Source organism: Coregonus clupeaformis, unplaced genomic scaffold (genome assembly GCF_020615455.1).
Source record: "Coregonus clupeaformis isolate EN_2021a unplaced genomic scaffold, ASM2061545v1 scaf0067, whole genome shotgun sequence".
Classification (NCBI taxonomy): domain Eukaryota; kingdom Metazoa; phylum Chordata; class Actinopteri; order Salmoniformes; family Salmonidae; genus Coregonus; species Coregonus clupeaformis.
In genome coordinates this window covers 136,179-242,621 of record NW_025533522.1, presented here as the reverse complement: position 1 = coordinate 242,621, position 106,443 = coordinate 136,179, and the positions used below count along the sequence as shown (strand labels likewise).

Below are 106,443 nucleotides of genomic sequence, written 5' to 3'. Positions count from 1 at the left end.
TTTTGCCCAGATTACTAACCGCGATTTGGATGAGGACTTCTATTTCAACAAATCGGAGGCAAATGACATAGTACTCATCCCAAACCAGGCCCAAATCCCCGTCACTCGGAGGAAGCGGAGGCGGCGCTATAGAAGTCAGCGTGCGGGATATCTAACAAGACTGCGACGGCGAGTGGATAAGTCTCCATTACCCTCCGTTCTATTGGCGAATGTGCAATCATTGGAAAATAAACTGGATGAGCTCAGTTTGAGACAATCCTATCAACATGATCTGAAGAACTATAATATCCTATGTTTCACCAAGCTGAACAAGGACATGGAACATATAAATCGAGCTGATTTTTCTATACATCGGCAGGACAGAACAGCTGCATCAGGTAAGTTGAGGGGAGGGGGATGTGTCTCTTTGTCAACAACAGTTGGTGCGCAATCTCTAATATTAAGGAAGTCTCGAGCTCCTGCTCACCTGAGCTAGAATACCTAATGATAAGCTGCAGACTACACTATTACCAAGAGAGTTTTCATCTATATTTTTTGTAGCAATCTTTTTACCACCACACACCGATGTTGGCACTAAGACCGTGCTCAACGAGCTGTATATGGCCATAAGCAAACAAGAAAATGCTCACCCAGATGCGGCGATCCTAGTGGCCGGCGGTTTTACCTCATGTCTCCTGTGCAACTAGAGGCTAAATAAAACTCTAGGTCACCTCTACTCTACACACAGAGATGCATACAAAGTTCTCCCTCGCCCTCTATTTGGTCAATCTGACCATAACTCCATCCTCTTAATTCCTGTTTAAAAGCAAAAACTCAATCAGGAAGTGCCTGTCATGCGCTCAATACGGAAGTGGTCCGATGAAGTGGACGCTTATGTACAGGACTGCTTCGCTAGAACAGATTGGAATATGTTCCCGGATTCATCCGATGGCATTGAGGAGTTACCACATCAGTCACCGGCTTCATTAATAAGTGCATCAACGACATAGTCCCCCACACAGTGACTGTACGTACATAACCTAACCAGAAGCCATGGATTACAGGCAACATCCGCACTGAGCTAAAGGCTAGAGCTACCGATTTCAAGGAGCGGGACACAAATCCGTACGCTTGTAAAAAATCCCGCTACACCCTCTTGACGAACCGTCAAACAGGCAAAGCGTCAACACTGGACTAAGATCGAATCCTACTACACCGGCTCTGATGCTCATCGGATGTGGCAGGGCTTGCAAACTATCACGGATTACAAATGGAAACCCAGCCGCGAGCTGCCCAGTGACGAGGGCCTACCAGACGAGCTGAACCATGCATGAGAGCACCAGCTGTTCCGGACGAATCTGTGATCACGCTCTCCGTAGCCTATGTGAGTAAGACCTTTAAACAGGTTAACATTCACAAGACCGCTGGGCCAGACGGATTACCAGGACACGTACTCAAGGCATGCGCTGACCAGCTAGCAAGTGTCTTCACTGACATTCTCAACCTCTCCCTGACCCAGTCTGTAATACCCACGTTTCAAGCAGACCACCAGTCCCTGTGCCCAAGAACACTAAGGTAACCTGCCTAAATGACTACCGACCCGTAGCACTCATGTCTGTAGCCATGAAGTGCTTTGAAAGGCTAGTCATGGCTCACATCAACACCATTATCCCAGAAACCCTAGACCCACTCCAATTTGCATACCGCCCCAACAGATCCACAGAATCTCTTTTGCACTCCACACTGCCCTTTCCCACCTGGACAAAAGGAACACCTACAGTTGAAGTCGGAGGTTTACATACACCTTAGCCAAATACATTTAAACTCAGTTTTTCACAATTCCTGACATTTAATCTTAGTAAAAAGTCCCTGTCTTAGCTCAGTTAGGAACACCACTTTATTTTAAGAATGTGAAATGTCAGAATAATAGAGAAAATGATTTATTTCAGCTTTTATTTCTTTCATCACATTCCCAGTGGGTCAGAAGTTTACATACACTCAATTAGTATTTGAAAGCATTGCCTTTAAATTGTTTAACTTGGGTCAAACATTTCAGGTAGCCTTCCATAAGCTTCCCACAATAAGTTGGGTGAATTTTGGCCCATTCCTCCTGACAGAGCTGGTCTCCTTGCTCGCACACGCTTTTTCAGTACTGCCCACAGATTTTCTATAGGATTGAGGTCAGGGCTTTGTGATGGACACTCCAATACCTTGACTTTGTTGTCCTTAAGCCATTTTGCCAGAACTTTGGAAGTATGCTCAGGGTAATTGTTCATTTGTGACCAAGCTTTAACTTCCTGACTGTCTTGAGATGTTGCTTCAATATGTCCACATAATTTTCTTTCCTCATGATGCCATCTATTTTGTGAAGTGCACCAGTCCCTCCAGCAGCAAAGCACCCCCACAGCATGATGCTGCCACCCCCTTGCTTCACGGTTGGGATGGTGTTCTTCGTCTTGCAAGCATCCCCCTTTTTCCTCCAAACATAACGATGGTCATTATGGCCAAACAGTTCTATTTTTGTTTCTTCAGACCAGAGGACATTTCTCCAAAAAGTACGATCTTTGTCCCCATGTGCAGTTGCAAACTGTAGTCTGGTTTTTTTATGGCGGTTTTGGAGCAGTGGCTTCTTCCTTGCTGAGCGGCCTTTCAGGTTATGTCGATATAGGACTCGTTTTACTGTGGATATAGATACTTTTGTACCCGTTTCCTCCAGCATCTTCACAAGGTCCTTTGCTGTTGTTCTGGGATTGATTTGCACTTTTCGCACCAAAGTACGTTCATCTCTAGGAGAGAGAACGCGTCTCCTTCCTGAGCAGTATAACGGCTGCCTGGTCCCATGGTGTTTATACTTGCATACTATTGTTTGTACAGATGAACGTGGTACCTTCAGGAAATTGCTCCCAAGGATGAACTAGACTTGTGGAGGTCTACACATCTATTTCTGAGGTCTTGGCTGATTTCTTTTGATTTTCCCATGATGTCAAGCAAAGAGGCACTGAGTTTGAAGGTAGGCCTTGAAATACATCCACAGGTACACCTCCAATTGACTCAAATGATGTCAATTAGCCTATCAGAAGCTTCTAAAGCCATGACATCATTTCCTGGAATTTTCCAAGCTGTTTAAAGGCACAGTCAACTTAGTGTATGTAAACTTCTGACCCACTGGAATTGTGATACAGTGAATTATAAGTGAAATAATCTGTCTGTAAACAATTGTTGGAAAAATTACTTGTGTCATGCACAAAGTAGATGTCCTAACCGACTTGCCAAAACTATAGTTTGTTAACAATACATTTGTGGAGTGGTTGAAAAACAAGTTTTAATGACTCCAACCTAAGTGTATGTAAACTTCCGACTTCAACTGTACGTGACTACAGCTCAGCGTTCAATACCATAGTGCTCTCCAAGCTCATTCCTAAAGCTAAGGACTCTGGGATTAAACACTTCCCTTTGTAATTAAATACTGGACTTTCTGACAGGTGAGGGTAGGCAACAACACATCCGACACACTGACCCTCAACATGGGGGCCCCTCAGGGGTGCGTGCTTTGCCCCCTCGGGTACTCCCTGTTCACCCACGACTGCATGGCTGCACACGACTCCAACACCATCATTAAGTTTGCTGATGACATGACGATGGTAGGCCTGATCACCGACGACGATGAGACAGCCTACAGGTATTATAGTATTCTACAGTATACTACATCATTCTATAGTAAACTGTAGTATTTTTTTGTGGGAACTTAACTTACATTTCTTTCTATAATACGTATAAATGCGACCTTTTCACGTGGGTAGACGCTGGTATTGTGCTGGAGGTTGAGAATGAGGTTGAAAAGTGGTGGTGTTGCCCTTTTAATAATAGCTGATAAAATCTGTTTTCCAGTTGTTAACTGTGTGAGCACCTGTACATTTACCATGACTACTACTACTGCCAATGTGTCTATTGGCAGGTACAATAATGATTTTACATGTTATTCATGGTTTAAATGAAGAAATCTCAGAATAGCTGTAAATAATTAAGTGTGAGAAAGTCAATGTTGGAAACCAAGGGAACAGGGACTGGACAACGATAGATTTCCTGTCAATGGACTGACGTCATTTGGGACAACTTGATTGGCAGGTCCTCGAACCACCTACCTCCCATGTCAGCACTGACAAAAAGAGCTCCTTGCAGCTTTTGTCACGCATCAATGAAAGCAGTAAGTCCAGACTGACGTAACCTTATGAAAATCCAGTGTCACCAAGCACATTTACTCCTGAGTTCTAGGCAAGAGAGCCTGTCCTGAGGTAAACTAGCTAACCGCCCAGATAAGCTCCATAACACTGACTATGCTTTTGTAAAAACCACCGCAGTCAAAACCTGGCTAATTTTGAAGTTGGTTCACTGAGTATGTGCACTTTAAGTCAATTAACAGTTGGCATATTATTAAATGTTATATTTATTTTTTTGTCACATGCACCGGATACTGTAGGTGCAGTGAAATGTGTAGTTTTACAGGGTCAGCCATTGTAGTACGGCGCCCCTGGAGCAAATTAGGGTTAAGTGCCTTGCTCAAGGGCACAGACAGATTTTCACATAGTCGGATTGGGTATTTCAACCAGTAACCTTTCGGTTACTGGCCCAAAGCGCTAACCGCTAGGCTACCTGCCGCCGTGCACCATATGTGGACAAAAAAGGAATAACTTGTGGGGGACTTTTATTTTAACATGAGGTAAGCAGAGAGGAAGTGGGTCTACAACAGACCTACATTTTGAAAGTCTGTTTAATAATATGTTCCTTTAGATATTTTTTCTCAAATTCCTCCGTCATAATGACCAACCTTCCAGCCCACCTGCACAGTAAGTTGAAATGGAATTGCATTTAACTTCTGTCATCCCGCAAACTGTTTTGTGCATTAAAAATGAAAGCAACGCTAGTATATGTAAATACACCCGCGTTGCTAAGAGAATCTATAGTTGGGCATGCCTTTGTAGTTTGTACATACTTATTTAGTCACCATCTGAACAAATAATAAAACAGCTTGGACTGGCCAACCAAGAGGTCAAGCAGGAGCTGGCTCTGGACTTAAGGTAAGGTAGCTGTCTCTTGGATACTTACATTCAACACCTAGGCACATACGCAGATTTCTCACATAGATGCACATCTTAAATCAAGTTACAGACCAGTTAACAAGGCCTAAGACCCCCAGACAACAATATTAGAAGGCTAGTTAATCGGTTTCGTAACACAATGGATAACTCTACTTGTTACCATACAATTACCATGTTATAACCACTATTTTAAGCTGTAATGTAAAGTGCAACCATTATGATTGTAGTTAATAAAATGAAATCCAGTATCAGTGTACAGAAATATATAGAGACAACTTGCTAACAAGTGGACTGACTACCACATAAACCACCATCTCTAAACGTCACCTTTTGTCACTTTTACAGTTTGTTTAGAGATTACAACTTATACAAAACATGTTTTCACCTGTGAATGAAGCATACATATCCAACTTAGTTCTAATAGACAGTAACCATACAAGTATGCACAAAATGGAAACTAAGGCTGTTTCAAACATTAATGTTGTGGAGGAGGCAAAGAGCAATTTTCTTGTGATGATAGGTCTTGCAAGTCTGATCCTGACCTCTAGTTTCTAAAAGTGTCCGTGTGTGTTTCAATTAAAATGAGCGAGAAAGAGCGAGAGTGAAAGGTTTGAAAAGTGTGGTTGTGAGCTGACAGGTACACATTGTTCCTGGAAAGCTGTATCGGAGATGAATCATGCCTGAACACCACTCTAACTATATGCCTCAGTGCTCTTCAGTCATATTTTCACTTTGCCGTGACTGTCTGACTGTGAGAAAAATAACACGTTTACAGTTGTTCCGTTAGCTAACTAACTACCCTCTTCTGAGAACACTTGACTCTTCAATACGTTGGCCGCATGAGCGGAACTCATGTGTAAACGTTTGACCTTTCAAAACATTGAAAACACTTGCACAAGTAGTTTTTTTTTTTTATTACCCCAAGTGAGGCACTCTGGAATAGCAAAACTACCAAGGAAATATTCTGAGATGACTAGTCATGCGCCAAGACAGATTGAATACCTTTTGTACTAATGAGTAAAATGCAGATGTTATATATATTTTTTAATGAAATCTGACCCTAATTTCTAAGACACATGATCAACTATGGTGTTTCATTATATTAAAATGGTATTTCGGCACTTTTATTGGCCTTCATAGAACCAAAGCACAACATGGGGAAATGTAACAACACAAGTAAGACACGTAGGGGGACAAAAAAATCACCAAAGCATTATAGATGGCTTTGAAAGAGATCATTGACAGTCCAAGGTCTCTCACTATCCTGCCCATTCGAGCTTTGCAAGTTTGGTTAGCGAGGGCACTTTCCTGGTTGTAATTAGGATAATTTACATTTCTCTCCATTGGGACTTCTGTACTCAACGGCCCTGCTTCATGGGGCTGCACCAAATCTCCCAGGATTTTTATTGTGAAAATGGGAGGGAAGCCTACCTGCTGAGTTTGTCTGGGTACCATTCCACTCCTTGCCACTCCTGTCAAAGTGACTGGACTTTCGGCAATTCATTTTTTTGCCGATTTACGGAGCAGTTGCTGATTGGTAGTTGGAAACAACATTATGTTTTCCATGACAACATTATGGAACAGGGGGTGCACACAAATTTGCTGCAATATAGACCTTTTCAACTGTCAAAACAATAACGTTCTACAGTGAGGGAAGTATTTGATCCCCTGCTGATTTTGTACATTTGCCCACTGACAAAGAAATGATCAGTCTATACTTTTAATGGTAGGTTTATTTGAACAGTGAGAGACAGAATAACAACAAAAAAATCTAGAAAAACGCATGTAAAAAATGTTATAAATTGATTTGCATTTTAATGGAGGGAAATAAGTATTTGACCCCTCTGCAAAACATGACTTAGTACTTGGTGGCAAAACCCTTGTTGGCAATCACAGAGGTCAGACGTTTCTTGTAGTTGGCCACCAGGTTTGCACACATCTCAGGAGGGATTTTGTCCCACTCCTCTTTGCAGATCTTCTCCAAGTCATTAAGGTTTTGAGCCTGACGTTTGGCAACTCGAACCTTCAGCTCCCTCCACAGATTTTCTATGGGATTAAGGTCTGGAGACTGGCTAGGCCACTCCAGGACCTTAATGTGCTTCTTCTTGAGCCACTCCTTTGTTGCCTTGGCCGTGTGTTTTGGGTCATTGTCATGCTGGAATAACCATCCACTACCCATTTTCAATGCCCTGGCTGAGGGAAGGAGGTTCTCACCCAAGATTTGACGGTACATGGCCCCGTCCATCGTCCCTTTGATGCGGTGAAGTTGTCCTGTCCCCTTAGCAGAAAAACACCCACAAAGCATAATGTTTCCACCTCCATGTTTGACGGTGGGGATGGTGTTCTTGGGGTCATAGGCAGCATTCCTTCTCCTCCAAACACGGCGAGTTGAGTTGATGGCAAAGAGCTCGATTTTGGTCTCATCTGACCACAACACTTTCACCCAGTTCTCCTCTGAATCATTCAGATGTTCATTGGCAAACTTCAGACGGGCCAGTATATGTGCTTTCTTGAGCAGGGGGACCTTGCGGGCGCTGCAGGATTTCAGTCCTTCACGGCGTAGTGTGTTACCAATTGTTTTCTTGGTGACTATGGTCCCAGCTGCCTTGAGATCATTGACAAGATCCTCCCGTGTAGTTCTGGGCTGATTCCTCACCGTTCTCATGATCATTGCAACTCCACGAGGTGAGATCTTGCATGGAGCCCCAGGCAGAGGGAGATTGACAGTTCTTTTGTGTTTCTTCCATTTGCGAATAATCGCACCAACTGTTGTCACCTTCTCACCAAGCTGCTTGGCGATGGTCTTGTAGCCCATTCCAGCCTTGTGTGGGTCTACAATCTTGTCCCTGACATCCTTGGAGCTCTTTGGTCTTGGCCGTGGTGGAGAGTTTGGAATCTGATTGATTGATTACTTCTGTGGACAGGTGTCTTTTATACAGGTAACAAACTGAGATTAGGAGCACTCCCTTTAAGAGTGTGCTCCTAATCTCAGCTCGTTACCTTTATAAAAGACACCTGGGAGCCCGAAATATTTCTGATTGAGAGGGGGTCAAATACTTATTTCCCTCATTAAAATGCAAATCAATTTATAACATTTTTGACATGCGTTTTTCTGATTTTTTTTGTTGTTATTCTGTCTCTCAATGTTCAAATAAACCTACCATTAAAATTATTGACTGATCATTTCTTTGTCATTGGGCAAACGTACAAAATCAGCAGGGGATCAAATACTTTTTTCCCTCACTGTATATGCATGTGCAACCTAGCGGTTCCGCAGTAAACATCTGGCGCTGCATGCAGAGCGCCATAAATGCTAGCTTGCACAACTGAAGAAAAGTATAAATGCAACAATTTCAAAGATTTTACTGATTTACAGTTCATAAAGAAATCAGAAAATTGAAATAAATGTATTAGGCCCTAACCTATGGATTTCACATGACTGGGAATACAGATACTAATCTGTTGGTCACAGATACCTTTTAAAAAATGGGCCTCACAATGGTCCTCAGGATCTCGTCACGTTATCTCTGTGCATTCAAATTGCCATCAATAAAATGCAATTGTGTTCATTGTCTGTAGCTTATGCCTGCCCATACCATAACCCCACGACGCCGTACATGTGGTCTGCGGTTGTGAGGCTGGTTGGACGTACTGTCAAATTCTCTAAAATTACTTTGGAGGCAGCTTATGGTAGAGAAATGAACAAATTCTCTGGCAACAGCTCTGTTGGACATTCCTGCAGTCAGCATGCCAACTGCACTCGCCCTCAAAATGTGAGACATATGTGGCATTGTGTTGTGTGACAAAACTGCACATATTAGAGTGACCTTTTATTGTCCCCAGTACAAGGTGTACCTGTGTAATGATCATGCTGTTTAAACAGCTTCTTGATATGCCACACCTGTCAGGTGGATGGATTATTGTGGCAAAGAAGAAATGCTCACTAACAGGAATGTAAACAAATTTGTGTGTATGGACAATTTATGGGATCTTTTATTTCAGCTCATGAAACAATATTTTTGTTCAGTGTAGTTAGTTGGCTAGCTAGCACAAAATGACAAGTTCGTATTTCTTGATCCAAACAAAAAACAGAACAAACGAGTTATATACATACATTGACAAGTTGCTACCAGATCCACTAAACAAAATCATCAGACAACAATTATCTGTTTGCTCTGGTGGTGTTAGCTACATTTGGCTAGCACAGCAAATAACCACAGAGCTAGCGTGATGTGAAGGTAGAGAAAGATCAATTTACCTTGTTAACCAGCTAGATAGATTCATCTCTCACGACAGCCAACAATAGAACTAAACTAAACATAGCTAGCATACGAGTCCAATGTTTGACGGCCACATTGTTCACATCAAAGGTTAGTGGGGTAATTACTGCCGCTAGCTATCAATCTCTCTCTCCCCCTTCACCAATCTGTCTCTAATAGCTCTTCATCTGCTTTCTCCAAAATGCAACTATATTTTACCCAGGTGTATTGCCCACTTAGTTTCAATTAAGAAACATACTGTAGTATTAATTAACCACTAGCTTGTGGCATGTATTACCAACCTCACGTTACGAGAGCTAGCTAGAGGTTTGTTTCCATGTAGTAAAGCTAGACTACAATACAAAAATGCTAGCGCTGACACCTTGTGGTGATAATGTTGAACTGCATATCATTACACCAGGATGATACATAACGTGAAGCAACAAATTGCAACTTAAATTTCAAGCAATATGTATTTTGAAATTAAAATATTCCTTTCTGTGATATTTGATAATCTCTCTCTCCTGTGCATGTCATCCTTAAGGCCTACCTTAATTAGTAGGGCTTGCACTAATCCATTTCATTATGGCATGTGTGGTAACTGTATAAGTCTAATCTTGTATCTTTCAAAATGGTAAGCCTCATTAATTGTCTACTTAAAAAGGAAACCCACACACTGCTCTTGCCAGTATCAGCCTTTTCTTTTCTTTCAAGTTATTAGAAAAGTATTCCCACACACATAAATCCTCTCAGATCTGGGAGTGCTTTTCCTATTTCAAATAGTATCATTTCAAATGGAGATAACATCTGAACAGAATGCAAACAATGTGTGAGGATTTGCTAATCCTGTTTCAGTATAGAAATGACAAGCCACATGTACAAGTGCATTGGACATGCCCACGAGGCCAATACTAATCCCATCATATGTCTGTATTGGGAATGCATGCCATAAATAATCTCACATCCATTGTAAACAATGGAACCAAAAGGGTACAGCACGGATAGTGGAGGCAAGAGAAAAATATCCTGGAGAGTGACCACAGTGAAGGGTCCCTTTTACATGGGCTGCAAAGTAACCATGTAATGTTTGCGTTCCATCCCTGTATGGTTGAACGGGCCAGGACGCAAACCCAAATCAAACCACTTGAGGACAGTGAGCAGAATTCAGCAAATTTGCAGGAGGAGATCCTCCCGCAGCTGAGATGCTTATGGTATTAAAATATAGATACATTCATGATAGACAGAAGACACTACTTCACGTCACAATGGCTACTAGAATTCACCTGCAGCTCACCTCTGCTACAGTCACACCCCTTTCACCTCCTCCTACGCCACCGACAGTATAAATCAGCCGCCGACTGTGTGATCTGAGTCAATGTAGCAGAATGAAATACCCACAAAATGTATTCTGTGGGTGCTAGATTGACTCAGTTCACACAGTCTGCTCTGCTGGCTGCTGAGGTTGATGCGGAGAAAGACAGTGAGTGTAGCAGAGGGGTGAGTGTGTAGCACATGTGAGCTAGTTGACAGGTGAGTGCTAGACTCTTTCTCAATTCATCCTTGATTCCTCTCATCGCCTCCTCAAAACCCATTGGAGAAGGTCAGTGGGGAGGAACCTTGTACCTTCTCCTCCAACACAGTTGTGATACAATACAGGTGAGGAGATAGGATGCAAGTAATCAAGGAAAGACAAAGTGAGACAAAGCCCTAGTAGCCATCGTGTGACGTCACCCGCCCTGAGACCTAAAGTATTGTTATCCTAGCCCAACCAAGATCATGGTTTTGGTAGGATAATGGACGCTCCTTTGTGGGTATGAAGTGCTGTTGTGGACAGGGGTTGAATCCTAGGTCAGCCATACAGAGATTGTTACACCCACACCAATGACCAAGGACACCAGCTTCAGCTGAAAATCTGTGCAATATCAGACAAAACGAGAGCATGACAACAAAATAAAATGGACAAAAAGGGAATGTTCAATAACCAAAAATACACTATACTTAAATCAAAGAATCAACACTTTATTTCATATCATACAAAGAACGCCTACAGTTGAAGTTGGAAGTTTACATACACCTTAGCCAAATACATTTAAACTCAGTTTTTCACAATTCCTGACATTTAATCCTAGTAAAAATACCCTGTCATAGGTCAGTTAGGATCACCACTTTATTTTAAGAATGTGAAATGTCAGAATAATTGTAGAGAGAATTACTTATTTCAGCTTGTATTTCTTTCGTCACATTCCCAGTGGGTCAGAAGTTTACATACACTAAGTTGACTGTGCCTTTAAACAGCTTGGAAAATTCCAGAAAATGATGTCATGGCTTTAGAAGCTTCTGATAGGCTAATTGACATCATTTGGGTCAATTGGAGGTGTACCTGTGGATGTATTTCAAGGCCTACCTTCAAACTCAGTGCCTCTTTGCTTGACATCATAGGAAAATGAAAATAAATCAGCCAAGACCTCAGAAAAAAATTGTAGACCTCCACAAGTCTGGTTCATCCTTGGGAGCAATTTCCAAACGCCTGAAGGTACCACGTTCATCTGTACAAACAATAGTATGCAAGTATAAACACCATGGGACCACGCAGCCGTCATACCGCTCAGGAAGGAGACGCGTTCTGTCTCCTAGAGATGAACGTACTTTGGTGCGAAAAGTGCAAATCAATCCCAGAACAACAGCAAAGGACCTTGTGAAGATGCTGGAGGAAACAGGTACAAAAGTATCTATATCCACAGTAAAACGAGTCCTATATCGACATAACCTGAAAGGCCGCTTTGCAAGGAAGAAGCCACTGCTCCAAAACCGCCATAAAAAAGCCAGACTACGGTTTGCAACTGCACATGGGGACAAATATAGTACTTTTTGGAGAAATGTCCTCTGGTCTGATGAAACAAAAATAGAACTGTTTGGCCATAATGACCATCGTTATGTTTGGAGGAAAAAGGGGGTGCTTGCAAGCCAAAGGACACCATCCCAACCGTGAAGCACGGGGTTGGCAGCATCATGCTGTGGGGGTGCTTTGCTGCTGGAGGGACTGGTGCACTTCACAAAATAGATGGCATCATGAGGAAGGAAAATGATGTGGATATATTGAAGCAACATCTCAAGACATCAGTCAGGAAGTTAAAGCTTGCTCGCAAATGGGTTTTCCAAATGGACAATGACCCCAAGCATACTTCCAAAGTTGTGGCAAAATGGCTTAAGGACAACAAAGTCAAGGTACCGCCCCCCATTCATCCTGTGAATGGCACACATACAGAATCCATGTCTCAATTGTCTCAAGGCTTAAAAATCCTTCTTTAACCTGTCTCCTCCCCTTCATCTACACTGATTGAAGTGGATTTAACAAGTGAAACCAATAAGGGTCATAGCTTTAACCTGGATTCACCTGGTCAGTCTATGTAATGGAAAGAGCAGGTGTTCTTAATGTTTTATATACTGTATTGACTATGGGGGGGGGGGGGATAATGTTTCCAACCTGATACTTACAGTACATTACCCAAATTGCAATGCAATTTTGATTGACTACAGGAGGAAGAAGAGGTGTGTGTTTCAATTCTACTGCACAAATTCACATTTGATTGTCTAGCTAGTCTATGGGGAGCTGTTCAAAACGGCCTCTTTGGCAGGAGATGCATCTTTCGTCCTGTCAACAGTGAGCGTCTGAGGAAGGCTGCAGAGGTTGTGTTCCCGGTCTCACCACACATAGATAGGCACACACCTCCTTCCTGTTGACAGGCTCTTTCCACACAACTCAACTCTGTCCCCCACAGTTACTCAAATGTCACCATGCATACTCGGCGTCAGAGAGGGAAGATGCTAATTAAGCCGATGACGCCATTTTGTCTTGACGAAATGAGTCATGTTCCAGAGCTGTCTGTATAACGGTTTTCCACAACACAAAATGGTGTGCATTTAGCTCTATCAGGAGTGTCTAACTAATTTTGCCCCGGGGGCCGCATTCAGTCTTCAACGAGTTCCAGAGGGCCGCACTGAACATTTCCTTGACGTCAATTTGCAAAATAGAGTGCTCTCTGACTGTCTTGTGATTACTAGCGAGCTGGACAGTCAAGAAACTGTATGAATATACAGTTCCTTCAGAAAGTATTTATACTCCTTGACTTATTCCACATTTTGTTGCTACAGCCTGAATTAAAAATGGATTACATCGATTTTTTACACAATATTTTCAAGCAGATTTAAGTCAAAACTGTAACTCGGCCAGTCAGGAACATTCAATGTATTCTTGATAAGGAACTCCAGTCTAGATTTGGCCTTGTGTTTTAGGTTATTGTCCTGCTGAAAGGTGAATTCATCTCCCAGTGTCTGGTGGAAAGCAGACCAGGTTTTCCTCTAGGATTTTGCCTGTGCTTAGCCCCATTCTGTTTATTTTTTATCCAGAAAATCTCCCCAATCCTTAACGATTGCACGCATACCCATAACATGATGCAGCCACCACTATGCTTGAAAATATTGAGAGTGGTACTTAGTAATGTGTTGTACTGTATTTGCCCCAATAATAACACATTTTATATTCAGGACAAAAAAGTTAATTGCTTTGCCAATTTTTTTGCAGTATTACTTTAGTGCCCTGTTGCAAACAGGATGCATGTTTTGGAATATTCTTATTCTGTACAGGCTTCCTTCTTTTCACTCTGTCAATTAGGTTAGTGTTGTGGAGTAACTACAATGTTGATCGATTTCAGGTGTCCCTCAGTCTTCTCCTCTTGGCCTTTCGGCACAGGGTAATATGGCGCCTCCTCGCCAACAAAGCCAAAGCTTCACTTCTCCTCTTGGCCTTTCGGCCCAAATTTCCCCACAGGATAAAGCCAACCCTCTCTGCGCACTTGGCACCGAACACCTTGACAAAATCGTCAAAAATGCCCACACTTTTGATCCCGTTCCAGGGAGGCCAAACGGCACTGAGACGTTCTTAGCGGACATAGAGAATGCCTTGGATGGCTACCCGAACACTACGGGTGCTGACAGGCTTTACCTGTTGAAGCGAATGTCGAATAGACACGTGACAAGGTTAATCTGTCTACAACAGCAACACATGCAGAACGACTACAAGAAACTTGCCACGGCTTTGAAAATAGAATTCAGTGGTTTGGCGACACGCAAACACGACAGCTTGCTGGCTAACACTGTCAAACAAGCTCGGAATGAACACCCACAAGCATATTATCATATGCTTAGTTCAGATTACTTTGGCCTACTCGCTGAAACCGGAATGGAAGAGCTATTGCCATTCAAACAAATGTTTCTGTTGAACATGTATCCCCGCTTCATTAACTACTTGTGCCCTACAGCCCACGTTGGTTTGCCAATCTCAGAACTCCAAAAACTTGCGAGCACAGCTTTTGAGGCATCAAAAGTGAGCCGCGCTTAGAGCCTTGACATCGCAGTTTTGAAAATTGAACAGGAGCACTCACTTCAGTTAGAGGGTGCGTTAACAGAGATAGGAGCGTTGAATGATGACGAACAACAAAGGTATCTACCACGAAACCAACCACCGCAGTCAAAATAGCTATAAAGTACGTCGCCAGTGAAACGACTACCGCTACAATCAACCTGATAGCTACGTTCCTGCACCCAACCCACAGAAAGTGTCAAGGAACAAGGGTAACAAAGGCTTCTATGATGATCAAAACGTAGACTGATGCTCTATAGAAGTTCTGCTACGAGAAGTACTAAAGCGAGAAAAATTTGAGAAAGGGGAAAAAGATAAGTCACTATGACTAGACGTGGAATTGCCAGACAACAGGTCCGTCTGAATTACCACCCTTAGCGAGGACGTAAACAATCAAATTACTCCCGCTCTCAATCGAGACCCTATCCAGCGGGCCGCTTTTTCAGGAAACAAGCCCACAGGCTTTGACTATAGACTCAGATACAAATGTTGCGAAGCAAAAGGTCAAAAACATTGCAATTGCCAATTCCACTCAAACCCCGATAAGTCGATCTGTCTTCACCATGAACACAAATGACACATCACATTGTTGCGAACCTCCACTCCACTTTGTGGGGAATATGACCACAAAACGCAACTCAATGTTGCCATACCTGGAAACAGGCCTGGAGGGCTGCTTAACCTGTGATGCTCTAATTGATTCAGGCTCGACAATATTTCTCATCTCTCAAACATTGTTCAATGATCTCAAAAGGGCTTTGAACCCAGCTAAACGTTGGTTAAAAACGCAACGATGCGACACTAAACTTTGAGGTTTCACTCAGACTACCTCGCCTCTCACATTGAGACTCATGCTGAAACTACACTTCCAAGATGTATCGCTCGTTCACCCCATGCATGTTACCAGCTTCGAAACTGAACACCTGCTACTTGGAGCAGACTTAATGGATCGGAAAACCAACCAAGTATTGACCCTATCCCCTCCTCTCTTCTCCAGACCATTTCCGGAGACCTTCTCCCTTACCTCACCTCGCTCATCAACTCATCCTTGACCGCTGGCTATGTCCCTTCCGTCTTCAAGAGAGCGAGAGTTGCACCCCTACTCAAAAAACCTACACTCGATCCCTACAATGTCAACAACTACAGACCAGTATCCCTTCTTTCTTTTCTCTCCAAAACTCTTGAGCGTGCCATCTCTAGCCAACTCTCCTGCTATCTCTCTCAGAATTACCTTCTTGATCCAAACCAGTCAGGTTTCAAGACTGGTCATTCAACTAAGACTGCTCTTCTCTGTGTCATGGAGGCTCTCCGCACTGCTAAACCTAACTCTCTCTCCTCACCACGTGCTCTCACCACTGGTGTACCCCAGGGCTCAGTTCTAGGCCCTCTCCTATTCTCTCTATACACCAAGTCACTTGGCTCTGTCATATCCTCACATGGTCTCTCCTATCATTGCTACGCAGACGACACACAATTAATTTTCTCCTTTCCCCCTTCTGATAACCAGGTGGCGAATCGCATCTCTGCATATCTGGCAGACATATGTCGGATCACCACCTCGAGCTGAACCTCTGCAAGACGGAGCTGCTCTTCCTCCCGGGGAAGGACTGCCCGCTCCATGATCTCGCAATCACGGTTGACAACTCCATTGTGTCCTCCTCCCAGTGCAAAGAACCTTGGCATGACCCTGGACAACACCCTGTCGTTCTCCGCTAACATCAAAGCGGTGACCCGATCCTGCAGGTTCATGCTCTACAACATTCACAGAGTACGACTCTACCTTACACAGAAAGCGGCACAGGTCCTAATCCAGGCACTTGTCATCTCCCGTCTGGATTACTGCAACTCGCTGTTGGCTGGGCTCCCTGCCTGTGCCATTAAACCCCTACAACTTATCCAGAACGCTGCAGCCCGTCTGGTGTTCAACCTTCCCAAGTTCTCTCATGTCACCCCGCTCCTCCACACACTCCACTGTCTTCCAGTTGAAGCTCGCATCTACTACAAAACTATGGTGCTTTCCTACGGAGCTGTGAGGGGAACGGCACCTCCTTACCTTCAGGCTCTGATCAGACCCTACACCCAAACGAGGGCACTACGTTCATCCACCTCTGGCCTGCTAGCCCCCCTACCTCTACGGAAGCACAGTTCCTGCTCAGCCAAGTCAAAGCTATTCGCTGCTCTGGCACCCCAATGGTGGAACAAGCTCCCCCACGACGCCAGGACAGCGGAGTCACTGACCACCTTCCGGAGACACTTGAAACCCTACCTCTTTAAGGAATACCTGGAATAGTATAACAGTAATCCTTCTACCCCCCTCCCCCCATAAAAAAAGGGTGGTTGTCCCACTGGCTATCCTAAGTTGAATGCACCAATTTGTAAGTTGCTCTGGATAAGAGCGTCTGCTAAATGACTTAAATGTAATGTAAATGTCACAGGTAACCATGCCGTCTCCACTGACCCCACAGTCTTTTCCTAACGCTGGCTGCAACACAGTCATCCACAAGGAGTATCTGTCGAAAGTACCCCTTGGGAAAAAGACGTTTCGACACCTCTTGGTGCAGAATCTGACCCAAGGAGATATTACGATATCTCGTCACATTCAATCAGCAAACCTGATTGACTATTCCTTTCATGATTTCGAGCCTGCAGTCTCTGTGAGTGAGCAACTTCCCTCCTCCTTGGAGTCATGCGATACTGTAGCTGAGATTAACTTCTCGTCCTTCGGACACTTCCGCAAGCACTGCGGCCGTCTCAGAAATAAAAGCATCGACGTGCAGAGTGTACTCTGCTTCCGAAGATATATTTTCCACTTTGAGGGGGACTGAAACCCCTTACAATTAAACTAACGGCGTCAGTCCCGCTACTGACCCGATGACTCCCACTGGTGAAACGCTGTGTGATATCGCAGAAAGACTACGTGCAACACTGTACGAGGCTGCCCGATCAGGAAACAAATCTAGTTGTAAACTTCCCCAGGAGAACAGAGAGGAGCGGACAAGCCCCTCGACGGGGGATAACCTTAGAGCACATCTGAGATATCACTGAGGTGTACCAAAAGAAGTCCAGTGGACTTTCCACCTCCAAAAACAAAATGGTAACAATAATCATTCCTTGCCATGTGTAGTCTCAACTACAATGCAACTAGTAAAATACTCTAATCATGTGTTCCGGTAGGATAACATTTTTGAATAAATCGGTAGGTTAGCTGGTCCCCTTGAGTACCAGTACCAATGCCAGCAACAGTCAGTTGCCACACTCCGTAAGAAGGTTAGAGACATAACAAGTCGAATTGCCCTTGATAACAGCGACAGAGGAGGTAGTCACTCAGATTGCAACACGTGGACATGAATCTCCCAAAACACTCTTCTGATGGTTAACACACATGCCACTAATAAATAGAACCCTCCATTCAGGAGTAAAGTTGTTAGAAGTCATGAACCATGATCACACCGCGTACGACTGGTTCAGTGCTTATAAAGTACTTCCGTCGTGAGGTTAGCTCCTCCGTGGATAACATAGCTAGGAAATAGACTCCTTCATACCCATCACCACTACGATGGTGTAATACACATCGACTTGTAGTAAAACCACTACAGGCCCCCTTGGCATATGGCTTGAGGTCGGCACCAATTCTTACTGACTCACTGTCATTGACTTGGAAATTATCTGATGACGTCAGACTCATTCTGAACAGGTTGCAGCCTACCAGGATACTTGGTTTTCTTTCCCTTGGCATGTGCGCTGGTGTCAGCATAAACGCACATGTACAACGGAACATTTAAATGAGGATTTATGCTAGGATCACTTAAGGGTCCGAGCAAAATACCAGCCTTGGTAAAGTTGAACATTTACCCTGAAGCCATTTGACTCTACAGCTACCTTAAATCACCAGTTTCTCCCCAGAGGTCCATAGGTCATCCCTGTAGACTGTCCGAAGCTAGTGCCTTACAGCTGTAGACTTATCATGTAGTTATCAACTTAGGATAGTGCCTAAGCAACACACCGCTAAGTAGGAACACCCTAGATATGACAGACACAATGCCATGATAGAGTAATTTAGCCAAGACCGTGGACGTATATAGAATATAGTCCAATTAGATGATTAAGGTGTGGTAACTATATTTTGTATATCTTTTGTTTGTGTTTTTGTTCATTTTTCCTTTCATTTTCTTTGACTTAGGAAGTGATAGTGCCACAAACAAGTTCCCCAGACGACCACCAGTTAGTGTCACAACGCCGCTCGTTTGAGGAAGAAATGTAATTATGTATTTTGTGAGTGTTGTGCTTGTTAACATCTGCCTAAGTTACTGCCTAGATCTACCAGCCTGGACAACCGGACGACGGGTCCGGAACGGTGATCCCCAATCAGGACATCCCCTGGCCATTCCTACCAGGGTAAACCACCAAAGGGGGACCGCAACGACGATCCACAACCAGGACATCCTGTGGTCATTTTTATGGTGGGTTGCATCTTGCAGAATCCTTCCAAGGTTGAACCCACCAGAAGGGGACTGTCATGACTCTCCTGGGTGAGGATCAAAGTCCTCAGATCAGCTTGGCAAATGGCTGACAACAACCAGACCCTCTTACCCACAGAAGAGAGGAGGGGGGGAGGAGGCTGTGCTCATCTTGATACCTTAACACTCTGCCATAAATTAGAGAGGAGGATAATCTGTGGCCCTCTAGTATGGTGAAAGGAATGTGCTTTGTCTCCAGAAGATTTTGCCGCCAAAACGTTTACGTCCAAAAAGTAAACACTGGAACAATATTCCTAACATCCGAATGTTTGGAATGGTCAGTGGGGATCTAAAGACTAATCATGTCATATTGTTTATTATTTTGTGATGCCATTAAAAATATAATATCGCAAATACTGTAATTTTGAAGTTTACATCCAATATGTTGTGTATATAATATGGAGAATTACGAGAGTATTTTTGTTAAGATAGGAATGTGATTTTAGTTTTCGAACGAGATCATAGGTTTTCATATAAGCTATGCACGGTGACTAGACACGCCCGAGTGAGCTCAGAGACCGTGTCAGCAAGTAGGAGTGCCCCTTTTACCAGAGTGCATAAAAAGCCTTGGTAACAAAATGTACATTAGACGAGAAAGCGTGGAGCTGCGGCTACACAGCTGAAAATGATTAGAACTTTGAATCTCAACGCGAGGTGAAGAAGATAAACTCACTAGACCAGAACATTGCCAGTCTGCAGCTATGCGTGTAAAGTGATCTAGAACTTTGACTAAAGACACGAGGTGAGAAGGAGAAAATCCCATCTCAGACAATCATTAGAATGCATCGGAGTATCTGTTCTATTTGAACACTCCACTCCAAGCCAGGACAACTAAGAAGGACATTGTGACCTCTGGTGGACAAGCAGAGCCTTACACCAAAACGGTACACTAAAACCTACCCCTTCCCATAGAAGGATTGATTAGTTTCAACGGCGAGACGACGAACAAAGACATAACAAAGACATCTACACGTACAGTTGAGGTTGGAAGTTTACATACACTTAGGTTGGAGTCATTAAAACTTGTTTTTCAATCACTCCACAAATTTCAAACTATAGTTTTGGCAAGTCGGTTAGGACATCTACTTTGTGCATGACAAGTAATTCTTCCAACAATTGTTTAGACAGATTATTTCACTTATAATTCACTGTATCACAATTCCAGTGGGTCAGAAGTTTACATACACTAAGTTAACTGTGCCTTTAAACAGCTTGGAAAATTCCAGGAAATGATGTCATGGCTTTAGAAGCTTCTGACAAGCTGATTGACATAATTTGAGTCAATTGGAGGTGTCCCTGTGGATGTATTTTAAGGCCTACCTTCAAACTCAGTGCATCTTTGCTTGACATCATGGGAAAATCAAAAGAAATCAGCCAAGACCTCAGAAAGAAAATGGTAGACCTCCACAAGTCTGGTTCATCCTTGGGAGCAATTTCCAAACGCCTGAAGGTACCACGTTCATCTGTACAAACAATAGTACGCAAGTATAAACACCATAGGACCACGCAGCCGTCATACCGCTCAGGAAGGAGACGCGTTCTGTCTCCTAGTGATGAACGTACTTTGGTCCGAAAAGTGCAAAGCAATCCCAGAACAACAGCAAAGGACCTTGTGAAGACGCTGGAGGAAACCGGTACAAAAGTATCTATATCCACAGTAAAACGAGCCCTATATCGACATAACCTGAAAGGCCGCTCAGCAAGGAAGAAGCCACTGCTCCAAAACCGAAATAAAAAAGCCAGACTACAGTTTGCAACTGCACATGGAGACAAAGATCGTACTTTTTGGAGAAATGTCCTCTGGTCTGATGAAACAAAAATTGAACTGTTTGGCCATAATGACCATCGGTATGTTTGGAGGAAAAAGGGGGGCGCTTGCAAGCCAAAGAACACCATCCCAACCGTGAAGCACGGGGGTGGCAGCATCATGCTGTGGGGGTGCTTTGCTGCAGGAGGGACTGGTGCACTTCACAAAATAGATGGCATCATGAGGAATGAAAATGATGTGGATATATTGAAGCAAAATCTCAAGACATCAGTCAGGAAGTTAAAGCTTGCTCGCAAATGGGTCTTCCAAATGGACAATGACCCCAAGCATACTTCCAAAGTTCTGGCAAAACGGCTTAAGGACAACAAAGTCAAGGTTTTGGAGTGCCCATCACAAAGCCCTGACCTCAATCCTATAGAAAATGTGTGGGCAGAACTGAAAAAGCGTGTTCGAGCAATGAGGCCTAAAAACCTGATTCAGTTACACCAGCTCTGTCAGGAGGAATGGGCCAAAATTCACCCAACTTATTGTGGGAAGCTTGTGGAAGGCTACCCGAAACGTTTGACCCAAGTTAAACAATTTAAAGGCAATGCTACCAAATACTAATTGAGTGTATGTAAACTTCTGACCCACTCGGAATGTGATGAAAGAAATAAAAGCTTAAATAAATAATTTTCTCTACTATTATTCTGACATTTCACATTCTTAAAATAAAGTGGTGATCCTAACTGACCTAAGACAGGACATTTGTACTAGGATTAAATGTCAGGAATTGTGAAAAACTGAGTTTAAATGTATTTGGCTAAGGTGTATGTAAACTTCCGACTTCAACTGTAAATGCATTCATGACTTCTTACCCAAACGGGCGGTAGTTCGTTATGATTACTTTGAGGGTAGCTTCCAAATGTATCAACGATAAGTTTGACTCTCTCTTTGTCTCTCCCTCCCTCTTTTGATAACCAAGCAGTCATGCTGTTCTTAGTCCGCTAGTGACTTTTTCTCATGTATTAAGTATGTATGTATTCTGTGTTTTTATTTAGTTAGCTAGTAAATAAATAAGACGATTTCTGTAGTGCTGAATGATAAGTAAAGCTGGGGTTCTTGCGGATCCAAGAATTCTGCAACCATTCAGAATGACGACTGATAAGAGGTAATGATTGATATGTTGACTGTTTTATACATATTGATAGGTAAAGACCTTTTAGAGTTTAATTCGGGAGATGGTAACTCTATAAACAACTTCTTCCGTGGTGCCCCAAATCCTAATGAGTTAATTGTTACATTATTAATTTAAATCGAGTAACAATTAAACATAGTTGATTCGATAAATAACAGTCATCATATTAATGAAAGTCACGTCACGACAGCACTGTAGGGCCATTATAATTTCTACACAGTTTCGATTTGGTTTTAGTCATTTTAAAGTATATTGCGTTAGTCCCCCCCCCCTAACAACTCACAGGCCGTATGTTTGACACCCCTGCTCTATAGCTTTTTAAGTAGTTTATGTTAAACTTGAATCAAAATAACTGAATTCATCTTGATTTAGCTCAATGATTCCCATCTTATCTATCCATGGTGAATGCCTAGTCAGCCTTACCTCTTGAATACAAGTCTGAGGACACATAAATCGAAAAGTCATTAAAAATGTTTTAATAAAGATCAGAAAACATACACTTAAAAGAATCAGATGAATCAACTTTCACTTTTGCATTTGTTACACATCTGGCCACGACAGACGCTGTCAATTTAAAACATTAGGTCTAAAAGCCTGTGTAACCAACTGTGTTATTTATTGAACCTCTGAAAGTGCAATGACATAGTTGGCCATTCACAAGGCCTGGCAAAATTAGCAGAAGAACAGTGTTTAGTTTGGCAACACTAAAGGCCAGTTTCCCAGCCCCAGTGGTCTCTCAATGGAGAAACGTCATTGAGAGTGTTTTTTAATCCAGGAATATGTTTAATCTAGGTCTGGCCTCTTTAACAGGGTCCTTACATGTTACATAGTCTATTCCACTGCATTACACTAACTAGCACAGTGTAATGAAAATGTGGATACAGCTCTAGTGAACCAAGCGACGCCAGGGTGCTCCAAATGAAGCACGGTGACTAACTTGCTAATTCCTTGAACTCCCTCACATTAAATACCTTGCAATGTAACTGTTCGAAAAGCTCACCACAACGTAGTCTAAAGTCTTTCGTAATTTTTCTTTCTGGCATTGCGAGCAGCAAAGCATTACAATATTATTGGTTAGCAGAATCGAGTTAGCCTTTAGCAGCTAGCTAACTGAGTTAGCCTTTAGTGGCTAGCTAACTGAGTTAGCCTTTAGCGGCTAGCTAACTTGCGCTCTTCTCCGAGGTCTCCATGCGCGATTCCTTCAGCGGTCTGCTGCGGGGCGAGGTGGCGGCGTCTCCATCTCCCTTCTCCTGGTCGGGGGTGGATAGGTGCTCCAGCTCGTAGCGACCGTTCAGGTCCCCCGGCCGGACATGGTTGGAGGTCTTCTTGTGCTCCCGGATCTGGGCCAGCTGGTGGCCGGCATAGTCGGGCTTTGCGGTGAGGGGCCCCACCGGGACATCCACACCCAGGATGTCGACCACCATGTAGGGCCGCAGCCAGCCCACCAGAGGGGTGCTGCCGGGGGTGTAGTGGGTCTGCCGGTGGTAAAACAGAAGTCCGTCCACCTGAGGACACACAGACTCCACTCAGTTTGGGCTTGTGACAGTTACAGCTGCCTCATCATGCCCCTGGAGAGCTCCCTCTGTCTCACCTCTAACCTCAATGGTGGGCAGCAAGCAGCAAAACAGACTCTAGAGGTTGAGAAAGGAACTAGAGGTTCTATTGGGAGCTATAAGTTGAGAGATGGAGCATTGGACCGGGAAACCCAGACTAGCAATGTGTGTTCATTCTATGAAGTACACTTCATGCTTTCCCAAGAGTGTCAAGAGGCAAACAGAAGAGATTCACTCTACTGAAGAATCACAGACTGTTCTGCCCCTTTTACAGAGGACAAGTAAAATCACAGATGTACTATAGGAAGTAAATAGCTGCATTTGCAGTAGTATGCAGTTGCAGTTGCTCTTACATTGAAGTTGTACTCAGTTGCAAGTGCTTGCTGTATGGCTTCTGTTGAGCAGGCAGTGCTTTGAAGACTCACAAACTTGAACTATGGAGAAAAAAACAAACAGACAGGCAACCATATTACATTTTACATTTTAGTCATTTAGCAGACGCTCTTATCCAGAGCGACTTACAGTTATTGTCAGACAGCACACAGCACACAGGCCACAGTTAATTGATAATCTAATGACAATATCACCATCTTTCCACAATCTCATGACTACACTTTTTTCATTTTAATACACCAAAATAAACTGCATGTGTTCGCGGTCATGGTCAAATCAAAATAAACATGGAAAAGGAGGTGACATCTTTTGTCTTTTTTGTGCCTCTATTCATCCTCATTTGGACTAAACTGAAAAGGGCTATATACAATATACAGTGGGGAGAACAAGTATTTGATACACTGCCGATTTTGCAGGTTTCCCTACATACAAAGCATGTAGAGGTCTGTAATTTTTATCATAGGTACACTTCAACTGTGAGAGACGGAATCTAAAACAAAAATCCAGAAAATCACATTGTATGATTTTTAAGTAATTAATTAGCATTTTATTGCATGACATAAGTATTTGATCACCTACCAACCAGTAAGAATTCCGGCTCTCACAGACCTGTTAGTTTTTCTTTAAGAAGCCCTCCTGTTCTCCACTCATTACCTGTATTAACTGCACGTGTTTGAACTCGTTACCTGTATAAAAGACACCTGTCCACACACTCAATCAAACAGACTCCAACCTCTCCACAATGGCCAAGACCAGAGAGCTGTGTAAGGAGCTGTGTAAGGACATCAGGGATAAAATTGTAGACCTGCACGAGGCTGGGATGGTCTACAGGACAATAGGCAAGCAGCTTGGTGAGAAGGCAACAACTGTTGGCGCAATTATTAGAAAATGGAAGAAGTTCAAGATGACGGTCAGTCACCCTCGGTCTGGGGCTCTATGCAAGATCTCACCTCGTAGGGCATCAATGATCATGAGGAAGGTGAGGGATCAGCCCAGAACTACACGGCAGGACCTGGTCAATGACCTGAAGAGAGCTGGGACCACAGTCTCAAAGAAAACCATTAGTAACACACTACGCCGTCATGGATAAAAATCCTGCAGCGCACACAAGCTCCCCCTGCTCAAGCCAGTGCATGTCCAGGCCCGTCTGAAGTTTGCCAATGACCATCTGGATGATCCAGAGGAGGAATGGGAGAAGGTAATGTGGTCTGATGAGACAAAAATAGAGCTTTTTGGTCTAAACTCCACTCGCCGTGTTTGGAGGAAGAAGGATGAGTACAACCCCAAGAACACCATCCCAACCGTGAAGCATGGAGGTGGAAACATCATTCTTTGGGGATGCTTTTCTGCAAAGGGGACAGGATGACTGCACCGTATTGAGGGGAGGATGGATGGGGCCATGTATCGCGAGATCTTGGCCAACAACCTCCTTCTCTCAGTAAGATCATTGAAGATGGGTCGTGGCTGGGTCTTCCAGCATGACAACGACCCGAAACACACAGCCAGGGCAACTAAGGAGTGGCTCCGTAAGAAGCATCTCAAGGTCCTGGAGTGGCCTAGCCAGTCTCCGAAACCTAAAGGATCTGGAGAAGGTCTGTATGGAGGAGTGGGCCAAAATCCCTGCTGCAGTGTGTGCAAACCTGGTCAAGACCTACAGGAAACGTATGATCTCTGTAATTGCAAACAAAGGTTTCTGTACCAAATATTAAGTTCTGCTTTTCTGATGTATCAAATACTTAGGTCATGCAATAAAATGCACATGAATTACTTAAAAATCATACAATGTGATTTTCTGGATTTTTGTTTTAGATTCCGTCTCACAGTTGAAGTGTACCTATGATAAAAATTACTCTACATGCTTTGTAAGTAGGAAAACCTGCAAAATCGGCAGTGTATCAAATACTTGTTCTCCCCACTGTATGTATTATTGTGTATCGCTCTTACAGGGTTCCTTTTGGTAATGTCAGCCATGCCATCAGTCTCCTGGACTTTCGACTGGAGCCAGTAGAACCGGAACTCCGTCTGTTGATGGGAAAACAAACACTATCATCAACAAAGCTGCCTTTAAAATCCCCAAATGACAGATGAATTGGTCAACATGGCAAAAACGAGGACATCTGTAGCCCAGACACTAGTACTCCAGTACTGTAATTCCACTGGAACTTCAATGCTCTACTATGGCAATGGAGTTAATGGTAGAGAAAATACAACTTTTAAAAGCAAACATGAACATGTTTTTAATCAATCTGTGTGTGCTTACCGGACAGTCATACACTGGATGGCCCCTCCAACACATGACATCCAGGATGAAGTAGGTCCGCTCCACCTCACTGTAGATACAGTCCAGGATGGTGTAATCTGCACACAGACCGAACATTAGCACTACCATTTATAGTCATATATTTTTGCATGGATGCACAGTTTGCAATGACAGTGGTAGAATAGATGGGCTGTGTCTTTTTTGGGTTCCACTTTGATTCCTAGCCCCTCCTCGCTCCAAACCCTCAGGGTGTTCACAGATCTGAAAGTATTGGATAGGTTAAGTAATAATGGTGGATGCTCTGCTTTGCCTATTGGAAGGCTAATTGGAGCCATTACCATATTGATAAGATTGTACTTTATTAATCCTCAAAGGGGAAATGTGATTGCACCAGCCAATACATACAAAACCTACCCCCACCCAGTCCTGTTAAATCTGTGAACCCTAACGGGGTGGAGGAACTGGAAGCTCCAGATTGAAAATGGGATCAGGCCCACGTACCTTTTCCCATTGCAGAGTTGTGTCTGTTCCCTCCAGGCAACAGAGAAGGGAAGCGGTTCACACAGTAACCACTTTTGGTGTATGCTGCAGTGGACCCCTTCAAAATGGTGGGGAAACAGAGACGCGACAATGAAAAAGTTCTCTCACTTCAGTCAAATCATATATTCAATCAAACATTCGACAACTCCATATAACAAACAGTGTACTCTACATTATGCTGTATTATGATACCCCAGGAAACAGATATGACTGTTCAGATAATGATAAAATAGGTTATGCCAAATCTAGAATCGGGTGAAAGAATAGGCCTAGAAGAGTTCACAGTTTATTTCCGCTGATGGAATGACAGCTAATTTTAACCCAACGGCGGTTATCATCATTGTCATGACCACACAATGACCACATTCATGATCTCCAAAAGTTTGTCTTTTTCACACAGAGACAGCTCTTAAAATTAACATGAAAAGAAATGGCTGTGCTCGAGAGCATCAAAACCGCGATGTATTATGGGTAAATTGTGACTACTGATCTACAAATAATATTGAGTAGTTTTTCTGTAGTTATACATACTGTTTTACCCACTTTATATGTATATACTATATTCTAGTCATGGCTCATCCTTTAGACATTTTTCACACCCCTTCACTTTTTCCACATTTTGTTGTGTTACAAAGTGAGATTAAAATTGATTTAATTGTACTTTTTCAACAACGATCTACAAAATACTCTGTGATATCAAAGTGGAAGAAAAATTCTAACATTTATAAAAAATGTATATTAATAATCTTGATTAGATACATTTTCACCCCCCTGAGAAAATACATGTTAGAAACACCTTTGAAAGTGATTACAACTTTAAGACTCTAAGAGCTTTGCACGCCTAGATTGTACAATATTTGCCCATTATCCATTTAAAAATGATTCAAGCTCTGTCAAGTTGGTTGTTGATCATTGCTAGAAAGCCATTTTTAAGTATTGCCATAGATTCTCTAGCCGATTTAAGTCTAAACTGTAACTAGGCCACTCATGAACATTCAATGTCGTCTTGGTAAACAACTCCAGCGTATATTTGGCCTTGTGTTTTAGGTTATTGTCCTGCTGAAAGGTACATTTGTCTCCTCTAGGATTTTGCCTGTGCTTAGCTCTATTAAGTTTTTTTTTTTACTCCCTAGTCCTTGCTGATGACAAGCATACCCATAACATGATGCAGCCACCACCATGCTTGAAAATATGAAGAGTGATATTCAGTGATTTGTTGTGTCGGATTTGCCCCAAACATAACACGTTGTAATCAGGACAAAAAATACAAATCTTTTCCACATTTCTTTGCAGTATTACTTAAGTGTAGTGCTGAGCAACTAGTGCTTTTTGAGGTAGGTTCGCTTTCTTAATTTTTTTTACATTAAATGCATTATGAATAATGCTGTTACAATGATTTTATACATTTTTATGGAAATTTAAAAGCCAAAAATAGTGAACATTCGATTGACAAAACACTGAAAATATTCCATTGTCTCTGTCAGGTCCACATTGGGTAGACATCGATAGAAAAATAGGAAATTACTATGAAATTGTGTATATTACTTAGCTTATATTTGATGTCTATTATTTTTCATTCTTTAAAGTAATAATCTAATCTCTGCTCAGGCAGTAGCAGTCAGCCAGCCCGGCCATCTAATGTTATGTGCTCCCCATACTGTACTGTCTTTAATCATTCTATTAAGATTGCTCTGCAGCATCTTAGGCAGGCTGTCTGACAAATACATTTGACTAGTTCTTCAAGGTAGATAATGTATACATTCTCTGTCCTTCTCGTCGCTGTGTTGCGTACATTCCTCTCTCATGCGGTCTATGCAGTCTCTGTACATCTAACCCAACGTAGCGAGCGTAAAAGTGTATCCATCCAAAAATCTGTATATAATGACGAGATGCTCATGTCTATGTTCTAACAATGGGAGTCATCCCGAAGCCGGGAAGGCTTAGGTCAAAAGCCTTGTTCCAAAATAAACCCAGAGAAATGCATTCTGCTTATTTTGGACTGATTTTGGCGTGAGAGAAACTTCTCGCCTCTTCCTCTCTGATATGAGCCGGGAAAAACTAGTGCAATGGATTATGGTCATTGTAGTTCATTACCACGTTTCTGCACTGAACTAGGTTGAATATTTGCTTACTGAAAACTACAACTCCCTTCAGCCAAGCGACCCACATAGTTCTTGACATGATTTCTCACATTTCTCTCATGAATGATTTGATTTATTTAAAGAAATGACGCTTTGGGCTTACAAAAAAATGAAATGGTATTCAAGTAATTTAATTCAAGTAATTGAACTGTTCCGGATGACTGTGTGATCACGCTCTCCGTAGCCGATATGAGTAAGACCTTTAAACAGCTCAACATTCACAAGGCCGCAGGGCCAGACGGATTAGCAAAACGTGTACTCCGAGCATGCGCTGACCAACTGGCAAGTGTCTTCACTGACATTTTCAACCTGTCCTGATTGAGTCTGTAATACCAACATGTTTCAAGCAGACCACCAGTCCCTGTGCCCAAGAACACTAAGGTAACCTGCCTAAATGACTACCGACCCGTAGCACTCACGTCTGTAGCCATGAAGTGCTTTGAAAGGCTAGTCATGGCTCACATCAACACCATTATCCCAGAAACCCTAGACCCACTCCAATTTGCATACCGTCCCAACAGATTCACAGATGATGCAATCTCTATTGCACTCCACACTGCTCTTTCCTACCTGGACAAAAGGAACACCTACGTGAGAATGTTATTCATTGACTACAGCTCAGCGTTCAACACCATCGTGCCCTCAAAGCTCATCACTAAGCTAAGGACCCTGGGACTAAACACCTCCCTCTGCAACTGGATCCTGGACTTCCTGACGGGCCGCCCCCAGGTGGTAAGGGTAGGCAACAACAAATCTGCCACGCTGATCCTCAACACGGGGGCCCCTCAGGGGTGCGTGCTCAGTCCCCTCCTGCACTCCCTGTTCACCCAAGTTCCTTGGTGTCCACATCACCAACAAACCATCATGGTCCAAACACACCAAGACTGTCGTGAAGAGGGCACGACAAAGCCTATTCCCCCTTAGGAGACTGAAAAGATTTGGCATGGGTCCCCAGATCCTCAAGAAGTTCTACAGCTGCACCATCGAGAGCATCCTGACTGGTTGCATCACTGCCTGGTATGGCAACTGCTCAGCCTCCGACTGCAAAGCACTACAGAGGGTAGTGCGTACGGCCCAGTACAACACTGGGGCCAAGCTTCCTGCCATCCAGGACCTCTATACCAGGCGGTGTCAGAGAAAGGCCCTAAAAACTGTCAAAGACTCCAGCCACCCTAGTCATAAACTGTTCTCTCTGCTACCGCACAGCAAGCGGTACCGGAGCGCCAAGTCTAGGTCCAAAAGGCTACTTAACAGCTTCTACCCCCAAGCTACAAGACTCCTGAACAGCTAATTGTAAGTAAGCATTTCACTGCAATGTCTGCACCTGTTGTATTCGGCGCATGCGACCAATAAAATGATTTGATTTGATTTAATCAAATGGCTACCCAATTTGCATTGTCACCCCCTCCCTCTTTTATGTTGCTGCTACTCTGTTTATTATCTATGCATAGTCTATGCATGTACATATTACCTCAATTACCTCGACTAACCTGTGCCCCCGCACATTGACTCTGTACCGGTACCCCCTGTATATAGCCTCGCTACTGTTACTTTACTGCTGTTATTTAATTATTTTGTACTTATCTATTTTTTACTTAACACTTATTTTTCTTAAAACTGCATTGTTGGTTTAGGGCTTGTAAGTAAGCATTTCCCTATAAGGTCTACACCTGTTGTATTCGGCGCATGCGACAAATAAAATAGGATTTGATTTGAATTAGTTGTTTAATAACAACAACTAAATGTTGGTTCATCGCTCAGCACTAAAGTGCATTGTTGCAAACAGCATGCATGTTTTGTAATATTTTTAGTCTGTACAGGCTTCCTTCTTTTCACTCTGTCAATTAGGTTAGTATTGTGGAGAAACTACAAGGTTGTTGATCCATCCTTGTTATTCTCTTATCACAACCATTAAACTCTGTTTCAAAATCACCATTTGCCACGTGGTGAAATCCCTGAGCAGTTTCCTTCCTCTCCGGCAAATGAGTTAGGAAGGACGCCTGTATCTTTGTAGTGACTGGGAGTATTGATACGCCATCCAAAGCCTAATTAATAACTTCACCGTGCTCAAAGGGATATTCAGCGTCTCCTTTTTTCTTTATTGAGATATTGAAAAACCTCCCTGGGCTTTGTGGTTGAATCGGTGCTTGAAATTCACTACTCAATTGAGGGACCTGACAGATAATTGTATGTGTGAGGTACAGAGATGGGGTACTCATAAAAAAAGAAAATCATGTTAACACTGTTATTGAACACAGAATGAGTCTATGCAACTTATGTGATTTGTTAAGCACATTTTTACTCCTGAACTTATTTAGGCTTGCATAACAAAGGGGTTGAATACCTATTGACTTTCATTTAAAAAAAAAAAGTTCTACAAACAAAATTCCACTTTGACATTACAGGGTATGTGTGTAGGCCAGTGACACACAATCTCAATTTAAAAAATGTTCAATTCAGGCTGTAACACAACAAAATGTGGAAAGGTCAAGGGGTAAGAAATACTTTCTGAAGGCACTGTAACTACTGCTGTACACACACACACACCTTTCTATTCATATACTGTCCATACTGTCTTTACACACTATTAAATGTATGTATGTATTGTGATGTCACGAGAGGCTGTGTCCTGGAGGGACGTTACATCCCCCTGAGGTGGCTGCAAACCCAGACAGCTATGGCTCCATCTGCTGGTATGGTCGGGAACCCCACCCCTCTATGGCCAATCTTCCCACGCAGCTGAAACAAATGAGGAGCTGATGAGCTGAAGGTTTGGGAAGGGAAGAGAGACAGTCTCCAACCTGGGCTCTCTGGAGGACAAGAGTGCTGCACGTCCACTTCCATAAGGAATATAAGGATTTGGAGATACTTACCTTTGGGAAATACTCACCTTTGGATATATGCACCTGTGGAAATACGTGAGAGACATTTGGAAGGACTTTTTTGCTGGGTTGGCCACTAGCTGCAACGTGGACTACACAATCCCGCTGAAAGCTGTGTAGCCTCTCGTGACGTCACAGATGGTGGAGAATACGGGCACGCTCAAGCGTTAATAGTGCATGTCAGAGGAGGATACCGAAGGTTTGATCACCCAGTTTTCCAAGTTGGCCGTAGGCTCCCCGCCGACTGAAATGGAGGACATATTGAAAGCCCTTGTTGCTGGCCAGCAAGCCCAGATGCAAGCAAACGTGGCTCTCTTGGAGGAGCAAAAGAAAGCCAACCTTCTGAAGGCAGAGGAATTGCAGTTGCAGAGACAGAGGGTGGTCCAAAATACCCGCCCAATAAAGGCAAGTGACTTTATATCTAAGATGGGAGCTACCGATGACATTGAGGCATACCTGCATGCATTTGAGGCCACGGCCACTAGGGAAGCCTGGCCCAAGCAACAGTGGGTTGGTCTGTTAGCCCCCTTTCTAACCGGGGAATCGCTGAATGCTGTCCGGGACCTGGGCCCTGACCAGGTTACTGACTATGATGCCCTGAAGTCTGAGATCCTCAGCAGATATGGACTCACAAAGTTTGGTATGGCCCAGCGCTTTCACAGCTGGACCTTCCAACCAGACCAACCTCCTCGGGCGCAGATGCATGAACTTGTCCGAATCGCAAGGGAAATGGCTGGATCCGCAGAGGAATACAGCAGCGGCGGTGGTGGAGGCCGTTGTGGTGGATCGTTACCTACGCGCCCCTGCCTTATGAGGCAAAACGGTTCATCAGTCAACAGGCCTTGACCACGGCTGATCTGACCGTGGAAGCTGTGGAAAAGTACCAGGCCACAGCGGAGATGCTGAATGCTTCCCGAAAAGACCCCAGGAGGGCGGCCCCCACCACAAATGGGAAGAACCCGTCCAAAGGACCCAAAGGTCTCGAACCCAGCCACGTCAGGACTTATCCCGGCTCCAGGGGGAGCCAGAAACCAGGCGGGTCCAAGAAGAGTACACCAGGAGGGGGAAACTTCGACAGTGTTACCGGTGTGGGGAGATGGGACATATCTCCTGGCAGTGTGGGAAACCAGCCGATGAACCTATGCCCACTGCGGAGTCCTCCAGCTCAGCACCCACACACCGTTTTGCCTCGCTCTTGGGAGTCGTAGATGGCGGCCCAGATCGACCCCCCCACCTGCCCGGTAACTGTGAATCACCATGATGTGGAGGCCTTACTGGATTCTGGTAGCCGGGCCACCCTGGTGCGTAAGGATTTGGTGGGCCCAACGTGTCTGACCCCGGGGAAAGTCCTCCCAGCTTCCTGTGTCCATGGGGACACCAGAGAATACCCCATTACTGAACTTACAATGACCAGCACACGGGGAACCATACACACGACGGCGGGGGTGGTTGATTCCCTCCCCGTCCCTGTCCTAATTGGACGAGACTGCCCAGCCTTTTACCCACTCTGGAGAGAGTCTCAGGAGAGGATAACCCGAGTACCTCGGAAACGGAGAGGCAAGACTCATCCTGGGAAGGCTCCGGTGCAATCCTCCGAGTTACTCACTCCCGCCCGGGCTCTGATAGGGATGGCAGGTGCCCAGACCGACACAGAGACGGAGCTACAGAATCTGGACAAAGAACTGTCTGGTCTGAAGGGGACCGCTGAGAGGTATCGTTTGTTAAAGCAACAGTTAGACATGAAGACAGAAGAGTTAGATATCCTCCAGGCTAAACTCCAACAGAGCTCCTTCCCTAAGCAACAGGAGGAGCTGGAGAGGCTGCGCAGGACCATCGAGGAGTGTGAGGAGACCCTGCGCAGTAGTAAGGAGGTCCAGAAGAAGGCAGAGGAGAAGTACAAGGTGTTGGAGAACAAGCTGAAGAATGCGGAGGCAGAGAGAGAGAAGGAACTGAAAGCTGCTCAACAGAAGCTAAACTCTGCTAAAACCAAGGCTGATGCGTTCAGTAAGAAACTCAAGGAGAGACAACAGGAGGCTGAGTCCCTGGTCCTAGAGTTGGAGGAGTTGAAGAGAGAGCAGTCTGGCAAGCACCACGGCAATGCGGACGCCCTCTCCCGGCGTGATGCCTTCTTCGCTGCCTTTACCCCGACGAGGACGTCGGTCCCGAGGAGGGGGATGTGTGATGTCACGAGAGGCTGTGTCCTGGAGGGACGTTACATCCCCCTGAGGTGGCTGCAAACCCAGACAGCTATGGCTCCATCTGCTGGTATGGTCAGGAACCCCACCCCTCTATGGCCAATCTTCCCACGCAGCTGAAACAAATGAGGAGCTGATGAGCTGAAGGTTTGGGAAGGGAAGAGAGACAGTCTCCAACCTGGGCTCTCTGGAGGACAAGAGTGCTGCACGTCCACTTCCATAAGGAATATAAGGATTTGGAGATACTTACCTTTGGGAAATACTCACCTTTGGATATATGCACCTGTGGAAATACGTGAGAGACATTTGGAAGGACTTTTTGCTGGGTTGGCCACTAGCTGCAACGTGGACTACACAATCCCGCTGAAAGCTGTGTAGCCTCTCGTGACGTCACAGTATGTATGTATGTATGTACACTACCGGTCAAAAGTTTTAGAACACCTACTCATTCAAGGTTTTATTTTTATTTTTTACTATTTTCTACATTGTAGAATAATAGTGAAGACTTCAAAACTATGAAATAACATATATGGAATCATGTAGTAACCAAAAAAGTGTTAAACAATTTGAGGGAACATTGGCTGTAACCCAACAAAATGTGGAATAAGCCAAGTAGTATGAATACTTTCCATCATTGCTAGTAGCTTACAGCAAGCACCATGCCCGATCTGTCTCCCTGCATCTCCTCCCGCGAACTCCTTGCTGACTGGCTGTCCTAGCCAGCAAAGATCATCTATCTATCGGAGTTATTCAGGATATAGTATAGCTTCGCTTTTTCCTCTCTGATCCAGAAATACTTTAAGAAATTAACAGTACTGGTATTTCGGTCTGAGCATAGCTAGCAATTCCAGGCAACCTCTTCCGTCTCACGTTAACAAAACCCTGCCCACAGTGTTTGATTGACAGGTCTAACACACATCGAAAACGCAATAGAGCAATGCAGAAACGAAACAGCAAAATTAAGCATTGCGATTGATTTATCAAATTTGATTGATCATTTTAATCTTGACAGTCTTAAACCACACAGAGTATGGAAAAGCATTATCAATTGCAATTGAGAATACATTTTATTTTTGTCACAATTCATGCTATCACAACAAGGAAATGAAATGACAAACATGAGAAATGATTTGTCATTTAAGCATTTACATTTAGTTTTTCAGTGTTGTACTGGATAGTACCATGGAAATGAAATATTAAACACTATGTTTTTCAAATTGGCAGGCATTATGCATACTCAATCATGAAAATTATAATGCTATATATTACTTTGATGTGGGAAATCCTTCAAGAATGTTGGAAAAGCATTCCAGGTGAAGCTGGTTGAGAGAATGCCAAGAGTGTGCAAAGCTGTCATCAAGGCAAAGGGTGGCTACTTTGAAGAATCTCAAGTATAAAATATATTTTGATTTGTTAAACACTTTTTTGATTACTACATGATTCCATATGTGTTTTTTTCTACAATGTAGAAAATAGTAAAAATAAAGAAAAACCCTGGAATAAGTAGGTCTGTCCAAAGCTTTGACTGGTACTGAATATAGTTCGGACACACCTACTCATTCAAGGGTTTTTCTATTTTTTTCTAGGTTCTACTGCACTGTTGGGAGCTAGAAACACAAGCATTTCGCTGCATCTGCAAATCTGTGTTCGCGACCAACAAACTTTGATTTTATTTATTTACGATGCAAGGTGATTTGTAGATCAGGCAGTCTCGACTTGTCTTTAAAGTTGGCTGAAATGTCGAACGCGCCCATTGACGCATGCTTTTCTTTGACTTTTTAAAGTAAAACAAAGTAACCCTTGACCTTCGAGGTGTACAATGGTGGAAAGATGCTATAGACCACCAAGTGCTAACAGTCAGTATTTGGATAACATGTGTGAAATGCTTGATAATGTATGTGATATCAATAGATATATTTTCTGGGTGATTTAAATATTGACTGGCTTTCATCAGGCTGCCCACTCAAGAGAACGCTTCAAACTGTAACTAGTGCCTGCAACCTGGTTCAGGTTATCAATCAACCTACCAGGGTAGTTATAAACAGCACAGGAATTAAATCATCAACATGTATTGATCACATCTTTACTAATGCTGCAGAAATTTATTTGAAAGCAGTATCCAAATCCATCAGATGTAGTGATCACAATATAGTAGCCATATCTAGGAAAACCAAAGTTCCAAAGGCTGGGCCTAATATAGTGTATAAGAGGTCATACAATACGTTTTGTAGCGATTCCTATGTTGTTGATGTAAAGAATATTTGTTGGTCCGTGGTGTGTAATGAGGAGCAAACAGACGTTGCACTTGACACATTTATGAAATTGCTTATCCCAGTTACTAATAAGCATGCACCCATTAAGAAAAGTACTGTAAAAACTGTTAAATCGCTGTGGATGGATGAGGAATTTTACAATTTTATGGTTGAGAGTGATGAGGCAAAATAAATGGCAAATGGGTCTGGCTGTACAACCGATTGGCAAACATACTACAAATTGAGAAATCATGTGACTAAACTGAATAAAAATAAGAAACTACACTATGAAACAAAGATAAATGACAAAGAATGATAGTAAAAAGCTTTGGAGCACCTTAAATGAAATTTTGGGCAAAAACGCAAAATCCGCTCCATCATTCACAAAACCCACTAATATTTCCAACTACTTGAATGATTTTTTCATTGGCAAGATCAGCAAACTTAGGCATGACATGCCAGCAACTAACGCTGACACTACACATCCAAGTATATCTGACCAAATTATGAAAGACAAGCATTGTAATTTTGTATTCCGTAAAGTAAGTGTGGAAGAGGTGAAAACATTATTGTTGTCTATAAACAATGACAAGCCACCGAGGTCTGACAACTTGGATGGAAAATTACTGAGGATTATAGCGGACGATATTGCCACTCCTGTTGGCCATATCTTCAATTTAAGCCTACTAGAAAGTGTGTGCCCTCAGGCCTGGAGGGAAGCAGAAGTTATTACTCTACCTAAGGATAGCTCAGTTGGTAGAGCATGGCGCTTGCAACGCCAGGGTTGTGGGTTCGATTCCCACGGGGGGCCAGAATGAAAAATGTATGCACTCGCTCTGGATAAGAGCGTCTGCTAAATGACTAAAATGTAAATGTGAAATGATAGTAAAGCCCCCTTTACTGGCTCAAATAGCCGACCAATCAGCCTGTTACCAACCCATTGTAAACTTTTGGGAAAAATTGTGTTTGACCAGATAATAATAATAATAATAATAATATGCCATTTAGCAGACGCTTTTATCCAAAGCGACTTACAGTTATGCGTGCATACATTTTTTTTTTTTTTTTGTGTGTATGCAATGCTGTTTTACAGTAAACAAATGTACAGACTTTCAGCATGCTTACAGGGAAGGACATTCAATAAGCACAGCACTTACACAAATGACTGATGATTGGCTGAGAAAAATTGATGATAAAAAGATTGTGGGGGCTGTTTTGTTAGACTTGCGGCTTTTGACATTATCGATCATAGTCTGCTGCTGGAAAAACGTACATGTTATGGCTTTACACCCCCTGCTATATTGTGGATAAAGAGTTATAGGTCTAACAGAACACAGAGGGTGTTCTTTAATGGAACAAAATCCAGATAGAATCAGGAATTCCCCAGGGCAGCTGTCTAGGCCCCTTACTTTTTTCAATCTTTACTAACGACATGCCACTGGCTTTGAGTAAAGCCAGTGTTTCTATGTATGCGGATGACTCAACACTATACACGTCAGCTACCACAGTGACTGAAGTGACTACAACACTTAACAAAGAGCTGCAGTTAGTTTCAGAATGGTTGGCAAGGAATAAGTTCATCCTAAATATTTAAAAAAATAAAAGCATTGTATTTGGGACAAATCATTCACTAAACCCTAAACCTCAACTAAATATTGTAATGAATAATGTGGTAATTGAGCAAGTTGAGGAGACTAAATGAAATCAAATTGTATTTCTCACATGCGCCGAATACAACAGGTGTAGACTTTACTGTGAAATGCTTACATACAAGTCCTTAACCAACAATGCAGTTCAAGAAAAATAGTTAAGAAAATATTTACTAAATGAATTAAAGTAAAAAATAAAATAAAAAGCAACACAAAATAACAATAACGAGGATATATACAGGGGGTACAGGCTGGGGACCCATGCCAAATCTTTTCAGTCTACTGAGGGGGAAAACGTTTTGTTGTGCCGTCTTCACCACTTGTTTTGGTGTGTTTGGACCATGATAGTTTGTTGGTGATGTGGACACCAAGGAACTTGAAACTCTCAACCCGCTCCACTACAACGCCGTCGATGTGAATGGGGGCGTGTTTGGCCCTCCTTTTCCTGTATTTCACGATCAGCTCCTTTGTCTTGCTCACGTTGAGGGAGAGGTTGTTGTCCTGGCACCATACTGCCAGGTCTCTGACCTCCCTATAGGCTGTCTCATCGTTGTCGGTGATCAGGCCTACCGCTGTTGTGTCGTCAGCAAACTTAATGATGGTGTTGGAGTCGTGGGTGAACAGGGAGTACAGGAGGGGACTAAGCACGCACCCCTGAGGGGCTCCCGTGTTGAGGATCAGTGTGGCAGATGTGTTGTTGCCTAGACTTACCACCTGGGGGCGGCCAGTCAGGAAGTCCAGGATTCAGTTGCAGAGGGAGGTGTTCAGTCCCAGGGTCCTTAGCTTAGTGATGAGCTTTGTGGGCACTATGGTGTTGAACGCTGAGCTGTAGTCAATGAACAGCATTCTCACATAGGTGTTCCTTTTGTCCAGGTGGGAAAGGGCAGTGTGGTGCGTGATTGAGATTGTGTCATCTGTAGATCTATTGGGGCGGTATGCGAATTGGAGTGGGTCTAGGGTTTCCGGGATGATGGTGTTGATGTGAGCTATGACCAGCCTTTCAAAGCACTTCATGGCTACCGACGTGAGTGCTACGGGGCGGTAGTCATTTAAGCAGGTTACCTTCGCTTTCTTGGGCACTGGGATAATGGGGGTCTACTTGAAACATGTAGGTATTACAAACTTGGTCAGGGAGAGGTTGAAAATGTCAGTGAAGACACTTGCCAGTTGGTCCGCGCATGCTCTGAGTACACGTCCTGGTAATCCGTCTTGCCCGCGGCCTTGTGAATGTAGACATGTTTAAAGGTCTTGCTCACATCGGCTACGGAGATCGTGATCACACAATCGTCCAGAACAGCTGGTGCTCTCATGCATGCATCACTGTTGTGTGCCTCGAAGCGAGCATAAAAGGCATTTAGCTCGTCTGGTAGGCTCGCGTCACTGGGCAGCTGGAGGCTGGGTTTCCCTTTGTAGTCCGTAATAGTTTGCAAGCCCTGCCACATCCGACGAGTATCAGAGCCGGTGTAGTAGGATTCAATCTTAGTCCTGTATTGACGCTTTGCCTGTTTGATGGTTCGGCATAGTGGGATTTCTCATAAGAGTCCGGATTAGTGTCCCGCTCCTTGAAAGCTGCAGCTCTAGCCTTTAGCTCGGTGCGGATGTTGCCTGTAATGGCTTCTGGTTGAGATACAGTTGAGGTTGGAATTTTACATACACCTTAGCCAAATACATTTAAACTCAGTTTTTCACAATTCCTGACATTTAATCCTAGTAAAAATTCCCTGTTTTAGGTCAGTTAGGATCACCACTTTATTTTAAGAATGTGAAATGTCAGAATAATAAGAGAGAGAATGATTTATTTCAGCTTTTATTTCTTTCATCACATTCCCAGTGGGTCAGAAGTTTATATACACCAAATTAGTATTTGGTAGCATTGCCTTTAAATTGTTTAACTTGGATCAAACGTTTCGGGTAGCCTTCCACAAGCTTCCCACAATAAGTTGGGTGAAATTTGCTCCATTCTTCCTGACAGAGCTGGTGTAACTGAGTCCGGATTGTAGGCCTCCTTGCTCGCACACGCTTTTTTAGTTCTGCCCACAAATGTTCTATAGGATTGAGGTCAGGGCTTTGTGATGGCCACTCCAATACCTTGACTTTGTTGTCCTTAAGCCATTTTGCCACAACTTTGGAAGTATGCTCAGGGTCATTGTCCATTTGTGACCAAGCTTTAACTTCCTGACTGATGTCTTGAAATGTTTCTTCAATTTAACCACCATTTTCCTTCCTCATGATGCCATCTATTTTGTGAAGTGCACCAGTCCCTCCTGCAGCAAAGCACCCCCACAGCATGATGCTGCCACCCCCGTGCTTCACGGTTGGGATGGTGTTCTTCGTCTTGCAATTTTTCCTCCAAACATAACGATGGTCATTATGGCCAAACAGTTTATTTTTGTTTCATCAGACCAGAGGACATTTCTCCAAAAAGTACGATCTTTGTCCCCATGTGCAGTTGCAAACCGCAGTCTGGCTTTTTTATGGCGGTTTTGGAGCAGTGGCTTCTTCTTTAATGAGCGGCCTTTCAGGTTATGATATAGGACTCATTTTACTGTGGATATAGATACTTTTGTACCCGTTTCCTCCTGCATCTTCACAAGGTCCTTTGCTGTTGTTCTGGGATTGATTTGCACTTTTCGCACCAAAGTACGTTCATCTCTAGGAGACAGAACGCGTCTCCTTCCTGAGCGGTGTGACGGCTGCGTGGTCCCATGGTGTTTATATACTTGCATACTATTGTTTGTACAGATGAACGTGGTACCTTCAGGCATTTGGAAATTGCTCCCAAGGATGAACCAGACTTGTGGAGGTCTATAATGTTTTTTCTGAGGTCTTGGCTGATTTCTTTTGATTTTCCCATGATGTCAAGCAAAGAGGCACTGAGTTTGAAGGTAGGCCTTGAAATACATCCACAGGTACACCTCCAATTCACTCGAATGATGTCAATTAGCCTATCAGAAGCTTCTAAAGCCATGACATCATTTTCTGGAATTTTCCAAGCTGTTTAAAGGCACAGTCAACTTAGTGTATGTAAACCGCTGACCCACTGGAACTGTAATTCAGTGAATTATAAGTGAAATAATCTGTCTGTAAACAATTGTTGGAAAAATTACTTGTGTCATGCACAAAGTAGATGTCCTAACCGACTTGCCAAAACTATAGTTTGTTAACAAGACATTTGTGGAGTGGTTGAAAAACAAGTTTTAATGACTCCAACGTAAGTGTATGTAAACTTCCGACTTCAACTGTATGTACGTACGGTCACTGTTGGGACAACGTCATTGATGCACTTATTGATGAAGCCGGTGACTGAGGTGGTATACTCCTCAATGCCATTGGATGAATCCCGGATCATATTCCAGTCCTGCTTCGAGTAACCCTGGATTGTAAACTGTCATGGTCAAAACATATTGATACAACAGTAGCTAGGATGGGGAGAAGTCCATAATAAAGCGCTGCTCTGCATTCTTAACAGCACTATCAACAAGGCAGGTCCTACAGGCTCTAGTTTTGTCGCACCTGGACTACTGTTCAGTTGTGTGGTCAGGTACCACAAAGAGGGACTTGCAATTGGCTCAGAACAGGGCAGCACGGCTGGCCCTTGGATGTACACAGAGAGCTAACATTAATAATATGCATGTCAATCTCTCCTGGCTCAAAGTGGAGGAGAGATTGACTTCATCACTACTTGTATTTGAGAGAGGTACTTACATGTTGAATGCACCGAGCTGTCTGTTTGAACTACTGGCACACAGCTCAGACACCCATGCATACCCCACAAGACATGCCACCAGAGGTCTCTTCACAGTCCCCAAGTCCAGAACAGAATATGGGAAGCGCACAGTACTACATAGAGCCTTGACTACATGGAACTCTATTCCACATCAAGTAACTCATGCAAACAGTAAAATTAGATTAAAAAAAAAAAAGATTAAAATACACCTTATGGAACAGCTGGGACTGTGAAGCAACACAAACATAGGCACAGACACATGCATACAAACACACAATAACATACTCACTATATGGTATTAGAGTAGTGGCCTAAGGGCACACACTTAATATGTTGTGAAATCTGTTCTGAATGTACTGTAATGTAAAAAAAAAAGCATAACTGTGGGCCTCCCGAGTCGCGCAGCGGTCTAAGGTGCTGCTAGAGGCTTTATCACAACCGGCCGTGATCGGGAGCCCCATAGGGCGGCGCACAATTGGCAAAGCGTCGTCCGGGTTAGGGGAGGGTTTGGCCGAGTGGGCTTTACTTGGCTCATCGCACTCTAGCCACTCCTTGTGGCAGGCTGGGCGCCTGCAGGCTGACCTCGGTCATCAGTTGAACGATGTTTCCTCCGACACATTAGTGCGGCTGGCTTCCGGGTTAAGTGAGTAGGTGTTAAGAAGCGTGGTTTTGCGGGTCATGTTTCGGAGGACGCATGACTCGACCCTCACCTCCCGAGCCCGTTGGGGAGTTGCAGCGATGAGACAAGATCGAAATTGGGGAGAATAAGGGGGAACATTTCAAAAAATATAACAATATTTTGCTGGATCCCAGGAAGAGTAGCTGCTGCCTTGGCAGCCAGCCGCACCAATGTGTGGGGATCCATAATACCATGGCTTGCGAAGGTATTCACCCCACTTGGCATTTTTCTTATTTTGTTGTCTTACAACATGGAATTTTTGGGGGGTTTTGTATCATTTGATTTACACATCATGCCTACCACTTTGAAGATGCACATTTTTTTTGTGTGAAACAAACACAAAATAAGACAAAAAAACTGAACCCCCCCCCCTTTTGCAGCAATTAAAGCTGCAAGTCTCTTGGGGTATGTCTCTATAAGCTTGGCACATCTAGCCACTGGGATGTATGCCCATTCTTCAAGGCAAAACTGCTCCAGCTCCTTCAAGTTGGATGGGTTCCGCAGGTGTACAGCAATCTTTAAGTCATACCACAGATTCTCAATTGGATTGAGGTCTGGGCTTTGACTAGGTCATTCCAAGACATTTAAATGTTTCCCCTTAAAATCACTTGAGTGTTGCTTTAGCAGTATGTTTAGGGTCATTGTCCTGCTGGAAGGTGAACCTCCATCCCAGTCTCAAATCTCTGGAAAACTGAAAACAGGTTTCCCCTCAAGAATTTCCCTGTATTTAGCCCCATATATCATACCTTCAATTCTGACCAGTTTCCCAGTCCCTGCCGATGAAAACCATCCCCACAGCATGATGCTGCCACCACCATGCTTCACTGTGGGGATGGTGTTCTCGGGGTGATGAGAGGTGTTGGATTTGCGCCAGACATAGCGCTTTCCTTGATGGCCAAAAATATAAATTTTAGTCTCATCTGACCAGAGTACCTTCTTCCATATGTTTGGGGAGTCTCCCACATGCCTTTTGGCGAACACCAAACGTGCTTGCTTATTTTTTTCTTTAAGCAATGGCTTTTTTCTGACCACTCTTCCGTAAAGCCCAGCTCTGTGGAGTTTACGGCTTAAAGTGGTCCTATGGACAGATACTACAATCTCCGCTGTGGAGCTTTGCAGCTTCTTCAGGGTTATCTTTGGTCTCTTTGTTGCCTCTCTGATTAATGCCCTCCTTGCCTGGTCCATGAGTTTTGGTGGGCGGCCTTCTGTTGGCAGGTTTGTTGTGGTGCCATATTCTTTCAAATTTTTAATAATGGATTTTAAATGGTGCTCCGTGGGATGTTCAACGTTTCAGATATTTTTTTATAACCAAACCCTGATCTGTACTTTTCCACAACTTTGTCCCTGACCTGTTTGGAGAGCTCCTTGGTCTTCATGGTGCCACTTGTTTGGTGGTGCCCCTTGCTTAGTGGTGTTGCAGACTCTGGGGCCTTTCAGAACAGGTGTATATTTACTGAGATCATATGAAACTTAGATTGCACACAGGTGGACTTTATTTAACTAATTATGTGACTTCTGAAGGTAATTGGTTGCACCGGATCTTATTTAGGGTTTCATAGCAAAGGGGGTGAATACATACAGTGAGGGAATAAAGTATTTGATCCCCTGCTGATTTTGTAAGTTTGCCCACTGACATAGACATGATCAGTCTGTAATTGTAATGGTAGGTTTATTGGTGAGAGACAGAATAACAACAAAAAAATCCAGAAAAACGCATGTCAAAAATGTTATAAATTGATTTGCATTTTAATAAGGGAAATAAGTATTTGACCCCTCTGCAAAACATGACTTAGTACTTGGTGGCAAAACCCTTGCTGGCAATCACAGAGGTCAGACGTTTCTTGTAGTTGGCCACCAGGTTTGCACACAACTCAGGAGGGATTTTGTCCCACTCCTCTTTGCAGATCTTCTCCAAGTCATTAAGGTTTCAAGGCTGACGTTTGGCAACTCGAACCTTCAGCTCCCTCCACAGATTTTCTATGGGATTAAGGTCTGGAGACTGACTCCAGGACCTTAATGTGCTTCTTCTTGAGCCACTCCTTTGTTGCCTTGGCCGTGTCTTTTGGGTCATTGTCATGCTGGAATACCCATCCACGACCCATTTTCCATGCCCTGGCTGAAGGAAGGAGGTTCTCACCCAAGATTTGATGGTACATAGCCCTGTCCATCGTCCCTTTGATGCGGTGAAGTTGTCCTGTCCTCTTAGCAGAAAAACACCCCCAAAGCATAATGTTTCCACCTCCATGTTTGACGGTGGGGATGGTGTTCTTGGGGTCATAGGCAGCATTCCTCCTCCTCCAAACACAGCGAGTTGAGTTGATGCCAAAGAGCTCCATTTTGGTCTCACCTGACCACAACACTTTCACACAGTTCTCCTCTGAATCATTCAATGTTCATTGGCAAACGACAGACGGGCATGTTTATGTGCTTTCTTGAGCAGGGGGACCTTGCGGGCGCTTCAGGATTTCAGTCCTTCACGGCATAGTGTGTTACCAATTGTTTTCTTGGTGACTATGGTCCCAGCTGCCTTGAGATCATTGACAAGATCCTCCTGTGTAGTTCTGGGCTGATTCCTCACCGTTCTAATGATCATTGCAACTCCACGAGGTGAGATCTTGCATGGAGCCCCAGGCCGAGGGAGGTTGACAGTTATTTTGTGTTTCTTCCATTTGCGAATAATCGCACCAACTGTGGTCACCTTCTCACCAAGCTGCTTGGCGATGGTCTTGTAGCCCATTCCATCCTTGTGTAGGTCTACAATCTTGTCCCTGACATCCTTGGAGAGCTCTATGGTCTTGGCCATGGTGGATAGTTTGGAATCTGATTGATTGATTGCTTCTGTGGACAGGTGTCTTTTATACAGGTAACAAACTGAGATTAGGAGCACTCCCTTTAAGAGTGTGCTCCTAATCTCAGCTCGTTACCTGTATTAAAGACACCTGGGAGCCAGAAATCTTTCTTATTGAGAGGGGGTCAAATACTTATTTCCCTCATTAAAATGCAAATCAATTTCTAACATTTTTGACATGCGTTTTTCTGGATTGTTTTGTTGTTATTCTGTCTCTCACTGTTCAAATAAACCTACCATAAAAATTAGACTGATCATTTCTTTGTCAGTGGGCAAACGTACAAAATCAGCAGTGGATGAAATACTTTTTTCCCCCCCTCACTGTATGCACGCACCACTTTTCCATTATTTATTTTTTTGAATTCTTTGAAACAAGTTATTTTTGTCATTTCACTTCACCAATTCGGATTATTTTGTGTATGTCCATTACATGCAATCCAAATAAAAATCCATTTAAATTACAGGTTGTAATGCAACAAAATAGGAAAAACGCCAAGGGGGATGAATACTTTTGCAAGGCACTGTAAATACAAATGCGACATGTAAGGAAAACACTGATTGGTCCTTACCTTGGAGGCGACGATGAGAGAGCGCTTCCCCACGGGACAGACCACCATGAGCCAATCAGTGTCCAGTTCCTGAGGGACGTCCACTAGCCACTCTGACAGCATGAGCTGGACAGGAAGAGAAGACTCAGTTCAGTTACATTATTAGGATTCCTGTGATTTGTTTTGACTGAATTAAAGAGTTTAGCACACCATTATTTTCTGTAAAATACGTTTTTTCAAATCATAAAATCAGTACTATGTCAAAACTGTTTCTGTCCTGCCACCTCTTATTTTAAGCTCTGCCTAACTGCTTTAACCAGTTCATTTGGAGGGAGGAGTATCTTTTCAGAAACAAATTTGAGGTGTTTAAATACTGGCTGAAGGAAAATGCTACCTTGGCAATTCATGCGCCCTCTTCTGGTAAAATAATGCATTGTCAGAAATATTGCGCTGACCTGGTTGGCATAGTACTTTGGCAACTTCTTCCTCTCAATCTCCATCCCCTCATCCTCTGCATCCTTCTCCTTCTCCTGCTGTTCCTCCTCCTTTCTGTCCACCACCACTTCTTCCTCATCACTATCTGCCCCTGTCCAGTCCCCATCAGCCAGACGGCGTGCATGGTTGACATAATTCAGCCTTTTCCTAAAGACAAGAAAGCACACATATGAAGTCAAGGGGAAATGGAAATGTAATTAGTAATGATGTCCGTCTCTCTCTGGTGGTGTTGGCAAATGATATAGTGCCTTACAAAAGTATTCAGACCCCTTGGATTTCTTCACATTTTATTGTGTTACAAAGTGGGATTAAAATTAATTGAATTGTCATTTTTTGGTCAACAATCTACACTAATGTCAAGGTGGAAGCAATTCCAGTTGTGAGTCTTCTTGGGTAAGTCTCTAAGAGCTTTGCACACCTGGATTGTGCAATATTAGCCTATTATGCTTTTCAAAATTCTTCAAGCTCTGTCAAGATGTTGGGGATCATGGCTAGACAGCAATTTTCAAGTCTTGCCATAGGATTTCAAGCAGATTTAAGTCAAAACTGTAATTTGGCCATTTAAGAACATTCACTGTCTTCTTGGTAAGCAACTCCAGTGTAGATTTGGCCTTGTGTTGTAGGTTATTGTCCTGCCTAAAGGTGAGTTCCTCTCCCAGTGTCTGGTGGAAAACAAACTGAAGCAGGTCTTGCTCTAGGATTTTCCAGTGCTTATCCCATTCCTTCTTATCCTGAAAAACTGCCGATGTCAAGCATACCCATACCATGATCAAATCAAATGAAATGTTATTTGTCACGTGCCGAATACAACAGGTGTAGACCTTACCGTGAAATGCTTACTTACAAGCCCTTAACCAAGAAAAACAGGAGTTAAGAAAAAGGTAAAGTAAAAAAATTAAAGAGCAACAATAAAATAACAATAACGGGGCTATATACAGGAGGTTTCCGTACCGAGTCAATGTGCGGGGGTACAGGTTAGTCGAGGTAATATGTACATGTAGGTAGGGGTAAAGTGACTATGCATAGATAATAAACAGCGAGTAGCAGCAGTGTAAAAAAGGGGGGGCAATGCAAATAGTCCGGGTACCCATTTCATTAGCTGTGCAGCAGTCTTATGGCTTGGGGGTAGAAGCTGTTAAGAAGCCTTTGGACCTAGACTTGGCGCTCCGGTACCGCTTGCCGTGCGGTAGCAGAGAACTGTTTATGACTAGGGTGGCTGGAGTCCTTAACAATTTTTAGGGCCTTCCTCTGACACCACCTGGTATAGAGGTCCTGGATAGCAGGAAGCTTGGCCCCAGTGATGTACTGGGCCGTACGCACTACCCTCTGTAGCGCCTTGCGGTTGGAGGCCGAGCAGTTGCCATACCAGGCAGTGATGCAACAAGTCAGAATGCTCTCGATGGTGCAGCTGTATAACTTTTTGAGGATCTGAGGACCCATGCCAAATCTCCTGAGGGGGCATAGGCATTGTCGCGTCCTCTTCACGACACTCTTGGTGTGTTAGGACCATGATAGTTTGTTGGTGATGTGGACACCAAGGAACTTGAAGCTCTCAACCTGCTCCACTACAGCCCCGTTGAGGAGAATGGGGGCGTGCTCAGCCCTCCTTTTCCTGTAGTCCAACGATCATCTCCTTTGTCTTGATCACGTTGAGGGAGAGGTTGTTGTCTTGGCACCACACTGCCAGGTCTTTGACCTCTTACCTATAGGCTGTCTCATCGTTGTCGGTGATCAGGCCTACCACCGGTGTCTTAATGATGGTGTTGATGTCGTGCTTGGCCACGCAGTCACGGGTGAACAGGGAGTACAGGAGGGGACTAAGCACACACCCCTGAGGGGCCCCTGTGTTGAGGATCAGCGTGGCAGATGTGTTGTTGCCTACCCTTACCACCTGGGGGCGGCCCGTCAGGAAGTCCAGGATCCAGTTGCAGAGGGAGGTGTTTAGTCCCAGGGTCCTTAGCTTAGTGCAGCCACCATCAAGCTTGAAAATAAGGTGGCAGTTACAGTGGGGAGAACAAGTATTTGATACACTGCCGATTTTGCAGGTTTTCCTACTTACAAAGCATGTAGAGGTCTGTAATTTTTATCATAGGTACACTTCAACTGTGAGAGATGGAATCTAAAACAAAAATCCAGAGAATCACATTGTATGATTTTTATGTAATTAATTTGCATTTTATTGCATGACATAAGTATTTGATCACCTACCAACCAGTAAGAATTCCAGCTCTCACAGACCTGTTAGTTTTTCTTTAAGAAGCCCTCCTGTTCTCCACCCATTACCTGTATTAACTGCACCTGTTTGAACTCGTTACCTGTATAAAAGACATCTGTCCACACACTCAATCAAACAGACTCCAACCTCTCCACAATGGCCAAGACCAGAGAGCTGTGTAAGGACATTAGGGATAAAATTGTAGACCTGCACAAGGCTGGGATGGGCTACAGGACAATAGGCAAGCAGCTTGGTGAGAAGGCAACAACTGTTGGCACAATTATTAGAAAATGGAAGAAGTTCAAGATGACGGTCAATCACTCTCGGTCTGGGGCTCCATGCAAGATCTCACCTCGTGGGTCATCAATGATCATGAGGAAGGTGAGGGATCAGCCCAGAACTACACGGCAGGACCTGGTCAATGACCTGAAGAGAGCTGGGACCACTGTCTCAAAGAAAACCATTAGTAACACACTACGCCGTCATGGATTAAAATCCTGCAGCGCACGCAAGGTCCCCCTGCTCAAGCCAGCGCATGTCCAGACCCGTCTGAAGTTTGCCAATGACCATCTGGATGATCCAGAGGAGGAATGGGAGAAGGTCATGTGGTCTGATGAGACAAAAATAAAGCTTTTTGGTCTAAACTCCACTCGCCGTGTTTGGAGGAAGAAGAAGGATGAGTACAACCCCAAGAACACCATCCCAACCGTGAAGCATGGAGGTGGAAACATCATTCTTTGGGGATGCTTTTCTGCAAAGGGGACAGGACGGTAGCACCGTATTGAGGGGAGGATGGATGGGGCCATGTATCGCGAGATCTTCTCTCAGTAAGTGCATTGAAGATGGGTCGTGGCTGGGTCTTCCAGCATGACAACGACCCGAAACACACAGCCAGGGCAACTAAGGAGTGGCTCCGTAAGAAGCATCTCAAGGTCCTGGATGGCCTAGCCAGTCTCCAGACCTGAACCCAATAGAAAATCTTTGGAGGGAGCTGAAAGTCTATTGCCCAGCGACAGCCCCGAAACCTGAAGGATCTGGAGAAGGTCTGTATGGAGGAGTGGGCCAAAATCTGGGTAATCCAAGATGGCGTAGTAGTGCAGTTGTGTTTTTATCGTCTGTCTGTAAATAGCCTGTAAATACCCTATTTTTCGTACATATTTCCCTATCAGACTTTTCATCCTTCTACAAGATATACTTTCCTGCAACCCGCCTCACTCAATGTGGAACGGATTCTATTATTGACTTACCTTGACTTACCTTTATCTAGAATCTAAAATCTCCAGTTGAAACTAGCTAGCCAGCTAACTAGCTACTTGCTATTTGCTATTAGCCACAGCTAGCGGTGTTTCACCCAGGACATTGGATTTTTTTTCTGCGGGATTAATTTTAATCACTGGACATTGATCACCGGATATTCGGCCAGTCTGCACAGCGCGTTATCGACCCAGAACATATCAGTTTTTCCGCCGGAATCACTGAATCACTGGACCTTTAACTCCGGATTTCATCGCTACCAGCTAGCTACCACCAGCCAGCTACAACAAACGGACGCTGTGGTCTGGCTAATCAAATCATCCTGAGCTAGGCCCATCGCCCATCTCCCGGCTATCTACCTCTCTGTCAACCGGACGGGACCACCTAGTGTTGACACGGAGCCCGCCGATCCTACACGACTGGTCTGCGGGACGAAATCGTCTGATGTGGTTACGACGTTAACCACGAAGATTCCATCCATCTGCTAGCCCTGGCCCGCTAGCCGTGGCCTCTTACTAGTGCTTCACCACCGGACCTTATGATAACTCAGCTATACAGCTGATATCTGCTGGACTGTTCCTTTTTACGGTACTACATCCTGTTTATGTTTAGCCTCAGCCCAAACATGGTTAGTTTATTGTTGTTTCGGTTATTTCTAATTGTACTATATCACTGTAGACCCCCAGCCTAGCTAAACCTGCATTAGATAGCTCCTTTGCACCTCCCCCTATACACGCGGAGACCGACTCAATTGATGACTCTAGCGATGCTATCTCTTTCATTGTTACCCAACGCTTAGGGTTACCTCCACTTTACTAATATCCTTCCATATCCTTGTCTGTACATAATGCCCTGAATCTTTTCTATAACACCCGGAAATCTGCCCCCTTTATTCTATGTACCCAACGCACTAGAAGACCAGTTCTTAAAGCCTTTAGCCGTATCCTTATTCTAGTCCTCCTCTGTTCCTCTGGTGATGTAGAGGCTAACCCAGGCCCTGCAGTCCTCAGTATCACTCCTACTCCCCAGGCGCTATCATTTGATGACTTCTGTAATCGCAAAAGTCTTGGTTTCTTGCACATAAATATCAGAAGTCTACTTCCTAAGTTTGAGTTATTCACTGCGTTAGCACACTCTGCCAACCCTGATGTTCTAGCAGTGTCTGAATCCTGGCTCAGGAAGGCCACCAAAAATTCTGAAATTTCCATCCCCAACTATAACATTTTCCGTCTAGATAGAACTGCCAAAGGGGGGTGGAGTTGCAATCTACTGTAGAGATAGCCTGCAGAGCTCTATCATACTATCCAGGTCTGTGCCCAAACAGTTTGAGCTTCTACTTCTAAAAATCCACCTTTCCAGAAATAAGTCTCTCACTGTTGCCGCTTGCTACAGACCCCCCTCAGCCCCCAGCTGTGCCCTGGACACCATATGTGAATTGATTGCCCCCCATTTATCCTCAGAGTTTGTACTGCTTGGTGACCTAAATTGGGATATGCTTAATACCCCAGCCATCCTACAATCCAAGCTAGATGCCCTCAACCTCACGCAAATTATCAACGAACCTACCAGGTACAACCCTAAATCCGTAAACATGGGTACCCTCATAGATATCATCCTGACTAACATACCCTCTAAATACACCTCAGCTGTCTTCAATCAGGATCTCAGCGATCACTGCCTTATTGCCTGCGTCCGTAACGGGTCCGCGGTCAAACGACCACCCCTCATCACTGTCAAACGCTCCCTAAAACACTTTAGCGAGGAGGCCTTCCCTAATTGACCTGGCCCAGGTATCCTGGATGGATATAGATCTCATTCCGTCAGTAGAGGATGCCTGGTTGTTCCTTAAAAGTAATTTCCTCTCAATCTTAAATAAACATGCCCCATTCAAAAATACAGAACTAAGAACCGATATAGCCCCTGGTTCTCCTCAGACTTGACTGCCCTTGACCAGCACAAAAACATCCTGTGGCGTACAGCATTAGCATCAAATAGCCCCCGCGATATGCAACTTTTCAGGGAAGTTAGGAACCAATATACACAAGCAGTCAGGAAAGCAAAGGCTAACTTTTTCAAACAGAAATTTGCATCCTGTAGCACTAACTCCAAAAAGTTTTGGGACACTGTAAAGTCCATGGAGAATAAGAGCACTTCCTCCCAGCTGCCCACTGCACTGAGGCTAGGAAACACTATCACCACCCGATAAATCTACAATAATCGAGAATTTCAACAAGCATTTTGCTACAGCTGGCCATGCTTTCCATCTGGCTACCACTAACCCGGCCACCAACTCCGCACCCTCTGCTGCAACTTGCCCATGCCCCCCGCTTCTCCTTCACACAAATTCAGACAGCTGATGTTTTGAAAGCGCTGCAAAATCTGGACCCCTACAAATCAGCTGGGCTAGACAATTTGGACCCTTTCTTTCTAAAACTAGCCGCCGAAATTGTCGCTACCCCTATTACTAGTCTGTTCAACCTCTCTTTCATAACGTCTGAGATCCCCAGAGATTGGAAAGCTGCCGCGGTCATCCCCCTCTTCAAAGGGGGTGACACTCTAGATCCAAATTGCTACAGACCTATATCCATCCTGCCCTGCCTTTCGAAAGTATTCGAAAGCCAAGTTAACAAACAGATAATTGACCATTTCGAATACCACCGTACCTTCTCCGCTATGCAATCCGGTTTCCGAGCTGGTCACGGGTGCACTTCAGCCACGCTCAAGGTCCTAAACGATAGTATAACCGCGATTGATAATAGACAGTACTGTGCAGCCGTCTTCATCGACCTGGCCAAGGCTTTCGACTCTGTCAACCACCGCATTCTTATTGGCAGACTAAATAGCCTTGGTTTCTCAAATGACTGCCTCGCCTGGTTCACCAACTACTTCTCAGACAGAGTTCAGTGTGTCAAATCGGAGGGCCTGTTGTCTGGACCTATGGCAGTCTCTATGGGGGTGCCACAGGGTTCAATTCTTGGGCCGACACTTTTCTCTGTGTATATCAATGATGTCGCTCTTGCTGCTGGTGACTCTCAGATCCACCTCTACGCAGACGACACCATTTTGTATACATCTGGCCCTTCATTGGACACTGTGTTAACAAACCTCCAAACGAGCTTCAATGCCATACAACAATCCTTCAGTAGCCTCCAACTGCTCTTAAACACTAGTAAAACTAAATGCATGCTTTTCAATCGAACGCTGCTGGCACCCGCCCACCCGACTAGAATCACCACTCTCGACGGGTCTGACCTAGAGTATGTGGACAACTACAAATACCTAGGTGTCTGGTTAGACTGTAAACTCAACTTCCAGACTCACATAAAGAATCTCCAATCCAAAGTTAAATCTAGAATCGGCTTCCTATTTCGCAACAAAGCCTCCTTCACTCATGCTGCCAAACATGCCCTCGTAAAACTGACTATCCTACCGATCCTTGACTTCGGCGATGTCATTTACAAAATAGCCTCCAACACTCTACTCAGCAAATTGGATGTAGTCTATCACAGTGCCATCCGTTTTGTCTCCAAAGCCCCATACACTACCCACCACTGTGACCTGTACGCTCTTGTTGGCTGGTCCTCACTGCATGTTCGTCGTCAAACCCACTGGCTCCAGGCCATCTATAAATCACTGCTAGGCAAATCCCCGCCTTATCTTAGCTCATTGGTCACCATAGCAGCACCCACCCGTAGTCTGCGCTCCAGCAGGTATATCTCACTGGTCATTCCCAAAGCCAACACCTCCTTTGGCCGCCATTCCTTCCAGTTCTCTGCTGCCAATGACTGGAACGAATTGCAAAAATCTCTGAAGCTGGAGACTCTTATCTCCCTCAATAACTTTAAGCATCAGTTGTCAGAGCACCTTACCGATCACTGCACCTGTACACAGCCCATCTGAAATTAGCCCACCCAACTACCTCATCCCTATATTGTTATTTATTTTGCTCATTTGCACCCCAGTATCTCTATTTGCACATAATCTCTTGCACATCTAGCATTCCAGTGTTAATACTATTGTAATTATTCTGCACTATAGCCTATTTATTGCCTTACCTCCATAACTTGCTACATTTGCACACACTGTATATATATTTTCTGTTGTATTTCTGACTTTATGTTTTTTACCCCATATGTAACTCTGTGTTGTTGTTTTATTGCACTACTATGCTTTATCTTGGCCAGGTCGCAGTTGTAAATGAGAACCTGTTCTCAACTGGCTTACCTGGTTAAATAAAGGTGAAATAAAAATAAATAAAAAATCCCTGATGCAGTGTGTGCAAACCTGGTCAAGACCTACAGGAAACGTATGATCTCTGTAATTGCAAACAAAGGTTTCTGTACCAAATATTAAGTTCTGCTTTTCTGATGTATCAAATACTTATGTCATGCAATAAAATGCAAATTAATTACTTAAAAATCATACAAATGTGATTTTCTGGATTTTTGTTTTAGATTCCGTCTCTCACAGTTGAAGTGTACCTATGATAAAAAATTACAGACCTCTACATGCTTTGTAAGTAGGAAAACCTGCAAAATCGGCAGTGTATCAAATACTTGTTCTCCCCACTGTATAAGCGACAGCACTTAACCCCTTACACTCGTGGGAATTGGCCTATTTGGATAGGGCTAAATTGAAATGTTTCTTACAGAAGAAATATGGAAAGCATACAGTGCCTTCAGAAAGTATTAACACCCCTTGACTTTTTCCACATTTTGTTCTCTTACAGCCTGAATTTAAAATGGATTACATTTAGATTGTACGTCACTGATCTACACACAATACCCCATAATGTCAAAGTGGAATGATGTTTTTAGACATTTTTACAAATTAATAAAAAATGAAAAGCTGAAATGTCTAGAGTCAATAAGTATTCAACCACTTTATTATGGCAAGTCTAAATAACATTTTCTTAACAAGTCATATAATAAGTTGCATGGACTCACTCTGTGTGCAATAATAGTGTTTAACATGATTTTTGAATGAATACCCCATCTCTGTTCCCTGTTAGTTAACACTATCAACGTTTCGCTTTACTGTGGCAATTGTGATCGAATCAACGCAATATTAGCCACCTTCAATGCAACATACCGAAACAAAAACGACCTATGCAAGAGATTTTGTTATAAGCAGAACGCATCGTAGTATGATTCTATTGCATTGACACGCACAACTCAGCCCGTACTCTACACAGACCGGTGCGGCATTACCAATCAGAGCTGCAATAGGCCTATATGCAAATAGACCACTGCCATATATGGATCTGTGCCATTTACTTTGAACTGGACTGTGTTTACAGTGGTCGTGAGTAGATGCGCCATATCTCAGAATGGCCAGTAAAAAGAAAAGATTATGATGTGCAGTCTGAGATATGGCTTTTTCTTTGCAACTCTGCCTAGAATGTCAGCATCTCGGAGTCGCCTCTTCACTGTTGACGTTGAGACTGGTGTTTTGCAAGCACTATTCAATGAAGCAGCCAGTTGAGGACCTGTTTCTCAAACTAGACACTATTGTATTTGTCATCTTGCTCAGTTGTGCACTGGGGCCTTCCACTCCTCTTTCTGGTTAGAGCCAGTTTGCGCTGTTCTGTGAAGGGAGTAGTACACAGCGTTGTACGAGATCTTCAGTTTCTTGGCAATTTCTCGCATGGAATAGCCTTCATTTCTCAGAACAAGAATAGACTGACGAGTTTCAGAAGAAAGTTATTTGTTTCTGGCCATTTTGAGCCTTTAAATCGAACCCACAATTGCTGATGCTCCAGGTTCTAAACTAGTCTCAAGAAGGCCAGTTGTATTGCTTCTTTAAATCAGCACAACAGTTTTCATAACAGCTAACATAATTGCAAAAAGGGTTTTCTAATGATCAATTAGCTTTTTTTAAATGATAAACTTGGATTAGCAAACAACATGCCATTGGAACACAGGACTGATGGTTGCTGATAATGGGCCTCTCTATGCCTATATAGATATTATATTAAAAAATCAGCCGTTTCCAGCTACAATAGCCATTTACAACATTAACAATGTCTACACTGTATTTCTGATCAATTTGATGTTATTTTAAATGGACAAAAAAAATTGCTTTTCTTTCGAAAACAAGGAAATCTCTAAGTGACCCCAAACTTTTGAATGGTAGTGTAGGTCTACATTGAACAACACACATTGGCTGCTATTGTAGGCTTAACAAGTTGAGACCCTGAATGAATTCCAAAAAATTATAATAGGGTCGGGAGCCCTAAGCGACTCTTACATAACCAGTCAAAAGATTGGACACACCTACTCAAGTCTAAATTTATATGTTTTCATTTCAGGCTGTACGGCAACTAAAAGCATTTTGAAAGGGGGTGGTGACTTTCTATACCCACTGTGTGTGTGTGTGTGTATGTATGTATGTACGTACGTACGTACAGTGGGGGAAAAAAGTATTTAGTCAGCCACCAATTGTGCAAGTTCTCCCACTTAAAAAGATGAGAGAGGCCTGTAATTTTCATCATAGGTACACGTCAACTATGACAAACAAATTGAGAAAAAAAAAACCCAGAAAATCACATTGTAGGATTTTTTATGAATTTATTTGCAAATTATGGTGGAAAATAAGCATTTGGTCAATAACAAAAGTTTCTCAATACTTTGTTATATACCCTTTGTTGGCAATGACACAGGTCAAACGTTTTCTGTAAGTCTTCACAAGGTTCTCACACACTGTTGCTGGTATTTTGGCCCATTCCTCCATGCAGATCTCCTCTAGAGCAGTGATGTTTTGGGGCTGTCGCTGGGCAACACAGACTTTCAACTCCCTCCAAAGATTTTCTATGGGGTTGAGATCTGGAGACTGGCTAGGCCACTCCAGGACCTTGAAATGCTTTTTACGAAGCCACTCTTTCGTTGCCCGGGCGGTGTGTTTGGGATCATTGTCATGCTGAAAGACCCAGCCACGTTTCATCTTCAATGCCCTTGCTGATGGAAGGAGGTTTTCACTCAAAATCTCACGATACATGGCCCCATTCATTCTTTCCTTTACACGGATCAGTCGTCCTGGTCCCTTTGCAGAAAAACTGCCCCAAAGCATGATGTTTCCACCCCCATGCTTCACAATATATGGTGTTCTTTGGATGCAACTCCGCATTCTTTGTCCTCCAAACACGACGAGTTGAGTTTTTACCAAAAAGTTCTATTTTGGTTTCATCTGACCATATGACATTCTCCCAATCCTCTTCTGGATCATCCAAATGCACTCTAGCAAACTTCAGACGGGCCTGGACATGTACTGGCTTAAGCAGGGGGATACGTCTTGCACTGCAGGATTTGAGTCCCTGGCGGCGTAGTGTGTTACTGATGGTAGGCTTTGTTACTTTGGTCCCAGCTCTCTGCAGGTCATTCACTAGGTCCCCCCGTGTGGTTCTGGGATTTTTGCTCACCGTTCTTGTGATCATTTTGTTTGGAGTGTGACTGTTTGAGGTTGTGGACAGGTGTCTTTTATACTGATAACAAGTTCAAACAGGTGCCATTAATACAGGTAACGAGTGGAGGACAGAGGAGCCTCTTAAAGAAGAAGTTACAGGTCTGTGAGAGCCAGAAATCTTGCTTGTTTGTAGGTGACCAAATACTTATTTTCCACCATAATTTGCAAATCAATTCATAAAAAATCCTACAATGTGATTTTCTGGATTTTTTTCTCTCTCAATTTGTCTGTCATAGTTGACGTGTACCTATGATGAAAATTACAGGCCTCTCTCATCTTTTTAAGTGGGAGACCTTGCACAATTGGTGGCTGACTAAATACTTTTTCCCCCACTGTATACAGTACCAGTCAAAAGTTTGGACACACCTACTCATTCAAGGGTTTTTCTTTATTTTTACTATTTTCTACATTGTAGAATAATAGTGAAGACATCAAAACTATGAAATAACACATATGGAATCATGTAGTAACCAAAAAAGTGTTAAACAAATCAAAATATATTTTATATTTGAGATTCTTCAAATAGCCACCCTTTGCCTTGATGACAGCTTTGCACACTCTTGGCATTCTCTCTAAAAAAAAAAGGTTCACCTGAAATGCTTTTCCAACAGTCTTGAAGGAGTTCCCACATATGCAGAGCACTTGTTGGCTGCTTTTCCTGCACTCTGCGGTCCAACTCATCCCAAACCATCTCAATTTGGTTGAGGTCGGGGGATTGTGGAGGCCAGGTCATCTGATGCAGCACTCCATCAATCTCCTTCTTGGACAAATAGCCCTTACACAGCCTGGAGGTGTGTTGGGTCACTGTCCTGTTGAAAAACAAATTATAGTCCCACTAAGCGCAAGTGGGACTAAGTGCAAACAAGATGGGATGGCATATCGCTGCATAATGCTGTGGTAGCCATGCTGGTTAAGTGTGCCTTAAATTCTAAATAAATCACTGACAGTGTCACCAGCAAAGCACCCCCACACCTCCTCCTCCATGCTTCACAGTGGGAACCACACATGCGGAGATCATCCATTCACCTACTCTGTGTCTCACAAAGAAACAGTGGTTGGAACCAAAAATCTCAAATTTGGACTCCAGACCAAAGGACAGATTTCCACCGGTCTAATTTCTTGGCCCAAGCAAGTCTTCTTCTTATTGGTGTCCTTTAGTAGTGGTTTCTTTGCAGCAATTCGACCATAAAGGCCTGATTCACGCAGTCTCCTCTGAACAGTTGATGTTGAGATGTGTCTGTTACTTGAACTCTGTGAAGCATTTATTTGGGCTGCAATTTCTGAGGCTGGTAACTCTAATTAACTTATCCTCTGCAGCAGAGGTAACTCTGGGTCTTCCTTTCCTGTGGCGGTCCTCATGAGAGCCAGTTTCATCACAGCGCTTGATGGGTTTTGCAACTGCACTTGAAGAAACATTCAAAGTTCTTGACATTTTCCAAATTAACTTACCTTCATGTCTTAAAGTAATGATGGGACTGTCGTTTCTCTTTGCTTATTTGAGCTGCTCTTGCCATAATATGGACTTGGTCTTTTACCAAATAGGGCTATCTTCTGTATACCCCCCCTACATTGTCACAACACAACTGATTGGCTGAAACGCATTAAGAAAATAAATTCCACAAATTAACATTTAAGAAGACACACCTGTTAATTGAAGGAAAAAAATAATCCCATCAATTTTAGTATAAGGCTGTAACATAACAAAATGTGGAAAAAGGGAAGGTATCTGAATAATTTTTGAATACACACACATATACACAGACACATACCGCGCTTTTCCATGTTTTGTTACGTTACAGCCTTATTCTAAATTGATTAAATTAGTTTTTTCCTCATCAATCTACACACAATACCCCATAATGACAAAGTGAAAACAGGTTTAGACATTTTTGCATGTTTATTACAAATAAAAAAAACAAAAATACCTTTACAAAAGTATTCAGACCCTTTGCTATGAGACTCGAAATTGGGCTCAGGTGCATCCTGTTTCCATTGATCATCCTTGAGATGTTTCTACAACTTGATTGGAGTCCACCTGTGGTAAATTCAATTGATTGGACATGATTTGGAAAGACACACAACTGTCTATTTAAGGACCCACAGTTGACAGTGCATGTCAGAGCAAAAACCAAGCCATGAGGTTGAAGTAATTGTCCGTAGAGCTCCGAGACAGGATTGTGTAGAGGCACAGATCTGGGGAAGGGTACCAAAAAATGTCTACAGCATTGAAGGACCCCAAGAACACAGTGGCCTCAATCATTCTTAAATGGCAGAAGTTTGGAACCACCAAGACTCTTCCTAGAGCTGGCCGCCCAGCCAAACTGAACAATTGGGGGAGAAAGGCCTTGGTTTGGGAGGTGACCAAGAACCCGATGGTCACTCAGATAGAGCTCCAGAGTTCCACTGTGGAGATGGGAGAACCTTCCAGAAGGACAACCATCTCTGCAGCACTGCACCAATCAGGCCTTTATGGTGAGTGGCTAGACAGAAGCCACTTCTCAGTAATGGGCACGACAGCCCGCCTTGAGTCTGCCAAAAGACACCTAAAGGACTATCAGACCATGAGAAACAAGATTCTATGGTCTGATAAAACCAAGATTGAACTCTTTGGCCTGAATGCAAAGCGTCACGTCTGGAGGAAACCAGGCACCATACCTACGGTAAAGCATGGTGGTGGCAGCATCATGCTGTGAGGATGTTTTTCAGCAGCAGGGACTGGGAGACTAGTCAGGATCGAGGGAAAGATGAACGGCGCAAAGTATAGAGAGATCCTTGATGAAAAGTTGCTCCAGAGCGCTCAGGACCTCAGACTGGGGCGAAGGTTCACCTTCCAACAGGACAACGACCCTAAGCACACAGCCAAGTCAACTCAGGAGTGGCTTTGGGACAAGTCTCTGAATGTCCTTGAGTGGCCAAGCCAGAGTTTGGACTTGAACCCGATCAAACAACTCTGGAGACCTGAAAATTGCAGTGCAGCGACGCTCCCCATCCAACCTGACAGAGCTTGAGAGGATCTGCAGAGAAGAATGGGAGAAACTCCCCAAAAACAGGTGTGCCAAGCTTGTAGCGTCATACCCAAGAAGACTCGAGGCTCTAATCGCTGCCAAAGGTGCTTCAACAAAGTACTGAGCAAAGGGTCTGAATACTTATGTAAATGTGATATCACTTATTTTTTTTATAAACCTGTTTTTGCTTTGTCATTATGGGGTATTATGTGTAGATTGATGAGGAAAATGTTTTACTTCATACATTTTTGAATAAGGCTGTAACGTAACAAAATGTGGAAAAGGGGAGGGGTCTGAATACTTTCCGAATGCACTGTATCAGGACCCGGTCTTTCAAAGATCATTTGTAAAAATCAAAATAACTTCACATATCGTCATTGTAAAGGGTTTAAACACTGTTTCCCATGCTTGTTCAATGAACCATAAACAACTAACGAACATGCACCTGTAGAACGGTCGTTAAGACACTAACAGCTTACAGACGGTAGGCAATTAAGGTCACAGTTGGACACTAAAGAGGCCTTTCCACTGACTCTAAAAAACACCAAAAGAAAGATGCCCAGGGTCCCTGCTCATCTGTGTGAACGTGCCTTAGGCATGCTGCAAGGAGGCATGAGGACTGCAGATGTGGCCAGGGCCATAAATTGCAATGTCCGTACTGTGAGACGCCTAAGACAGCGCTACAGGGAGACAGGACGGACAGCAGATCGTCCTCGCAGTGGCAGACCACGTGTAACACCTGCACAGGATCGGGACATCTGAACATCACACCTGCAGGACAGGTACAGGTTGGCAACAACAACTGCCCAAGTTACACCAGGAACGCACAATCCCTCCATCAGTGCTCAGACTGTCCGCAATAGGCTGAGAGAGGCTGGACTCAGGGCTTGTAGGCCTGTTGTAAGGCAGGTCCTCACCAGACATCACTGGCAACAACGTCGCCTATGGGCACAAACCCACTGATGCTGGACCAGACAGGACTGGCAAAAAGTGCTCTTCACTGACGAGTCATGGTTTTGTCTCACCAGGGGTGATGGTCGGATTCGTGTTTATCGTCGAAGGAATGAGCGTTACACCGAGGCCTGTCCTCTGGAGCGGGATCGAGTTGGAGGTGGAGGGTCCGTCATGGTCTGGGGCGGTGTGTCACAGCATCATCGGACTGAGCTTGTTGTCATTGCAGGTAATCTCAACGCTGTGCGTTACAAGGAAGACATCCTCCTCCCTCATGTGGTACCCTTCCTGCAGGCTCATCCTGACATGACCCTCCAGCATGACAATGCCACCAGCCATACTGCTCGTACTGTGCGTGATTTCCTGCAAGACAGGAATGTCAGTGTTCTGCCATGGCCAGTGAAAAGCCTGGATCTCAATTCCATTGAGCACGTCTGGGACCTGTTGGATCGGAGGGTGAGGGCTAGACCCATTCCTCCCAGAAATCTCTGGGAACTTGCAGGTGGCTTGGTGGAAGAGTGGGGTAACTATCTCACAGCAAGAACTGGCAAATCTGGTGCAGTCCATGAGGAGGAGATGCACTGCAGTACTTAATGCAGCTGGTGGCCACACCAGATACTGACTGTTACTTTTGATTTTGACCCACCCCTCCCCTCCCCTCCCCTCCCCCCCCTGGTACTGTATATATACACATACACACACACAGTGGGTATAGAAAGTCACCACCCCCTTTAAAACATTTCACCTTTTGTTGCCTTACAGCCTGAAATGAAAACACATAAAATTAGACTTTTTCCTGCTTTATTTACACACATTAACCCACAATATCCAAGTGGGAAAAAAATCTAAACAACTCTGAAAATGATTTGAAATTAAAACAGTAAAACACCCTATTTGGATAAGTGAACACCCCCCTGAGTTAATACTTGGTGGAACCACCTTTTGCTTGAATTACAGCCATGAGTCTCTTTGAATACGTCTCTACTAACTTTGCACACCTAGGACTGTGCAATATTTGCCCATTCTTCCTTGCAGAATTGTTCAAGCTCAGTCAAATTGCATGGTGACCACTCATGGACTGCACTCTTCAAGTCATTCCACAGATTCTCGATGGGATTTAGGTCGGGGCTCTGACTAGGCCACTCAAGGACATTCACCTTCTTGTCCTTCAGCCACTGTACGGTTGCTTTGGCGGTGTGCTTTGGGTCATTGTCATGTTGAAACATGAACCATCTGCCCATTTTCAACTTCCTGGCAGAGGGCTGCAGGTATTTTGCACTGTGCATTTTCCCTTCTATTCTGACAAGTGCTCCAGTCCCTGCTGAAGAGAAACACCCCCACAACAGGATGCTGCCACCGCTGTGCTTTACTGTAGGCATGGTGTTCTTTGGGTGGAAAGATGTATTGGGTTTACGCCAGACATATCGTTTTGCGTTCAGGCCAAAAAGTTCAATTTTGGTCTCATCTGACCACAGCACCTTTTGCCACTTGACCTTGGAATCTACAATGTGTTTTTTTTCTTACCACCCTCCCATAGAGGCCAGATTTGTGGAGCGCTTGTGATATTGTGGTCACATGCACACATTGACCAGTCTTTGCCATAAAAGGCCTGAAGCTCCTTCAAAGTCGCCATTTGCTTCTTGGTAGCCTCTCTGATCAGTCTCCTCCTTGCCCGGTCATCCAGTTTGGAGGAACGGCCTGATCTATGCAGGGTCTGGGTGGTGCCATACGCCTTCCACTTCTTAATAATGTTCTTAACTGTGCTCCTAGGGATAGACAAAGCCTTTTAAATATGTTTATATCCATCCCCTGACTTGTGCCTTTCCTCAACTTTATCTCGATATTTTGAAAGTACCTTTCCACCCATAGTGGATTATTTGCTTTGAATCCTCTAGTCCTCTATGAACAACTGCTTTTATTCTGAACTAATCAAAGTCACCACAATTGATCACAGATGGAAGCCAATTAGCTTGATTTTTGATCTGGAAGGTGGTTGGTTATACCTCAGCAAGTTTGCAATTGCAATTCTGGGGGGGTGTTCACTTATCCAAATAGGGTATTTTACTGTTTTAATTGTAATTCATATTTTTTTCTCACTTGGATATTGTGGGTTACTGTGTGTAAATAAAGCCGGAAACAGTCTGATTGTATGTGTTTTCATTTCAGGCTCTAAGGCAACAAAATGTGAACATTTAGAAAGGGGGTGGTGACTTTCTATACCCACTGTATATATAGCAATTTGGGTCAGGTGGGCATAATTTGAAAGCTTGTTCTATTGCCAACATGACTAGCTAAATGATGAAATACGATCTTATAGTGTTAGGCTTTCACTAAACAATTCAGAGAAGTAGATCGTAATTTTGGTACGCATAGAATGGAGTCATGATGCATTTAGATGCGTCGTCAGCGGCAAATTTTCTACACAATACAACAAACATACGATCATTCTGTTCAGGACAACCCAGGGTATAATGCCATGTCATCTTGTAACTGTACATCAAACATAATTTACAGCATTTCCCTCACCCAGACAACAAAACATTTGCAAAGGTTGCCCAATTAGCGGGAGGGATGGGGGGCAACTTCTTGTCGCGCGCGGTGTTCAAATTCAGAACGGCTGTCAGTCAAAACCAAAACAGATCTGTGAAGCGGAGACTCTGAGCTCTGATGTCATGTATAGCATGCTACTGTACAGCCACTGCATTTTAATTTAGGATCTTATCAGTGTCCAGGAAAGGGCTACCTCTTCCGACTCATCCAGATATAAATTACCTTTAAGCTGTCTGACCTTATGTAATGAGTCTGATATGGATACAGGCTTACAGCTACAGCGCTTCACTCAGATATATTCATTAGCACCTTGCAATAAGCCATCTGGTGAAAACTCCACATAGCCTATCAGAGACAACCTCTCCCTCAACGTGACCAAGACAAAGGAGATGATTGTGGACTACAGGAAAAAAAAAAGAGGACTGAGCACGCCCCCATTCTCATCGACAGGGCTGTAGTGGAACAGGTTGAGAGCTTCAAGTTCCTTGGTGTCCACATCACCAACGAACTATCATGGTCCAAACACATTGCACTGCCCCCCCCACCCCATCCTTTTACGCTGCTGCTACTCTGTTAATTATTTATGCATAGTCACTTTAACTCTACCCACATGTACATATTACTTCAACTACCTCAACTAGCCGGTGCCCCCGTACATTGACTCTGCACCAGTACCCCCCTGTATATATAGCCTCCCTACTGTTCTTTTATTTTACTTCTGCTCTTTTTTTCTCAACACTTTTTTTTGTTGTTTTATTTTTACATTAAAAAAAAATAATAAAAATGCACTGTTGGTTAAGGGCTGTAAGTAAGCATTTCACTGTAATGTCTGCACCTGTTGTATTCGGCGCATGTGGCCAATAAAATTTGATTTGATTTGATTTGAGAGGGCAGGATGGAGCTGCCCACAACCATATGAAGTTCCTATGGGTTAGGGGTTAGTAGGCCAAGTTGTGTCTGGACTGGGCCTGTAATTGGTTAGGGAACTAACGTTTTCTGCAGATCTAGAAAGCGCCGCCGTCGCTCGCTTTGCTCCAAAACGCTGAACTTGGTCTTGTACTGGGCCATCCGTGGATGGGGGGCGGCTGTGCTGTTGGCCTCCTTGGAGACGGCGAAGCTGGCCGAGAGAGCTTGGGTAAGGTCATCCATGGTGGTGGGGAGCCTGGAAATCCACACAAAGGCATGAGTTACGACGTGTATGGTGAGCTCAGCTGACCCCTGATATATCAAGGGGCCACTTCTACTAGAGCAACATATGGAGTTGACAACAGGGCTACCAAACTCAAACTGGATGACAATGCAAGTTGACTGATCAATAAGCCAAAATCGTTAGCTAATTTGCTGTTGTGCATATAGTGTCACCACCCCAGGCAACTTGGCATGTGTCGTGTCATGTACAGTGGGGAGAACAAGTATTTGATACACTGCCGATTTTGCAGGTTTTCCTACTTACAAAGCATGTAGAGGTCTGTAATTTTTATCATAGGTACACTTCAACTGTGAGAGACGGAATCTAAAACAATCCAGAAAATCACATTGTATGATTTTTAAGTAATTAATTTGCATTTTATTGCATGACATAAGTATTTGATACATCAGAAAAACAGAACTTAATATTTGGTACAGAAACCTTTGTTTGCAATTACAGAGATCATACGTTTCATGTAGGTCTTGACCAGGTTTGCACACACTGCAGCAGGGATTTTGGCCCCCTCCTCCGTACAGACCTTCTCCAGATCCTTCAGGTTTTGGGGCTGTCCATTGGCAATACGGACTTTCAGCTCCCTCCAAAGATTTTCTATTAGGTTCAGGTCTGGAGACTGGCTAGGCCACTCCAGGACCCTGGCTGTGTGTTTCGGGTCGTTGTCATGCTGGAAGACCCAGCCACGACCCATCTTCAATGATCTTACTGAGGGAAGGAGGTTGTTGGCCAAGATCTCGCGATACATGGCCCCATCCATCCTCCCCTCAATACGGTGCAGTCGTCCTGTCCCCTTTGCAGAAAAGCATTCCCAAAGAATGATGTTTCTACCTCCATGCTTCACGGTTGGGATGGTGTTCTTGGGGTTGTACTCATCCTTCTTCTTCCTCCAAACACGGCGAGTGGAGTTTAGACCAAAAAGCTCTATTTTTGTCTCATCAGACCACATGACCTTCTCCCATTCCTCCTCTGGATCATCCAGATGGTCATTGGCAAACTTCAGACGGGCCTGGACATGCACTGGCTTGAGCAGGGGGACCTTGCGTGCACTGCAGGATTTTAATCCATGACGGCTTAGTGTGTTACTAATGGTTTTCTTTGAGACTGTGGTCCCAGCTCTCTTCAGGTCATTGACCAGGTCCTGCCGTGTAGTTCTGGGCTGATCCCTCACCTTCCTCATGATCATTGATGACCCACGAGGTGAGATCTTGCATGGAGCCCCAGACCGAGGGTGATTATTTTCTAATAATTGCGCCAACAGTTGTTGCCTTCTCACCAAGCTGCTTGCCTATTGTCCTGTAGCCCATCCCAGCCTTGTGCAGGTCTACAATTGTATCCCTGATGTCCTTACACAGCTCTCTGGTCTTGGCCATTGTGGAGAGGTTGGAGTCTGTTTGATTGAGTGTGTGGACAGGTGTCTTTTATACAGGTAACGAGTTCAAACAGGTGCAGTTAATACAGGTAATGGGTGGAGAACAGGAGGGCTTCTTAAAGAAAAACTAACAGGTCTGTGAGAGCCGGAATTCTTACTGGTTGGTAGGTGATCAAATACTTATGTCATGCAATAAAATGCAAATTAATTACATAAAAATCATACAATGTGATTTTCTAGATTTTTGTTTTAGATTCCGTCTCTCACAGTTGAAGTGTACCTATGATAAAAAATTACAGACCTCTACACACTTTGTAAGTAGGAAAACCTGCAAAATCGGCAGTGTATCAAATACTTGTTCTCCCCACTGTATGTATGTGTGTATATATATATATATATATATATATATCATATACACACACATACACATAAATACATATATATACATACATACACACAGTTGAAGTCGGAAGTTTACATACACTTAGGTTGGAGTCATTAAAACTCGTTTTTCAACCACTCCACAAATGTCTTGTTAACAAACTGTAGTTTTAGCAAGTCGGTTAGGACATCTACTTTGTGCATGACACAAGTCATTTTTCCAACGATTGTTTACAGACATATTATTTCACTTATAATTCACTGTATCACAATTCCAGTGGGTCAGAAGTTTACATACACTAAGTTGACTGCGCCTTTAAACAGCTTGGAAAATGCCATGGCTTTAGAATCTTCTGATAGGCTAATTGACATAATTTGAGTCAATTGGAGGTGTACCTGTGGATGTATTTCAAGGCCTACCTTCAAACTCAGTGCATCTTTCCTTGACATCATGGGAAAATCAAAAGAAATCAGCCAAGACCTCAGGAAAAAAATGGTAGACCTCCACAAGTCTGGTTCATCCTTGGGAGCAATTTCCAAACGCCTGAAGGTACCACGTTCATCTGTACAAACAATAGTACGCAAGTATAAACACCATGGGACCACACAGCCGCCATACCGCTCAGGAAGGAGACGCGTTCTGTCTCCTAGAGATGAACGTACTTTGGTGCGAAAAGTGCAAATCAATCCCAGAACAACAGCAAAGGACCTTGTGAAGATGCTGGTGGAAAAAGGTACAAAAGTATCTATATCCACAGTAAAACGAGTCCTATATCGACATAACCTGAAAGGCCGCTCAGCAAGGAAGAAGCCACTGCTCCAAAACCGCCATAACAAAGCCAGACTACGGTTTGCAACTGCACATGGGTACAAAGATCGTACTTTTTGGAGAAATGTCCTCTGGTCTGATGAAACAAAAATAGAACTGTTTGGCCATAATGACAATTGTTATGTTTGGAGGAAAAAGGGTTAGTCTTGCAAGCCGAAGAACACCATCCTAACCGTGAAGCATGGGGGTGGCAGCATCATGTTGTGGAGGTGCTTTGCTGCAGGAGGGACTGGTGCACTTCACAAAATAGATGGCATCATGAGGAAGGAAAATTATGTGGATATATTGAAGCAACATCTCAAGACACCAGTCAGGAAGTTAAAGCTTGGTCGCAAATGGGTCTTCCAAATGGACAATGACCTCAAGCATCCTTCCAAAGTTGTGGCAAAATGGCTTAAGGACAACAAAGTCAAGGTATTGGAGTCGCCATCACAAAGCCCTGACCTCAATCCCATAGAAAATGTGTGGGCAGAACTGAAAAAGTGTGTGCGAGCAAGGAGGCCTACAAACCTGACTCCGTTACACCAGCTCTGTCAGGAGGAATGGGCCAAAATTCATCCAACTTATTGTGGGAAGCTTGTGGAAGGCTACCCGAAACATTTGACCCAAGTTAAGCAATGCTACCAAATACTAATTGAGTGTATGTAAGCTTCTGACCCAATGGGAATGTGATGAAAGAAATAAAAGCTGAAATAAATCATTCAATCTACTATTATTCTGACATGTCACATTCTTAAAATAAAGTGGTGATCCTAACTGACCTAGGACAGGGAATATTTACTAGGATTAAATGTCAGGAATTGTGAAAAACTGAGTTTAAATGCATTTGGCTAAGGTGTATGTAAACTTCCGACTTCAAATGTATCCACACACACACGTGGATGTAGGCAACACAATACTATCTGGGTGCTCTATATAGAGCACCCAGATTATTTGCGTTGCCTACATAGCAGTTGCACTATCAGAGAGAGACAAGCTGCGGAATAATTTGTGCAAGCCGCCCCCTCGTTGGCTACTATGTTGCAATGTCAATATTCTCTGATTTGCCTTGTTGATATTATGTACCCAAGTGAGTGGACACATAAGGCAATTGATTCATGCCTGATATTACCCCCAATTGCCCTGTGTGCCCGCTCCCATATACTATAATTCTAAATGTCCTTCCCCTTGTGATTGTAACACGTATACAGGTAGACCAGAGAGGCCATCCCTGATTGGCACCTGGACTGTGCTCACCTGTGTTTCCTACAAATGTTGTTTCGGATTGGAATATTTGAACCGGTTAGCATATGTGTAGGCGCGCAGAAGGAGACGGAGGAAGCATGGAGAAGTCAGAGGTAGCCACACTTGTAAAGTGGGCTAAGGAACAGAAGTTGGATTTTGGAGAAATGCCATCAGTGAGTGCTTTGCAAGCAATGCACATTTTTTACATTTTCGTCATTTAGCAGACGCTCTTATCCAGAGCGACTTACAGTTAGTGAGTGCATACATTATTTTTTTATTTTTCACACTGGCCCCCCGTGGGAATTGAACCCACAACCCTGGCGTTGCAAACGCCATGCTCTACCAACTGAGCTACATCCCTGCCGGCCATTCCCTCCCCATACCCTGGACGACACTGGGCCAATTGTGCGCCGCCCCATGGGTCTCCCGGTCGCGGCCGGCTACGACAGAGCCTGGATTCGAACCAGGATCTCTAGTGGCACAGCTAGCACTACGTTGCAGTGCCTTAGACCTCTGTGCCACTCGGGAGGGAATAAAGGCGCGGCAAGAGCGTGGTGAAAGGACAGACGTGGTTATGGACAGTGAGGAAGAAGAGCCGAGTGTAGTGTGAAGATGTGTGTTGAGGAAGAATGGCATCAGACACCATAAAGAAGAATCTGGACGAGTAGGAGTGACATTTTTGGTTTCAGGGGGGGTGAGAAAGGAGTTCAGTGTAGTTGAATCAGTGAAGGTAACCTGTAGTGGACTTGTGATATTTGTTTGTGTTACTTCTGACCAGAGGTAGAAGGCGCTTCGTGTCACACAACTTGGGTCAAGATCGGTTTCTTGCTTTACTCTTAGGAATAGGGCACCATTGAAAGGAGTGATTTCTGGGGTAGCGTTAAGTGCAGAGGTAGAGCAATTGAAGTTGAAAAATCCTGGTGTTTGTGATGCCCGCCGTTTGGTGCAACGCAGACTGCACTGCTTTCAGAGAATTTGACTATCCGAAATACATAGGTTTGACAAGGTGACATGTAAAGGGGCCTTTGCTGCCTTTAAAAAGGAATGTGTAGATTTTCCTTTTGTATTTCGTAATTTTCGTCATTCATTGGTCGAGTTTGTTTGTCTTCATGTGTCCTTGTCAATTGTAGGTCTAAGTAAGACATTTGATGTAGGCCTATGCCTTTTATTTCAATGCATGTGTATGGTTTATCTGGGAAGGTTTGCTGTTTTATGTACTGGTTACTCTCACATTGATGTCGGCGTTATGACTTGATAGCTTGTATTTTGCATCTATTTCATGTTACACTGTTCCACAAGTAAAATGTGTCAATTTATGATGAGGTCGAGTAGTGGTTGACAATGTAATTAATTGCGGAGGCATTTTTTTGTTTTGCTCTTCTCCAAATAGCATTAGTGTTTTTAAATTGTGTAGAAATGCAGTAAATGAGCTTCAACCACAAAAATTCCCTGGGAGGGCATCCCCACCCCACTTTGCCATTCCCTAGGTTTAGTGGATCTGACGCCACTGCGCTCAACCACAGTAATAAACCCCGCTTATTTCTACAATGTATCTTCCGAAAATCTGATGTTAAACCTAACCTTAACCCCACAATGCTAACCTTATAACTAATCCTAAACTTACATTAAAGACCAAATGTTTCTGTTTCTGACTGACGATATAGCTGTGGCTGTGTTATCTATACGTGGGAACCGGGTTGCAGGCCTGGGGCTGCCATGGGACAAATTTCTGTCCTAGATACGTTTGTTTCTAACGTTACTTCCATGTTCTGTAACGTTCACTGCCATGTCACTATTTGGTACGCGACGACTGGGTGATGTAAAATGTAACAACTGAGTCAGTGTCACATTGTATCAACTTGAATTGAAACAGCAAGCTGGACCAAATGGATACGCGTTAGCTAGCTAGCTGTTGTAGCTAGCTACATCCACCGCAGCATTCATTCAAATACTTTTAGCTGGCTTGTTGCCTTGCATTGAAACTCTTCACAGTTGTGCGAGCAGTTGCTAAAATAAATAAACCGACTAGATAGGTGGTTAGCTAGCTAGCTAGCCAGATTATAAACTACCTTGATGAAGAACGAGGCAGGCGGGCTGAGATGTCACGTTTCTCCTACCAGCAGGTTTCTTGTTGGCCAAGCAAAATACTTCCCGGAATGAGGTAGCGTTCCAGGGCCCGGTTTCCCCAAAGCATCTTAAAGATGCACTATGCAGAAATCGCGCCGCCATTTCCTGGTTGCTAAAATTCTAATAGTTCGCCTAATTTCAGGTTATGTTACAAAACAAGTAACTATAGTGTAGATAATCATTGTACCATCTAATCCGCAGTGAAATATATTTTCCATAACCAAAAATATTGTATTTTCAGCTGTTGGAAGCTGGTGTACAAAACCGAAAGTGAAAGCAGGAAAAAATGAAGTAAGATCGGGAAGCATAGAAATACGCACATAGAACATATCAACCGTTTCTTAGACTTGCTTTCAATGAGAATGACATATCTATAACTCACATTTCTATGTGAATTTGGTTGCGTTGCCCAAAAAATGACATACTGCAGCTTTAAGGCTAAATTCATGTTAGAACCTTTGTAGGAGCATAATTAAATCTCAGAGCTGTTTCCCAAAACCATCATCACTAAAGTTGCACTTGAAATCACTATTTTATACCGACTGCCTCAGACCACTTGTAGAACATCTAAGTGCGTCATTAGATGTGTTTTTCCCTACCGCGTCAGGTATACACCAAAGATATCGCACTAAACATTGAATCAAGGGGTGCGTTCGCAAATTGGCTCCAGTGTGTCAAAGTACGCTCTGGGTCATTCGTAAATTCAGAGTGTTGTCAGATTGTTTGTTGGTAAATTCAAAGCATTTCGTTCTCTGAGCTTTTAGAGCGCACACTGGACGCTCTGGCAGAGGAGTAGGGTTGATCGGAGCGTTCTGACCTCACAACAGCAGTCAAGCACTTTAGCTGGCTAAAGTTGGCTAGCTTGCTAGCTACTTCCAGACACAAATGATAGAACACCTCACACTGAACATTTTACTTGCCCTAGCAGAGCTGGTTAGAGTGTTTTCATCTTATCTAGAGGGTAAGTGACTATAACTATGTTATGGCAACAATTTAATTCAGTTTTTTATCCAATGTTTACTTACACCTGTCAAAACAACCGAGTTCCTCTGAAATCGGAGTAGATAGCCAAAGTGAATTTACGAATGCACCCTCAGACAAGAGTGCTCTGAAATCGGAGTAGATAGCCAGAGTGAGTTTACAAACGCACCCAATATATTTATCTGTCTCTGTGACCTCCATATCATTATAACTTCACAAATAAGTTGACTACAAATACAAAGTTGCCAATGTCTCTGCAATTGTTACAAACAAGCGAAGGATAAAAATGGTTTTATTCAAATGAAAACAGAGATGACTGCATTAAAAGATAAATAGCCTGCCTACAGTATAGGCTACATAGTACATAGGCCTATTGTATATATTTCAATGATATTGAAATACATTTCATGTTCATTCAATTGAGTTTTATTTTGCTATTTGGCTACTGTCTGTCATTTTTGCCTCCATATATTTCATGATGTGTAGCCTAACATGTGGAAATCTTGATTTAGTGCATTATTATAGGATACACATTAGAATAAGCCGCCTCAATATTTGCAGCCATAGGTGATACCCACAGGGCACACAATGTTTGAATCAAAGTTGTTTCCACATAATTTCGTCAAATTACGTTGAACCAACGCGGAATAGATGTTGAATTGACATCTGTCCCCAGTGGGTAATATCTCTCTAAGAGCTGATCCGTCGCCAGTATTGTGGAATAATTATAATGTTAAGGTAAGATTTGAATGGAGAAAGCTGACCCAAGAGATATTATCACCTAATGGCTAGAAATATTGAGTCGGCTTATTCTAATGCTTACCCTATAACAATGCACTCAATCACAGATTCATTTGGCACATCATTGCACACGTTGTTACACATCATGAAATATATTGAGGCAAAAATGACAGACAGTGTAGCATACAAATAGAACTCAATTGACCTGAACATGAAATGTATTTCAATATGATTGAAATATATAGCACTATGTGGCCTATAGGCCTACTTAATTTTTCATTTAAAGCATATTTTTATAATTCGCATGTTCAATTGCAAAGACATTGGCAACTTTGTATTTATAGTCAACTTTGTTCCCAAGTTATCTGGGTCACAGAGCGACAGATAAACAGCTTGATTGTATGTTTAGCAGAGATCTTCTGTGTATACAGTGATGCGGAAGAGCAAAAAAGCATCTAAGACGCACTTAGCTGTACTATGAGTGGTCTGAGGGTAAATAACAAGCGTTTTTGGTCTGTGCAACGCTTATCAGTCTAATGATCTAATACTCATTCAATTTGAATAATATAATATTACTTTCAATTTCTCAAGACCTCAATTTTCTGATCCACTCGTTTAAATTGAATAGAAAACAGTTTCACATTTTTTCATTAATCATTTTTCTACACTGTAAAATAGTTTTTCCAATTTATCTTTATTCGTTTGAAAAATATAATTATTTTATATTGGTGTGGCTGGGATGAAAGGGTTGATTTCTAAGTATGTGGTTCAAGTGGATGCTACCACTTAAGTTCGGGGGGAGATTAGCCTTGCCTAAATGAATGTGGTCCTTGTGTAACTTAGATGCAAGGAGTCAGGAAGCAGGTGCAGTTAGAGAGTTTAATAATAACGACCATGGCGCGATACAAACCAAGCGACGTGTCTGACATAGAAACACAAACAATACTACCTGATGACTGATAACAAAAGATATGTAAAGGGTAAGTAATCAAGGGAGTAATGAAGTCCAGGTGTGACTGATGATGAGACGCAGGTGTGCGTAACGATGGTTGCCAGGTGTACATAAAGATGGGTTGCCAGGACCGCAAGTTAGTAGACAGGTGACATCGAGCGGGGGAGCGGGATTGGACGTGACACCTTCGAAGCGAAGTCACACACACACACACACACACTAACACACACCAGATATCCCCAAAGCAATGCAATACCATTCTAACTACCATGGTGTGTAGTTAACTCTCTTGGTACTGTCACTGACTGCGAAGACATGGAGTTGCGTGCATCAGTCCCTGCAGCCTGCCCTTCAAATTCGCCACAATGTTATCCTCAATCCCCCATGTATGCCAACACCTTGCATAGAGAGTCTTACAGCTAGGCCTAGCCTATAGGTCGAAGCGGAAGGTTAACTTACAAATCTGTGTGTAATGGCGTGGTGTTTTATGTACACTTCCAATGAAGTAGCCTCATAGGCCTAGGCTTATTATCTTGAGGATGTAGCCTAATGCATGGATTGCACCGAGAAGGATTGCACCTCCCTGTCAGGCTCACAGGCTGGCCCTGAACGGACACCTTGAAGCTTGCACAGAGCTTGAGCTCGGGTAATGCCCCATCTGAGACAACTATTTTACTGTCCATTATTATCAAAAATAGTGGTATAGCTGAGACAAATGTATACATAGCCTATAACGGAGACGATGCCCCTGTATTGGGATAACCTATGCACCCTTCAATCCTCACATCCTTGAAGACATCACAGATTGATGCGAGATTTTACGCTAGGCTAACAACCAAGTTATTTCTATCATTGATCATCATTTATCTAAACATTAGGAACACCTGCTTTCCATGACAGACTGACCAGGTGAATCCAGATGAAAGCTATGATCCCTTATTGATGTCACTTGTTAAATCCACTTCAATCAGTATAAATGAAGGGGATGAGACAGGTTAAATAATTATTTTTAAGCCTTGAGACAACTGAGACATGGATTGTGTATGTGTGCCATTCATTTACATTTAAAAAAACATTTTTAGTCATTTAGCAGACGCTCTTAACCAGAGCGACTTACAGTTAATGAGTGCATACATTTTTCATACTGAAGGTGAATGGGCAAGACAAAAGATTGAAGTGCCTTTAGACGGGGTATGGTAGTAGGTGCCAGGCGCACCAGTTAGTGTGTCAAGAACTGCAACGCTGCTGGGTTTTTCACGCTCAACAGTTTCCCTTGTATATCAAGGACATCCAGCCAACTTGACACAGCTGTGGGAAGCATTGGAGTCAACATGGGCCAGCATCCCTGTGGAATGCTTTCGACACCTTGTAGAGTCCATGCCCCAACAAACTGAGGCTGTTCTGAGGGCAAAAGGGGGCGGTGCAACTCAATAATAGGAAGGTGTTCCTAATGTTTTATACACTCAGTGTATATATTTAGATGATTATTTCAAGGAATGGAGAATCCATCCATGAATATATTCAAACAGCGCCTATATTCTCCTTTGCAGGAGTGGTCCTTGAGATTCCTCTCCTCCCACAGACACGTTTGCGTAAAATCCTTGCTTCCCTCCTCCCCTAGCCGTTGGATAGGCCTATAGGCCTATAATGCTGATATGCTATAGTCTAATTTACTTTCACTTTCCCACTGTAACCTACTGCTAGCCTACAGGTTATGGGTACTCAATCTAGTGGGCCACTGTAGGTTTAGTCTGGGTTTGCGCACTGTATTAGTAGCGTCCACTTGAACCACGTATTTAGAAATCACCCCGTTTTCCTAACCACATATTTCAACCTGTACTTTTCTAACGACACAATGTAAATTAGAAAATTGGAAAAAGTATATCAAAATCTACATTTTACAGGGTAGAACAATTGGAAATTGAAAATTGAAACTCAGTTATGAGTGGATCAGAAAATTGAGAAATTGAAACATTGAAACTTATATTATTCAACTTGAAGGATCACGTTAGATAATTGGATTGATACGCGTTGCAACACCGGGGGTCTAAGTGCAACTTTACTAAAGATGGTTTTTGGAAACAGCTTGGAGATTTAACAATGCTCCTACGAAGGCTCTAATGATGACCTTAGCCTTAACCTCTATGGGATCGGTGTCCTGTATACGGGACGGTTGAGCTAATGTGCGCTAATGTGATTAGCATGACTGTTGTAAGTAACAGCAAACTTTCCAGGACATAGACATATGGGCAGAAAGCTTAAATTCTTGTTAATCTAACTGCACGGTCCAATTTACAGTAGCTATTACAGTGAAAAAATACCATGCTATTGTTTGAGGAGAGTACACAACAACTGTCACGACTTCCTCTGAGGCTGCCTCCTCTCCTTGTTTGGGCAAGCTTCGGAGTTCGTCGTCACCGGCCTTCTAGCCACTGCCACTCCTCATCTCATCATTCCATTTGTTTTGTCTTGTTTATTACACACACCTGGTTCATATCCCCTCATCAGTACCTGTATAAGTGTTCCCTCTGCCCCCTTATCTTTGTGTGTGATTGTTTATTGTGGAGGTTCGATTAGCTCGGTGGAGTTCTTTGTTATTTTGTATCGCCGGGTTATTTTCACCCGTGTGCTTCGTTGTTGTCCAGTGCCCCTGTTTTCCACACTGAAGTGTTTGACGCATTGCTGCATACTACTGTGTTCGGAATAAACCTTTTATTCTGTGATTTGCCCTCCTGCGCCTGACTCCTTCAAAACACACATCACAGAATCACACACCCCAACATGGAGTCAACAGGAGAAACGAACATGCCAGGAGTCGTGGCACAGGTCCGGGAGCATGCTGATATGCTAACCAGCTTGGGAGAAGCGATGGATCGGGTTCTCCAGGTCGTCCCAACGCCTGGAGAGGAGAGGACCCGATCCTTCGAGACCAGCTGAGCGACCGGATCCAGCCACCCACACCCCAGCACCCAGAGGGATTCAATTATCACGACCAAGGGGGTATGATGGGACAGCTGCCCGCTGCCAGGATTCCTCCTGCAGCTGGACCTCTACTTCACAACCGTCAGCCCGGCTCCATCGGAGCGGGAGAAGGTGTCCGCCCTCGTCTCCTGTCTCTTGGGGAAAGCCCTGGAGTGGGCCAACGCGGTTTGGAGTGAAGGAGGAGCCACGTTGGACAACTACGGGGAGTTCGCTCGCCTCTTCCAGGCAGTCTTCGACCACCCGCCCGAAGGTAGAGAGGCGGGCGAACAGCTGGTCCACCTGAGGCAGGGGACGAGGACCGCGCAGGACTTCGCCCTGGAGTTTTGGAGTCTAGCGGCTGGGTCCGGGTGGAACGAGCGGGCCCTAATCGACCACTTCCGGTGCCATCTACGAGAGGATGTCCGAAGGGAGCTAGCCTGCCGGGACACCTTGTTGTCCTTCAATCAACTGGTGGACATGGCCATCCGGTTGGACAACCTGCTGGCTGCTAGAGGACGTCCTGAAAGGGGCCTGCCCATTCCACCCCCCCACCCCCCACCTCTCCAACCCAGATTACGAGATGATGGAGCGGCGATCCGGGAGAGTGGAAGACGACAGCGCCAGTGTCACACTCGTGGCGCGAGAGGACATTCTCCTGCACGCTGTCTTCAGCGTTCTTTTGTGTCTGGAGGTGGCAGGCAGGGCACTCTCGCGTCACCCCAGGTATCGAACACCCACACACGTTCAGAGCCCTCTGCTGCGCACTGTACCCTACACGTCCACTTTCCTGATTATACAGTAGTTCCCCAGTGTAAGGCGCTGGTCGATTCAGGCGCAGCTGGGAACTTTATGGACAGGTCATTTGCACATAGTCTAGGTATTACCTTGGTTCCCCTATCCATTCCACTCCCTATCAGAGCACTTGACAGTCGACCAATAGGGTCCGGGTTCGTTAGGGAAGTTACAGCACCAGTCACTATGGTTACGCACGAGACTCATCGAGAGCAAATCACTTTTTTTATTATTTAGTCTCCTGATTTCCCTGTTGTGTTAGGTCTTCCCTGGTTAGCACTACACAACCCCACCTTTTCATGGCCACAGAGTGTTCTCACGGGGTGGTCGCGAGAGTGTCAGGGTAGGTGTCTAGGTGTTTCCGTTGGTGCAACCACGGTGGAAAGTACAGACACTACCTCCACCGTGGGCGTTCTCCCCAAATACCTCGATTTGGCGCACGCGTTTTCCAAAACGCAGGCAACCAAGTTACCACCTCATCGGGCGGGGGATTGCGTGATAAACCTCCGGGTAGACGCTGTGCCTCCCAGGAGTCATGTGTATCCCCTGTCGCAGGCTGAAACGGAGGCTATGGAGACATACGTCTCCGAGTCCCTGCACCAGGGGTTCATACATCCCTCCACTTCGCCCACCTCCTCGAGTTTCTTTTTTGTGAAGAAGAAAGACGGAGGTCTGCGCCCTTGCATTGATCACCGAGCACTGAACAAGGGGTCAATACGTTATAGTTATCCTCTACCCCTCATTCCATCTGTGATCGAGTCAATGCATGGGGCGCGCTTCTTCACAAAAGTAGATCTCCGGAGTGCGTACAACCTGGTGCGTGTCCGAGAGGGGGACGAGTGGAAGAACACATTCAGCACAACTACGGGGCATTACGAATAGCTGGTGATGCCTTACGGTTTGATGAATGCTCCATCCGTCTTCCAGTCCTTCGTGAACAAGGTGTTTTGGGACATGCTTGGTCGCGGTGTAGTGGTCTACATCGATTATATTCTGGTGTATTCCGCTATGCGCGCCGAGCATGTGTCCCTGTTTCGCAAAGTGCTGGCCCGACTGTTGGAACATTACCTTTATGCCAAGGCAGAGAAGTGTATGTTTTTCCAGCAGTCAGTCTCCTTCCTCAGATACCGCATTACCACCTCAGGTGTGGAGATGGAGGGAGATCGCATTTCAGCCGTGCGTAATTGGCCGACTCCAACCACAGTTAAGGAGGTGCAGCGCTTGATTGGCTTTGCCAACCACTATCGGAGGTTTATCCGGGGCTTTGGCAAGGTCGCAGCTCCCATCACATCTCTGTTGAAGGGTGGGTTGTCCCGGCTCCACTGGTCTGCTGAGGCTGACAGGGCCTTCAGTAACTTGAGGGTTCTGTTCACATCAGCCCCGGTACTGGCTCATCCCGATCCATCACTACCGTTCGTAGTGGAGGTGGATGCATCCGAGGTAGGGATAGGCGCTGTCCTATCTCAACGCTCGGGCACGCCACCAAAGCTCCGCCTTGTGCCTTCTTCTCCAACAAGCTCAGCCCGGCGGAGCAGAACTACGACGTTGGTGATCGGGAGCTGTTGGCTGTTGTCTGAGCCCTGACCGTGTGGAGGCACTGGCTGGAAGGTGCGAAACACCCTTTCCTCGTCTGGACAGACCACCGTAACCTAGAGTACATCCGAGCAGCGAGGAGGCTGAACCCTCGCCAGAACAGGTGTGCCTTATTCTTCACCCGGTTTGATTTTACTCTGTCTTACATCACGGGTACGAAGAACGTGAAGGCAGACCCACTGTCACGGCTGTACGACACAGAGGAGAGGCCCATAGACAACACCCCCATACTCCCGGCCTCCTGCATTGTGGCGCCGGTAGTGTGTGCGATGGACGCAGACATAGAGCGGGCATTGCGCACAAAGTCATCTCCACCTCAGTGTCCAGCTGGGCTGCAGTACGTGCCGTCTCTTGTCCGTGACCATCTGATCTATTGCGCACACATGTCCCCCTCCTCTGGTCACCCAGGTATTGGTCGTACAGTGCGCTGCCTGACCGGAAAGTACTGGTGGCCTACCTTTGCTAAGGACGTGAGGGTGTATGTCTCCTCCTGCTCGGTGTGCGCCCAGAGTAAGGCACCTAGGCACCTCCCAGCGGGTAAGTTACAGCCCTTACCAGTTCCACAACGGCCATGGTCCCACTTGTGTATTGACTTCCTTACTGATCTTTCCCTCTCTCAAGGTAACACCACCATCCTGGTCGTTGTGGACCGCTTTTCCAAAGCCTGCCGCCTCCTTCCTCTGCCCGGTCTCCCTACGGCCCTGTAGACTGCGGAGGCCCTGTTTACACACGTCTTCCGGCACTACGGGGTGCCAGAGGACATAGTGTCTGACCGGGGTCCCCAGTTCACATCCAGGGTCTGGAAGGCGTTCATGGAACATCTGTGGGTCTCGGTCAGCCTGACCTCTGGTTTTCACTCCGAGTCTAATGGACAGGTGGAATGGGTGAATGAGTGGGTAGGTTCCTGCGGTCCTACTGCCAGGACCGGCCGGGGGAGTGGTCGGTGGTCTTGCCATGGGCCGAATATGCCCAGAACTCTCTCCGCCTCTCCTCCACTAACCTAACGCCATTTCAATGTGTTTTAGGTTATCAGCCGGTTCTGGCACCGTGGCATCAGAGCCAGACCGAGGCTCCTGCGGTGGATGACTGGTTTCGGCGCGCGGAGGAGACGTGGAACGCTGCTCACATCCACCTCCAGTGCGTCGCCAGAAGGCCAACACTGACCGCCACCGCAGTGAGGCCCCGGTCTTTTTACCGGGTGATCGGGTCTGGCTCTCTACCCGGAATTTGCCCCTCTGCCTGCCCTGCCGGAAGCTGATTCTGCGGTTTGTGGGGCTAGACCCAAGGAGAATGAACAAGGTTACTACTCCCTCCCTGTCACGACTTCCTCCAAGGCTGCCTCCTCTCCTTGTTCGGGCAGGCTTTGGCGTTCGTCGTCACCGGCCTCATCTCATCATTCCATTTGTTTTGTCTTGTTCATTACACACACCTGGTTCATATCCCCTCATCAGTACCTGTATAAGTGTTCCCTCTGCCCCCTTATCTTTGTGTGTGATTGTTTATTGTGGAGGTTCGATTAGCTCGGTGGAGTTCTTTGTTATTTTGTATCGCCGGGTTATTTTCACCCATGTGCTTCGTTGTTGTCCAGTGCCCCTGTTTTCCACACTGAAGTGTTTGACACATTGCTGCGTACTACTGTGTTTGGAATAAACCTTTTATTCTGTGATTTGCCCTCCTGCGCCTGACTCTTTCAAATCACACATCACAACAACAAAAAACATATCACGGCAACTGGTTTGATACATTCACCTCTGAAGGTAAATAATGTATTTACATTCAGTAATCTTGCTCTGATTTGTCATCCTAAGGGTCCCGGAGATAAAATGTAGCATAGTTTTGTTTGATAAAATCCATTTTTATATTCAAATGTAGGAACTGGGTTCTACAGTTTGAACCCCTGCTGTCTCTGGCTCCACATCCACCCCGCCCGGCCATCTAGATGTGTGAAAGTTAGTGTTTAAGCTAATGATCCATCATGTATGACATTACTGGGAGTGTGTAAACTTACATTTTGCGTTACCACATCATCAATGTATCATTTGACCAATTCGGCACATTTGGGCAGACTTGATACAAAATTGTCCAATATTGCAATGCTTCACTGGATCAATCTGAAACTTTGCACACACCCAAAATCTAAATTGCGCCTAAACTGCAAAAATATATTTTGGCCTTTCTTTTGCATTTCAAAGATGAAGGAACCATTTTTTTAAAGCATGTTTTTTAGTTTTTATTATCTTTTACCAGATCTAATGTGTTATATTCTCCTACATTAATTTAATATTTCCACAAACTTAAAAGTGTTTCCTTTCAAATTGTATCAAGAATATGCATATCCTTGCTTCAGGTCCTGAGCTACAGGCAGTTAGATTTGGGTATGTCATTTTAGGCGAAAATTTTAAGGGTCCATTCCTTAAGAGGTTTTAAGATGCTTTTGGGAACCGGCAAAGGTCGTTTTCTTTGTAGTGGTGGTGCACTAGTGGAAAAGCGTCGCAGACATGTGATTTACTCTGAGATGTCCCGAGCCGCGCGACTACAAAAAAAGACGACCTGAAACGTCAATAGCTCTACAGTACACTGCAAAACAAATTAGTTAGGATTTTCATCCATCCTTACATTAAATGCTGACATTTCTGGCAACAATTTACACAAGCAAAGGTAATGTAGAGGAATAGAAAACGAATCTTGATTTACATTTTAGTGCATCAATCTCAAATATTGCAAATGGCAGCATCTTTCTCATCATCTTCATAGCCTATAGGCTACTCCACAATCACATCAACATCATCATCATCAATCATCAATATCACCATCAATTATAGCCTAACTGTAAAAAAATTATTGACTTATGATAAAAGCGTATGTTTATCACGTTGGGGGCAGTGTAGAGCTGATTTCTTGCATTTCAGAGAATGGATAAAAGACCTCAATGAAGAAAAAAATACGTTCCTCTATTGTCACCTATGTGAAGCTAGCCACAATAACGATTATCCACAATAGTGGAATTTGCGGTTCTCCTTCAAAATAAAGGTCCTTCATTGAAAGTCACGTAAACGGATACAAATTGTGGAACCATGCCATATTTGGACTAGATAACGCTAAACAAGCTTGGAATGTGAATAACTGTGTTCTGTGGGTGTCACTGAGTAGACTCATACCCCATTTCATTCCACAATCAATAGTTAAGGTTGTACAGTGCAATATGAAGTCTACTCAGTGGCACAATAGGCTGAATAGGGAGGTGATTCCCCACAGTCGAAGTCCCACAATAAGCGCTACGACGCTAATATTTGTGTAAACTCTTCACAATTTTTGTTCTGTAGGTGTTGCTGTGTAGACTAATACCCCATTTCATGGATCCCCAATCCACAGGTGTGAAATACAGTGAGCTCCAAAAGTATTGGGACGGTGACCATTTAAAAAATGTTTTGGCTCTGTACTCCAGCACTTTGGATTTGAAATTATACAATGACCTATGAGGTTAAAGTGCCTACTGTCAGCATTCATTTGAGGGTATTCTCATCCATTTTGGGTCACTTTTATTGTAAATAAGAATAGAATATGTTTCTAAACACTTCTACATTAATGTGGATGCTACCATGATTACGGATAACCCTGAATTAATCGTGAATAATTATGAGTGAGATCGTTACAGACCCACAAATATCATACCCCCCCCCCAAAAAATGCAAACATCCCATGTTATTGTAATGGTGAGAGGCTAGCATGTCTTGGGGGTATGATATTTGTGCGTTTGTAACTTTCTCCCTCATCATTATTCATGATTCATTCAGGATTATCCGTAATCATGGTAGCATCCACATTTATTTAGAAGTGTTTAGAAACATATTGCATGCTTATTTTTAATAAAAGTGACTTCAAAATGACACAATACAATATTTATCATTAATTTCTATTGGGCACAAAATAATCTGAAACACAACCAAAACAAACAGAAAATGCATCCAACAAATTTGTAGCGTCACAAGCTTGATGTAATCATTGTGTGCTATGAATGTGGAACCAAATACGTAACTTTTTACTACTTTAATACACATAAAGTGAATTTGTCCCAATACTTTTGGTCCCCTAAAATGGGGGACAAAAAGTGCTGTAATTTCTAAATGGTTCACCCGATATCGATGAAGATACCCTCAAATTAAAGCCGACAGTCTACACGTCAACCTCATAGTCATTGTATCATTTAAAATCCAAAGTGCTAGAGAGCCAAAACAACTAAACGTGTCACTGTCCCAATACTTTTGTAGCTCACTGTATAATTATAGCCCAATGCAATTGAAGTTTAATACATCAACAGTGCGATTTCAACTGATTTTTAAATGTCAAATTAACTAATTATTGTCTTTTGTTGAATTTATATAATAACATTCCAACCTTGTTAAGTATTATCTAGTCCAAATATGGCATGATTCCACTATTTGTATCCGTTTGCATCACTTTCAATTGGGGACATTTATTTTGAAGGCAAACCGTAAATTCCACTTGTGGCTAATCGTTATTGTGGTTAGCTTCACATATGTTTTATTGTCCATGCCTAACGTCATGGAAATAGTTACTTTGTTACAGAACGTATAGGAATAACATCCAAGAAGTAGCTTATGCTTTGCATTAGTCGCAGACCGTAATCATTTGCTAATAATGCTTAATCTTTTTTTTATTAAAGGAAACTGATCAAGATACACAAGAACCTGTTTAGCGGGGGAAATGGAGCAAGTCCAAGGAATGTCGATCAAGACCAGAATGCACTAGTCTGGGATATCATTACTCATCTCTCTCGGCTCTGAATGCTTTCTTCCACCCGGGCCACTTTGTCTTTGTGCTGGAAACAAAATATTTTGATAATGTTTGATCATGTCGGTGGGATGTACAGCAAGTCTGTGTTCGAGGACCGTATCACGCAAGGATAACAATCAAACGATTATTCAGGATTACAACGAATGAACGCATGTTTGCAATTGTTTCTTGGTGAAAACAAGTTTTCGTATGAACCGGTGTGTCAATGCTTGTGTGATGCATGGACTGAGGAGTTACAAGTTGCGATAGCACACAAGTTCGATTGCGGTTTCAAGTATCGAAGGTAAAGCTTGGATATCCTCAATAGAAACAAAGAAAACGTTTAGGCTAATGACACATAAGGCTATCAATAGGAATATGGTACTGATGTAGTGGGCAGTGGTTGCATGGCATGTGATATTTCAGCAATTTATCCAGTTTGCAATTGATATTTGCAGTAAGAATACCAAAGGAAATAGCCCATATTCTCTATTAATTGTATGTGTTCAGGCATGGAGTCTCACAACCACTGAAAACCATTTGCAATTCGATGTTACTGCTTTTGTATGAAGTCCATAGGCCTACTAAAAAGATGGACAAGATTCTTGGCACAGTATAGAAAACAACCCAGGACTCTTGTGTAATCGAGTCAGAGATATACCCAGCTTGATACTGCACTAGAGAGTAAAACTAGATATAGCACTAAGGTTACTATCGTGTTATAGTGCATGAGCACATATCAGTATTTGTGCCATTTGACACTTGTTGTGGCATTCCAGCAAAAGACCATAACATTTACATAACTCTTTCGCACCTTCTCTTATTGATTCAAACAAGTGTTGGGTGACTAAAGTTGAGATGAGCTGAAGTAGTAGGGCTATAGTTCAACAATTTAGAGATCACCTATTTGTACAACATGTGTTAAAACGTTGTGCTCAAGGGTAGCTGCATCACAATGATTTTAGGCAGCGTGTGCGTATGATATTCATCAGAGAGTCAAAATGTCGATGAAAGGCAAGGCACTCTACACTTTCCAAAGTGAAAACAAAGAGGAGATCAGCATACAGGAGAATGAGGAACTGGTTATCTTTGACGATAACTCTGTAGATGGCTGGTTACAAGGGGAGAACAGTAAAGGACAGAGAGGTCTCTTCCCGGCCTCTTACGTGGAAGTAATCCGCCCTCGTTCCAACTCCAACCTGACAGACTGCTCCATAAGCCCAGTGGGTTCTCCGGGCAATGACTCCTCGTATTTCCCCTCCGCCCCAAACACACCCTTTCACATGCAACAGGGTTACTATGACGATGACGATGATGACTGGGATGATTGGGATGACAGTTCCACAGTGGTGGACGATGATGGCCGCAGTGGTGCAAATGGACATTCCCATCAGAGCCCCCACTCCAACAACCCCAATGTCCACTATCGCGCCAAACCATACATGGAGAGGCAGGACAGCATCTCCAGCTCGCGGAAGGGCAGTATGGTGGGCAGGAACTTGAACCGATTCTCCAGCTTTGTCCGCTCAGGGGTGGAAGCGTTTGTGTTGGGCGATGTGCCCATGAACGCTAAGATAGCGGAGTCGTACACCATTGAGATGGGCCCCAAAGGGCCTCAATGGAAAGAAAGCCCCACACCTTTCTCTTGCTCCATCGAGGACCCTACCAAGCAGACCAAGTTCAAAGGCATCAAGACCTACATATCGTACCGAGTGACCCCAAGCCACAATGCGAGGCCTGTGTACCGGCGTTACAAGCACTTTGACTGGTTGTACAACCGTCTACTGCACAAGTTCACAGTCATCTCTGTGCCCCACCTGCCCGAGAAACAGGCAACGGGGCGCTTCGAAGAGGACTTCATCGAGAAGCGCAAGAGGCGGCTGATCCTCTGGATGGACCACATGACCAGCCACCCGGTCCTGTCGCAGTACGAGGGCTTTGAGCACTTCCTCATGTGCGCTGACGACAAGCAGTGGAAGCTGGGCAAGCGGCGGGCAGAGAAGGACGAAATGATGGGCGCCAACTTCATGCTCACCTTCCAGATCCCAAACGAGCACCAGGACCTGCAGGATGTGGAGGAACGTGTGGACTCCTTCAAGTCCTTCGGCAAGAAAATGGATGACAGCGTCATGCAGCTTACGCATGTGGCCTCGGAACTGGTGCGGAAGCACCTCGGAGGCTTCCGCAAGGAATTTCAGCGGCTGGGGAATGCTTTCCAGAACGTCAGTCAGGCGTTCATGCTGGACCCTCCCCACTGCTCAGACACCCTCAACACCGCCATCTCCCACACGGGACGCACTTACGAGAACATCGGGGAAATGTTTGCGGAGCAACCTAAGTATGACCTCTTCCACATGCTGGACAAACTGTCACTCTACCAGGGCCTACTCGCCAACTTCCCCGACATTATACATCTACAGAAAGGTAATGTACACTCCCCTTATCATGTGCCAATTAGTGTTAGACCTAGAGTATAATAGCTTGTCCTAGAGATGAATATTCAACTCATTGCATTGCCTCACATGGAAACAAAGCCTCAGTGTCACTCTTGTGATAAAAACTGTTATAGCTAAGTTCGGCCCATATTGATATGTTATAAGTGATCATGCATTACCACAACAGCTGGCAAATCAATAGGGCAACTCTTAAAAAGGACTGGCGGATACTGGTCCAGAATCCTACAAACTAATTATTTCCAGGGGCCATACAACACATCTGTTGTTAATCACATTGTTAGGAGGAAAAATTGAAAGTGGAACAAATTTAACACAGCAGTTGGAATCATTCAATGTTCATTGTTAAGATTTGATTCCAAATGTACAGTGGTGACGTCCTAGGTTCATTACTGGATGACATTTCGGGTGAGAAGTTTTTGCCTGCAGGGGCACAGGAAGAATCAGCCATCTTCTTACTCAGAAATCAAGTGTTCCTTGATTGATGGACGCTGACAGTTCTATCAAACATGTCTTTGAGCTCTACTCGAACGGTCTCTCTTAAAACTGACCAGTTCTACTACTCTGTCACTATGGTAAATGGAATGATAATCGAAGTACCCCCAAGCCATTCCTTAGCTGCATGTAGAGGAACTTTCAACACTGTGTACAGTCTGGTACCAGAGTACTCAATCACACTGTACATTTTAAAGTCTACTGGGTTTTTAAATAATTGTGTAACATCCGCTGCTTCCTCTCGTGCGGGGAAGGATGGAAGAAAGTTCCATCACATCAATAGAGGAACAGCTAACTTGTAAACATTTCATCTTTGATAGTACACATCCACTACCACCAGATACACAATTTTCTAAGATAAAAGTGCTTTGAAGTTCCCTGCAATGTAGGGCTGGGCGATATTTAAAAAATGTTTGTCGGTATGACGATATTTGATGGTATTATGTTTTGGAATAATACAAGTTCTACATTTGCTTTATGAGTTGTGTATGACCCTAGGGTGGCAACACATACATTCTAACTGATTTCAATGGGTATTTCTCCATTCTGATTGTTTTATACTGTTCAATCAAACTTCAACCAAAAGTTGATATCATTTAGATCATTTCCACACGGCCACGTAGGGCTGCACGATATGGGCAAAAATCGAGGCCTTATTTTTAACCAAATATTGCAATTGCGATTTGACTTGTGATTTAGATCAAAACACTTGGGTGACACTTGTTGGAATCATGGAAATATAATGATTATTCCAATTCTATAGTTAGAATGTAATAGTGGTCACTTTAAATACAGTGTTGTTTGACAAATGAAAAAGCCAGGGAGCGTTCAAAGAATTAGGAATTACAATACTAATAGGATCTCTATGCAGGTGTTATTGTGACAGGGTAGGAACCAAAGTGTTGGTCAGTGTTTCCCAGGGGAGTGGGACCCTATAATCTTTGGCTACATTAAATGTTTTTTTCTCTTACTTCATGTAGCTAACATTCATGCTCTCTGATTTAGAAGATACTGTTGCACAAACAATTTAGGCCTACTCCAGCACTGGTATCAGGCTGTATTAGCTAGCTACGTTTGCTCTCAGTAAATCAGGGCTATTCAACTATATTCTTATGGGGGCCAGATTTGAAAAAGGTTATTTACGGGGGGGCCAGACATTTTATACATGGGATTACTTTTCCTAAGACCAGTATAAAAAAACAATGCACAAACACAATTATAATCTTATAAAGCACTTTTATTTAAATTAAATGTTGCTAAAATTTCATTTTAAGTGCTTAGCCTAATTCAGTGTATCAAATTGTTTAAATAATGGAACACATTTGTACTTATAACACAGTTGACCTCCATCACATTAATACATTTCTACTTTCCTGTCCGTTTTACATACATAGCTTCATCTTTTGCTTTATTTACACATTGGAAACCTTTTATGCATGGCGTATCTCAGCTGACCAGCATCACATTCTGTTCTATTTTCTATTTCTTTATTATTTCATTATTTTCTCTGTCTTGTTGTGTTGTTTTTTTTACACATAGAAACCTTTTTATGCATGGAATATCTCAGTTGACTAGCTTTTGTGGAGAAGTCACTCTCCCCCCGCACCTCTGTGGGGACTTAAACTCACCAGATCTTGTTGCAAAGTTAGCTTTCAGTTTATCTAAAAACTCTTGACGTCACGGGAGTGATCTGTACTGATGATGACTGAATATAGTTGCGCAGTGTAGGGAAATTGAGCATTTGTTTGGGCTCAAATCAGAGGAGATAATAACACATTTATTTTGAAAGGAAGTCCATTTGTCAATCATGTCAATAACTGTTTTATCCCTTCCCTGTAGTCCCAAAGTAAGTCCATTCAATTGATCACTAAAAAACAAGCATTTTCGCAAGATGTGTTGGCTTTCTTATAGTGGCAATCGCGGAGAAAAGCAACTATCTCCTCCCTAAGCTCACATAGGCTGCTCTCTTGACAGCATTATTAACCTTGCTTAGCCACCTAACATCATGATGTAAAAGTAGATCATGATGCTCAACAGACTACAGAACAAGCTATGTTGCAGGCTAGATGTTAATCGGATAAAGTTTGATAGCCATAACTGAGTCCATGGTGTTTTTTAACTCACCGTTGAGTTAAGCGCAAAGCACGCTCTGGTGTATCAGGCAGTGTAGGGATCTCATCTGCGGTGAAATAACCGATAGGCTGGCAGACAGACCCTGTACCCCTGTTAGCAGCTCTGATTGGCTGTAACTGTTATGTTGGATGATATTGATTGACAGCACTTCATAGGCTGGACTACAGGAAAACAGTTTCTCCCATTGAAGAATGTTAAACAAGGAGGGGGATTTTTTTTGCAGATTTTTTAAATGAATGTTCAGAATTGATCAAAGGGCCATTCTAAATTGAAAACGGGCCTGATCTGACCTGCGGGCCGCCAGTTGAATAGCCCTGACGTACATTTATTAGCTAGCTAGCTAGCCAGCTAACTAGCGATTAGCATTAGCGGCGAACACAATTTATTTTGGCCACAACTTGCTAAGAAAAGACAAACTAGCTGTTTGCTGACAGTAAGATACATAAACTAGTAGTGTAATTATAGAACGCTTGTGGATTTATGTTAAGAAGCAGAGTGGAAAGCAGCATCATTGTCATCAACATATTGTTGCATCTGCTGCATTGACCATGCAGACTGAAGAGTGAATGGTTGACAAGTGATCTCATGGTTGAGCAACAACAACTCCGCTCCTAAAGTGACAGGGGGTGGGGCTTGGTGAGAGAGAAGGAGAGAGATGACTCAAGTAGCGTAGTAAACTATAAAAATGGACTGGCGTATCACATTTAATAGTGATGGGGGAAATAAATCGATACAGTTACATACCGGATATTATTTTTAACTATATATCGTATCGTTTTGACAATATCGCAATATTATTTTTGCGCTAGTTGACTGTACCTGCAAAACTCCAGCATTTTTCCTTCATAGCTTGTTCTCCATTTTTTAAAATAGGGAGCCAATTCAGCACTTTTATTTCCATGACTGATCAAAACTTGCTTTCTCATGACTCTCTCTTGTCCCTCTGCAGCAGACAAATGGTAAGCAATATGTTTGGAACATTGAATCTTAATAAAATTACAGTATCGAATCGCAATTCGGAAAGTATTCAGACCCCTTGACTTTTTCCACATTTTGTTACGTTAAAGCCTTATTCTAAAATTGATTGAATAGTTTTTTACCCCCTCATCAATCTACACACAATACCCCATAATGACAAAGAAAAAACAGGTTTTTATAAATGTGTGCAAATTTATACAAATAAAAACAGAAATATCACAATTACATAAGTATTCAGACCCTTTACTCAGTACTTTGTTGAAGCACCTTTGGCAGTGATTACAGGCTCGAGTCTTCTTGGGTATGCCGCAAAACACCAGTCTCAACGTCAACAGTGAAGAGGCGACTCCGGGATTCTGACCTAGGCAAAGTTGCAAAGAAAAAGTCCAGTGTCTGTGTTCCCATCTTTAATTTTTATTGGCCAGTCTGAAATATGGCTTTTTCTTTGCAGCTCTGCCTAGAAGGTCAGCATCCTGGAGTCGCCTCTTCACTGTTGACGTTGAGACTGGTGTTTTGCGGGTACTATTTAATGAAGCTGCCAGTTGAGGACCTGTGAGGCATCTGTTTCTCAAACTAGACACTCTAATGTATTTGTCCTCTTGCTCAGTTGCGTACCGGGGCCTCCCACTCCTCTTTCTATTCTGTTTAGAGCCAGTTTGCGCTGTCTGTGAAGGGAGTAGTACACAGCGTTGTACGAGATCTTCAGTTTCTTGGCAATTTCTCGCATGGAACAGCCTTCATTTCTCAGTACAAGAATAGATTGACGAGTTTCAGAAGAAAGTTCTTTGTTTCTGGCCATTTTATCCTGTAATCAAACCCACAATTGCTGATGCTCCAGATACTCAACTAGTCTCAAGAAGGCCAGTTTTATTGCTTATTTCATCAGCACAACAGTTTTCAGCTGTGCTAACATAATTGCAAAAGGGTTTTCTAATGATCAATTAGCCTTTTAAAATTATAAACTTGGATTAGCAAACACAACGTGCCATTGGAACACAGGACTGATTGTTGCTGATAATGGGCCTCTGTACGCCTATGTAGATATTCCATTAAAGATCAGCCGTTTCCAGCTACAATAGCCATTTACAACATTAACAATGTCTACACTGTATTTCTGATCAATTTTATGTTATTTTAATGGACAAAAAAATTGCTTTCTTTCGAAAACAAGGACATTTCAAAGTGACCCCAAACTTTTGAATGGTAGTGTATGTAAATAAGGTATTTCTGTTTTTTACTTTTAATACACTTGCAAAAATTTATAAAAACTAGTTTTTGCTTTGTCATTATGGGGTATTGTGTGTATATTGATGAGGGACATTTTTTATTTAATCCATGTTAGAATAAGGCTGTAACGTAACAAAATGTGGAAAAAGTGAAGGGGTCTGAATACTTTCCGAATGCACTGTATAGAATCGTGAGAATTGCAATACATATCGTATCGGCACCTAAGTATCGTGATATCATTTTGTGAGTCCCTGCCAATTTCCATCACTAACATTTAACAAACCAAACATTGAAATACCGTTATAGAAGGTAAAATAAAACCCAAACCGGTCCGTGCATCAATACTGGTATATAGTAAAATACAGTATACCGCCCATCCCTACAACAATATGTTTTGTCTTCATTAATTTGTTTTATTTAATTTACTTTCAAGTGCTACTTTTCTGCAGTGTGGGTTTCATATGATGCAGTATCGTTGGTTATGTAGAACTTACAGGTAGCCTAACTGCCAGAATTAAGGAAACACCAACATAAAGTGTCTTAATAGGGCGTTGGGCCACCACGAGCCGCGAGAATGGCTTCAATGCGCCTTGGCATAGATTCTACAAGTGTCTGGAACTCAATTGGAGGGATGTGACACCATTCTTCCACAATAAATTCCATAATTTGGTGTTTTGTTGATGGTCGTGGAAAACGCAGTTCCGGGCGCCGCTCCTGAATCTCCCATAAGTGTTCAATTGGGTTGAAATCTGGTTGCTTATGTAGTTCAAGCTCCAGCAAGCTAGCTGTATTGCATGGATTTAATAGACATTGCTAGCAGCCTAGCTCTGTAAGTCAAGGCAAAGGAATGTAATGGTCCAAGGCAGAGAATATAGCAGCCAGGAGCTGTAATGACTAAGCAGATTCAGCTGGCTGGCAAGCCAGGTCATCACAGCTCCTGGCTGCTAGAGTCTCTGCCTGGTCTCATAGCAGTTCAAGGGATGCTACTAGCTTTAGAATACATTTCAAATACAAAAGTAAGTAAATGAGATATATATTATCTATGAAATGAATAATACCATCACTAGATGGGAAACATTTCTTGCTTCCATGATATTTTTATTCTGCTGAGTCCCATTTGCACATTGCACATCAGCCCACATATAACCTACATAAATACATTAATGCATTCAGTGGTGAAGTTTGCATGTTAACAAATCAGTCGGGTGGTCAACCACCTTGCACAAACTGACAACCTTGTAATGACAGGGACATGCTACAGTACAGGGCCGGCTCCAGGCATAAGCGACATAATCGGTCTCTTGGGGCCCAAGGCCGCTAAGGGGCCCCCAACCCCCCAATTCATTTTTTTTTGTAACTCAGTCGGTGTCTCAATTTACTGTTGAGAGTTAGAATAGTAGAATACTCAAGGTCATCTCGCTTAGGGCCCCCAACCAAATCTCACTAAGGGCCCCCAAAAGGCTAGAGCCAGCCCTGCTACAGTATGTATGGTACAGTGAGCTGTAAGAAATACAGCGTTTAGTGTCAATTCAAAAAGCTTCCATCTGGGGTGATATTGGATGTGCCTTGCCCCATACAATCCCAAGGATCATTAACCTCCATTGGATGCATTGAAAAGGGTTGATACGCCTAGAACATGCTTAGGCATAGCTGATGCATTTGCTATGGCCTACAACTTTGACGTGTCTGTATTTGTCGTCAGGGTGGTGCAGAATTTGAGCAAGATAGTCAAACGACCAGCATACCAAGGCCATGCTTCAGTTCCCAAACAACCCACATCAGGTGATGGAAGGGGGAGGGGCCTCCATTACAGGAATCAACATTTATCTTAGTTGTCCATGGGAAATAAGGGCGTTGGTGAATGTTGCAATCTTAAGCAAACAACTGCAAAGAGGTCATTCGTAGCTTAATAATAGGGTCCAGCAAATCACAGCTGCACCCTTAATTGTACATTAATTGAAAGTCATTTGAAAATGTCATAGAGATAATAGCATGATGTTAGAGACCAATAGTCATATTGATTCAACTGCAAATATTGGAAATACAGATATAAGCCTACTCATGAAAAATGTGGCTGACCATTGAATGACGTTGGCCCAATGACTTAGATCTACATGTAGTGATAGCATAGTCAAAAAGAAGAATATGTCACTGCACTGTACAGTACATTTCATAATTCCACTTCCTCAGCTCAGTGTACTCTCATTACCTGAAGGCAAGGCACATGAACACATCATATCTAAGAATATATATTGAGGGTTACGTCACATTTTGGATCAATAACTATAGCCATATTTTCTTTAACAACATGGAGTGGCGAGTTTACTGTTGCAGACTTGACTATCAGTTGAAGCTTCCCAGCAGTCTGAGGTCCTGAGTGCTCTGGAGCAGGTTTTCATCAAGGTTCTCTCTGTACTTTGCTCCGTTCATCTTTCCCTCAATCCTGACTAGTCTCCCAGTCCCTGCCACTGAAAAACATCCCCACAGCATGATGCTGCCACCACCATGCTTCACCGTAGGGACGGTGCCAGGTTTCCTCCAGACGTGACGCTTGCCATTCAGGCCAAAGAGTTCAATCTTGGTTTCATCAGACCAGATAATCTTGTTTCTCATGGTCTGAGAGTCCTTTAGGTGCCTTTTGGCAAACTCCAAGCAGGCTGTCATGTGCCTTTTACTGAGGAGTGGCTTCCGTCTGGCCACTTTACCATAAAGGCCTGATTGGTGGAGTGCTGCAGAGATGGTTGTCCTTCTGGAAGGTTCTCCCATCTCCACAGAGGAACTCTGGAGCTCTGTCAGTGACCATCGGGTTCTTGGTCACCTCCTTGACCAAGGCCCTTCTCCCCCGATTTCTCAGTTTGGCCGGGCGGCCAGCTCTAGGAAGAGTCTTGGTGGTTCCAAACTTCTTCCATTTAAGAATGATGGAGGCCACTATGTTCTTGGGGACCTTAAATGCTGTAGACATTTTTTGGTACCCTTCCCCAGATCTGTGCCTCAACACAATCATGTCTCGGAGCTCTAAGGACAATTCCTTCGACAATCACATTGTAGAAACATCAAGGATGATCAATGGAAACAGGATGCACCTGAGCTCAATTTCGAGTCTCATAGCAAAGGGTCTGAATACTTATGTAAATAAGGTATTTCTGTGCCTTGCCATACAATGACTATGCAATAACGTCTCACATGGATGGAACCAGTGACCCCGATCAGGGGTGTAGTGGAGGGTGAACACATGTAAACGTCGTTTACACACCTTTTTATTTGTGAAATAGTGTTTACTCACCTTTTCATTTAGTTAATTATCGTTTACCCACTTATTATTGCGTTCCCAGCGTTGATCAAAGCTCAGAATGATAATATTCTTATCTGAGTTCTAATCACACCTGCCTCTCTGCGAATGAGTGGAATCATGATTCAGGTACGCATTCATTCACCACTCTTATCCAATGGCAAACTCCGCCCACGGCACAGGCTGAGACGTGAAATGAACTACCTCAACCCAGACCAAGTGGCAAGTAGAGACACCACTGACAGTGGGCTTGCGAGATGCTGGACATAAGGCCATTTTTAACCGTCCCTCGACTCTTGTCGTGTCAAAAGACATCCCCCAAACAAACAAAAAACAGACTCTCTGAGAATGAGTGTAAAACTGGAAATAAGTCGCTGATATTTCAGTCAGGTGGCCAGCTAGCTAGCTCAATCAAGGGCTCTGGCTACTGTTAGCCAGCTAGTTAGCTAGCTAACGTTATAGCAAACTGTCTAGAAGGATAAAGTTAGAAGCTATTGTTAAACAAAGCCTGGCCTCAGCAGGAGCAGTTGACTGAAATTATTGAAATAAATAAATTAGGCCCTAATCTATGGATTTCACATGACATGGATTTCACATGACTGGGCGAGTGGTTTGCTGATGTCTACATTGTGAACAGAGTGCCGGGCAGACATAAGCTACGGACAACAAACACAATGTCATTTTATCGATGGAAATTGCGCTTAGTGGGACTATCATTTGTTTTACAACAGGACAATGACCCAAAACACACCTCTAGGCTGTGTAAGGGCTATTTGACCAAGGAGGGTGATGGAGTGCTGCATGAGATTACCTGGCATCCACAATCACCCGACCTCAACCCATTTCAGATGGTTTGGGATGAGTCGGATGGCAGAGTGAAGGAAAAGCAGCCAACAAGTGCTCCGCATGTGGGAACTCCTTCAAGACTGTTGGAAAAGCATTCCAGGTGAAGCTGGTTGAGAGAACCCCAAGAGTGTGCAAAGCTGTCATCAACGCAAAGGGTGGCTATTTGAATAATCTCAAATATAAAATATATTTTGATTTGTTTAACACTTTTGGTTACTACATGATTCCATATGTGTTATTTCATAGTTTTGATGTCTTCACTATTATTCTACAGTGTAGAAAAAAAAACTTGAATGAGTAGGTGTAGGTGTGTCCAAACTTTTGACTGGTACTTTGTATGACACAGTACATGTCACACCCACATGACATCATAGTTTACCAATGGGCAAGTGTGCAGCTGAGTGGGTGAGCATCGTTATCTTTTGTGTTTTTCAATGAGCACTGCAGTGTAGCTGGACTAGCTGTCACTTCCAAGGAGAAAACCACCTGCTGAAATCTTGAACAAAGAGGCGAGGGAACACAATGGAGTGAAACTGACTGACCCCAGTGGTGTCGGTATCGGACAGAGCTGCTGTCCACACGTTGCATAAGATGAAATGTGAGGAGCTGGTTCCCATGCATGGTAGCCTAGATCTGGTAACACCTGCCCAAAGAGAATACATCAAATTGAAGGAATGGGGAGGAGATTATGGGCAGAAAAACAGCTCTAAAATTGTTTGAATACATATTGGAACTATGTACTACTATAATGTGACAATATGTCATTCCACCAGCAGCGTTTGGTCTCAAATACCTTTTTTTGTATTATTTTCACTCATATTTGTTTAGCTCGATTCCTAGTGCAAGATGGCGTCACATCATGACCAGCCAGCCCTCTCACCTGAGGCCAGTCAGCCCTCTCAGACATAGTTTACTCTGAGAATTAGGGATCGCTTCCCAAGTCCCCAGTATGCATACCCACGGTCGGCCATTGAGGCTTTGAAGTGAACAAGAGGCCTGCTTTGTCCTACAGTGTATGTGGCAGAACACATCACATCCATCTATCAGGGTTTTTCTTATAAAGCAAAGGAAACAAAGATGTGTGTGCCTTGTTTCGTGAAAATGTGGGCCAAATGACCTCTCCATCTGTTACTGCACCCACAGGGAACAGAAAGCAGGACCTGGAGAGGCACATGGCCCTAGATACATTACCAGGAATGACAGGGTGTGAGTGAAGATGTAAATGCTGGCTGGCTGTGTGTGTGAGAGAGGGTGCATGCGTGTGTGCTCTGACCCAGAGATTAATAATTGATATTACAGCATACTACAGTATGACCCTATCTTAGTCAGGCAGGCCCCCATTGATTAGACCCTAGAGCACAATGTGTCCATCCTATCCTAAATAGCACATTGGTTAGGCAACAATGTGTCACACTACACAATAGCATGAGCACAAACTGTACACAGCAATTCAGACCAATTGTGATCAACAGGAAGATAAAGACCACAACACCTTTTAAGTTGTCCAGTAATGGCACCTTCTGTAACCTGCTTAGTCTGGGCTGTGAATGTTTTCTCTTGTCTATTTGCTCACACATAAATCTTGACAAACGGTAGGACTGTGTTTTCACACACTGTCTATCCAAATGTCTTTGCATTCCTGGCTGGCTGTGTTTCCTAGCTAGCACACTGCTGTTCCACAGTGGTGAAGTTATACAATACAGAAGTAATACAGATGTCTTAGAATATTAAAATCCTTTAACTGCTTTAAGACACATACTGTATGTTGCATCTTGCAACTTGAGCCATGAATTTTATATGTATTTCATGATGAATTAACGTTACCATGTTGGTAAAGTAGTTCCGTTTAGCGAAGTGTTTGTTTGTATTTTCTAAAAGCTTTTCTGGTGTTCCAAAAAGGACCTATTTGTTGCAGAGAAAATTCACAGGCTTCTGCTTGGCCTTAAATGCTTGGCCCTCCTACCTCTTCCAACCCCCACACTTCCACTCCCCTTCCTCTCTCCCCTGATTGCAGGACATCAAATGGAGCTATAACTGTCTGCTCTTTAAGACTTGGCATCTGCGCTCTATGTCTGCCGGCCTGATAAAGCTGACAATGGTTGGCATGGAGAAGTTAGCCATCAATCTGGTGCTGTGCTGAGTTGTACTGGCTGCACGGTCTACGTACAGACGTGTGTGTGTGTGTGTCTCTGTCTGTCTGTCTGTCAGGTAGAAATAGGCGAGCACAAAATATTATGTGTATGGAAAGGGGTTAGCCATGTCGCTCGCTCATCTTTTTATTTTTATTAAATGTTTTATTTTGACCAGGTAAGTCCCATTGAGATATGAATCTATTTTTAAATTGTGTCCTGGTCAAAAGGAAGAAGCAGCTGCTCTTTCCTTTCAAATGGTAATCTTGTAATATGTACCCTCTGCTGGGTCTTGTGAATAGTAAAGTGGCTAGGCTTAAACCATAATTGCTTGTTGTGTTATGAGAGCTGTGCTTTTGATCAGATGAATCACTAGTTCGTAGTATGGGTCTACTTAAAAAAGGCACGCAAAATCGTGGAGAAGGAAGGGTCGTGTTGCCAATGGCAATCACTCTTAATCAACGACACTGTAAGAGACAGTAACACAATGTCAATTTATCACGCTATCCAGCGAAACATGACGGTGTTATAGTGTTACAACACAGTTCATCAGACTTCCAACAAGTCATCTGTTGAACAATACTCTAAGTGTGAATATGGTTAGACCAGTTGGATCTGTTGAACACTTGTCTCTCTATGTACTACACTTGTTTGCAATCACGGACCAACACATGACCAAAAACATATAAATTAAGGAGGACCAAGGCACTCTTCATGCAATTAAAATGCCTTCATTGTGGTGGCATGTTCAATTGAACAAAATCTTTCAAACTCAGAAACGTTTTGGCATGTCTTGTCTAGCCTTTGTCAGGGAGTGATACCATGAACAACACAATTTAAATTCTGAGGTATTATTAACCTTTTCACGTTTGCGTTCCAAATATCTCTAACGGTCGCCCCAGTGTGAGTTTTTTTATGCGCATGATATCAGGATACACTCACTGTTCCAAAATGTGATTGTTACGCAACAGGACAGTTAACCCATGCTGCCCTCAAACCAAGACACGCTGCCTGCTAATTATCTATAGGATAGGCTGTTTCAACTTGTCAATTTCTAATTATTTTGGAACAAGTTTTATTTTCTAACAGTTTGAATTGGAGGAAACCAGATTTTGTTGTGGCACAGATCTGGGGAAGGGTACCAAAAAATGTCTACAGCATTTAAGGTCCCCAAAAACACAGTGGCCTCCATCATTCTTAAATGGAAGAAGTTTGGAACCACCAAGACTCTTCCTAGAGCTGGCCGCCCGGCCAAACTGAGAAATCGGGGGAGAAGGACCTTGGTCAAGGAGGTGACCAAGAACCCGATGGTCACTCTGACAGAGCTCCAGAGTTCCTCTGTGGAAATGGGAGAACCTTCCAGAAGGACAACCATCTCTGCAGCACTCCACCAATCAGGCCTTTATGGTAGAGTGGCCAGACGGAAGCCACTCCTAAGTAAAAGGCACATGACAGCCTGCTTGGAGTTTGCCAAAAGGCACCTACAAGACTCTCAGACCATGAGAAACAAGATTCTCTGGTCTGATGAAACCAAGATTGAACTCTTTGGCCTGAATGCCAAGCGTCTGGAGGAAACCTGGCACCATCCCTACAGTGAAGTAGGGTGGTGGCAGCAACGTGCTGTGGGGATGTTTTTCAGCGGCAGGGACTGCGAGTAAAAAAAAATGTTTTACTCGCACAGCCAAGTCAAAGGGTCCAACAACCCTCCCGAAAGCAAAACTTTTTTTTTAACAACCATCCTATTTTGGACTATCCCTGAGTAAATTTTGAATTATCCCTAAATGGTAGCAGTCTGGAGCCATGTGTGGGAAAGGAGAACGCACCAAACTGTACTGGAGATTCCTGTGTTTAATTTGCCAGAGTGTTTGTGTTCACAGTTAATCTCTCCCACCCCCCACCCCCTCTCCTGTCCCTCTCTATTCCCACTTCTCTCTTTCTGTCAGTCTTCCTCCATTGCATAGCATGGTTGGCATACCAGTTTCGCTCTCACTGTGACTTATAATATAGCTCAATTCTCTCCACAGCTTAGAATGGTCACAAGACATGTGGTACAGTAGCTGAGGAAAGCCATCTGGTTGGACTAGATAAACAAATCTGGTGATGGCTTTCCAGGCCATTGGACATTTATATTTATTATAGCAGGCATTTATTCCAGTGGATTGACATGAGTAAAGGGATACCAATCTTCTACAACTACCACTACTACGACGACTACCACTATTACTAATTGTATTTATTTAGCACATCACAGTGTAGGTGCTTAAATGCACCACATACGTAATGGACAGATACAATATATTCATGTTATATACGTTATATAACGAGGGCATTGCGTTCATCCACCTCTGGCCTGCTGGCTCCCCTACCTCTGCGGAAGCACAGTTCCCGCTCAGCCCAGTCAAAACTGTTCGCTGCTCTGGCACCCCAATGGTGGAACAAGCTCCCTCACGACGCCAGGACAGCGGAGTCACTCACCACCTTCCGGAGACACTTGAAACCCCACCTCTTTAAGGAATAACTGGGATAGGATAAAGTAATCCTTCTACCCCCCCTTACCCCAACCCAAAGAAATAAAAATAAATAAACATATTGTAAAGTGGTTATCCCACTGGCTATAAGGTGAATGCACCAATTTGTAAGTCGCTCTGGATAAGAGCGTCTGCTAAATGACGTAAATGTAAATGTTATATACATACATAGGGAAACAGACCATTGCGTAAGATCCACATTCCAGTCTACTCTTCTCAAGGGACATGGCATAAGGACATTTGGAAACAGTGATTTAACACCCCCACCCCACCCAACTCCTACTTTTTGTTACGTTGGCATGTTACCCAGTGATGCACATTCTTTCCTCATGTAGAAAACACAATACATTATTCTAGGTCAGAGCCACAGACTGTTCAGTACACCGCTGCCTCTGGAACAGCCATAAAATGCCCTACATGCTTACTCAGACTGCAGCCTGGAATTCTATAGAAACTAGGGTTGGGCGGTATCCAGATTGTCATACCTTCATACCGACCTTGTGCCATCCCGGGATATTTGGTAATACCGGCACTGAACACAAGGGGAGCTATTTTCAATCCAAAGGATTTGTAAAGTTCCATAGCGAATATACAGTTACACACTCTCCTCTGACATAAACTATTTACAGGACAGACATCCCAGCTCATAAAGTTATACAAGTAACTCAAATGCTACTCACAGTTTGCTGCATGCACAAAACAAATATTAGACCGCAAGGCTCTCGATCCAGGAGAGCCAGCTGTTACCAAGTGGAGCTTGATTGCAAGAAGCTAACACTTAGAAAGATAACTAGCTACTAAGTTAGCAAACCAAATGCACAACTGCAGAACATTTAGCACATTTTAGACCGTTAACTTAATGCAGGACTGCCCAACCCTCTTCCTGGAGATCTACCATCCTGTGGGTTTTCAGTCCAACCCTAATTTAACACACCTGATTCTACTTATTAGCTGCTCAACAAGACCTTCACTAGCTGAATCAGATATGCTAAATTAGGGTTGGACTGAAAACCTACAGGACAGTAGATCTCCAGGAAGAGGGTTGGGCAGCCCTGACTTAATGGTTAGCTTATAAGATATCTAGCTGGCAAACATTTAGTTGTGAGTTTCATACTGGTGTGTGCTGCACAACAGTGAGTGACTCACAAGGCTCCGGTCTCTCGTCATTGTGTGCTTGTAAACAACATGTGACTGGGGACTACCGGGAAGCTTCATGATGTAGAATAATGTGACAGGTGAAATGAAGAACGCAATCTGCTTTATCTGTTAACATGTTGCACAAGTTGACTGCAGGTATTTTATTTAAAAAGTAGCTACAAATATTCAAATGTAATAAAAAATGTCAAATAAATAGTTTCAACGGCAACGACGGTAGGGGTGTAACCGTTCACCAAACCCATGGTGTGGTACATATTGTGGTTTTAGGGTCACGGTTCGGTTTTGGTACAGCGGGAAAATTAAATGCCTTTCACAATGTTAAGCATTCACAATGTTCCTGGCATTGTCTGTTGTGAAAGGATTGTTATGTTGGGCCTCTCAAGTTTCCACTTTGATGCTGCATTTGTAACCATGTGGGAGGTGGGAATTTACCAGTTGTGAAGTCATAAATACCAGTTGGATGATTCATGTGATTTGAACTCATTGACAAAGCTGATTGGCTAATGGCTAGTGCTGAGCGATTAACCGGAATTTCAGTTATTTTTCGTTTTTAAACAACTAATTGACCGACATTGGTTCAATAATTTGAATTCCATTTTGTTCGTTTTTTTTCTGTGAGATCAATCCGTACATCGCACAGTTTCTCTAGAGATCCAGCCTGAACTGTGCAATGTAGTAGGCAGTTGTAGTTTCCAACAGGCCAATATTCTACATAGTTTAGCGCATAAAACGGGGGAATTAACTACAATGACCATAATCTATTGCTCATCTACTAGTCCGGTCTGTGTTTATTTTACGACTGCTACTACTGAAGAGAGAAGAGTGCGCGATCGTGAGGTGATATAGAGAGCAGCTGTTGCGTCGTGAGGTATTTCTACCTGAAAATACATGATCTAAGTGAAAAATTATCTAAACAGAAATTGAAAACAGTGATTATTTTTTTTTTGAATCGAACCGAAACCGAACCAACCTCAAAAATCACTACTAATGGCCAACAAGCTGCATGAACCATAAACAAAAAATACAGCTATCATGCTTGTAAATAAATTATCGAGTTAAATAAATAATGTTTTGTTGTTGCATTTAACTGCCGAAAATGCTGTTATAGAGTAGGCTTGGGCGGTATACCGTATATACCGTATACCTGGGTATTTGGAAATAGCCACGGGATGGTTTTTCAATACCGTCAATACCGTTGAAACTGTTTCTTTTGAGGTTTTTCAATACATTTTTATATTTGTAGCTACTTTTTAAGTAAATGCCTACAGTCAACTTGTGCAATACGTTAGAAGATAAAGCAGATCGGGTTCCTCATTTTACCTGTCACATTATTTTACATTATGAAGCTTACCATAATTCCACAGAATAGTTGAGCCAGTCATGTGTTTGTTTGTAAATTGTACTGCGGGAGAAAGCCGGAGCAGGTGAGTCCAGCTGTGTATTGACAGGGGTTGCGTTTTATATTGAAAGTCAACAGTGTTTTTTTGCTTCAATAGAGTGATCAGGGGCGTACAACTATAGTTTTCCTTGTGCAACACATTCAGCAGAAAATAGCTTCATTTTCATCAGATGACAACAGAAGTGCAATGCAATTTGGGTGGCAGCCACACAAGTAAATGAGCTTACATTTAAAAAAGCAAGGTCTTTTTTGCAAAAAAACGATGCATGGCCATTGTAAAGAATATAGCCAGCAACAAAATGTATAATGTTCTGCTTAAAGTTAATCTTGCATTTTACCTGAGAAAAGTAGGCTGGCTAAATTGAGAAAAGTACCGTAGAAAAATCAGTCAGAGCACTGTCTGTTGATAGAATGCCCATTTGCGAATTCTCATTAGAGTGGAGAAGTGCGACTGAAGCAAAAAAGTGGTCTGATGCCGGGCAGAAATTACAATAAGCATTTTAGATCTGCGTTTACAAAACGCAGCAAGATATTAAGCATTTTATATTTTTTTCCTGCGTGAAAACACAGAATTCTGCATTAACCTTAAGTTTAACTTTCTAGTTATCTAAGTAAGTGGCTGAATTAATAAGGTGACAGGGGATCACATTGTGTTAGCTTTCTGCCGTGTTTGAGAAGTCAAAGCTCTTTGGATGAGTTATCTGTACAGCTGCCACTGCTGTCTTGTTTTTCTTGCATTTTTTCCTCTCCATTCTCGGCCCGTCTGCTCGTCCCCCCTCTTCTCTGAGCAGAGCAGGCAGGCCCGTTACCCTAACGAACCCAGACTCCACACAGACACAGCTTGTACACATGCTGCTCCAGAGCCAGCACTGTATTTGTATTTGTATTTATTATGGATCCCCATTCAGCAGCTACTCTTCCTGGGGTCCAGCAAAATTAAGGCAGTTATAACATTACAATACATTCATAACAGATTTCACAACACACCAAGTGTGTGCCCTAAGGCCCCTACTCCACTACCACATATCTACAACACAAAATCCATGTCATTAAAACCCACATGGACTACGATAGAATCGATGTCCATGTCCTGGCGTAGTACATTGTTGTTCTTCCTTCAGACAAGCATGCGTCAAAACGTTGTCTCTCGTTCATATTCGCTTGTGAATGTCCAAACTCACCAAAAATTACATTCAGTAGCTGCTACCTATATATGTATAACTGTATGAGCTAGATTGCCTGTCTTTGCAATTGGTTTATTTTTGTTTGCGCTCGTTCGCATATTTAGCTAGCAGCCTCCATGGAAATTCACTATTACTTGTGCTAATTTTGTTAGCATTCTGGTAATAGACGCCCAATGGGCTTTTTTTTTGTGTTTTTGGCGCACCGTTGTGTACTAAACCGGTAATACCATAAATCCCGAGATGAGAGAAGGACAGTATGAAAATCTGGATACCGCCCAACCCAATTATAGAGGCCATTTCCTTAGTAGGTGACATCAGAGGTCACTATATGGGAGAAGTGGGTGCTCAGGGTGATAGACGAGTTTCGCACTAGTAATAACCAGTTGGAGGGCCGTTTAAGTGGATTTTTCCCAGTCGTATGTAGTAAATTCCCACTTCCCACTTGGTTACGAACACACCATGACACTGCCTCCTTCAAAATGTTTATCTGACTCAATAAAGGTAATTAACATATACAAGCAAGCATTAGGCAATGAGTTGACGTTGACTAGCAATAATCGGTCTAGAGTTTAGAGTTCACCCTGTACAGATACAAGTTACCACAGAGATCATACATCCATATAGACATCCATATAGATAGCATCAGAGTTATCCTCAGTGAACAAGTTTCATATAGATACCAGACATAGATACTATAGTATTGTTCTATCAAACATTCAATAGTCAGTACTCTGGATACTGTACCAGAGAGATACATTTTGGCCCCTCAGAGGGGGAAGGGCTGACTAGTCCTTGGGAATTATCCTTTGTGCTTCACTTGTGTTCCTGGACCATTTCCCATGCAGCTCCAGGTGACAGAGAGTACATAAATTAGGGCCTAGGCTACATGTGTAAAGTAGTATTATCAGGATAATGTGAAAGTAAGAATGTGAACACCTGAAAGCTTGATGAAGGAAGCAACATTGTATTGCTACATCTGTTTTGAATTCAGTGAGTTGTGTTAACTACTGTTTCTTACAGTAACATGATTTGTGTACTGTCACAGTAGCAGTTAAGTCTGTGGCGTCATATGCTCTATTTGCATCTAAAGCAGATTCTGTTAAAAGTTGGAGGGTGCTTTATCTTGCCAATATCTCAAAAATGCCTAAAAAAGGCCAACAATGTCTACTGTAATATTCCAAGTCAGCCAAGGACAGGTTTTACGAGACTATGAGGAAGCTGAAGTCTCACAAGGCTGTCATGCTTTCCAAAATGTCTCAAAATATGAATAAGTCGTACAAGTATTCACAATTCCTGATCACAGCCCTCAAATTCAAACACAATTCAAATGTTGAATCTGAATATCATTTTCAAGGTGTCATTGTTTTATACAGGTCATGCTAGGTCCACAGGCATGCACTGGTAGTAGTAGCATTTCCCTTGTATCGGTAGCTAGCTAGCCCACAGGTCATAGCGTATTCATTGTATCGGTAGCTAGCTAACTGCTAACTGCTCTCTCCACAGGTCATAGTATTTCCATTGTATCGGTAGCTAGCTAACCGCTAACTGCTCTCTCCACAGGTCATAGCATTTCCATTGTATCGGTAGCTAGCTAAACCGCAAACTTCTCCCTCCACAGGTAGTAACACTCATGTATCGGTAGCTAGCTAACCGCCAACTGCTCTCTCTCTTTCCTCAGGTGCGTTCGCCAAGGTCAAAGAGAGTCAGCGGATGAGCGACGAAGGGAAAATGGACCAGGACGAGGCAGACGGAGTGCGTAAACGCTGCCGGACAGTGGGATTCGCCCTACAGGCTGAGATGAACCACTTCCACCAGCGCCGCGAGGTGGACTTCAAGGAGATGATGCAGGCCTACCTCAAACAGCAGATCGCCTTCTACCAGCGCGTGGGGCAACAGCTGGAGCGTACCCTGCACATGTACGACAACCTGTAGAGGCTGGGCTTGTCATCAGCCCTGACGTTATCCTTCTGATCCGAAATGGCCACCCAGTTCAACGGGGCCTCCTCAGGGGGTTGCCAAAAAGCCTAGTGGAAATAGAGACATCCCACTGGACACACACTGGTTGTTTCAACGTAATTTGTCAACGTATTGTGACGTGGAATCAACGTGGAAAATACATTGGATTTGAAAAAAGTAATCAACCAGTACTGTTTTCATCATTGAAATTAGGGTAAAACTTCAACTTAACTACATAGACTTAACCTGATTAACAGGTTGTTACATCAATCTAATTTCAACATATTCATCAGAACTATGTATACGTTGAAATTGCGTTGAACATTCCACGTAGAAACGTCAAGAATCTTCAACCTTGGGTGGTTGAAATGATGATGAATTTTCATATTTGAATAGACATACGTTATTTGACCTTGTTTCAATGCTGATAGTAAAATGGTTGGTTTGAATCAACATCATTGTTTCAATGTCATGCCATCAACCTAAATAGAGGTATGTTGAAATAAAATGTGAAGCCACAGTCCAATGATTCGGGCCTGAACAGTGACTCCTACATGAGGGGTAGCGCACTTCAGTGAGAACAAGTCTACTATCCAGATGCCTACCTCTATGTACCCTGCTTAGCTTTGGAAACAAGCTGTGATTCAGCTGAGCTATCATGTCAACACAGTTAGACATTGATCAGCTTCCATAATCATTTGCATAGACTACCTAAATACCATTGAATAGTTGAAAGTAACTCCTCTGACTTTTCTTACACAAGCTGTATGTGAAAGTAAATTTGGAGTGAGATTGGGTTTATTATGTAAGCTACATTGACATCTGATTTGCCCAAAGGACACAATAATTTCAACGCTAGGTATACTATCATGGCTGATTGGATCTTTGGAAGTTTAGAAGTATAAGT

The 106,443-nt window shown here is 43.4% G+C and overlaps 2 protein-coding genes across 2 annotated transcripts; one reads left to right on the top strand and one right to left on the bottom strand.

The window, feature by feature from the left end:
• Window positions 1-22,668: 22,668 nt before the first annotated feature.
• Window positions 22,669-70,994, bottom strand: snupn (snurportin 1). The gene is made up of 9 exons (XM_041837659.2): window positions 70,890-70,994; window positions 64,805-64,975; window positions 46,338-46,524; window positions 45,904-46,008; window positions 26,923-27,019; window positions 26,422-26,519; window positions 26,106-26,183; window positions 24,122-24,202; window positions 22,669-23,720 (listed from the first exon to the last, which is right to left on the bottom strand). Exons 2-9 carry the CDS (start codon window positions 64,960-64,962, stop codon window positions 23,376-23,378), a joined length of 1,149 nt encoding a protein of 382 aa, XP_041693593.1. The 5' UTR covers window positions 64,963-64,975; window positions 70,890-70,994; the 3' UTR covers window positions 22,669-23,375.
• A 12,534-nt stretch (window positions 70,995-83,528) lies between these two features.
• Window positions 83,529-105,696, top strand: snx33 (sorting nexin 33). Its single transcript, XM_041837658.2, has 2 exons — window positions 83,529-86,185; window positions 105,259-105,696. The coding sequence occupies exons 1-2, from the start codon at window positions 84,763-84,765 to the stop codon at window positions 105,510-105,512; spliced, it is 1,677 nt and encodes a 558-aa protein (XP_041693592.1). The 5' UTR covers window positions 83,529-84,762; the 3' UTR covers window positions 105,513-105,696.
• Window positions 105,697-106,443: the final 747 nt, after the last annotated feature.

Coding starts and splice junctions, on each gene's coding strand:
- snupn (XM_041837659.2), bottom strand. CDS start 64,962: ATGGATGACCTTACCCAAGCTCTCTCGGCCAGCTTCGCCGTCTCCAAG. Junction 27,020..45,903: donor CTCTCATCGTCGCCTCCAAG/GTAAGGACCAAT, acceptor ACCATTTTGAAG/GGGTCCACTGCAGCATACAC. Junction 23,721..24,121: donor CAACTGAGTACAACTTCAAT/GTAAGAGCAACT, acceptor GTGTGTCCTCAG/GTGGACGGACTTCTGTTTTA.
- snx33 (XM_041837658.2), top strand. CDS start 84,763: ATGTCGATGAAAGGCAAGGCACTCTACACTTTCCAAAGTGAAAACAAA. Junction 86,186..105,258: donor CATTATACATCTACAGAAAG/GTAATGTACACT, acceptor CTCTTTCCTCAG/GTGCGTTCGCCAAGGTCAAA.